Source organism: Falco biarmicus, chromosome 1, assembly GCF_023638135.1.
Source record: "Falco biarmicus isolate bFalBia1 chromosome 1, bFalBia1.pri, whole genome shotgun sequence".
Lineage (NCBI taxonomy): Eukaryota > Metazoa > Chordata > Aves > Falconiformes > Falconidae > Falco > Falco biarmicus.
This window is the reverse complement of record NC_079288.1, coordinates 86,034,122-86,171,228: the sequence shown is the minus strand read 5'-3', so window position 1 is coordinate 86,171,228 and position 137,107 is coordinate 86,034,122. Positions and strand designations below refer to the sequence as shown.

At 46.5% G+C, this 137,107-nt stretch overlaps 1 protein-coding gene across 3 annotated transcripts; it reads left to right on the top strand.

The window, feature by feature from the left end:
- Positions 1-54,260: 54,260 nt before the first annotated feature.
- On the top strand, positions 54,261-110,600 carry SMOX (spermine oxidase). Of its 3 annotated transcripts, none has more exons than XM_056343142.1 (8): positions 54,261-54,419; positions 79,625-79,781; positions 85,198-85,432; positions 89,976-90,202; positions 98,556-98,729; positions 101,325-102,024; positions 108,587-108,747; positions 110,121-110,600. In XM_056343142.1, the coding sequence occupies exons 3-8, from the start codon at positions 85,225-85,227 to the stop codon at positions 110,256-110,258; spliced, it is 1,608 nt and encodes a 535-aa protein (XP_056199117.1). In that variant the 5' UTR covers positions 54,261-54,419; positions 79,625-79,781; positions 85,198-85,224; the 3' UTR covers positions 110,259-110,600. The 3 variants fall into 3 exon arrangements, with proteins under 3 accessions (XP_056199117.1, XP_056199107.1, XP_056199099.1); XM_056343132.1 differs by lacking the exon at positions 79,625-79,781 and adding an exon at positions 75,305-75,471; XM_056343124.1 differs by lacking the exon at positions 79,625-79,781 and having other exon boundaries at positions 54,262-54,419.
- The last annotated feature ends 26,507 nt before the right edge of the window (positions 110,601-137,107 follow it).

Here is a 137,107-nt window from a genome sequence, read left to right as displayed (position 1 = left end):
TCTCCATCCTTGGAGATATTAGAAAGCCATGTGGACACAGTCCTGGGCAGCCAGCTCTGAGCGGCCCTGTTGGGCTAGGGGGGTTGGACCAGATGATCTCCAGATGCCCCTTCCAATCTCAACCACTCTGGGATTCTGCGATTCTGTTTAGGCTTTAGTAGTTTGAGGAAGCAGGAGGCAGCCCATAGAAGAAGGTCTGGAGATCCTCATGGTGAAAAGAGGAGGATCCTAGGGCAGACAGTTTATCATTACCTCTTGAGTGTTGCTGATTTCTGGCTGGGACAAAGCAGAGCTTTGGGGTTCTGGAGGGTGATGGACAGCCAGGCCAGCCCCAAGACCCTGCCACAAACAAAGCCCTTCAAGTATGAGGCTGCAGGTTCACCTGCCCCCTCTTCTTCAGCAGGTCCTGCATGAGCCAGGGTTTACAGCTTGATCTGCAGAGCCTGCACTTGCCAAGGGTAACTCCAGCTGCTGGGTCCTTGGTGCTGGTGTTTGTTTGTTTTGGCTGCTGGCAGATGCTCCACAACCTGCAATGAGCCAGCTTCGCCCAGGGCTTGTAATGGCAGGCAAGGGATCTGAAAGGAGAGGGATTCCCCATTCAGATTGCTGTTAGCGACAGCCAGGGCGGAGGGGGGTGGTGGTCATTTGTGTCACTGCCAGCCAGATGGGTGCAGTCTGCAGGATGGTGGGAGCTGCCCGCAGGCTGGCTCAGGTGGGCTGTTTATGTCCATGAGGGGTGGTCACTGATCCCACCCTTCCCATGTGCTTGCAGACAGGACCTGGAGTATCACCTCCTCCACCAATGTCCTCAAAAAGGATCTGGTGCCTTCTCCCCTCTGTATATCCTGTCTGTTGTCCATTGAAACCAGAAGCACCCTGTGCTCCAGTGGCTTTAGGCCAGGTCTGCGCATTTGGCAGTGACTCCATGTGGGTCTGCAAGAATGAAGAGTAAAGCCCAGCTCCATGCAAGGGGAGTAGCCTCCTGCTTCTGTCATGCTGATTCCTGAATTACCTCACCTTACCAGTGAAATGCAGAAGTCATCCTGGCCAGATGTGAGCTGGGACCAGAGGTCACATGCTGCTTTTTTCCTTGAAAACTCTTTCACTGGTTTTCAAAGCCCCAAGGGGTCCCTAAGATACTTGTTTGCCACCTTACGAGTCAAAAGAGGACTTGGCTTAGGTGATGGGGAGTGGGGCTTGATTCTGCCCCTTCCCAGTGCTTGTGTCCCTGGAGTGGGAAGTCATAACAGATCTCAATGCTATGAAGACTTCTGGGACAGCTCACATGGCCATAGCATTTGCTTTGTGCATCAGTAGAAGAGTTTAGCTCACTGTGAGATCTCCATTGCTGTCTTGCACAGCCAAGGTCTTTTGAAGGACTGACAAGCCCCTTGGTGGTAATGTCACAACCCATGAACCTTCCTGTGGACATGGATGCTTCACATTGATGCTTGCATGGGAACTGACCTTTCCTAAAGCTGAATTTAGAATCAGTTTTTAGTGTAAATGCATAAAAAGAAGATTGTCTTCCTTCCTTGGGTGGGACTCTTTCCCCTTCAGCCACATGCCTTTGTTTGCTCATGGGTATTCATGTTCAGAAGAGATAATATCCCCAAAGTCATCGGTTGGCGTCAGAGCAGAATAGTTTCCCTGCTGGGCTGCAGTAAAACAAGGCACTTTTGAACATAAAATGTCAGGATTTCTAAGCTCCTTAACTTCCAGTTGTATTACCCACTAATTAGATGATTTCCACACTTCAAAGGGTGATAAAAAGATGACGCAGGCTTGTGGTCTGCAAAAGTCTTCTGGACTAATATGGCACTGCTTGCTTAAGGGTCTTGAACACTTCACTGAGAGGACATTATGCAAGCCCTGGAGCTGGAAAAGCAATGCTGAAAGGATCCCCCCCCCCCCCCCCAAAAAAAAAAAAAAAAAAAAAGAAGAAAAAAAAAAGAATGAAATCAGCAGGAGATATGAAGGAGGATGTTTACAGTCTGTGAAAACAAGATATCTGAGTATTTCTGAGGTAAAGTGTCACCTTTATGGCTGAATCACCATTGCTGATACATTCAGCTCATGTGGCTATACAGTTGTAACCCACAGGAATGAGGATCTGTTCAGCTACCCACACACAAGTATCTTCTGCCATTGGAGACATCCTCAGTGTCAGGGCTCTGCGGGCACTAATAATCCTTAATGGCCATGATCAGCCTCACCTGTGGGCCCTGAAGCTCTATTTAAGCTCAACCTGGGGCATTCAGGTTTTGTTTGAGGTGTTTTAGAAGAGTGGTGGTCTGTAGCTTGCCTATGAGCTTCTTTTTAGCTGTATGAAGACCTAGGGGTTTTTTATGTCTCTTAAGTGTATGCAGGTCTTCACTGAAGTGTAAGAGCCTGCAGTATCTTCTGGTCCTTGTTTCCTGGGCATAACCAGCCCTGTGCTAGCATCTCTGAGCACGTGTGTGCAGGAGCCAGAAGCCAAGTGAGGCATTTGGCTCATGACCTGAGGTGCCTAAGGGTAGAGATATCACTGCACTGGGTTTGGATGTGCCAAGGTAGGTGTGTTGCTCTTTGAGATGCCTGACAGTATTCCAAGCTTCCACAGAGTGCTGGCTGGGACAAGGCAGACCTTCTCACTTCTCAACCAGCAAAGTGGGGAGGCAGGTCTAAAGCATCTCCAAGGGCACTAGATGTCTGAGTAACTGAATGATGTTCCAGCCAGTTAAGACTGCTTCCAGCTGGAACTTCAAATTGGTCCTAGTGGGATGTAGGTGGGTAGTGTCCTCAGACCAGCACATACTCTGCATCTTTCCTCTTCCCCTCTCATCTCCCAGCTGCTGGCCTTCACTGTGTTGCCATTATCTTGCCTGCTGTATCCATGGGATGATGCTGCCAGCAGCCCTCTGGGGCTTTGCGTGGTGGCACACTGTCCTTTCCTTGTGGATCCCCTTCCCTGACTACAGAAGGTTGGCAGATACTGGTTTGGGCTGACAGTGTTGCAAGATAAAGACACAATGGGAAAGACAGATTTATCATGTCTTGCTCCTCATGGCTGAGATTCAGTCTACCAACCCCTCTGGCCTGGTCATGCCTGGATCTTGCATCTTCTCAAGATCTTGCTAAGGTCTTTTTTTTCTGCTCCAGCATCCCAAGTGTTGTAAAATCCAGCTGCTTGATCTGCTCTATGGCCAACAGCTGTGTGGCCCACAGGGTCCCAAAACAAGAGCAGAGCCGAGGAAGGCTGGCCAGAAGACCAGCTCCATACTCTCTGGGTTGGGATCAGAAGCACTGTGACTTTGCAGGTTGCCACCCAAAGCTGAACCAAGGCCATGCTCCTGTCACCAGGATGATGGTTTAAGTTCGGGGTTTGTAGTGTAAGGTAGTCCAGCTGAATTCTGCCTGCTTTGGGATTAATTCCCTGAAAGTGGCACATAGCTCAAACAGTAGCTGTCCGTTATGAGCACCAAGAAGGTAGATGTTTGCAGCAGGGCAGTTAGCAAACCTTGGGGCTTGAGGGCAGTAGGATACTTGTCTCTTAGGATAGATGGTGCTGGTGCCTTTGTCCTTCTGACCACTTTGCACAGTGCAGTTCAGAGCCACGGGTAGGTATGGCTCCACCTGATGAGGCTTTCCCACTGCTGGAAGCCATGAGAGACCTCATCTACAGGAGCTCTCTCTCGACCTCTGCCACTAGGTGACACAGCTTGTGTCCTGCAGTTCAAGCCTGTATAAGCTTTCCCCACCCCTCGTCCTGCTTAGCATCGCGGTGGATGTTGTCCTTTACATATATTGAAGATACTCTGGGACAGTGAGGGGGTTGCTCAGCCTGGATCTCAGAAGATGGGGATGCCAGGTTGCCCATGATAACATTCATGTTGCTCCTTGGGTGTGTGATGGCACAGTCTGGAAGAGCACATTCATTATTTCCCCCCACTGTATGTGTTTTTTGTAGGTTTTTTTGTACATGCAGCACAGAGGCCATCGGGAAGATTTCCTCCCTGTTGTCCTGAGCATGGCTGGGAGGTTACTGACAGTCTTCAAGCTCAGCTCTGGATCCAGGCTCAGGCTGTTGCTGAAGACCTGGGAGTGATTTCATGATGCAGGTATCCCTGGCATCTAGGAAATAACGTGCAAGTGAATGATCCCTTCCTCTTCTTCTTACTGCAGGTGATCTAGTGCCACAGTAGCAAAGATGGCCACGGCATTTGCAGGCAACACGCAACGGCTTTAACGAGGGCAGTAGCTCTTTGATGTCCCATCTGTCATGCAGGGCGCTGCTTCTCCAACCCCTCGGAAACCTACAGACACTGATTTCCTATTACATGGGTCAGGCTCAGTCCTGGAGCTGCTTTGTCCCAGCAAGGTCTCACGAGGACAAGCATGGGAGCTGTTGCATGCTCTAGCACACAGGATGAGGAGGGAAAATTCACCTCATCAAGGCATCTCCTATCATTATAAGGTTTGACATCAGCATCTTCATTTTCTCTGAATGTAGATTTTTCTGGGTGTGGATAGCGTAACAAAGCTGAAGCATAAATCTGAAGGAGGTACCCCAGCAGAGGAAATGTTTCCAATCATTTGAGATTGAAGTCAGTTTCTGATGGAGGTATTTCATGTGGAAATCAGTTGCAAATAATGGCATTTAATACCTTAAAAGCTTCAGAAATATTTTCAGCAGTGGGTTCCACAGATTAACGGCAGGCTGCAAGATATATTTTTTTTTTCCCCAAATTGCAGGTTTTTTCCTATTTGCCTACCAGGACAAATTTGGAGAGGCATCTGATGTTTCTGTCTTCCTCTGCTTACTGAGCTTTACTAGTCTGGAGAAGCTGGCTGCCCTTTAACCATGAGAGGTTTTTGTTTTGGAGCCTCTCAGTTTGCTGGGAAAGTACATGGGGGTTGTTTGAAAATAGAGATTTTCAAAGTTTTTTAAATTTCCCCAAGAAATAGGCAGCTAGTACTCATCTGTATCTTGAATAAGATTTTATCAACTTAATCCAGAAGAGCTTTTAAATTAAAAAAATGCCATAAACTGCTGAGAAACAGCAAAGACTGCAGTTCTGAGGAAAGGTCACATGTTTATTTGGGCTTGTATTTCCTGTGCATGCTTTTGCCTCAGGACAGCTTTTAATTGTGTTTTAAAAATGCTGCTGCGGTCCTTGCTGGCACTTGGCTTTCTTGACAGATGTGTGAAGTGTCACTGACACACGGAAGCTCCCCGGGAGCTGCAGGGCAGCTCCTAACACAGGGATCTGGGGAGCTGTCAGATGGAGGAGTGTTGTCCATGATCTCCTCAGGTGGGTTTTCTCATTGAGTTTGTCTTTGCATTTCTTTAAGGATTTTATTGGGGTGGGTGAGGCTGAATACAGCACAATTGAGGGGGGAGAGCAAGCAATGCTGCTGCTCCTTGGAGAATTAGACCCTTGGCATGGAGAGGTGGGAAGAGGTTTGGGGAGGGAATAGATGGGAAGAAATAGAATAATGACTAATGTTAGCAATTTGTGGCAAAGGCAGGGCTGGGCTCCCTGCTCCAGAAGCTGTTGGGTTTCCACTCCTTGTGCAGCCCCAGGTCTATGAGGAGACATTTGCATACAGCCTCGTGAATGTGACCATATCTTGTCACCATGTTGGATGTTGTGGCCTCCACCGAGGAGTCCAGCAGCATCACTCAGGCATAGGCACAACCCTGCCCAGACACAAGGTCACGGCCAAGCTGTGCCTGAGGTATTGGTCACTGTGACTGAGAAAGCCCTGACCCACCCACGGCAGAGTCTGGATGGTGTGTGTGGGGTGATTTGGGACAGCATAAATATCCACCCTGGTGCACTGTGCCAGGAGATGCCGAGGCTCCCTCTGTCCCATGGGTGCGTGGGCAGCAGGGTGGTCTCCTGGTGGTCTCCAAAGATGGGGAATGAGAGATGACACGGAGGCTGCTCCTTGCAAATAGAGAGGGAGGTGGCTGTGCTAGAGCATTTCAGTAAGCTGGGCACCTGCAGTGCCTCTGCAAAGGCTCTGTGGTCAGGAGCCATGGCTCTGTGCCCTCGGGACAAGTCCTGATGGGTTGGAAGCCTCAGCTGTGAGGCTGGGCTGGGCAGCCCTCCTCCCAGCTCTCAGTCTTGCAGAGTGATGGAAAGCTGAAGACATCCATCAGCATCTCCTTCCTCCTCCCTTGACAAGCCTGCACCTCTCAATATGGTTGCAACCACCCACTGCAACAGTAAATACAACTCCTTCCCTTGAGTGTGTGCTGGCCAGCATCCTGCATTACCTTCTAGCATCCTTCAGGCAGAGGGCATGGGTTCAGCTTGAACGTTTAACCTTTGGCTCTAAAACCAAGGGTCTCCTGGGGTGAAGGAGATCCATGCTGGTCTTGCAGGCTGGACCTCCACAGGGCAAAACCCATGTGCAGCCTGCAAGGAGCAAGGAGAGCACTGTGGTGAGGATATGCAAGCTCCAGGAGCTGCAAAGTGTGGGATGCAAATTCTCCTTGTGCGGCTGCATGTGTGCTGTTTGCTGGGGGAGGAAGCGTCTTCGTGATCTCAGCTGGCGAGAGGCTTTCTCTGCCCTGAAGCATAAGGGCTGAGAGGTGCTGCAGCTGCTTCCGAGCCGGAGTGACAGCAGATGCTACTTGTGGAGACATCAAAATAATTTAATCCTCTGTTGGAAATTGTTATCCATGGTGTCATCGCAAAGGTGGAGATCAAAAGAGCACAATAAATGTGTCAAAATAAAACCAGAGATGAAGGGAAGTCACTAGCAGAGGATAATTATCAAACAAAGCATAGAGATCTTTTCATCTCTGGAAATTCCCTGTACTGTGAAAAGTCACCAGGTGGAAATCAGGGGCCACCGTATTTCTCACGGCAGCTCTGCTGCCTCCAGCAAAGCCATGCTTATTCCCCTTAGGAGAGAAACTAGTTGTCTCCTCCTGTGGGCCACAAAAAGCGATACTGGGTTTTGGAATGTGACTCCTGCTAGGATTTTTACTTTAGAGCTCCTAAAATACAATTGATTTGGTTTTTTTCCTCCTTATTGACTCCCTTTGTGTGAACTTTGTATTTGCTTGTTGGGCTGGGGGAGTCACTCCTTGCTGGCCGTGGCTTTTCCCATGCTTGTTTGATCACACCTCTCTGCTACAGGTGTGCCCATTTAATCCCAAAAGTATTTTCTCTGGATGAGGTGTGCTGACAGCACTCACACAGATGTTTTGTATTGGGTATGGAGCAAGACTGTGCCGAGCGGTGCCCATACCCGCACGTGAGGTTTTAATTCCAGAACATTCTTCTGGCCTGAGCAGACACTGCAGGAATCACCTTGCTCAGGGATACAGACTTGGATTTAACTGCTGCCATCCTGGAAGTACTGGAAGTGGGGTGGAAAGCCAGGGGATGCTACACCAGCATTGTTCCTCTTCTATCTTTACCTAGCTCTGCCTTTTTTTAGGCAAGTCGGGGCATTTGGTAGCTTTAATTTTTCTCTGGCACTGGGTTTCTTCTTAGCCAAGATGGAGCAGGACCATAAAATCATTACAAGCCACAGTAGATTTTGGTGCTGAGTGTTGGGTCTGTGTCTGTCCCTGTGTGTCCTGAGTGAGGCATCCCAGGAAGAAAAGTTCACCGTCCTCAGTCTGTGCTCTTCTGTACATGTTCCCTGTCCTCTGTTTTTCCTATTGAAATAATTTTTGTCCCTTTTTCCAAGGGATATGGCCATTTTCTCAGATACCCCTGACAGCATTGTAGCAGGGGATAGAAATGGGCTGTGCCAGGTTCATGTGCACATCAGTTAAAAAACTGACACCGTCTCGTAGGATAAACAGCCTCTATCTGCCTCCACAGGTGTGTTTGAGATGGGAACTGCTCTTTGCAGAGGAGATGTGGATCATGCCATAGCATGTTTCAAGAAATCGATGTTTGAAGGGAGCGGAGATGGGAATGGTTTCTGTGTGGAGGTCTCTCCATCAACTGTCTGAGCCCTGACGTGATCTGAGAGATCTGCACATGGCATCCAAGATCTGCCCTGTACTGGGAATTCATTGCCTACCCCCACCAGTCTGCAAACCACATTTTAAACATGGGATGTTTGCTTTCTCTGCAAAGCCAATGCAGGGAATTCACCCGGGCGTGATGGGAGATGTTCCTGCACCTGGTGCAGGGGCTGTTTATGGGAAGTGTTGATCTTGGCTAAGTGGTTATCCAGACAGCTTAATTAAACAGAAGCGGTGGCTTGTACCCAGCGCTGACACAAGACCTGTGCTGGCACAGCGGATCAGGTGGAGAACCCGCTGGGTGTGACTGGAGAGGCCAAAAGTTGGCACCCAGGTTTGCTTTGGTGGCCTGAAAACAGGCACCTGGTGGGATCTGAGACCCTTCTCCATCATCTCCTACCAACGTCCAACATCCAGATGTATGTGTTTAGGTGTCTTAATTTGCCAGCTGAATCCCACGTATCCAGGTAATGAGCCTGCAGGATGCAAATGCAGAGGCCAGGGGCTGAGGGGAGAGCAAGGCTTGCCCAGCCCACGTCAGGGTGGAAGAAATCTGTGTAGGGAAGGAGGGTCCTGGACACCTTGTGGGAAGCTCTGCCCTAAAGCCACAAGACACTGAAAGTGTGATGACATGGAGAAATGCACAAAGGTCTCTTGTTTTCACCTAGATCTGTGCATGTTGCTGGATGGAAGGTGACAATTTTTGGAAACCCCTGTGGGGCTGACGTTCCTGGAAACGCTTGGTTAAGCCGATGAATGTTCCAGGGCTTTGGGCAATGAAGAGGAGCCCACTGGATCTGGGGTGGGGTGTGTCTGTCAGGCAGGGGAGACCCCGGCAGGGTTCAGACAGTCTGAGACCAACTGCAGGGAAGATGTTGGAGGTGCACCGTGAGGATGTGGTTAGAGGGGGGCTGTTGGGGAAGGTGGTCCTATGGGAAAAGCACGTTTGGTAGATCCAGGGGATGCAGCAGGAAATCAAAGATGGGAGAAAGGCTTTCACAGTGAGGAAACAATATGTTTGGAAACACTGTGTCAGGGAGGACAGCAGGGCAGGATCGAGCTAAGGCTGGCTGAAAACCCACCAGGAACTTGAGATGTGTAAGCTGCTTTGAGGGATGGGGATTTTGTGTTTTCAGGATTTTGTTTTTAGCAGGTTTATCTCTGATATTTAATCTTCTGGTTTTTCTTTCAAACTTTGTGCCTGTGTTTGTGGTTACTTTCTACAACACACCAGCCGTCACCCTAAGCCATGTACAGTGGCGTGCTCAGACAGGTCCTGTCGGAAGCAGAGCCCAAGTGCTTGGTGAGGCATTTGGGTCTGGGGATGAGGTGGGATGTGGAGGTGGGTGGGAAGGCACCTCCTGACCTGGAGATGTACCTGGTGGCAAGGGAGTAGCTCTGGCTCTGGTGGGTGATGTGGGGGCAGATGGGGCAGATCCAGCCCTCGCCAACAGGACCCCCATGAGGAGGTCCGCTGAGGAACGTCATATTGCAACATCACAGCGATGAGAGCTCCTCAGAAAAATGTTGCCTCTCTATTCAAAGGGAGGTGCCACCTGAGGGCTTTCCAAAGCCAGCTCCTCCTGCCTCTTTCCCTTTCTTGGTGTAAATATGTATTTCTACAGGTCAGAGCAGTGAGGATTCATGAGACCCCAGCAGACATCTAAAAGCTGACCCAGCTGATGAACCAAGCAGGTATGCAATTACCTGGCCACTTTCAGAACGGGTCATACCACCCCCATCCCACTCCAGGAACACAGCGTGCTGTGTGAGGGCAGGCTCCAGGGCCCCTTGCAGCTGCCTTGTGCACCTGGGTGCTTTCATCTCCCCGCTTTGCAGGGAGAGGGCTGCCAGGTGCTTTCCCGTGGAGCTGGGGCTTCGTCACTGCCTGTCCCAGTGATGAGCCCTTCGGGATGGGCTCTTCAGTAGCCCTCCTCCTGTGCAGTTTGCCCTGCACTGCTGGGAACTCCCTGACATAAGGCAGCAACTGATGCTTGGACCCAGGCTGCAGGTCCCGTTCAAGCATGCTGAAGCCACCACGTACTCAGGAGGGTCCAGGAATTGGGTTATAATTTGGATATTTTTTTTTTCTAGAATCAGAAAAACAAGAAAAGCTCTTCAGAAATGCAAAGCAACCTGCTTGCATAAGAGGGATGTGCAACAGGATGAAACCTGGAGTTGTGTCTTCCTGGATGAAGTGGTGACCTTAGCGTTCCAGTGTGCACAAGCACACAAGTAAGTCGTGCTGGGGTCTCTGGCAATGCGGCTGAATGCCTCAGCACGTGAGCCGCCTGTCAAGGGAAAGACTTTCTGCAATAAGCCATAATATCACATACCCTTATCCTCCCACATCCCCGAGAGATGGGATCTGTAACAACACGGATGAGAACTGGCTTGTCTTTGTGCTCGGTGCTGTGTCAAGGCCTGAGTGGGTGCTGGGAAGGGGTAGGACCACACAGCTGGGGAGAAGCAGAGAGGGTTGAATAGCTGGGGGTCTTCCTCTCTGCAGCTATGCTGGCTCAGCTGCACATGGATCTCGGGCATGGAGTTCATTTTGCTCATGCAATTTCTTGTGTATGCCTGGGAAAAAGGCATCAGGACCCCAGCAGGTGGATTTGGTGGCGTGGGTCTCTGTTAATGCATGTTTCTCTTCCTAGTGCACTGTTAGTGACTTAGAAGCAGGACTGTTCCTAAATATCCTAAAAAGCAACACATGGGTTAATACTCCAGGGAATGTGAGAGCTAGTTCATGGCAAGGTCCATTTCCTAGCAGTGACTGGAAGTGACAGTGCTCACCACAATATCCTTTCCATGACAATAAAGGTCTGGCTTTGAGCTATGAAACCAAGAACATTTGTAGCTGAAGACTGTCCTTAAATCGCCTCTTGAAAGCCTCACTAGATGCAGGTGTTGGGGAAATGCAGGATGTTTTGTGTACACTCAGTGCACTCTGTCTCATCCCGAGGAAAGGGGTGTGCTGGATCTGGAGCAAAGTCAGGAGCTGTTTGCTCTGTCTACCTGGTCGCCTTGTGTAGAGTTGTGAAGGTTGAAGTGATATGTGGGGGGGGGGGGGGGGGGGGGGGGAACGTGCCTGAGGTGGCAAGGGAGGCAGGACGGAGAGCTTGAACACCTTCAATGAGTAGGAGTGGGCCCAAGGTGGGGTTGTCCTGGTCCTCACCCTTAGTGATGAAAGGGAGTCCCTGCTGAAGGAGATGCTACAGTGACAGGAGGACAAGCAGCAGGAGACATGTAGAAGCCTGCTTTGCTTTGGGAGTAAATTAACGTCCCTTCTGAGAGGAACCTGAGCATGACTCTGGGCATAGTTTGCACTAGAAATCCCCCATCTCTCATCCATTTCAGGTTGCATGGATGAAATTGGTCTAGACCTGGCCCTTTGCATGCTGAACAGTCCTCTAGCCCTCCAAATCCCAGGTCACACGCTTAGACTCCCCACACAGGCACCTTTGCAACACACTACAGTGCTGCAAGCACCTTGCTGGGCTGTGACACCGCAGGGGTGTTACTCCAGGCACTGTGAATGGGATAGAAACATAAGAAATGGCTGTGGCCCCTGGAAAGCTGCAGGAGGTGCAGAGGACAACCTGCCCCAGGAGATGTGCGGTCTAACTGTGAAGATGTGAGCCACTCTGCACTGCTGGAACCGGGGATCAATTCTCACTCCCCAGCATGGTTGCCTTCAGCAGAATAGATATGTGCACTAGGAAGGGGAAAAAATTGGAGGGGAGAAAGAGGAAAAAGGAAAGAAATGAGGTGGCAGGAAGATTAGAGGGATTAGAGGAAAGCAGAGGAGGAACAGCCCTCTCCACCCTTTCCTTTGTCCCACATGTGAGAAAACATGGGGAGAAAGCAACACAAGTGGAGGGAGGAGGAGATGCTAGTGGGTCACTGACCTCTGAAAGACCCATGTGAAAAGATACGGGGAAGGGAAGAGTTAAAAAAGAAAAAGCTGTGCCTTGACACACTGGGAGGGGAAGGAAACCCCTTCCATTCAGGGAAGCATGAGTATTGAGCCAGATGGGGACCAGAACACAATCTGCTTGATTTCCCATCACCCATGGTGGATGTAACGTGGCTAGATTTGTTGGCAAGGAGTTGCACCGTCTCTGCGAATGGTGTGAAACAGTGCTTCCTCTTGTTTGCTTTGAGCCTGCTGCCAGGTTATCTCGGGACCTTCCAGTTCCTGAAGACTGGGAAGGCTGCTGGCTGTCCCCTGGCCCAATGTCATGCCGTCCAGAAGCACAAAGATTTGATTTGAATTGGCCCTGCCTGCGGGAAGTTGTTGCATTGCAGCTGACCAAAGGGCATCCACCCTGATGTCTCGAGCTGCCCCAGATCTGGCTTCTCACGCCCTGGTTGTAGGTATTTTCTTTGATCTGCTTTGCTGGGAAAATTGTCCCAAAGTGCTGCTGATGAACTGGGTTCTTGGTTTTCTCTGCAGCACCAGCGAGGTGGTAGGGATGGATGTGGTGGTGACATTGACCCTGGGGGAAGCCCATGAGCATCTATGATCCCTGCCAGATGCTAGTGGAGGCTGAGTGCAGCCTAACCTGAGCCCTTCACCAACCATGCCCCTGGGTAAGCCAGACCTCATTGCTGGTTATCCCCTCTTCTTCTCCTGATTATGGACGTTAAGAGGCCAGCTTTGAGAAGTAAAGTTCCCGCTGGAAGCGCAGCCTGGTGACGAAGGGGAGCCAACACAAACACCTGGCAAGCTTCCCTGGCCAAGTTTCACACCTAGAATAAATCAAAACATCTTCCTTCCTGCTCAGGCAGCCCCCAAGGAACTGCTTGCTCCTGCCACACACACTTTCTGTTCTTTCCAGGAGAAAACTTGCTTCCTCTGGAAAGTTCACACCATGAAACCTTTTATTTTAGACTGACTCTCTCAACTGTTGTTCCGGTCGAGGGCTGGGAACGGGGAGTGCTGGTCCCTCTCCTGTACTGACTTCAGGCACGCTTAGCCCGGGAGGTCCGTGCATCTGTCATCAATTAGGGCTCCACAGTGAAAAAACAAGAAAAAAATTCACAAACAAGTCAGGGTAAGGAGAAATGTCCTCCCATCCCTCCCGGTGACGGAGTTTCTTAGGCTTTATGCAACCTAGTGTTTGGTCATTGCCTGAACAGCTACAGACTCAGGTGGGAGTGACAAGGTCCTCTTGGCCTGTCTTCCCTCTGATATCCTATTTACAAGCTTGCTGGCTTCAGAGTAGAGTTGTCCTGACATGCCAGGTTAGGTGGTCCTTGATTTGATTGTGCTTTGGAAGAATGATTATTTGCAAGAGAGGATGAGAATTATGGTGAGGAATTAATCTAGATTTCAGAACAAATCCATAAGGAAATAATCCAGTGCTCTCTGCTCCTGTGGAGGAAAATCACAGCGTCTGTAAGACAACCGGGTCCCCCACCAATGCTCCCACCTTCCCGCTGCCTTCTGGTTTCTCTTGATGATCCCCATCCCACCCAGCTCATTTCAGCTGCCAAAGTGTAAGTGCCAAATGCTCTTTGGTGTGACCTGGGATATCCCGTTTGTCCTCTGGTTGCTGGCCCAGAAGGGCATGGGTGACTTGCAGGTTCTTGGTCAGGTATATGAGATCCCTGTGGCCCTGTGAAGGTGGCAAAGGTCTGGCAGGAATCTTGTAAGAGGAGTGGGTGGTTGGGTAGGCCAGGACTTCTTAGCTTGGGAAAGAAGAGGGGAAACACAGCAGGTCCACCAAATACAGCATGACATGGAGAGGTGGGAGGGAATGACTGGTTCATTGAGAAGCCATTTCTCAGAGGAATTTCTGGCCAGAGGCAGGGAGGGTTCTGGGACACCTACACCAGAGCTGTGGCTGTGCATTTCGTATGGATGGAGATGATTACACGTGCTGGTGCAATATCAAAGCAATCCTCTGGTTCAGCTTTCCATCATGAAAATGGTGATTTCCAAAAACACCTTGAAAAACACTTCCAGGCAGTAAACTCTTTGTTAGCCCAGCCAAGCTTCAAAGCAGAAGGAGGAAGAAACAGTTAATTCAATGAAACTTTTTTTGTACAAGTATGTACTTGGAAAAGAAGCATCCTATTGTATTCCTTCAGAAGAAGGGTAATTCCACTCCTCCTCCAGGAGAGAAGGGGCAGCGGGAGGTTCAGCATCCTGCTGCATTTACAACATTTTCACATCCTTGGGTGAAAGTTGACACAAGGCTGCCAAGTGATGTGATAAAGGAGAAGGATTTTTCTTCTTCTTCTTCTACAAAGTCTTCCTCCTGAATGACCTGGTGACATAAGATCTTAAATTTGGAATTACCTAGAGAGTTGCATTGGTCTTCCCCCTGCCCAGCTGGGAGGGGAACAGTGATTTTACAGCAAATCTTTTTTAGGATCCTCTCCTGTCAACAGCGACAGCAGAAAGCAATGAGGAGGACTATGGGGTTTTTGTCTCTGGCAAATTTTTATTCATTTTAAAACAATATGTTCCCTGTCTTAACTATTAACTCAAGTAATTATCTTATTGTCAGTGATTTATGACTGCTCTTAAGCTATTGCCAGGGTTATTGGACTGACATCATCAAATTGCTCCACTTAAGAGCAGGCAGGACCAGCAGATAAACAATCCTGACGAGTTGCTACTGTTCCAGGCAGGATTTGCTGAAATGTCAATGGTGTGAAATGCAGAGGCTGAGTTTTCTCACCCATGCCTTCCTCTTCCTGAGGTGATGGTCAGAGCTCTGGTGTTGGAGTGTGAACTTGTGCTTCACAATCATGAAGCTCCATCGGTGGTTTCCAGTAGAAGCAAAGGTAAAGACAAGGGGCCAGTAGCTATGTGCTGCCAATAAGATTAGATGCATCCAGCAGCTGACAACCCTCAGGCTATGAGCAAAAAGTTGAGCATCCTAAAATTGGCTCCTTCTTGCACCCCTGACAAGGGGCCTCTGTAGCTGCTGTGCAGAGCAGAACTTGCCTTTCTTTCATTATCCTGAATCCCTCTCTTCCTCTGGGTCTCCTGCCCCATCCGGGACCATGAAGCTATCTTGTAGGTAGGTCTCTGGTGGTTTTGCCCTTCCTTCAAGCATTCTTCCTTTCCCATTTGGTGTCCTCTGCAAAAATGCTACCTCCTGGTGCACGAATACCCTCTGAAGCAACTCTGTGCCGCTGTCAGTGATTTGAGCGGTTCTCCAGCTGGGGGCAGAGATGAGATGGGTTGTAGAAGGTCCCTGACAGACTCAGGGTAGCACAAGCTCTTGGAAAGATCTGAGTGGTCATTGCATCTCATTTCCCACTTTTCTGGCTCTCCTTCTCCTCTCCCTTCTGCATGTTCCCTCCCCTCTGGTGTCCTGGTGGGAACAGGTCATGGCTGAGCTGGAAGTTCATCCATACAAGCCAAAATGTTTGTAGTGCCTGTAGCATGCAGCCAGTGGAGTCACCTGCATTTGCCACATGAATCCTCCTTCTGCCCCTTAAATGGATGGGGGCCAGGTTTAGAAGACCTGGACAGGCAGGGTCTGAAGCTCTCATTGCTCTGTGACTGCACAGCAAATGTTCATCCATCTGGGGTTCCAGCAGGGGGATACAGCCCTCTGCCATCACAGCCTGTTTGCTGGGCTTGCCAAGTGGGAAAGCAAGTAGGAGGACGTTGCTCTGCGAAGGAGGTGCATCTTCCTTCCTTCCCTGGATTGTTCTCCTGCAGTGCTGCACTCCTTGTTCAGGGAGGCTGCACAGCTTCTGCTGCATTGTCTCTTTACCCATCTCATCCCACTCTTTTCTTACCCAAACAGAAGTGTCTTTAAATACAGCCAAAACCGTAGCCTGTGCCCCCAGGCTGGGAATGCCTGGTGGGGGGGGAGACAGACTGAACAGGTCCTGGAGATGACTGTGGGTGATGCCACCTCCTGAGGTGCTCTGTTGGAGTTTCTGCATTGATGGGACACTTCAGGGACCAAAGCCATCTCTGCAGCTGTGGGCACACATCCCTCTCCCACCTCTGCAGCCCAAATGTAAGGAATGTAAGGACAGTTTACATTTCTCTGCCATTGCACCCTCTCCCCACAGCCCAGCCTCCTGGCTTAATCCTGGTCCCTCTGAACGCATCCTGATCTGGGATTTGCACTGTATCTTAATCATAGAATCATAGGATTGTGTAGGTTGGAAAAGAACTTCAAGATCATCAAGTCCAACTGTTAACTCAGCACTGCCAAGGCCACCACTAAACCATGTCCCTAAGTGCCAGAGCTACCTGTTTTTTTAAATACCATGCTGTCCCTGGGCAGCCTGTGCCAGCGCCTGCCAGCCCTTCCAGTGCAGAATGTTCCCTCACACCCAATCTCACCCTCCCCTGGCTCAGTGTGAGGCCGTTTGCTCTCGTCCTATTGAGCTAAGGCCTTGCCCTGAGCTGGCATCTTTGATCAGAACAGCTTCTGTGCTTCCACATCAACCATTCCTCCTTTTCTGAGGGTAGGTCCTACCTGTTCCCTGTTTCTTAGTAGGCTGCAGGGGGGAGAAGATCCTGAAAAAAGACATTGGGCTTCATGCAGAGGCTTGGGACGATGGATTCAAGGTTGTGCTGAGAACAGGTCTTCTTCACCACCTGTAAGCAAGGGCATTGCTCTCCCGCTCCCCCCGGGAGCTGCTCAGCTGCAGCAGCATGGTACTGATCTAAAACAGGATGCCAGCTATTTGCTTTCCAGGGTGGATACCTTTGTCAAAATAAACCTCTCGAGATAAACCTTGCTGCCATCCACCCCTGGGTCACTGCTTCAAAGACCCCACAGTTATCAGGTCCAACCTGGCCACAGGTGGGAGATGACCTGAACAAAGCCATGCCTGGCACCTGTAGGGTGGTCAGGGGTGAAGGGAATTGGTGGTTCCTCCATGTGCCTGGTGGATGGAGACCTCCCTCACATCTCTACCCCATCGGCAGGGCTGCCAGCAGATTGGTGTCAGTGCTGCCAGTCCCTGCAGGGGAATTAAGGGCTGGCTAGGTAGCAGCTTGCATGACCTCCTGCCTTCCCTCCAGGCTGTCCCTGCCACAGCTGAAGCTTCCTGGCATCACCTCGCTCACTTCTAAACATACATTGAACCAAGCCACCCTCCCACCCCTCCATGGCAGTTTCATCCTCATGGCAGAGCCTGAGTGACACATTTCCAGTTTACTGCCAACTTGCCATGAAATCACAGGCCTGTCCCAGCCACTGTGTGCCTCAGTTTCCCCATGTGTGAAATGGAGGTGGAGGCTATTTCACCTCCAAGCTCTTCAGCCCCAGATGAGCTGTCTCCTGCTATGTCATGCACACTGCCAAGAATGTTGGGCTCAGGTCTCCTGGGAACAAGTCGTGGCTGTAGGATTATCATCACCATGGCCAATGGCAGCCCCTCCTGCAATGGGCACAGATGATGTTCAGCAAGGCAGCAGATTGTTTTTCTCACCTTTTTGCCGCTAATCCGCATCTTTGCCAGCTCAGAAGGTGTCTGGCAGCCCTGCATCTCCAAGGGCCAGCGATGCAAATGCCAGGCTGATAACATGCCTTGGTTCATGCTCCAACTGACATTGAAGGCACAGCGTGCACTGGTTAGAGTAACATCTTAAAAATAAACCAGGAAAAGGCTGCTGTGATACACCTTGCCCAGAATTTCTGCTCATCTGAGCTGGGTATGGTCCCACTGAGGGATGCGAACATAGAGACAGCAAGGCAGCATCAGGGAGGGAGGTGCCAGATGATCTTCCCGCACTTGGTGATGCAGGGAAGGCATTTGTTCTGTCATGGTGCAACCCTGGCCTTTTTTTTTTTTTTTTTTGTAAAAAAAAAAAACAACCCAGAGGATGGAAAATAAACCAAGAACTTTGAAGTCAGTGTGAAGTCTATTCATATGGGTAGTGGGGCTCAGTCCAGTTCAGCAGCCTTATGCTGTTGGAGGTGCCCTAGGACCTGCTGGCCTCCAGCTGTGGTGGGTTTCCTACAGGACCTGAAACATATGCAGGTGTTTAAGGTATTATAAAGCATTTTTTATGTCACTGGGGATCTTGCAGGCAGCCAGTGGAGCCCTCAATGCCAAGACTGTGACCTGCCAGCTAACTGCTGTGCTAAATTCATCAGCTGCTTCTGGTGGCTTCTCATCTCTGACAATGTAGTCTGGGTCCAGCTGGAAGAAGCAGCAGCAGAGGGAGCTGGTCGGCCGGTGGATGGTTGAAAATTATTGCTTAAAAAGGTGTTCTTGTTTCACTGAGCAGCACTTCAGGGACTGAGCAGGAGTTGGCTTGGAAATATTGTACCCTGCCGCGATTGCTGGGCTGGATCCTGCATGGTGACCAGGAAAACGACCTTCTGTCCTTGCAAATAAATCTGGGAGGCAGTGGCGGGGTTGCAGAGTCCAGCCCAGGAGCGGCTTGAAGGCAGTAACTGCCGAGTTGTACTCCGTGAGTACAAGAAGTGCGTCAGCACAGCCTGTGCTTGGTAAATAAACCCCATCCCACGTCGGTCCCACTGAAGGGCAACCTTGGAGCACCACTACCAGCATCAGGGCTGAACTTCATCAGGCCCGTTAGAGGGAATGTCAGACATGGGGGGTGACCTAGCTTCGCAGGTCTGGGTGAAGCACCATTTCAGATCCCTCTGGGAGTGGTGTGACCCTGCAGGGAGGGCATCCTCGAGCAACACCGGTCCAAATTTGCTGGGTTTCCCAGAAAGTGGCATTTTGTCTCTGCTGAAGGAGAGGGTTGCCTAAGTTCCTTTTGATGGGGCTTTTTTCTACTTCATTTCAAAAAGCATTCAAGCTAAAGATGCCTCTCTCCTTTGCAAGCAAAATCTTTTCAAAATTATCTCTCTCCTTTTCAGCAAGCAGATGTTGGCAGCAATCTTAATTTCACATCATTGAAATTTGCTTTGGTTTTGTTTTTATTCTGTTTTTTTTTTTCAATCACTTCTTTTAAATTACAGAGTGGAAGGATTGTTCCAAAACTTAGGAAGATGCTTGTGGGTCAGGAAAAACAAACAAAAAAAAATCAGCCCCCTGATTCTGCTGTAAATCTGACTGATCTCAGTAAATTTTTAATACATCAGCCATTGGTACTCTATCAAGGTTTATGTCCTTTGAATGAATAGCCATTTGGTCAAGGGACTTTAGGCACTTTAGGATTTGGGTCTAAATCTGTCCTTGCCTTGCCTGTGCTTGTAGTAATTCCCTGTTGCTGTGAAATGAGGATAACTACCCTGTGTCCCAGTGGGCTCTTGGGAGGATTTGTCCACGTCTGCTGAAGATGCTGAGGGTCACTGGAGCTTCCACTTAGGCAGCAAGGCCGTGTGTGAAGCGCACCCCCTTGGCCACATCCCCTGATGTGGCTTTTATACCCCATCCCACAATGTTGCCCAGCTGCCCTGTTTCCCAGGGAAGGAGATGCGTGGTTTGGCAAAGAGGTTCCCAGGATGAATCCATGGCTTTGCTGTGAAGGCTTATGGAAGTCTCTGACCAGCTCCTGCCCGTTCTGTGTTTCCTGCACATCTTCTTTCACCATTTCTGCACTTTCAGAGAGGGCTTTTCATTTGCTTACACTTGATTCCCTTTTGGGGCTTTAATTAGTGAAAGCGGATCGATATCTTGTGAACCTCCTCTGTATAGATGGGTGTGATTTGCTGCTATACTGCAGATTTTTTGCTGGAAGCTTCACCACCTGCTTCCCCCTCTCTTCTTATTCCTACCATGAGCACATTAAGTCATGCCACAGGCAGAGATCCATCAAAGGTTATAACTGCTGTGGATGTTTCCTTAAGTGTCTTATTCAGAAGATGATGAAGCTTGAGTGCTTCTCCTAATGCAGTCACAATTCAAAGTTACCGGTGTGCTCTTAACTAATAAACTTGCAATCGCAGACCAGAATAGAAAGCTCTGTAATCATGTAAAATTGCTTTCTGAAGGGTGAAAATGCATGAGCCTGGGGCTGAGATTTGCTTCCCTTCCCCCTTTTCCTTGTTTCTTAAGGCAGTGAGTAGGAAGCTGGAGATTTTGCATGATGGGGGCTTTGTGGAAGGGAGAGTGAGGCAGGAGCATCCTTCCCTTGCTGTAGCGATGACTCTTTCTGCAGCACTCAGCATTCACATGGGATTTGACACTGCTTATCATTGCAAATAGTGATTGTGGGACAGATGGGGAAGAGACCTCTCTGGTGCACTGCAAAAGTTTCCCTGCTCTGGGCTTCATCCAGCAGGTTGCTAAGACTTCCCTGGCGGTGCCAAGTTCCCCCTTCCCTGGAAAGGAGTATGCTCAGCATCCCAAAGTGAGACGCACTGCACTGCGAGGGAGGAGTGGGCTGGGAAATGGGGCTCCCTGTAGTAAGCCTGGTGGCGTCCATCCTTTTGTTCATGTTGTCTGAAGGATCTATACTTCACTGGGGGTATGTGAGCTCCAGAGAGAGAGCTGGAAGGGCCTGAGCCCACACAGAGGCATCCCTTGGGGTAACACCAGAGCTTGGCTTGAGAGTGAGCAAATAGCTCTCCTGATGGGTGGGAAATGCTCCAGTGCCTCCAGGTGGCGAAATCCTGAAGGGTCTGCAAGAGGTAGAGAAGGAGGGGGCTTTTTATGCTGCAGAGAATGAGTCGGTGGGACACCTGGGCTTAAAGGTGTGGGCTGAAGTGCCATGCTGAATGGGGCTCGGTAGGCGAGAAAATGCAAAGTGTTAACAGGGCTACGTGCAGAAAAGGCCTCCCCTTGCTGCCAGGAAAGGAACACCTCCTTCCATGTCTTTCTGGGAGGTGCCTGGCTCAGCAAGAGGAGCCGACGACGTGAGGCACTGCAGGGAGCACATCTTCAGCGCGGCACTGCGAGACGCCAAGCCCTCTCTGTGAAGGCTTCCAGGGCCAGGAGCACGGCGGGGTCATCTCCCTCCTGGCTGCGCACGTGCAGAGTGGGAGGCACTCCCTGGATACTAACGGGATTATCCTGATGTCAATCCGGGTGACCGCGGGGCGAGGGCCAGGACGTTCCCTCGGCTGGAGCCTTGCCTGGCTGAGGTCGGGGTTCCGGGGGCAGGAAGGATAACGTCCCCGGAGACATCTGATGACTGTGTGAGCAGCGATGGCGGCTGGCGGACAGATGGCTTTGGACCTACATGGCTGAATCAACGCTTCTCTGCCTATAAAACACCGCCCTTAGATGCAGCACATGCCCATATAGGCACAAGGCAGCGAGGGAGGATGGCCAGCAGTGAGAACGTACACGCTCGCAACTCCAAAATTGAAAACCTCCAAATTCAGTCAAGAAAAAATCTTAGATCTGTATTTCCCTCCGTAAGGTTTGGCCTTAATTGGGACTTCTGGTCTGCTCTGAATTAGTCATAATTATTTTTTTGTTCATACAGACTGGTTTTGGTTATCCTGCTTCATCTTGAGTATCTTTCATTTCAGGCTGTCTCGTCTAATTAATTGGCACCTATGAGAATATGAGACACAAAAATCCCTCCAAGCCCTTCCAAGAACTTCATATCTAAATTCACAGACTGAGGTTCTGGCTACTAAATATTAATACTCATTAAATAATATTTATCCTTATTCTTTTCCATTCCACTCCTCTCCTTCCTTTATGCTGCTTCTTCTTCAGTAACTTGATGAGACCATCCCACTAATGTCACCCAAAACCTTCCTGGAGCTCTCTGCTTTGCAGCTTACCTGGAATAAGTTATCTGTATTTCAAAGCACCTGATATACTTTAATAGCAGAAATCAAGGTGCCCTCCCAGTTGGTTTCTGGCTGAGCAGAACGCATGGTCTGGAGCATGCATACCCAGAATGGGCGCAGAGGTGGCTCAATCCAAATCACTTGCTCTCCATGGGGACCATGACTGGTCTCCAGGACAGGATGGCCACCTTGCAGGTTCAGTTTATGGTTGATACCTTAAGGGTGTGGAAGACCATACATGGCTGAGGGTAGTCCCCCTTTCACGTGTGCCCATGCCACTGAGTGGTGGCCATAGAGGTACTGACCTGCACTCAGAAGGCACCAAGAGATGTCTGATAGTGCCAGCACCAGGCCACTGCAGCTGTGGCTTCCCATGGTGCTGGTCTCTCAAGGATATGGATTTTGATGGCACGAGAGTGTTTCCAGGCAATGTGTTGTGTCTTCCTTCCAAGGCAGAGTGAGTTACAACCATCAAGCCTGGAAATCTCTGATCTGTGGGAAACTGCAGTCAGGTCCAAGGATGAGATGATGAGGTGCCAGATTAAGGTCAGGACTAGCTGCGAGGGAGCATATCTTTCCCATCACAGTTGCTGAGATGCTTGGGGGAATTGAAGAGGACACAGAAGCTGTGGGATGATGTGATGGCCTGAGGGCAGAGGTCTTGGACAGGGGGAAGATCTCCAGCAGCTACAGCTCCATCCACACTCTTGTCTCTGCCTCTCTTCCTCTCGCTGTGTTTGGGCTGGGAAAAAAAATAAGTGCAAGAGGACCCTCTTAGCACCCTGCCAAGTAGAGGGTCTGGGCCAGGATAGAGGCTACGTCACAGCGCCATTCCCATAGCAATGATGTCCTGTGTGGGAAGGTGTTTGGGCCTTGGAGGGGGCTCCTTGGGTCTCCGAGCCAAACAACAGACCTCAACCTTGCCTGGCTGGAACCAGCGGGAAACCTCTCTGCAAGAGCTCTGAGCTGCTTCAGCCCTTATAGCAGTTAAAGAGTAAATAATGAAATTAAATAGGCACAAACAAGCACAGAGATCAGAATTCAAGACTCCCCAGCGCTTCTGGCCTGGGAGTTGCAACAAAACCTTTTCTCAGCTGGCTTTGAAAGGGAAACCCACACAAGCTCCTTTTGCTATTCAGCCCAAACACAGGGCTGCTACTCATTCAAGCCCTCTGAATGTTTTCTTAGCTCCTGGGTTCATCAGACTGTGCCAAAAGCACAAACACTAAGGCCACTGGTTGTAGGTGGGCAGGAAACGACAGCGGTGGAGCAAAGTGTTTTCCAGAGCAGGGTAATCAGGGCATGTCCCAACCCTCTCATCATTTTTTTTGCTGCCGCAAATGGGGAGAAGTGGTTGAGAGGACATCCTGGAGTCTGCTCAGCTTCCTCCTGTAATTTCTATTAGGGCTTTGGTTCAGTTTGCAAGTTGGAGCCAAGCTGTTCATCCTCGTTCAGTTCCAGCAAGAGCAGGGCCAGCACAGTGTCATCTGAACCATTGGACATGGACTGGGGGCTTATCCAAAATGGCTCTAGAGCCCAACCATTGGTTTGGAAACTACCTACTGCTATATGTGTTGTCTTCATCTGCCCGGGAGCATGGCTTCTTTGGAAGAAGGCATGGGACTGGGATCCTTTCCTTGGGATGCATAGCTTAGCTGTACCTCAGTATCCTTTCAACCTTATTGCTGCCCCACTGAGGCACTCTATATTTCATTAATTGATCCAGTGGAGAAAGTCCTAAAAATTAGGTCCTTTCCCTCCCCGGGAAGCAGCTGATGCCCTGATCCAAACCCTGTTCCAGAGAGATGCTGAGTGCCAGGGAGCTCAGTGCACCCAGGAGACCCTGTGCAATCAGCCCTGCCTTAAGTGGACTCAGCAAACCCACCTCAGGCTGCTTATCTATGCCAGACTGCAACCAACAGGAAAATCAGGTCAGCAAACCATCAGGACGAGGAGGGAGATGTTAGTTGGTGTAGCTCAGATGCAGGACACAGCAGCCCCAAGGGGCTGCAAGGATGGCAAAGCCTCACCAGCCCTGTGCTGATGGGCTCCAAAACCACATGAGGTTTTCAGCTCACCTCCATGCCCTGGGGAGGCTGCACTGCCTGGGTCCCGTGCAAGGACAAAGCTATGGGATGGTGTCCCCTGGATCATCTGGGGCCACAGCAGAAAAAAGAAAGGGATTTTATGCATTGCCTGCATTTTCTTTTCTGCTCAGGAGGAGGAGATTTTGGCCCTTCTCCATGTTTTGTGTCCACCTTCAGGAAGTCCTGGATGCACGTCCAGAAACCCTTCTTGAACGCTTTGATTTGTAGCCCAAAAAATATCAGTTATAGAAACAGCTTGTTCTCATGGCCAGGTCAAGGAGAAAGCATCAGGTTGTAATCTGTGCTCCTCTCACTTGTCCCTGAAGTCTCTGTGCTTTCCCTTCTGTTAGGAAACATAGGTTACAACACTCATTTTACCTTCCTGAAAGCCTGTGATGCTCTGAGGCGTGTTTACATGTAGAAATGCCATCATCCAAAGAAATGGTTCTCCCAGCACTGTGGCTTTTGGTCTGTTCTCTACCACAAAGCAAGCTCCTCGTAGCCCACAGTCGCTGCTTTAGTATCTTCCTGTCTCCATCGCCCTGGCTCATCCCAAGGAAATTCCCTCTGAAAATCCCTCCTGCCCTCTGAACAAGTTTCTGTTTGATCTGCTACCTTTGCCAGGTACCACCACCTTACAGCACTGCTCATTATGATTGCTAATTGGTGCCGGTGCTGCTTATATATGATTTTAAATCCTGTCTTAGCTAACAATGCAGGGATTCAAATTTCTAGCTTGTGAGCATGGATCATGCTAGGAGGGCTGGCTATGCCAGGAAATTCCTTGCATTTTCTTGGGCAATTTGTGCCTCCTTGCTGGAATGGGCTCTGACACAGCTTTTGTTTGCTGCAGCTGCTGGAGAACAGAGCTATCATCGTTCCCTTCCTTTGTGGATGAAACTTGTTATTTTGGGAGGGAAGCTGGCATTTTCAGAAACCTGCTGAGCTGGCATCGTGGATACCATTACTCTCTTGGCTCAGAGCTAGCACAGCCCAAGCTTCTCATCATCCAGTTATTCTGTGCTCTCTATGGGATGGACACACCTCCAGACTCCCCAAGACATTTGGGCAATGATTCTGTTGCCTAAATACAGGTTTCCAGTGATGTTTTAGATACCCAGCGTCTCCTGCCTGGCACAACCCTCCCTCCGTCTGCTGGTTCGGTGGCCGTATCTTCATCCTTGAATAGTCTGTGCCACATCCCCGAGAGGATGTCCTAGGCATCACAGCAGGTCTCAGGTAACACTAGACATCTATGTTTTCACAACAACATCAAGTCTTTTGCCAGTACAGGCAATAATGTTTAAAGGTAATTAATCTGACCACATGCAGGTGCTTTCTGTAGAGGTGAACAGCTCACCAGGGTCCCTTGATTAAATGTCTGTGAACCATAACAGGCCCTTGGACACCTCTGGATAAATTCAGTTGCCTCAGTGTAGGCACTTCAGGCCTTTTGAGAGATGTTGTACCAAGCCCAGGACACCTGCAAGGGCTGGCAGGTATGGCACAGGGTGCACAGGAACCCATGCATTTCCAGAGAGGGGGTGGGACACCCCTGGATGTCCCCAGTGGAAATGGATGCCTACATTTAGGTAGCTGAATCCTGCCCCTAGATTCCAGGTAGACACCAAATGCTAGTGGGGTTTTCACCTGTGAACTGAACACCATTCCTGCTCACTCAAAAGGACATTGGCCACTGCAAGCCCTGAGAGAGGAAGAATTTCACAGCACATACTGACACATCAGCAAGATGCTCTTTCCTCCCTATTGTGGTGCAGGTGACAGTTCCATACTGTCATTGCCTTGCAGATGATCTTCCAACTTGTTCACAAGCTGCATCCCTTTGGTAACCTGGGTTGTCCCCAGAGATGCTAATACCTGAAGGCAGTTTTGGCTTACTGTGGTGCAACAGCTGGCAACAGAAGGTACATCAGGTAATACCCTCTCTATGGAGCATGTTCACGTACGATATGTTGATGGAATCAGTGGCTGTAAACAACCCACAGCCATGTGTAAGTTGGAAACAGCCCAGAAGAGAGATGATGCTCTCTGGTCCAAAGCATCTTTTCACCCACCGGGAGAGCTTGGTGTTGGTTACACCTCTTAGTTTTGCTGTACCAGAATTAAGATTTGGGACCCAGCCTGGTAGAGGCATGCTCCCACAAAAGTATTTTGGGCAGTGATGGAAGGAAAAAACAAGCAACACCGGGTGCCCTTGCAATGTCTGCGTGCAGAGAGGGTAGCAATAAACGCAGATTTATTTAAAAGCTCTCTATGGCACAAGTGGGGGAGGCTTGTTTCAGTCTGGTTCCCTTTGGCAGCCAGAGTAAACTTGGATTATCCCCTTGTCAGGGATAATAAATGTTGCTAAGCAACACGTGATTCCAAATCATCTTCATCAGCCTGGCCCTGTGGGAAGGAAAATACAAGAGCAATCTGAACAAGGAGGATCAGCAGAAAACACCTGGTAAGGGGATGGACAGAAACAGCTCTGGTCATCCTGGGGACAAGCCCATCCCCATGCCCACATTGAGAAGCAAGGGTTGTGGTTGTGCTGGTCCCAAGTACAGCATCGTGGAGAAGGACAGAGTGGCCTCCACACTGACCAGTCCTGAGTGATACCTTGCCTTGGGCAGTGCCCCACCCTTGCTGGCTTGAGCTCTGGTGTTATCTCTGGCCTGGAGCATCCATGAATGTGGCATTGGCCTGGTGAGAGAGGCAGGTAGACAGTCTGCAAAAGCCAGAGGCACAACAATGTCAGCACAGAGCTCTCTGATATCCAGAGGGGGTTTCCTGAGGAAGAATAACACAGGAATTGACCTTTCTTGCTTTTCCATTCCTCTTGGATAAGTAAGCCACCTCTCCCCATTGCCATACAGTCACTCTGGATGCTCACCACAGTTTGTGCAGCAGGGAGAGCATGGGGGAGTCACACACACATCCCCCAGGACTTCTGTGTGAGCCCAAGTATGTTCCTGCCCTCCCCTGCAATGTCAGTAGCTCTCCAAGCTCCTGACTTAAGTCCTTGAGATGTTGCTTTAGGCCTGTCTCAATGCAACAGGGATGCAACTTGTGCTCATTGACTTCTTCCCATGCAGTTATGGGGGCAGGAGGGAGGATGGCTGAAGCCCCTCCATCCCCATCATCATCACAGGCACATTTCCTGCCACTGAGTCCCTCTCTCCATGCCTTTCCTGCTCGCATATGCTCACTCTTGGGTGAAGTCGTCTCAGCACAGGTGAGGTGCCACGAATTCTTATGCAGGAATTAAGAACACTCTGGAAATAACACAACAGCTCTGAGCTGTGCCACGGATATGACGCCCCCCATACCAGAGGAGCTGGAGCTCGGAAAGGTCCAGAGAAGGGCAGCAAGGGGGGCAGAGGCATGCAGTGGTATTTCTGTGAGGAATGGTCAGGTAGGTACTTCTCAGCTTTGAAAGAAAGTGACTGTGGGAGGACACAAGAGTGGTCTAGAAACTCATGGGTGGTCTGGAGTGTGTGCACAAGGACTAGCTAGTTTCTGGCTCATACAGCTCAAGAACTAAGGCACATCAAATGAATCTGGCAGGATAAACACCTTCAGTCTCAGGAAATCCCTGAAATGATTCCTTCACTTTGCTCGCTTTGATTGTGTTTCAGTTACTTGTTAGAGTAAGCGAGATGGTTGAAGGGCAGCACCCACAACATCCACCTGGTGTGGAATTGCACTTCCCAGTGGCAAATGTAGCTCTAATGCTGCCTTCAAGGATGGCTGCAGGGGACTCCATTGCCATTGCATGCACTGCCATACTCGCTCTTCCTCAGGCATATCCCCCAGTATCAGTTTGGAGTGGGGCTCAGTGAGTCCAGAGTCTCTTCTTGCCCTCTGTGATGACCCACAGCTGATGAGACTGCTGGTAAGGAAGGGATCAGACCCCACGGGGTTTTGCAACAGGACTGGATCCTGTGTGATACAAGAAATCTGAGGTACTTGTCACCCCTTGGGTTGCTGACTTCCTTTTCGTCTTCTGGTTTGGTTCCAGTTCTCCTTTGCCTGCTTCACAGAAGCAGCATGTGTTTGTTTTTTAGCATCGCCACGGGATATTTTGTTTAAAAACATTTACACTTCTTTTCCTGGTTGATTTGGTACAGCTTTAGTTTTGGTTCAACCCAGCAGTTCTCAAATTGCCTCCCACTGGGCAACCCTCACGGTGTCCTGGGGACCAACATGCATCATGGGGGGAAGCTTTTAAGTGGACACAGCAACTGTGGGTATGGTTTCATGGGCTGCCCAAGATGCCCTCACAGACCCCAAGGGGAGAAATGTTGATCTCAGAAGTGTAATGTTTATCTGGCCATTATCCTGAGGAAGTGAAGGACATGAGCTTTAATCCCTGAGTAGTTGCATGTTGTCTTCCACCCCAGCAAACTCTCCCCTGGGTGTCTATGCCCACCTAATTTGACACACAACTGTATAGATATAGATGGGTTGACCTATATGGAGTTCTCCAGGTGAACCGACAAAAATGGTTGAGGATCAGAATATTTCATTTAAGAAAAAACACAACAAAACCTGAAAGAAAGTGCACCCAAACAAAACTTGTATTTTTTCCTGCTACTAATAGCATTTGATCTCTACCTGGTCTCTTTTTGATGCTGGTGCTATATGCTGACCAGGGTAAATATTCTGCTGGACTGCAAATCAGGAGGAGCTGATGTGATTGTTGTGGGCACCCTAATTTCAATGGTTTCTTCTAACACACAGCTGGTGAGCTCTTGCACCACGAGCCAACAAAATGCTGCTGCAAATAGTTGGCGGGGGGAGCAAGATTTTCCACAATGGTTTCTTTGTGTGCCTGAGCTAACCTCTTACCAAGGAGGAGGAGTAAGTGATGGATGTTCATGTAGAAGATGGGGAGTCTCTGTGAGAGGAGTGGTGGCCACTAGAGGGTGGCCATGTCATAGCTGGTGCTGGCCTTGGGGACAGTCCCTTCCTGGGGCAGCTCTCCTGTTGGGAACCTCATCAAGGTAAGCTGACTCAGAAGTACTTTGGCTGAAGTGGCTTTGGGTACGTGACTGCTCAGGTACAACGTTTCTGATCTGAACAAGGTTTTGTACATACTGATGGATGACGGACAGCGAAGCAGTTTTCACATCATATGTCAGAGAAGGAACAGAAGTGTTTGGACATCTGGGAAGGAAGAGAAGGAAAGGTGTGAGAGTTGGGTTGTTGTCTCGGCAAGGCCATGAGTAAGGTCATGGCTACTTGCCACGAGCCTCTTGATCGTCTCAAGTTAGGGGTGCCAATGCAACATTTCCATCAGCTCAGAACTGCAACGCCAGTTTTCTAAGCTCCAGTTTTAATCTGCTTGCATCAGGGCCTGACTTCACTTCTAAGCCAATGCAAACACTGCTTTCTGGGTTATTGCTTGAAAGCCACAATACTGTCAGAGAACATGAGTCCTCCACCCCTCGTGTTATTGCAGGTAGGGGTGGTAGGACTTGTACTGCTCCCTGTGAATACATCGCATAACCTGAAGGACAGAATTCCTTGGCTGGAAGTGGCCCTAGGCTAAGGCATGGTATGGACTATTGCTGAAAAGGGACAAAATAAATTCTCTCCTTGGCACCTGGCTCTCTGCAGCTCACCAAAGGTCCGCCAGGGCATCCCACCAGCCTTGGCCACCTTCCAGCATCCTCTTCCTCTCCTCTGCTCTCCTGCTGCAGGATATCTCTTGATAAAGCTGATTCCCTCATTCATCCTCCGCCTGGTTTTGGCTCTGAACAGGAGGTCTCTGTTCTCTTCCAAGGACACTTTAGCAAAAGAATACATTTCTTCCTTTCCCTTTAGCAGCCCCTTTCCTGCCCCAGACCTGTCCCCGCCATCCTCCTTGCTCTGTCACCTGATGCTCCCTTCTGCTTTGGCTTTCTTTTTGCTTACCCTTCCACTGGCTTCTGGTTCTCCTCCTCACAGCCCAAATACATTTTAATTTTTCCCATCTGAAACAATTCTCCCTCAGCTCTGATTTCCTCTTCAGCTTGATCTAATTGCCACTTCTGTGCACACACTATGCCAAGACCCAGCTCTTGACTTCACTAAAACCTTGGCCCACGTCTGACAAGACCTCATGGATTTTGGGTTGTGCCCAGCATAGCTAATTTGTTCCTCCTGTGCTGTCTTGGTGTCTTTTCTTGAAGCCTGAGGACACCACTGTGTCTGCTGACACACTGGATTTGTCCCCTCCTGCTTACACACATCCCAGCCCCTGACAATCGTGCTGTGTCAAAATCCTGCTCATGCTTTCTGCGCCGTGTCCTTCCTACCACTCTGCACAGCTATGGGTCCCATTCACGGTCCTTAGCCTCTGGTGCCTTCATCACTACGTGGATGCTCTGGCTGATGACTGCTGTTCTGTACCACATGGCTGACCCTTGCTTCTCTGCAGCCCATGGTGTTTGCAGCCTTCTTGCTTAGACATGTGCCTCTGTGCTTTCTCCTGCACTGTCCCCTCAAGCACAGGTGGGGAGAATTTCTTTTAAACATCCTTGTTCTCCCTCAAGTATCTTCTTAAGACACCACAGTGCTGGGATGGCTACAAAATGGAAGGTTCGGGAAGTTGTGGCATTGTCTCTTTCTCTTCTATATACTCAGGTTTTTTTTGGTGTCTACTGATGGTTTCTGAGTATATGTACTTGATCCTTGGGCTTATGGGGTTTTGAATGAACAGGAATTTAAATAAACCTGGAATTATGAGGTATCTCTAATTTAAGCATCTCTTTTGCTGGAGTTGTGATATCAACAGAAATGAGTCTGGTTCCCTGCAGTGTCCCAGACAGGCAAAGCTGTGGGATGCTGCCTAGAAAGGACACGTAGATGCTGGAGAGACAGACGGATGTCTGCATGGCAGGCAGGCTGTTACTGCCAGCCAACACCAGCTGGTCTCAAACAGGATCTGCTTGTGATTTTATAGTTCAGTTTGAGCCTCTTAAAGGCTTAGCCGTGTTCATAGGAAGGGCTTTCCGTGTTTGTACACCCCTGAACACATTGAATTCTGTGATCTGATCACCTCTTTAGATGCTTTGATAATAACGAAGATGCAGGCAGAGGGGTGAAACGGTGTCACACCAGCTCTGCAAGTTTGTGATTTCTGTGATCAGGGGCAGAAAATACTTGACAGGTTCTCTTACACTTCCCACCTTCCCAGGCTGTGGATTGGTATCAACATGCTCAGCAGTGCTTCCCAGGGGACTCCTGCCTTGGCTGTTAGAGCTTCCTCATGCGTCAGTGTTTGAAAAATGAGCCTGGCCCTCTGGGGCTGGTTCCTGTCTCTGCTGGCTTTGCAAATATCGGGCAGGCACCAGTGTTTGCCCAGGGAAGCATCTGTGAGATCCGCTCTGCCCTCTCGGAGCAGTGAAGCCATTGCTTCCTCAGCAGTGTGGGTGTTGGAGATGGCTTGCCCAGCACCTGGGCTAACACAGATAGAAATGGAAGAGGGAGAGGTTCATGGAGGACACCACAGCTCAGAGGTCTCCACACTGTCAGGTCAGCCAGCCTCCAGGCTTTCATTCAGGGAAGTCACCCTGGAGAAATTTAAATCTCCTCTGCTATTTTTCTCTCCTCCAGTATCCCTGGAGTCCACTATAAAAATATTGGCATCTTTCTCCCCTTTAGAAAGATGCAGCCCTCCAAGACCATGTGAAAACACTGCATGCTGACTCCTATCTCAGTGAAGCAAGAGGAAATGTGTTACTAGAGCTGCTTTGACCTGATGGGCTTCCATGTTGACATTCGGCAACCCCTTTGTTTTAAGCTTGTATAGCATACACACAACCTCATGGGAAGGGGCCTCAGCTGCTCGTGGTGTCTTTTAGGGAGCTCCTGAAAAGTGATTCTCTGGCCTTAAATGGCAAGTGAATGCAAAGTAAGGTTGGAAAAGATTCAGGACACCAAGATGCTCAAAACTCTGTAGTGGCTGCTGTATTACAAAGTCGATGGGGACTCATCAGGCTTGGAGGAAGACATGAAAAGGGGTAGGACAGAGGACTATAAATCACTGAGTGTCATGGGAAGGGTGGACAGGGAGATTATGTTTGCCATCTCTATCTGTGCAAGAATTACAGGACATCAGATAAAACTAGAAATTGCAAGTCCAAAGCAAAACAAGAGGAGGTGGTTCTTCTCCCAGTGTATAATTAAGCTGTGGAACTCCTTGCAACAGGAAGTTGCGGATGTTGAAAATTGATGGGGGTTCATACAGCAACTAGATAAATTCATGAAAGAAAAATTCACTATGGGTAATTAAACATGAAAACACTATGGCACAGGAAGACACAAATTATTGGAAGCTGACTGGGTGTTTTGGGGAAGTATCTCAAACTATTTGCTGCATTCTGACACCCTTCTTTAGACATCCACTCTTGGCTGTGGCCAAAGACAAGTTGCTGGGGTTAATAGGCTCTGACGGCTATTCTGATGGTCCCACTTTTTTCTACCTGAATACCTGAGGGTAGGTTAAGACCCTCATTACTCTTTAGGTCTCAGGACTCATCAGGATGCTGCAAAAGTTTTAGTGGTATGCTGTGGGAGTTTCTCCTGTCTTTTGGTGGATTTGATTCTAAGATTAACTACTAGCCAGACGCTTTGTGCAGGTAAGTCACCTCCATAGAAACCACACATACAATGGCTTAGAAACTGTTCGTGCCATCCCTGTGTGTTTAATATTTAATACACACCATGCTTTCCAAACCTTCTAACACCAAGTCGAAGTGCTTGTTTAACTTGCAGATCTGCTGCGGATCCTTTACAGTGGGACTTTCTGGATTCAATAGGAACCATCAGTGCAGAAAGGTCTAACTGCATCTATTAGAGTTTGGTCACCTGCAACAAGGCTGGTTGTGATGAACATTTCATTGTTTTCCTGATCCTAATCCACAAGAGTATTCTCAGCAAGGCTTAGGCCAAGCTTTGCTGTTTCTCTATTTGCAGATTTGAGCAAGTACTTATTTTATAGCTGGGGTACATAAGAGAAGCTTTTTTTGCTGCCTTCCCCAGCCTTGTGTGGACCAAAAGCATCTGGCAGATCATGCAGCACCTGTGGGACTTGAAGGCATTTGCCTGCCCTTCTGTCTGCTTAGCCTGAGCACCTCAGTGCCAGTAAATCGTAAACATGCACCCTTTTCACAGTGCCCATCCCCAGTTTTATCCATGCCATCTCCCCTCTGTCTATTGACTATATAGTCAGGCAGAAATGCAGTTATGGGAGTTGACCCACCTGAAAAATAGGTAAAGCAAGTGTGGTTGTTTTGAAAGCTGTGCTGGTTGCAACTGAGAGGACAAGGCAGTTGTAGTGTGTGATGATGGGTGGGGAAAGATGAAACAGGCAGCAATACCTTCAGCGCGTTTTTCTGCAAAGACTTGGTGGTGTGAAGCCACAGACTCAATGCACACTGGCATTTGCACAATGCCATTAGCAAGTGTGCTGGTTTTTAAGGCAGATTGTTGTGATCTCTGGTTTCACGTGTCTTGAAATAGGACTTGTGCTTCAGTCAATAAGAACAGGAGCTCGAGGCAGGTTTTTGTTTCCTTGTAAAACTGGCTTCTCAGAGAGGAATACAGGGGAATCATCAGGGATGGTAATTGTCACCCTAATTTAAGGACATGACCAGAGCAAGCTGGGCCATGCACTGTGCTGTGTGCTGTCTGTGGTCCATGCTAGCCCAGTTCAACTAGATGACCTTTAAAGGCTTAGCATGTTCCCTTCAGCTACCAGAAACCGAGGTGAAGAAACAGGTGTCTGTCCCTGGAAGCTCCAGGCTGCTGGGTTTCCCCATGCAGAGCCTGTCGCTTGTTTCCCACAGACCAACAGGGAAGAGGGAAGTCACGATGCTGGCACCCACTGTTTTGACGGTTATGAGTTTCTGCTTTGCTGAAGCTGCAAATTAACATCAGCTTCCCCATCTGGCTTCCCTCTGCAGGGCCAAGGTGGACATTTCATACCAATGGTAGCCCACCAGGACAAGCCAAGGTGTGCACCTGGCTAACAACTCCCCGCCCTGTTCAAAGCCAAAAGTGAGAAGTGTCTACGTCCACAAGGTAAGACATGAGGCTGGTTAGTTGTCCTTGTGACAGCTCTCAAAGATTTGCAGCTGGATGGTCTGAAGGCTGGAGGTAAGGCTACAAAAGGCTGAAATTTGGAGGGCAAAAAGAATTTTTTTCAGTCATTGGTGTCCACACCCCAGGCAACATCATCCCATCAGGGTCAGTGAGTCTCTGTGCTGCCTCTGAGCATCATCAGGGAAGCCACAACTGAACAGCATCGAAGGTGGTGTTTCTTACATCTAGAGGTCAGCCCCAAGCTGACACACCAGCTTCAGATCAGTGGAGACCTCCTGTCCCTTGGGCTGACAACGAAACACTTCGATTCAGCAGTTACCTTCACGTTTACCTTCCCAAGCTAAAAGGAAACACTTCTACCTAAAACTCTTCAGATGTCTCTTCTGCTGCTCAGATTAGAAACGCCTGCAAGTTCCCAATCCATTAGCCTTTGAGTCAGGGCTAGCGTGGCAGCCTCTCGCTGCAAATGAGGTGTCAATTAGCCTGTTATGAGCTAAAGGACATTATTAGGATTCAGAGGCATGAAGTTCATAGGCCAGATATTAAGCTGTCTAGTAACAGATGGAGATTTTGAATAGCTGCAGACTGCAACAAACGGTGCTGCATATTATATATTTTAAAGCTGATATACCAGGAGCCTTTGTAGAAGGAGAGATGACACAGTGTGCAGAGCTGTGGGTTTCTATGTGTCTGAGTGGAAGTTTCACCAGGTAGTATAACAGACTGGAGGTTTTTCTGCTTTATCAGGAGCTGGACACTATGAAAAGAGGGCTTGGGAGTACAGTCCAGCACTCTGATCATAACTTGGCTTCTCTGCTCTTTAGCGTGTAGAACGTGTCCTGCCAAGCTGCACTTGAGGCTGGTTTAATGCATTCTCTTATAACAAGTTAAACCATCTCTTGAGTTCACTCCAGTTTAGATGCACTGCTTGGTCAGTGCTCAGGAAGGACACCTTGGGCTGAAGGTTTGAAAAAAAATCCACTTCATCTGCTGGGGCCACATTTTCTGATTAGGTGTCAAAATAAGTAGCCAGATTGACAAGAGAGGTATGTGTAGGGTGGGAAGGACTCTGATATGCTCTGAAAATGGGGTCCAAAGGCTGACCTGGTTTGCAGTTCTCACCTTTGTTACACAGTGTGCTCAAATCTGTGCTCTGTTTTGGTGCCTAAGTGAGATCTGACCCTTTGGACGATGTAGACACCTGTGTGTGGTTATGCGTGTGTGCACGTGGACGTCTGTTGCAAAAATGATGAGTCTTCACAAATTCAGCTGAAGTGAGGCGGAGCTGAAGGACAGTCATGCCTCTCAAGATGGTCCTTCCTTCTTGCTTTCTTCCAAAAAAACAGAGAAGGATTTGTTTTTGCATCTTAGCCAGAAGCCAGACTGCACTACCCCAAGTCCTGCCAGGCTTTGCCAGGGCAGATGGTACTATTTGGCCTCCTGCAGTCACTTCCATTTTCATCAGCAGCTTTATAAACATCTTTGGGCAAAGGGACACAATCTTGCTTCATTTTATGATACTTGCCAGGAAAAGCCTCCTGGAAGACAGTCCTACATTATGGGACTGCTCTCTTGTCCATGGTGGGCTCTGCTGCAGGAAAGGGATGAGCCTGTCAGGCTGCATGTTCTGCTTCTTCTGCTGACCCAAAAGGTCTTTGGGAGTGTTCAGCCTCCCCAGCTACTGATCTAACTAGTCAAAGTCAGCCCAAACATGGGGCTTTCCCTCTTGACCTTTCCAGCTTTTCCCCAAACGTTTGGGCTTATACCACCCTGATACAAAGCTTAGCGACTCCTACTACAGTAGGGAGCAGAAAGTCTTCAGAAATGAACAAAATGCACAAAAACTGTGGTAGAAATGGTACTTTGTGGTAGATACTTTTACATAGTTATGTGCAAAGACTTCCATTGGGATTAATTTCCCTTTTAGCCATACGAAAGTCAAGTACAGAATCTAAATGTTACCAGGCTCAGAGGATGGGCTGAGGCTTTACCCCCATGCCTGGGACCATGCTGAGCCACTTTACTGCTCCAGCTGTGGTCTGCGTGGGGCAGGTCTTCGTCGCAGTGTCCAAGCTGAGCGTTTCACCTGCAGCTGCCTGCTTGCTTTGGTCTGAGTTTGTCCGTAAAGAGGCGGAGGGGGAGGAAGAAGGCTTTTCCCTTTCAACCTGCTCACCCCTGCGATCGCTGCCGCTGCCGCTGAACCCAAACAGCAGCCAAAGGTCACAGTCTCAGTCTTCACATGTCGCAGAAGAGGAAGTGCTGTACATGCTGAAACTGTCTCCTTGACAAAAAAAGCAAGAAAACACAGCAGCTGGTAGTCAAATAGCCTGACCTTGAGTAACATGGGCTTGCCATCTTTAAGAGAAAGGTAAATACCGTGTTTGGGGATAGGAAGGCAATTGCAGGAGGGAATGGTCTAGCTTGCAGAAGAAGTGAGGGGTGGGTGCCCAGCTGCCTAGAAGAACAGGTGTAGCTCCACCCCACATGGTGACAGGACAAGTAATGGCATGGAGGTGCCCTGCAGAGCCTATATGCCCCATGTGTGCATCGGCAAGACCTCTGGGACAGCCAGGCTGCGGGTTCATCTCCCAGCGGTAGATTTAGCCACTGAGGCTGTCCTGGAGGCAGGAAAGCGGTCCCTGGAGTGAGACCAGCAACCCAATGAGCACAGTGACAAGTGTGAACTGCAGCTTATAATGGGCACTGACAGAATAACCTGATCATGGGAAGTGCTGTCTTGGCCCATGTTTGTCAGCGCTGGGCTCATGCTGGCACTGAGGAACCTGTGGCTGGGGGTTGCATGCACCCTGTGACTTCATTCCATACGCATTGCTGCCTCATTAGGGCATCATGGCTTCAAGCATTCAGGTTTTAGACTGGCTCTGGTCAGCCTATGGGATCTCTCCCAGCACTGTGCCAGCATGTCTTGCACCATCTGCCATGCCCATATGCCCACAGTTTTGCCCAAGGACGCTCAGCACATAACCTAGACAACACTCTCGTGGGCTGCAACACAACCCTCAGAAGGGCTTTGAACTGAAAAAAAAAAAGAAAAAAAATTAATTTTGTGCACAAAAGGACATGGGGATCCAAAAGAGACTTGCAGCAAGCCCAGTTCAGCATGGACATGGTTAATCTATTCCAGGCAAATAGTATAGACCAGAGCCCAAAGCATTTAGCCTGGAGACCAGAAACTGCTTCCGGGAAAGGATGACTTTGGCAGTATGGAGGTAGTCCAAGTTAATTAGATCATTTGTAGCTTGCTCAAGGGGCATGAAAGATCTGTTTGACCTTTTGTAATGAAAAAGTCCACAGCCTCATTTTACAGAGTAAAATGGGAAGGTCTAAGCCCCTGAGAGAGTAATTACGCTCAACAAATGTGACTGACCGTATGGACAGTTGACCTGTAAGGTCCTTGTTCGCAAAGAGAGATTGAATCAGGGTAATTGGCTGTCCTGTCCTGACTTTGTTTAGGACTTTCTGTGTGTTGTCTTGCAACAGGGGCAATGGGAGCAGTGACAGCGGGGAGGGCATTTGCCAGGAGAATGGGGAGGGGCCCCAACTCCCTCTCCAGGGAGCAGCCACAGCCAGCCTGGTTTGGGTGGTGGGTTTTTTTCTGGTTTAGAGATGGATATAGACAGTATATGTGGATGCAAATGTACAGCTGGCTATGAGTCTCCTGGGTCAAAATACCAAAACACCAAAGCTTGGATAAAATGTCCTGTGGGTCTTGGTGGACTGCAAGTTGGACATTAGCCAGAGTGCACTCTTGCCATGATAATCCACAAATAACACTGTAATGGCAACGAGTGCAGGTTGAGGGAAGTGATTATTTCATTCTGTTCTACAGTTGTGAGACACATCCAGCTACTGTGTCCTGTTCTGGTCTTCCTGGTAAAAGACAGACACTGATGTACTGGAGCAAGCCCAGTGGAGGCTATTGAGATGGTCAGGGGGCTGGTGTGCATGAAATACAAGGAGAGGCTGAGAGAGCAGGGTTTGTTCAGCCAGAAGAAGGGTAGAATGAGATGGTACCTTATTGCTGTTTAGAGCTACCTCATGGGACGGTGTAGAGACTTGTCTTGGAGGTGGACAGTGGAAGGGTAACATGCAGTGGGCACAAGCTGTGGCATGGGAAATTGCAGTTGCATACACGGATGAAATTCTTTCCCATGAGGATAGTTAAATGCAGAGCCAGGGCACCAGGAGGTGGGGTAATCTCCACCCTTGGAGATATTCAAAACTCAGTTGGAGAAGGCCCTGAGCAACCTGAGCTAACCAGCCCTGCTTTGAGCAGGAGGCTGGATCACAGACCTCCAGAGGTACCTTCCAACCTTCTTGATTCTAAGACATGTGAATATATGTGTATATGGAAGGTATGTGTAGATACATACCTCAGAAGTGATTAGTATGTGATGTGAGATGCCTCCTGGAGTTATCTGTAACACCATCACTATGCAGTGTTCCCCAATCCATTAGCAAATGTGGAGTACGAGGGAGTGAGTAAACAGCAGTGGTCACAGCTTCTGGGATGGCACACCAAAGCGAACAGTGAATTTCACCTCTTATCCCACTGCTCCTTTAATGCTTCCTTACAGTTTTTCATTGTTCGTTTGTTCTGACTAACCTAAAATCTGAAATGTTTTTGTGTCCCTCCTGGTCCCCTTTAATTGGGTCACCAGCCTATTCAAGCATGAGTTCTTCTCTGGCGCTGTAGCTAAAGTGATTTGGAGCGGGGTGGGAGGGCATGTAACTGCCATCCCTCTTGGCAATTCTGTCCCCTCTTGCAGGAAACCAAGCCTGGCTTTTCTGGACTCATGGTCCACTCCTTTGTCTCATATCCATCTACTTCATCTTCTCTCCTGAGGGTAGGTACCAACTCTATCCTATGGTAAAAGCTATGAGCCTGCTCTGGCTGCAGGGCATGCAACTCTCACAGATGGATCCTCTGCATATTAATCTACAAGCTCAAAAACCTCCTCCCATTGGCACCAAATGCTCTTCCAAGTCCATGGAACTCCACTGCCACTCTCCACATCGGGGTAGAGACTGCTGGTTCTTTGGTGCAGGGAGCTGGGACCTTTCCTCCCTTGGGAATCTTTGGTTTCTGGAGTCCGCTAGTGTTATCAGGCATAACTGAGGTGTCTTTCCATAATTGTTCTGCTGGTTTTTTTATATGCCTGGCTCAGCTGCCTTGTGGTGTTGGCAGTTATAATGCTGCAGGGCAGTGCTATTGAACACATTCCCCAGTGTAAAGGAAATGATAAGCATAAGAAAAATGGCAAGATGAGATTGCAGGCTTCTCAGGAATGTCACTAATATTACATGACTGATAATTTCATTAAAATCTTTGAACTATGAGTATAACCTGTCTTTTTCTGTCTTAGTCACTGTATTTGCCAATAGCTGCAAGAAATGAGGCAATAAAAATATTTCCATTCTGCACATCAGGGTTATCAAGACCAATAAATGATGCAGGAGTTCTGCAGGAGAGAAAGACTCTGTGCATGGACGACCTTGAATGTCTTACTTCCCGGGCTTCACATAGCTGGTGATTGTGCGTCATTGTCCCCACACCTGTGCTTCATCTGTACGCATTACATTGTTGACCAGAATTGCTAATCCTTGGCCCTGAGGTCAGGAAAAAGTGGACTTCTATGATAACAGAAATGCAGCTTGGTGGGACCATACATCTCATAGAAAGGCATGGCTAGCAGATGAGTTTGAAGGGTTCTGGGCTGTCAGAGCATGAGTCTGGTCAGCACAAGAAATTTCTTGGAATGTTAAATTTCATTTATGTCCTCACTGGCTCCAAAAAATATGTTTTTTCCCTTTCAAATAGAAATCTCGTAACATTTTTGCCTGAGACCATGCCAAATCTGAGCACATCCAGACTCAAACGTGGACCCTAGGACCCAGCACTGAGGACTGGAGCTGGTGTGACTCTTGCCAGTTCTGAAGCTACTATTTCAAGCTGTCAAGAACCGTGCTGGTTTCAGATGATGGCTGCAGGGATTTCTAGGCATAAAAAAAAAGAGCAAGAACCTCAAGCAATCCAAACAGATTTAGGTCTGCTTAGGTCAGTTGGATGGATGGCTCCTTGGGCTGCCTGACTGATGGGGCAGTGAAGCTCCCCACAGGACAGTCAACAGCCTGGAGATAAGTTGGGATTGCACCTGTAACGAGCTGCCGCATGGCCATGAACTGCCTGTCTTATCCCAGTATTTGATGAGAGAGGTCTTTTTTAGAAGCCTTGAGCTCATCAATTCATCAGCCTGAGATCCTGATTGCAAATCTACAAGCCTGGCTCCCTGGCAATAAAGACAAGTTGGTTTGTAAGGAGTTCCTCACACCATCACATGAACTGGCAGGCAGGTTCCTGATTGAAATTTGTCTTGTCCAATGGGAACATCTTTCTGCCTGTGCTCCATCAGAGGTTCACCAAATGCAATGGTTTTTTTTTCTGTGAAATGTTCAGTGTTCCACAAATCTGCATATTCTGATGGGAAAAAATGTTTTGTCTGGAAAATTCCCAAGCAGATTGACAGGGTCTGCATGGGGTGAAGCAGGCCTGGGAGCAGGGTGGTGTCATGCCGTCCATCCCATCTCTTGGGTGTAACCTCATCCCGGACCTGAATAACCTGTCAGTCTTGGCTAAAGGCTCTGGCTTTCTGCCCCAGCTCATGGGTTCCCTGTCTCTACTGAGCTTGTTTCCACGGATGTCTGCCATGGAGATAACTTTATCTTGGTCTCCTAAGGAAACATAACTTCCGTGAGCACACTTTGCACACGTAGGGAAGAGAGGCCACGCATCATGTGCAACCTTCTCTACTTCTTCAAACTTCTCTTGAAGTGCTTGACTGACTTCCACCAGATGTCATGGCAGAAGAGTCATAGATATAAAGCTTCTAAAGTTTGCAGGCAACTTGTACCAGTGTGGGACAACAAGGCATAAATCCACATGGAGTCACTGGGCATTATCAGCTCTGTTGCACATCGAACTACTCGTTCCTGCTCCCCTTCTCTTTCTGTCCCTGCAGGGTGAGTCTGAAGGGGCTAGGGAAGGTCCACAGTCTTTATGATGGCTGGAAGAAGGAATCTGCAGGGTTGTCTCTCTTGCCTCCTGTGTGTGGTCTGTAGTAGCTCTCCCTGACTGAGAATCAGACATGGTTCCTTCTCTTTCCCCTCTGGATGTTGCTCAGTGGAGCAGAGAATAGACCTGGTGATAACTGCCAGTGAAGCTGCCCTCCAGATCCTGCACTGGCCTCCAAAATGCCCTGAGATTCTGCTGCTTTACAAAAGAATGTTTCATGCTAATGAAGCACTCCTGGCTTAGCTAGCCAGGAGACTACACTGTGGAAACAGCAGACGTTGCTGCTTGAAAATTCATGCGCTCCTTGAGGGATTGCAGGGAAGCCCCAGGAGCAACCAGCTCACGCATTTGAAAGTTGTAAGTCAGTCCTTCAAACTCCACCAAGCTGGAGGCTGAAAAATCTGAGGGATTCTGGTGTGTAAGTGACACCATAAACCCTGGGTTTCCTCTCTAATTAAGCAACTGCAAGGATGGGCTTTAGGAAGGATGATGAAGATCAGGGCACTCCTTTTGACAAGGTGCAAGCTGGCAATGTCCCTTGTCCTAGAAACATCTCAGGTGGATAAAAGGCATCAACACAGAAGCGACGTGTTTTCTGACATCTGATAAAAACCTTTGAATTCTGACATCCAGGCTCTGCCCTGGTTCTAAAATGGCCAAAGTTACCACCAAAACTAAGAGTTATGTGTTGTCCATACCTGAACAGGAGGTCTGGAACAAGCCCCAGGACTCACCTCCCACAGGGATGCCAAAGTCATTTGAGGACAGGGTCCATACAGTGGCTCCACTCTGCTGGGAGTATGTGGGCTGAATGGTGCCTCTGCTCCCAGCTGTATCCCTGGAGTCCTGCAGGGAAGAGGGATTTTGTAACAGTAACAAGCCTCTGTGCAGACAGCCAGGGATGTCTTTGGAGAGCATCCTGGTGCTGCCGAGCCAGCTCTGCACCTGCTCCTTCTTGCTGCTGGAGGTAGCAGACTCCAGCCCAGCAGGACTTTGGCTTTCATTTGCTTGTTTTGCTTTGTGGCTCCATGTTCGATGCTGTGCTAGGCAGATTGTACTGCCCTCTGACCCTGCTTTGCTGGAGACATGACACATCTGCTCCTCACACTCCTGGTTTTGAATAGGAGTCCCCTCCGCAACCACTGAAATATGCAGCTGCCTGACAGCGCCAAAGAAGCTTGCACAACCTCCTGCATGACAGCCGTGGACTTGGGGAAAGGTGATGACGTCAAGTGTGGTTGCTGCAGCAACCCAATGTTGGGGTGCGTGCACCCCTTGCCAGAAGGCGGTTGTGGTGCAGACCTGACACAGAACCACAGCTGCAGCCCTCGGACAAGCTGGGTGAGATAGATCCCAATGGTGCTGGGGCTGTTTGGAGGCAGACGTGGCTGTGCCTGCTATTCAGGGTGACTCCCTCTGGTGCAATGCTGTGGACACAGGGGAGGTTTTCCAGAGAAGAGTTGAGTGTGCCGGGTAGTAACTGGATCTCTGCAACGGCCCAGCCCTGTCCTGGAGAACAAAACACGGGGATCAGCACAATTTTAAACCAGAAAAAGCAGGGGGAGGTTTTTAGGAAAAGAGCCACAAAGGAATTTGAGGGGGACAATGGGAATCCATGAAGGACAGGATGATGAAAGGCCTGATCCTGCTGACACATGCCACCTCTGGGAGTGGCCACCAGCTAACCCAGACGTCAGTGGCATTTGACCATCAAGCATTCAGTTTCTTGCCTAGTTGGTTTGACTGGACAGGGAGACCCAATGGCGGAGGGAAAGCAACAGGTTATTCTTGCATCCTTGACCCACGTCTAAAGCAGAATGGAGACTTCTATCTAATTAGAAGAGCTTTAATTAAAAAAAGTTGAAGGAGAAGCAGGGTTGCCCAGTATAGTGTCACTGAGCTGGTTAGTGGGGTGGCAGAGCACTCGCCACAGGATGGATCCTAGGCTCTGAACAGGTATGGGATGCTGGCTTATCTCTGCCTTGGTTCTAATGGAGAGGATCCCCGCGGAGGGCAGAGAAAGACTGTGGAGCAGCAGAGACTGGCACTCTCTCCTCCTGGCACGTTTAAACTTCCAGGCATAGAGTGGGGAAGCTGGCACACAGTGATCGATAGCATGATTAGACCATCCTCCGCGATCTCCCTGATGGATCCCTCAGCAACTTACCTACAGAGAGGTAGCGCATGGTAGTGCTGTGGCTGGCAGAGCTTACAAGGACCGGTTGGCATGGGTTTGGTTCTCCTAAACCCTGCTAGCTGGGACCTGTGGGGACCTAGTTGCAGGGCTCAGTTGGTCCTACAGGACTAAGCCCGGCTCAACCTTGGCTCTGTGTTGGCTCAGGCTAGTGGTAAGAGGGTGATCACTGCCCTTCCTCGTCAGGGTAGGGGTCTGGGGAGCCCAAAGGACTAACCTTTCTGCTTCAGGACCCCACCTTTCACTCCTTTCCTTTGGGGAAAGCCCCCTGCTCTCTCCCCACATGCCAGACACAGGAGGTTGCCTTGATCACTAGACCCAAAGCAGGAGGCAAGCAGTTGTGCTGTGGCTCCATTACTAGCAAGGATCTATGCTCATGGGATCCCTTCTGGGTGACAGATCCCCTTTTTGTCACATGGCTGGACATGCTGGGGTGCCTCTGATGTGTTCCAACATGGATATCTCACCTACCTCACTGTGTGACCCAGCATGCAGCGCCCAGATGCCCATGCTATAAAAAAATTACCATTGCTTAGGCTGCGCTGACCTTACATGGAGATCACCGCAGCCTCGTTTCTCACCTTCACCCTTACCTGTGGTCAGGCAGATCTCCTCCCTCCACTGCAGAAGGCCCTTCTGAGAGCTTCCTAACCTGGCAGAACACTATCCTACTGTCCAGGGCCAAAGAGGACAGGGGGAAATAAAGAATCCCCTTCCAGTGCAGGGAGCTGTTAATTTAACTCACGACATCTGCTAGACTTGGCCTTTAATCTGAAGAGGTATCAAAATGCTCTCTTGCATACAGGGAAGAACCAGGCATGCCGCTTACCCTCTTGCATAATTCAAACACATCTCCAGGGTCTCCACTGGATAGCATCCCAGAGGTACTTTGTCTTGATTCAGTAACACTGTCTGATGTGTGGGATTTACTAAAAAATAAGCACACGTATCAAATAACCTGCGGCAACACGGGAAGGGTTCAGCATATTATTGCTTCCTGAACTCGCAGCTCGATTCTGTGGAAGAAGGGTGTATGCTGAGCAAGAAAGTTGTGCCAAAAAAACAGTCAACGGGCTTGTCAAGCAGTCTTCAAGTCCCCCCTTCCATTAGGATCCCAGAGGAAAACCTCCAAAGGAGTCCTCTGCCTTCCAAACACGTCAAGGCGACAGACTGAAAGGGTTTTCTCATAGTTCCTCCAGACTGATACCTATTAACCAGATATTATTTTTATTTTTAATGGAAAAAACATATGCAGGCAATTGATCTGATGTTTCTTGGTGAGCAAGGATAATTAGACTGTTGTAACTATGCGTCGTGTATTGCTCTTGCTACTATAAATAAAGGTCAAACACAAGACACTTCCTGCTACTTTTGCTGACACGTGGCTGCCATTTAGTGATTCATAATCTCTACACACGGCTTGGCAAACAGAGGGGATTTTTTTTCTTTTTTATAGGAGCTGTTTTCCACTTGTGCAAGCACAACAAAGGACTTGAAGTGACCTGCTCTGATCCACCTACACGACCACCAAGTTTCAGCAGAAGGTAACTAAGACAAGTAGGATCATGGTCTGTAGGCTGAACTATGCACAAGAGGGAGCTGATCCTCCACTAGCTTTGAGGGGTCTTCAAGCTGAAAAAAGTTTAAAGCTACACCCATTTTTGCATTTATATAGCATTTTTTTATTCTGTATATCACACTGCCTTGTGCAACTGCATAAACACTGATATGACTGAGTGGCAGAGGGGGAAAACGGATGCTGGGAGATAAGAAAACCTGACAGTATTTGGATAGGATTGTGGTGGGCTGTGGTCTTCTGGTCCACAGACTGGGCTTTAGTTGTGAGATGGACTCTGATGAGAATAATTTCATTATCTGGACAGGAATAGGAAGATATTGCATATGAATTAGGCACTTTTCCACATTGAGCCTGTTCTGTTGTTTGTATGACGCCTTGGTGGCAGGAATATCACAGCGCCCTTGAGGTACAGAGGCGATTGCAAAAGGTGAAAAAGACCCTTCAAGCTTAGGAAGACAACTGAGCTTAATGTTCTTAGTTTTGGAGATTTGTGTTTAAGTTGTGTAGGATCACAGTTATTTTATTTGAGGCAACTTTTCCCTGTTTGTGTGGAATATTCAGACAAACCTGAAACATCAGGACGTGGAGAGCTGCTGGGTATTTGGATAGTTGCCCTGAATGCAGAGAAAAGGAATGATTTTTTTAATGCACTCTCACCTTTTCTCAGACCGCAGTAGAAATCTGCCTTATCTCTTACTTTGATTTGTTTTAATGACCTGATAATAAGTTTCCAATTAGAGCTGACTGGGACGTATGACTGGGATGCGTATCTGTGAGCAAGTAGTTCCATGAAAGACCATCTTTTACTTTTGATGGTTGACCCACTTAATTTCCTTTTGGGTAACCTTTTTTTGTGTGTGTGTATTCATGGAAAGGTCAGGGGAATGGTTTGAATTCTGTTGCTTGAGTGAATTCACCATGCAGTCACTTTGGTGTTTGCATTACAGCCCAGCTTAGAGTTTCCACCGTGCTGGGCACGGCTTAGACATGCAGTAAGAGCCAGTGTTTTCACGGGGAGCTAACAGCTGAAGGAAAAAGGAGAGAAAAATCTGGCTGGGGAAGGTAAATCTGGAGTGGGAGACTTGCAGTCCGTGGTCCTACCGACTGAATCATGCTGCTGATGTCATTTATTAAGGCTGTTTCCTGGTGAGGAAGAGACTCCGCACCACACAGGTCACCAGCCACTGCTGGCACACTCAGGAGCAATGAATCACAGATGCTGTTTGTCGGGCTGAGTCACTTGCATAGACAGAGACCTTTTCACAGAAAATGTTCCTCAGTGGACAAAAAACCACCACCAATTCAGTAAAAAATATCTAGGTCCCTTTTCAGTATCCTTTGCCTGATAAAAGGAGCGTTTTGCTTAGTTGAGTATCACCTCCTTCTGAGGCTCTGGCCCGTGGTGGTGTCTGGGTGCAGGGTGACCTGTGGTTTCCAGCTGGTAGAACAAAAGCAGGGGATCATGTCTGCAGGCTGTTTGTTCAGCATCCCAGTAACAGGACATTGGGCACCTGGAAAATTTGGCATGCAAAACTTGTATTTCATTATCTGTTTTCTTTGCTTCTGATTCCTAAAGCAATTGCAGGGGGAAAAAAAAAAAGTTTTAATCTTTGTTTTTCTTTTTAGCAAGAAAGCAAATGACATGTGTGTGCACGCAGAATTGTCCCAAGGCCAAATTATCACCTGCTCAGTTAAAACCCACTTGAATATTGGCTCAGATGCAGAAAGTGAAAACAGAATGTGGACCCAGATACCGAAGGAAAACGTGAAGGAGGTTTGGAAATCCTGCGTGCCAGGAATAGGGTTGTGGGGGAAGAGCTGTCCAGTGTCTCGGCCACTACAAGAACTAATGTCCAGCAAATGAAGTTAGTGGGATATGGGCTCCAAGCAAACCCATGGAGGTGGACCCTCATGCAATGGGTAGCTGAGCTGTAAACTTATTGTGGATACAGGAAGGTTCAAGAGGTAAATGGGCAAGTGGAAGAGAGATCCACTGGGATTTGCTAAGCAGACAAATCCCATCAGGCTCAAGATGTCCCTTGAGCTGAATATAAAGGAGGCAGGGAGAGTTTTTGGGGGAAGTATCGTATGTGTTTGACCCATCCTTGAGTGTCTGCTCATGGCCACTGTTTTTATCGATTTTTTTCCACCTTGTTAAGTCAAAACAGCATGAAGCAAAATGAGCTTAGCCACCAAAGCCACTGCACCTTGTGGCATGCAATCGGAGCTGAGAACAGCATCCTTGGTCACATGCAGCAGGAAAGTGTTCTCTACAGGTCTCTTCGTAGGCAATCTCAGGTTTTGAGATGCCCTGAACACTACCAAAGGGTGCCTTATGAGGATGCTCAGCTTTACCTCCCATATCCTTTCCAAAGTCCCTTGCCACCTTTACCTGTACCTGCCAAAGCAGCTTCCCAAGTCAGACAGACCCTTTGCCAGAGCAGCATGGCTGGTTTTACACTTAATGTGCCCCAACAACACTGGGCAGCCAGCCCAGCATTTTGACTGAGATTTTGCTGGCTTGCTATTACCAGTTCCCTTCTTCCATTCCTCTCCCAGCAACACAGGGTAATTTTACCAATTTTTGTTAAAGTCTTGTTTTTCCCTTTGGGGATTAGGACAAGGGACCTGTTTCCACAAAAGTGATTTGGGTGCCAGATCCCTGCTAGTACCTGTCACCAGCTGTAGAGTGCTGCTACCTTTCTCCTTCCCCGCCTCAGAGCCAGGCAAACACATTCTGTCCTTTTTGGATTATATCCTAGAGTTCTGAATGTCACAGCAGGCTGCATGGTTTAACACAGGAAACATTTGTGCCTGCTATTTAAGAGAAATAAGTTGCTCATGTTTCCCTGGGAACCAGCCCGTCAGTCGAGCTTGCTTGACTCCCTTGTTATTAAAATAAAATGTTAAAGAGTAAATGGATATGTTGTAAGTTGTGGAAGGGTAAAATGCTATCTATGTATTCAAAATGCATACCCTTATGTAAAGAAGGAGCTAAATTTGAGTGCTTTTTGACATTATTTAGCTGGATCATTATTCTTTTGTATTTCTTTTGCTAGCAGTGCTGTATCTTCAAGCACAGAACTTGGAGGCTGTCTGTAAAAAAAACCCAACCCTGTGGCTTGGCAGTTGTCGTTTTATGTCAATGTGCAGGTTATACATAATACTTGCTCCATGGGCCCCTTGACAGTAGTTTCCTCTGCTACTTGTGGGTGTACCAAGGCTGTATTCTCTATTTTACTTCCTAGCCTATTTCTTGAGACCTTTTCTCTTCACCCTAGGAGTGCCTTTGCTTATCATTTTGTGCAGGTTATGAGGACTTATCTTCAAGAACTGCAACTTTTAAAGACTGCAGGTTATCTGTGGGGCAAGCTATTTTTAGGAAATGCAGTACCAGGATGGCTCATAGCACTTGGCAGCCTACACGTGCAGAACACAAAGGCAGCCTCTGTACTGGACGGCTTGTGAACTCGGCATCATCAGGAGATGAGAGACAGGCACGGACAGACAGTGGGGCACAGTGAAACAACAGGGCTGTTTTGGTCAGCGAGGACGGCTGCAGTCCGTGAGCAGGCATCTGTGGAGCGAAGGCAGGGGAGAGGAGGCAGCCGAGACCAGGATGGAAATGGTGGTGGGGGCAGGAGCATTCCCTGGCCTTTGCAGATATCACCCCTTGGCCTTTAAGGGGAAACTTACAAAACAGGGATACTGGCTGGAAGAGGGATAATATTGGCTGGAGGTACTGCTGTCACCCGGCCAGTGCTAGAGACTGAAAATGAGACTCGTAGGACTAGTTTGCATTTTTCCACTGTTCCCACCACAGGCTGCCATCGCTTGCGTTTCCCTGTTACCTGCTGTGAGATAAGGCAAGAGCTGCGCTGCTATCATCCGCAAAGCCTCCTCCCAGATTTCCACATTCAGCTCTGTTCCTTTGTACTGGCCAAATATTCATTTCCTGGACTCTCTGTGTTCAGAATACTTTAAGTGATTGTGGTTTCATGCAACCTAAGCTGAATCAGAAACAAAGTGGAGTAAAGGTCCGTAACTGCTTTTGTAAGAAGGCACATTAAGTGAGCTAGGTCTGTCTCTGCTTGGGGATAACTTCTGAAGGGTGTGCTAGAGGTGTACCAGATAGTAACAGACTTGCAGAGAAGTCAGCTATTCACCATCTTTCCCAACATAAGAACACAGGGGCATCAAATGAAGGAAGGTATCAAGCTCCAAGCAGATCAAAGGATGTGTCATTGATACAGTTCCTTGGTTGGAACTCCTTGCTGCAGTGTTAGGGTCAACCGTATTTACATGGGGAGAGCAGACAAGCTCATGAAAACAAAATCCAGAGAAGGTTACTAAGCACAGAGAAACCATGTCTATCTCACAAAGTCCCTGAGGGGAAAATAACTGGGAGCTGAGAGGGGTGAGTCTTGTTCTTCCAGTTGTGGAGGCAGCATACTGGCCTAGACAGATCTTTTGTTCTCCCCTGGGACTGTTGTTCTGCGGTTCTTTGCTAGCCCCTTTTTCTGCCTCTTTATTATTTTTTTGGCCTTTTTTCAAAGGCACCTGCTTTGTGCTGTGGGGTACTGCTGTCTTTCATGTTGTCTCCTGAAGATTACTTTCTCCAGGATTTTTGAGAGATGTAGCAAGGCACAAGGGAAAAGAGTGTGTAATAAAGCATGAAGTGCTGAAGCCGGGATCTATGCCCTAGCATTCTTGCTCACCTGACGACAGTGGGGACTGAAGGTCCAGGAAGGATTTGTCTCCTGTGCATTTCCTCTCCGGCACGGACAGACAACAGCCTTGGTTGTACTGACTCAGGTTGTTGCCACCAGATATCCCAGAGCCTTGCAGGACTTACGCAGCCCACATAAGGCACAGCATTTGTCCAAGCTCGTTCCCAAATGAACCAGATGTTGTGTACAATGAGGCACTGGGAGATGTCCCAGCTGTAGGACAGCACAGCCCCTGGCCAGCACACAGATGTGTGTTTGTGCGGGGGTGTGTGTATGGGACACTGCCATCTTTTAACCTGCTTTCTGACTCTCCAGGGAAAGTATTTCCAATTTTCCTAATGCAAATGAAACCAAAGGGGCACTTCAGCTTCAAGAACTTGCAGAAATGGGATCATGAAGGATTTTTAATTTTAGCAGAGTGAAGGCTGTGGTAAGAACAAGTATTTGGGACTTGGAGGCTGACAGATACAAACTAGAAACAGTGACACATTTCAAGCATTCAGGGTGCATGCTCTCTACAACAATGTATCAAGGATTGCAATGGATCTTCCACATGTAAATTTTTTTTGTCCATTTTTGAGACTGGATGCTTTTCCCAGCAGCTATATCCTTCCAGGATTCCGTGCAGGAAAGTGTTAAAGCCTGTAGCTCTCAGGATATTAGAAGAAATGATTGTTTGAGCTGTGTCATTCTAGAAATCACCTTCCTAGAAGGGAATAAGGAAGGAGAAAAAATCCCACAAACCTGCGAGGGGAATTTCAGGAGTTCTCCTCCTCACCTGGGCTTGGTTTTTTTTCTAACCATAAAGGCAAGCTGGATGGTTGTTCTATGTCTAGATTGTTTATCATCACGGGGAAACATTTATGACAGATCTCCCTGCCACTTAGACAGGTTGTCAAATGATGACTGAATAGCAAACGTCATTATTAGTCATTCATATGAATTACTGCAGCTAAGCTGGAATGACTGGAAGGTCACAAAGCTTTTCAGGGCAACCTCTCTGAAGTGACTTTTGAAACCGCCTGTAGCCTGAATATACTTTCAAAGGGAGGCTGCTGGTCTTTCAGATTCCCTTTGTAGTCTTGGTAAAACCTTTTATTGACTTATTGTCAGGGGATTGTGAGAAAAAGGGGAAAAACATTCACAAGAAGTGATACCATTTGATCTTTGCCCTTCCCCGTTGTGCTGTGTGATCAGCAGTCTTGCTTCAGATAAAACTTCTAGTGGGATTTTGTATTTATGTTAGAATGTTTCTCACTCCTGCACCGGACATGGTTTTGCTTTTTCTCCTGGGAATGTATGTTTTTGTTTGACTGTTCAAGCGTTCCTCAAGTGGGTGAATGAATCATGGAAATTCCATGTTGTGTACGGATGGAAAGATAATAAAGCATTATATCTGAGTCCTCATGGTAAGTTTGCTTTGTCTATTTTGCAGGTAAAATGTATTCGTCTCTCTAATAAACAAACAGTGTAGAGGATGGAAAAGTCAGCTGGGCTGTTCGGAATTGTTGTCATGTAATTATTTAACACAGGTATTTTCAAACTGTGCTTAGTGTACTGCTTGAGGGAATACAGGTGGCTCTGCCATCATTCATCACCCAGCCCCGAGCAGGAGCCAAAATCAGCACCCATGCCCTTATGATAACAATTCCTGTGTTAGAAAATCAGAAAAGCCCTGTTCTAAGCTATGTATTTTGTGTTTGCTTTGAGTTATATTTTAGCTTGACAAGGGTCCTGCTGGTTGTCAGTGTGTGAGTGGATCCCCCAAAGGTCTTCTGACATGCCAGGAGGCCTTTCAACTGCAGACACGTCATAATACCAATTCCTTATCTTAGCAAGAGTGGGCAATCTGTAAAGCATAGCATGCCCTGTGGCTTGTATCAGATGGCTTTGCATTGAAAGATTGCTGACTTCAAGTGGATAATGGCACTTTTACCATCATTTTTAAATCTGAAGATGAAAAACACTGTGTGAGAACGGTAAGAGGCAAAGCCTTTTCATACTGAATGTTTGGCAATCAGTATTTTGGAGCATGGAAGGGTAATGAATGTTGCCTACCTTTTCCAGGCAGCTGGATCATTATTTTCCTAAAAAAACCCCTTAGTGCCAGGCTTGATCCTCATCTCGCCTGACAGTTCTAGGAAGGGGGCATTAGGCTGGTCAATAGGAATCTAGAGGACAATCGCTTAATGGCTGTAAATCATTATTTTGTTTATCAGGAAAAAAGAAAGGATCAATCCACCCAATAGATCCCCTTGAAAAGACTTCAAATACCCCCAAAGCCAGAAGTACAGCTTAATACAGCGTCCCAGTACCCCACCACCTGCTTCATGTCCACCATGAGCCCTCCTGATTAGTCTGCTAGATCCCTTCTCCATTTGAATGTGTGTGTGTGTGTGTGTGTCAAAGGACGTGAGACCTGAGCTATTTCTGTCCATCCCTGGGAGATCTTGCTGTAGTGCCAAAAAACCCCAACCATCCTCCCAGAAAAGAGACCTTCCAGGCAGTAATACCCTTTTCTTTCTTCATGCTGATCATGCCTCTGGCTCGCAGCTCCTGGCAGTGCAGTGTTCTCAGGTGTCTTGCACAAGGAGGTCTTTCTCCCTAGGTTTTAGGTTATACTCTCTAGACTTCTATCATTCACTTTGTATTTCATTCATAAACCTGTTGTTCATGGGTACTTCCCAGGAAAGGTGTTTTATTTACTGTGAAGGCCAGCTGTTCACAGACCACAAGCTAAGAAAACAAATGTCAGAGGCCCCAAAAGTGCTTATTTTAGGATTTCATCAAATTTCTTTGGCAATTTGCCCAAGTATGGCACCAACATCAACCACATCTGTCAATTCCTTTTTCTTAATGCATTGAATACCCTATTAAACATGTGCTTGCAATGGGTTTTAGCTTTTTTTCCCCACAGGTAGTTGCATTTCTATGTACCCTTAACTGGCAAGCATGCCTAAAGCTTTTAAGATGCCCGGGCTCTGTTGCCAAATTTAAACCGGAGAAAGAGGGTAGAGCCCAGGGGACCCCAGATACTCAGAGCTTTCTAGATTTAGTTCAAATTCTTCAAATTGCAGCCAAGCGAGCTGAGAGCTAGTGCAGTCCTGAAGCACGGTTGTTTATTTGCTATGGAGGAAATAGAAGTGCCATTCAGTAGGAATTGGCTCACCAGCTTTCCCAGCTGCTGGATGACTAGCATCTCTCATGGGTCAGCTTCTCTGTGGGAACAGGGAGCCACCAGTCTGTTCATCACCATAGCTCCTCTTTGGCTATGGACAGACGTGGTCTTGATTAGAGGCAGCCCCGGGGGCAGGTATTGCTCTGTGAGACTCTGAGGACTATGGGCAGGAAATCCCAGCTTCCCCTCCATGCCCTCCAGATAGGTAGCTCCAAGGCGGACCATGAAACTGACCCTATTTCCTCATCATCTCAGATTCTGTCCGGTCCAGTGGGAAAGGCTGCTCTTTCCAGCCAACATAACCAACATCATTGCCAATTCCTCTCTTTCCAGATATAGCTGGTTAAAACAGGGATGTGGCTCATTTCCCTGAAGTCCTTTAATTTGCAAAGCTCTGCTTCCATCTGTAGGCTCGGTGGAGACCCTATGCTGAGGCTGCGGATCATGTGTGAGAGGGCAGAACTGTTGCCTCTTCTCCGTTACCATCCCACCATGCCCAGCTGTCTGGCTCCTGCAGTGTGCTGGATGGGGACAGCCATCCTTATGGCTTGCAGGCACAGAAACCACATCTCAAACACAGCATGTGTCCATGCGATGCCTGTTGTCCTATACTGATCGTCAAACACCACCATGGCTTCAGCACCTGAGTACTTTGAGGTGCTTTGCAGGTACTGATCCCAGCAGTGACAGCAGCAGTAAAGGGCAGTCAGAAGAGCGCGAGGTCTGGAAGAAAGTGGCTTGCAAACAGTATCTATATGAAACGGAAAAGTTTGCACAGTTGTATTTAATATCTGGTTGCAGCTGGGAAAGCCAAACCCCACGTTATTCTTGCTGTTTTCTCCAGATGTTTCAGCTGGCTGAGCGACCTCACGCCAGTCGTGCAGGTGCGCACCTCCGGCAGCAGCTGGGGGTGTTTTATAACACCTTAAACCGCTTGAAGGCAATTTGCAGACACGACTGATTTTCATCCAAGGCGCAGCTTTTCTCCAGACATCCAAAAGCAATTTTAGCCAGTGTTTAATGGAAAGGCTGGGGGATGCCTGAGTGTTTCAGCTCAGCTGGTGGATCCCCATCCCGTGTGTTACACATTGCTCCTTCCTGGTTGCAAACTTTTTTTGGAAAGAGGCTATAATTTAGTAAAAAGTGCTGTTTACAGGGCTGCTGCTCAGAAAGAAAACTTTTACCCTGCAGCTGCATGAAGAGCAGCAAATTCAGAAGCAGGAGACTCCCATCTCCTCAGCTTTAGAGCTCTGAACGCCATCTCCCAGCTCGTTACATACGAGTTTTTTGCTTATTATATGTAATATAATTAGGGGGACGCCTGCACGGCGGAGGCTCTGTGCCCAGCGGTATTTAAGAGTAAATATCCCAGCTCAGCCGGGGTGGTGTGTCTGAGGGGCTCTAGCGCTGCCACCCTCCACGCCGCCCCCTGACAGGCCTGTCCCCAAGGCGAGGGGGATTTTCCAGCCCCGGGGCCTACGCAGTCCCGCTGGGGCCGGCCTGAGGGCTTCCCTCCGCCGCCTGCCGCAGGGGGAGGCGGCCGGGCGCTCGCAGGCCGCGGCTCGCCGGGGGAAGCGGGCGGGGAGGAGGAGGAGGCAGAGGACCCGGAGGAGGAGGCGGGGGATACTTGAGGCGGAGCCGGGGCGGGCCGAAGGGGAGGCGGCTGGAAAACAGGCCGGCGCTGGTTCTCGCCTCGCAGTGCCAGCAGCCGCCGCCGGAGCCGCGCCGGGAGCCGCTCAGCCGCGGGAGGGGAGCGAGGCGCTGAGGCGAGCCGGGCGGGCGGCGAGACCCCGTCCCCTCCGCCCACCGCAGAGAGAGGTACGGGGCGGGTGGGGAGGCGGCGGTCCCCTCCCCGCCTGCCGGGGTGCCCCCCCTGTTCCCCTTAGAGGGCACAGCGGGGCGACGGGCGCCCCGCAGCCCCCCGGCCCCCTCGGCAGGCACCTGCGGCGCCCCGGCCTGGCCGCCGGCCACCTGCTGCGGGCGTGGAGGGGCGGGCGGGCAGGCCGGAGCCCACCTCGGCGGTGCCTCCCCTCATGACACGGCCAACGGGGGTCCCCAGCCTGCGGCGGGAGAGGGTGGCCGCCCTGCGGGAGGGCAGGGGGCGTTTGCCTGAGGGGCCTGCCCCGGCACCCCATCCCACACACCTCACCTCGCATTCCCTCGCAAAGGCGCAAACACTCGTTCCGCAGCCCCAAGAAATGCCGGCTGGTGCCACGCCGAGGCCAGGTGGAGAGCGGGAAGCTGCGGGTGATGGTTTAATCCCTACCTGGGGTTTTGGGGGGTGAGGGAAAGCACCACTGCCTCGCCCCAGTGCGCGGGGCTCAGCCGAGGGCAGGGTGCCCGCTGCTGTGTGCAGCTGTGCTGGGCTTTTGGGGTGTTTTGGTTGGGTTTTTTTGTTGGTTTTTTTTTTTTTTTATTCTCTTGTGTGTTTATGTCAGCGTATCGCCTGCGCACAATGTGTGTCCGTGTGCGCCTCCGCTTCCCCTGCCTCGGTGTTCCAGGCAATGACATGAAGAATAAAGGTTAAGTAGGAAAGTCACCGTAATCTGATGTGTGAGGCGCGATGTAAATTACCAGCTGTGAAGACCTGCAGTTCATTTGCCTTTTGGTGTTTCTTGTTTATACAAAGCTGTTACAATACTGGGGGTTGGCATTTCATACCGATCTCGTGTTTTCAGTCAGATCATTGACTTCTGCAGAATTGCTCAGTCTTGTAAATCACTGTGGTGGATGAGGGATTAGTCCCAGGCGCGCAGTAGTGAAATGCACAAAGCCAACTGCCAGTTACCGAACCTGATCTCAAAACAAAGCTTTTTAGCAGTTTACATTCTCGGCCCCAGAAATACAGCTGTTCCACCGGACCCTTGTTCTCTGATCACCTCTAAAAATCACTTTGCGTGGCATATAGGCACACCATCTCAAATCCAGTGCTGGGGCCAGCTGTAATTGCCCTGATATTTTAGAAGCAAACACAAGCTTTACATAAAAGTGAAACCATATGTATCAGCTAATGCGTGTCTACTCTGTGATCCTGCAGAAATAGTTGTGTCCAGAGCTCTGTCCTTAGCTCACCCTGTTGATCCACTTTTCCCTTAGCCTATACGACATAGTCCCGTTCCCAGAGTTACCAGACAGGTTTAGTGGAGGACAAGAAATAAGCCTAGGAGCATTTCTGCACATTGAGCAAGAACGCTGTATGTTTGCAGTCTTACAAATGTTGTTTTATTGACTTAATGATAACACTTTGCTCTCCTAGGGCCTTTTCCCTTTCTAGGTTGTTAGCCCAGCACTTGCTAATCTTTTATGGCACTGCTGTGGAGCAGATAGACAGTGTTTTTCAGTGAGTAGCAAGGTCCGTAATTTCAGCTGGCTTTGTCTCTAGTACTGTCTTTCCCTTGTACCCCTGTTGTAGAGTGGGTAGCCAGACCGGGAAACAATTTGGGTACCTACTGAGCTGGCAAAAAACTGATCGTCTTGGGTCTGACTCAGTGCCTGGATCCAAATCATTGTATAGCTACTCAAATGTTTACCTGGCATCGGGGTTTAGAGGAGCATCTAGCTGGTGTTTTGGCCAAACTATACGTGGAAATAGGTGCAGAGGTCTGCGTCTTTTAAGTCCTGAAAATGCTGGCTGATACGGGGCACTGTGGTTATTTGTCCAGCTCAGTCCTTTGGCTTGTTGGAGCAACTGCTCTTGAGTTGTGCCATGCTTGGCTGAAATGGCAGTGTGTGGCTGGAGCACCACGAATGGATCACACGTGTCCTGTGAGCTCCTGTCCTTGTCTCTGCTGTTGCTGAAAACACGTATGGATTTCCCTCTCTGATTTTCACTTGGGAGGGCTTTCTCTCTGTTGTGTCTCTCTCACCAAAACGTGCCTGAGTGCTGCCACAGCTGTGGTATCTCTGAAACATGGTCTCTTCCTAGGGTGGCAAAATATCTCTTGACTTGGTGGGGGTGGAGAGGCTGAGGTAGAATTTGGAAAGCTCTGTCAAATTGCTGACGTTATTCACAAACAGGAGACAGTGGATTATGGGCTCTGTACAGGATCCTCTGGTCTAAGAGGTGTGTTGATGCTCTTTTATGGTCTCCACCTTAGCCGGGTAGTACAATTTGGTTTTTTTGCAGTCATCCATCTGCAAAAAATGGTAGTAGACTCCTGCCCATCTCTGCCTCAGATGCTTGGAGGGGTATTGCTGCGTGTATTGTGTTTCTGCTGCCTGCTACAAAAGTGTAGCTGCCTGTCCTCTCAACCCCAGTTATATTGCTTTGTGTTTTCAGAGACTGTTACCCCACAGAAAAGCAATCCCTTCTAATGAAACCTAAGATTCTCCAACTAATTTTCTGCTGCCCCAAATGAGGATCTAAGGAGAATGGCAATGCTGACTTCTGAAGTATGTGGGTTTACTTACTTTGTGTGATTGGGTTATATATAAAAAAGAAATAGAAATAATTTTCTCTTTGCCTTTGACAAATATCAAAATACAGCCTGTTGTATTTCACAAATATAACTGCTGTCTCATTCTCTCAGTAACCATAATTAACAGACCAGAAAATGGAAAAATGTAGAAATATCCTTTTCCAGTGGCCACAAACATTAGTCCTCTCCAGAAGTTAATGAAGTCAAGTCTATGGAAATCAAATAACTGGATTTTTTAGCTCTGTTGATGAGCTAAAACACTGTGTCAGAGCAGTAAATAATAAAGAGGTGAAAAGATTACCTCTTGGAAATGAAGTGGGTGAAGAATGGATTTGAATTCTTCCTCCTCAAGAGGGTGTCTAAACCTCTGGCTTAAGGACCTGTCCTGCTCTGCTTGGGTGCAAAAATTAATCTGTAGCACAGTAGTAGTGTTGGAGAGGGATAGTGTCTCCTAAGATGGACCTCTTAGACTCCTAAGAAGTGGCTAGTTTAACAAATGGCATCACAGAACATCATGGTGTTTCCAGACTGTGATGTCATCTTTGTTGTGTTCCAGTTGAGGGAATATGAAAATTTTCAGTGACCTTGATGATGTGTCCCTTTTTAATCAGCTCTTGTTGATGTGTTGGCTTTGATGTGTCCAGGTATTCCATGCCCCATGTAGAGGGCACGTGGGTGTATACACAGTAATGTAACTTGAATTTATAGTAGTCACCATGGAAATTGGTTACAAATCTTTGGCGCTTTTTTTATTATTATTATTTTTGATCTCATGTTTCAGTGGTTTCTTTTTATTTTAAGAGAAGATTATAGAATCACAGAATGGTTTGGGTTGGAAGGGACCTTAACAATCATTTAGATCTGCCCCCCCCCCCCCCGCCCCCCGCCAAGGGTAGCGACACCTTCTACTAAAACAGGTTGCTCCAAGCCCTGTCCAGCCTGGCCTTGAACACTGCAAGGGATGGGGCATCCACAGCTGCTCTGGGCAACCTGTGCCAGTACCTCATCGCCCCCTCACAGTAAATAATTTCTTCCTAATGTCTAATGTAAAACTTCCCTTTTTCAGTTTAAAGCCATCCTCCCTTGTCCTATCGCTACATAGCCTTGTAAAAAGCAGGTGTATGCAGGGCATGCACTACATACCCTTGTAAAAAGTGGGTTTATTCCAGAAATACTGTCGGTGGGAATATGAACTACTTGGAATATAAAATTTCATGGTGACTCCAATTAGCATCGTGTACACTGTGGCACCTAAAGAACATGTTGATGTGGTGCAGCCGTTTCACATCATGTGTGGCTCTGCTTGGGAGGGTGGCTTTGTAAGGACCTGAGTTTGAGGTCCTGTGTTTGTGTCTGTGTACAGTTGAGAACGTGTTTTGGACCATATTTGGGAGCCTATGTGGTTCAGCTCCTCCCAGTACCTTCTGAAGGTCCGCTGCAACCTGTAATAAAGCCTCTTGAGTTAAGCTTCACACATGCAACTGTCTTTTCTGAAGTAGGATATCATCAGTTGGTGTTGCAGTGGTATTGCTCTTTGACTGTGCGGGGTGTGTGCTCTTTATGGACTTCTTGGCACTGTCCTTTACCTTCACAGAGTGGTCGGGGTTGGAAGGTACTTCTGGCAATCATCTAGTCCAACCCCCTGCTAAAGCAGGTTCTTCTTGAGCAGGTTGCACAGAATTGTATCCAGGTGGGTTTTGAATGTCTTCAGAGAAGGAGACTCCACAACCTCACTGGGCAGCCTCTTCCAGTGCTCTGTCACCCTCAAGGTAAAGAAGTTCTTCCTCTTATTGAGATGGAACGGCCCATGTTGCAGTTTGTGCCTGTTGCCCCTTGTCCTGTTGCTGGGTACCACTGAAAAGAGCCTGGCCCCATCCTCCTGACACTTGCCCTTGTAGACATTGATAAGATCCCCTCTCAGTCTTCTCTTCTCCAGGCTAAACAGGCCCAGCTCTCTCAGCCTTTTTTCTCCAGCAAATACCAGGGTGCTTGAAGTCCCCCATGAGAGCCAGGGCCTGTGATCATGAGGCTGCCTCCAACTGTCTGACGTGACCGGAGTGCGTCCATCACATCACCAAAATATGCAGCATGTTCTTTATTCATTGTGTAGGTAGAAAAGGCATTGAGTATAAGAGCCAGCACCCTTGGGGGACCCTGGGGTAGCGGTTGGATGGCAGGCTGGAACACCATTGTGCAGGTGGTGGGGATTCAACTGGCAGCCCTATGCTGTCCACCTGGCTGTGGATAACACAACATGAGGGGGTTTTATACAACCTGTTTGCAGGCTGAACCTGAAAGCAGCGTGACACAGACCTTTGCTTTGGGTGAGGCGCTGTGTATGTTGGTGACCTTTTCCTCTGGAGATCATAGAACGGTTTGGATTGCAAGGGACCTTAAAGATCACCTAGTTCCAACTCCTCTGCCATGGGCAGGGACACCTTCCACTAGACCAGGTTGTTCAAAGCTCCATCCAACCTGGCCTTTAAATTTTTAAATGATCTTTAAAAAGACGTTTCAGATCTGTAAATGCATGAGATTTTTAAAAAGTGCTGTTGCTTTGTGAATTTTTATCATGTCCTTGGTTTTAAGTGCAGCTTTGGTCGGGTTTGTTGGTTTTTTTTGTGACCGCTGGAGTCTTTGTTTTGTGACATCTTGGGGCCAGGGGCATGAGATTGTAAGGATGGATGCAGCAGGCAGTGTTTTGGCACGGGGGAAGGCCTGAGTTGCTCTGAAGGTGGTGAGATAAGCTAATCAGCCGGAACGTAATGCAGGAGGGGTCAAAAAGCTCCTCCCTGCTGTTCACACTGGAGTTTGATCCCTGAGCTATTTCAGGGCAGTTCTTTGCTACCAGGCCATCCTTTAAGTCTTGGTGAAACAAGATGGCTATTGTTAGTGCTCTCAGAGAACTCAAAATGATGGTGGCTGGGAGCTTGCTGAGGCTGAGAGAAACATGTTTTGCAGCTCCGGAGTAGTGATTTACACAGGACTTTGGTTGTCTCCTATCCCTTCTTCATAGTCGTTTTCCATGTCATCCTCTGAGACCATGTTTATCTCGCTTCTGAGAGTAGGAGGACAGGGGGAGAAAGCTGGAGAGAGCAGATCAGTGACAGAATGGAGGTCACAGTTAGCAAGGTAGATTCTTACCTGTGGGGAGCCCAGAGAGCTGAGCTGATGTAAATAAAGAGGATTTCAGCTTGTGGGGAATTTTCAGGTTTGGTCACTTGCTTTTGTTTTATCCCATAGGTCTTTAAAGGGCTGCAAAGTCTTTATAATGGCTTGAAAATGTCATTATTATTATTTTTTTTTTACCTGCTGAGTTCAAAGGCAGGAACTACCTTTTAAGCAGTAAGAAAATACTTGTTTCCCTGGCTGACAAAGTAAAGAACTAAATGGAGGTAGATAATTTCTGAAGAATGGATAGCTAGTTACTAATTTCTTCATTGTTCATCATTCTGCATAATGCCAGATTTTTCTTAAATGTGTCCTCTAGATTTAGCAGAGTGGCATTTAACAGCGTAGGTTGCTGGCATGCTTGGAATGACTGAATTATTGGACAGGATATGATGATGTTTGCACACTTTGCGGGGGGAGGGAGTGGGGAAGGAAGCACTTGGATCATTTCTGTTGAAGTACCTATTCAAGCTAACTTGTAGCTAATGTATCCAGAAAACACTTTATGCTAAGCTAAGAAGGTAGTCCTGGCCTATCTCTAAGCTGATAATTGCATAGGAAAGAAGCACTTTCTTTTCCTTTTTAAGAGTTCTGTTTAGTTTAATTCATTTTGCAGGGCAGTGGGGAATGTTTTTTCTCCCAAAGAGACTGGACAGGTGTAACGTTCAAGTGCGCTAACCAAATGTTTCTGTTGGATGGTCAGACATTATTCTGAAACGGGATTAAAAATTCTTCTGTCCCATGGGCATGCATGTTCCAGGATGTAGGTGTAACCTCCTGCTTTGATCTCCAGTTTTCTTCTAACAGGATTTTCTTTTTTGGAATCAGTCATAGTTGTGATCCCAGAGGACTCTGCCAGGAGGATGTGCATCATTAGTGTGTCTGGCAATCCTTTGGTTAAACTCCTAAAAATCATAGACCCTTTCAGAAAGTCCGGGTAGCTGGAAGGAGCGTCGTTTTGCAACATGCTGGTTTCAGCAGTGAAACTGCATTAAGATGTTTTTGCTGTGCTGTCCTATCTCTGACTGCTTGCTTCCTCTCTTGCATAACTGTTCTCCACCCCCATCAGGGCATAGTCTCAGTGGTGACTTATAGAAATTTAAGGTGCCACTTCTAGTGAAAGGTTGATCCTGCTCTTGTGCATGTTCTGGAGTGACTGTGGGCGAGAGATCTTGATCAGGGAGCCCACACACCTGGCAGCAGATTATTACTTATTTTTATAGGGTTATTTTTCAGTTGGATCCAATCTGTGGCCTGTCCCATGACTGCTGGTGTCAGCACTACACATATAGTCAGGAGTGTCCTTTTTAAGGACAGTGCAGACTGGGATCTCAGTTTCCTGGGATTGTAAAACTGCCCTCAGATGTGCTGGGGTGTACTCACAGATGCGCACACAAGCGTGGGCATTTCTGCCTCGGACCACTTCTGTCATACTTGTTCACTGTGTGGTTTCAGGGTCAGATAGGACTGAGAGCTTGGACGTTGGCTTTGCGTTTACAAGGGTGAGCTGGGAGGAGTTGTGGGGGGCACACAGGGAAGCAAAAGCTCCTAAAAGCTCTTTGCTGCTGAAGTTGATAGGTCCAGCTTTAACCCTGAGAGAAAGGTTAGTACTTTGGGGCTTGCAGTTTACACTCTGCTGCTTGGATGGTCTAATCTCACAGAACACTATGTGCTGTTAATGAATGCTTGCGGAAACACAGTGCTTCCAGTAACATAGTAGGCTAAATTAAATGTCCCCTTTATAATCATGGGGAGCTCACACCATTACTCTGGTTATACAATAGCATCTGGTGCCTCTATTTGGACTTTGAAGAGAACTTGACAAAGGGCTGAATGCAACCACGGGCTTTAGAGTTAAACACTGGGTCATTACCCTTTTTGTCTGCTGATTCCCTTGGGGTGGGGTCCAGGACTTTGTGGTGGGCTCCCTGCGTGTTAGGAGGGGATCCAAAGTTTTGGTGAGAGTGCTACATGAAGTCAGCTTTGCTCTCAGTAGCTGGTGGTGGGCAAGCCAGTAGGAAGCACTGAAGGCTGCAGATCTTGGGGGTGACCAAAAGGTCAATACTAACCAGGCATTTCTGCACGAGGAGTTTATGCAGGTGGGATTTCTTGTGCCAAGATCCCTCCAGCACTGCCTGTCCCTCTGCTCAGCTGGGGAGTTTGGAGTCTAATGCTAAGCAGACAATCTGCAAGCTTTTTTATTGTTAGAAGCATAGACATTTTTCTCAGGGCTTCCCCAAACATGAAAAGGATCCAGTCCTGATGATCTTATGCATGAAAATATAACAAGGAGGAACAGAAGAAAGGCCTAAAGAGAAAAAAGACAGAGCTCCTCTGGCTGCAGGGTGAGATGTGAAGGAGGCAAAGTGGGAGAAAAAGTGCACGTGAGCTCCTGTTAACAAGTGTCCCCGTGCTGTGGGATGTGAGAGGGACTGTCTCACCGGGAAGGCTGTGGTGGGGAGATCCTGTTCACGTGCCTGTTCTGTAAGACCAATTGTTTGTGTTACCTCTGTATCGCTTCTCCAGGAGTGGAGGCAGAAGTTACCACGTGGGAGTGGGCAACTGCTGCGCACAGGATCTCGCGGCATGTCTCCAACATATCGTGAAAATATTAGGGAAGCTCGTGTGCTCTGGGGCTGCTGCTATGTTCTGTTGTCATATTGCTGTTACAAGCAGAAAGCAGCAGAGCTGGAAGGGACCTTGCTAAGTTGTCTAATCTGACCTCCCACCCCAAGACTGGGTCAGATCTATCTAAACATTCCCAGCAGATGTTTGCCCAACACAGTTGTTAAAAGCCTCCAGTGATGGTCTTTCCCCATCCTCCCTGGGTGATCCTTTAAAGTCCTTCATTGTTCTTGCCATTACCAAGATTTTCCTAGTTTCTGACTTCAATTTCTTGGGCTACACTTGAAAATTGCTGACCTGTTGCCCTTTTGTTACTGTACAGAGAGCTGTTCAGCCCCCTGTGGCAGAGTTTGGGAATATCTGGGCCACGTCCTCTCTGAGCCACAGGGCCCAAAACTTGCCTGCAGTGCTCCTTCTGGTACCTGCCTGTACTGAGCTGACAGACACAATTTTATGATTCTCATAGGTACACTTTGGGGTATGAAATGCATTTCTTTTTTTTTTTTTTTTTTTTCTGACAGCAGCGCAGATAGTGTTTTGTCATGTAAGGTTTCATTATGGCTTTGTCTCTTTACCCACTATAAAAACAGGTCATATGCTCTTCTTGCTCTCAAGTGCCATCTTTTCCACAGGGATGTGTTACAGATCTTCACTGACTCTTCCAGAATAGTGCTTCTCTGGTGTAAGGTGAAAGTCCTTGCCAGCAGCTCTCACCAAGGTTTTCCCCATGATTAGCTGGATTGCAGCTGGGCCAGTTGTTCTTTCCTGATCTGACCTCCCAGCTGCAGTTCACAGGTGACCTTCTAGTCTCCCTCTCTGCAGTGGTTATGCTCTTGCTTCTGATTTTGTACATACTACCTCTTCATTTCTGTGAAGGATACAGTTATTCACCTTTTTTTTTTTTCTAAAGCTGGTAAAATGTGGCTGTGGAGATTATTCTGAGAGGAAATGTAGCACTGAAACACAAAACTTGAGAGAAAATGCAGCAGATAAGCACTAGAAACATTTCTTAATGAAGTAACTGGGTAACGTGCCAGCCAGCTTTAAAACAATTAGCAATTTGCTTGAAGCTGATTGTTGTTTGATTGTTATAATTTTAGGAAAATTATTCCAAATGTCTGTCATGTGACAGATAGAGAGATTTGAGAGCTGCTTGTCTGTCTGGATGAAGTGAATTTGGGTCTTGCTGCTTCCAAGTGGACAGATGTCCACATTACACAAAACACTATGGTTTGCATTCATTGACCTTCTTGTACACCATAGTTGTATCTGTTTTGTCAGGTTTTAGGGGGTTCGTTTTACAGGATACTCAGAAGAAGGTGGCAGTTTCATTTGAATTGTATCTAAGTGCTGCACTTGCGGAGTGTGTCACTTAACTTTTGGGGAAAAAAATGAAAAACTTGTCTGTGTATGTTGTTGCAGGCATTTTCTCTAGATCTGTTAACACCTCTTACACCTTTCAGTGGGAGACAGTAGGGAGTATGTATGAAAGGTATGCCTGCATACAGACAGCCTTTGTCCTGAGACAACTGGAGAAGTTAACACCAAAATGAAGACTGGTCTGGACAGGTCTGAAACACCTTTTGGCGTCGACTCGTGTTTATTGCAGTGGGAAGAGCAGGTAGGGAGGAGTAGTCTTGATTTTTGTTTGTTTGAACTCTCAGTATGTATCTTCTTTGAATTCCGCACAGTTTTCTTGCAGAGCTTTTGTATGATAACTTGTATAATGTGAGTCTCCAGTTTCCCTTGTTCTGTTTCAAACAGCAGTGAAAGCTCTGCTGTTCTCTGTCTTATCACCGAAAAAGTGTAGAGTACTGTAGGCCACTGGGCAAAGTCCCTTGTTCAGTGTTCCTTCATAATGATTTCTTAGAACTGAAGAGCAACTTACGTTGCATAGGACATCTAGACCTCTCTCATGTGACCTCCTGCTCCAAGCAGGCCAAGACTCAAAGGTAGGGTTCTTGTCAGATTCCCTGATCAAGTTTTGGAACTTTTCTAGTTAAGTGTAGCAGGTTGATGCCATACCTAGTGCTCTCATGGTGAGGAATATTTCCCTCTTGTCTGATGAGAATTTCCCTTGCTGCAAGGAGAATTGTTACTTGCCTATTGTTTCTTGTCCTTTTGTTCATACTCATTGAGAAGAGTCTGGCTCCATCTTGCCTGTAACTCCCTAGTTAGGTAGTTGAGGACAGACATTAGATACCCCCCTAACTGCTATTTCTTCGCCAAGTTAAACAAACTCTGTTCCCTCATTCTGTTCTCTTACATCATGTATCTCAGTGACCAGACCACCTTAGTGGCGCTCCACTGATGTTGATTTTGTCAATGCCTTTTCTGGGAAGCACAGCTAAATTAGACAGTGCTGCAGTTGCAGCCTCCTTGATGCCAAGAAAAGAAGAGCCATTTCCCCTAGCTCTTGGCTATTGTCCTTCCCAATACATCCCAGTATGTGGCTGGCTTTTGTCGCTGCAGGGGCAGACTACTGATTCCCGTTTACCTTATTGCCCACCAGGACCAGCAGGTGCTTTTCTGAAGAGCTTCTCTCAAGCCAGTCAGTCCCCAGTTTGTGCTGACAATGGGTATTTTTTCTCTCAGGTGCAGGACTCTTCATTTCTATTTCTCAACTTCATGATGGTTCCTTCAGCCCATTCTTCCAGGCTCCTGGGCGGTCCTGCCCTCCAGTGTATCGACTGCTCACCCGAGCATGGTGTTGTCTGTGAGAAAGCTCTCCATCCCATCATCCAGAGAATTAATTAAGATGTGTCAGGGTCAGTACTGGCTGTTCATTGATGAATGCCATTCATAAAAGGCTGCCAGTTAAAGACTTCAGTCTGTTGGCTGCTACTTTTTGAGCTCAGTGATCCAACCACATTTTAACCACCTTGTGTTCCAGCCATCCAATCTGTATCTCCTCATTTGTGGGGACAGGTTAAGTGTCTCTAGGATGGTCACTCTTTAAAAGATCTGCTAATAAGGGAGTTGCTTCAGAACAGTGAAGAAGTTGTGTTCACACTGACCTACGTGGAGCTTTTATATGGGCAAGTGTGCTGGAAGAAGAGGGGTGTGAAGTGAAAGCACACGGGGTTCTAAAAAAGTAGTTTCTGGTCTGTTTTTCTATTTTAAGCCTATTTCATCTACATTGATGGTCATTAGCTTGTTTTTAAACGGAGAATAAAGCCAGGGTGTTTTACTCAGAGAAGCTGAACTCCAGATTTTTCCGGCTTGATGTGAGAAGGAGGCTTCCTTCACGCTGTGGCCTGCCTGCTTGCCTGGGCTGGTCTGTTCTTAGGAACATGTCTGGCTTAAGTGGGTCCAGATTAATCTCATAACTGGTGTATTTTAATTTTGTTATTTTCCATAAGATTCTCTTGAGTCCGCTTTCATAAAAAGCGTATTAACTGTACAGCTCCTTGAAGCTAAGGGCAAAACTTTGCAAGCTATAGCTAAGTGTTTGCCATGTGTTGTCACTGCAGATTGAGGTTTGCCGTTACGCAGCTGTGGGACATCGTTGAACCTTGCAGTTATACCTTGACCCTGTAGAATGCCAGAGCCTTTTCTGGAGTCTTGCTGTATAGGAAGATGCTCCCCGTTTTTGTGTTTTTACCTGTGACTACTCTTCCTTAAGTATTTCCTCTTGTTGATGTTGGACCAGTATGTCAAGATCATTAGGAAATCTAAACCTGTACACCACAGTGCTGGCAAATCCTCGCAGCTGAATCATCTGTGGGTTTATGGCTGTACATTCCAGTCTGTCATCCAAATGGGTAATGAAAATATTGTATAGCTCTTCTGCCTGGCTGGACCCGCTTTCCAGTGCCCTCCCAATTAGATAGCAAACCCTTGATAATTATGCTTTGAGAACTATATTGTCAAGCAGCCATTTTATGGTGATTACATCTAGTTCGTGTTTTCTTAGCTGGAACTTATGGGAATGTCATGTGGAACAGTGTCAGAGCTAATAAAGATTGCATTTCTCAATATCCTTATCACTTCTGTACAGGCATACTTTTTTTCCTGCTGGTGCATAGATCCTTTATTGTTCCATAGACTTTTGAAGCTAGAAGGGACCTTAAAGGTGATGTGATCTGTCCACACTGAAAGTTTAAATGTGCAAGCTGCGCCAGATTTATCAGGAATTTTGTAACTGAACAGTTGCGATATGACAGCTCCAGGAGATCAAGAGGAAACAAATATGATGCGTTTATGGGTCCCGAACTAAATTAAACAATTACCTGAATCCAGTCCTCAGAGCAGCCTTTGAACAAATCCCAACCCTTTTTCTGCAAGGGCTGGAAAAAATAAAGAACGTGTCTAATCTGTACCAGATATCAGCCAACAGTTATCTGTGCCTATGTGCTGTTACTCAGATCTCGTTAGCTGTCTAATTGGATAATAGGCAGTACACTTCACAACTACATAAGTATATTAAGCTTAATCTGCTTTGGAGCAGGGAGAGGAAGATGTGCTTGGTGACAAATGGACACAAGAAGATGCACAGTGGAGCAGTGGTGTAAATATGGTCCTGTGTCCCCATCACTTCATTTCCAGGAACTTTCTGAGGCAGAGGCTCTGTATGTTTTTAGCATTTACATTAAAATTTGAGTCCCAGAGCAGAGAGCTGCAACACTTTCAGACTTTGCCCGTGTCAGCCAGGCATTTTCACTTCTAAATGCACCATTTTTCTAGTGGTTAAATCCCTTTTGGAGGTCTCTTTTAATAAAACATGCAGGATAACTTCATCCTGGTTTTTAAATCCAATGAGATACAACAGAGGTATCCTGTGTGTGTGTGGGACACCTCAATTTTGCAGCAGGTTCCTGGTTATAAAGCTTGTTTCCAGTATGTGAAGACACACTGTGGACAGGTTCAGAAAGCTTGCACGGGGGTTTGTGTGACCAGCTCTATATGTGGGAAAGAGAAGCTATTTGGTTATTGAAATACTCTTCCCTTTCTCTCCTAAGAAGAGGTAGTTACTGCTTTTACCCATTTTCAAACTTCTGGAGTGGATTGATTCTTTTCCAAAGGCATGACAAAAACAAAGTCAGACTTGTAGAAGATGGGTGTTTATATTTTCCCAGCAGCTAGCTTGCCTATTGAAAGACGTGTATATGAGCATATTTCATGAGTTGTCACCACCTATTACATTCTCAGGAGACTGAATCTGCAAGGGACGTTTCTGGGTGCAAAAGATGCATCTGCCAAGGGGATCTTTAGCTGAAGGTAATGGGGGAGTGATTATGTGAAACATGTCCTATCCAAATGTTTTTTGGATTCCCTTGGGATTGATGGAGCGTTTTGACAAAAGGCTTTAGTTGAGCCTTACTTCTGGCCCTAAATTTTGGGAGAGTTAACTTGGACTTTGCGTTTATAAGCCTGCTTACCTCATCTAAAATATATCTTCAGTTTGTTAAGCTGTCCAACATCTGTCTGTAGTAGACAGAAAAGACAGTAGTAAACCACTTAATCTTGAAGTGTCTTAAGCAAATGTAAACTCCATTAAGGGTGCTTATCACCGAGCAGCTCAATTCCCAGCTGTGGAAGGTACCTTGTGGTTCATTTATATGGGAAGTTTAGAGGATTCTCTGATGCTTTCTGTCTTGACATTTGTGTTTTTGTGGACAAGGGTTAAGAGTTGGGCACTTGACCATGTGAGGAAAACTATTCCGCTGTAAAGTGGGGTGTGAATTTAAAACATGCTGGCTTTCCCATGGAAAATCTTATTAAATAACAACCCCCCTAAGTCACTTTTATTTTGGACAAAGGGAAAAGATGCAGAGTAACTGTTTTGGTCCATTTCAGTGTAGTAAAACTCCGAAACCACCGATTTATTTTGGATGAACTAGAGCTGTTGAGTGCAGAAAAGTTTTTATAGTTATCCACACCTGATTAGTGCCTGGACTAAAAGTGTGGTCAGCAAGGGAAAACTATCCACACCTGATTAGTGCCTGGACTAAAAGTGTGGTCAGCAGGGAAAACTGTATTTTTCCAAAGGATAGTTCACATCTCAGCATCTAAATTCCTGGAGACAGGCTCTGGAGAGAGTCTGTGTCCCTGTTTTCTCTACATAGAAAGCCTACCCTCCTAGCTGCGGCACTGACAGCATAACTGTTCCCCTCTGTTGTTGTGTGCCTGGGTCAGGTTTCAGTTTGAGGCATCCAGAAGAGATGAATGAGACTTGTCTGTTACAGATTTTCTCCCCAAAGTGTTAAATGAGGTGTAGGTTGCATGCTTCTGGTAACAATATGCATTAATAATACTTTTATCTCCCATTCCACACTGCTGTGTACTGAAGTAAACTCCCATACTCAATCCATCATCAGCTTGGAGTTGGGCTAGACTTCGACCTGTACTTATTAAAGGGTGAGGAATGCTCTGTCATATGCAGTTGATAAGGGAATTCAGAAATCAAAGTAGATACTAAATTGTCAGTGGCCTTTTTTCCTTTTAGCTTTAGCTGGAAAAAAATAATGGCATAGGTTGTTTTCCTTCTCCTGTGTGGGCAATATCTAGACATGTCTAGCACTTCTGGGATTGTTTTTCAAAACCAGGATAACCTTTATGGTGGTCCTGTCTGGCCGCTGCCTGCTGCAGATCAAACCCACACCATGTGACTTATGAGTCAAAAGCAGAACACCTGCTTGGTTGGTCATCAGTGCTGTCTTTACAAAATGTTTTCAAACCAAAACCAGATGTGCAATGCTGTATGTTTTCAAGAAGACAAGGTGGTGAAATTGCGATGCATTTTAGCTCCTGGGGAGGATTCATCTCGCTGTTGTGGCTGAAGGTGGATGAGCTGTCCTTGTAGAGGGTTCCACAGTGCTTGCAGAGTGAACGTGTCACTCTAGGTCTTCGTTAGGGTCTTTAAGCACTGTTTTTAAGTTTCCTGAGCCTAAGTCATAGAACATCTTATGTCTGGAGTCAAGGCCTTGACTGTGACAGGCAGTCCTTTGGAAAGCTGTGCAAAGATCCTCGTGTCTCACAAAAAAAAGTGGCCTGTCAGAAAGGGACATTGTGAGCGAGGAGAACAAGTTTCAGATCACATGTCCCCCAGCAAGTACTGTTCTTTCACTAGGAAGACTTGTTGGAGAATGTTAATTGAGTCCCTTTTTAAATGAAGGAGGCTTTGCTTCCTTCCCAAGTTTTCAAAACAAATTTTCCAAATACAGAGCCTATGTTTCATTCAAGTGTAAATCCTTTCTTTTTAACCTGGAAGTTATCCCAGAAAAAAGGCTATCCATTCACTGCAGGACAGACCCTTGTGGTTGTGGTGGAAAAAAAGAAGTGGATCAGATTGTCCAAACAGGAAGGGAATTAAGAAAAGACTTTGCTCAGTGAGCAGAGCTCTCATTTAAGTTTAAATAGTTGTCCTACAAACTCCACTTTATGTCTCTGTTGCTTTTGAAGCATTGTACAATAATTGAAGTGTCTGCTAAATTTAGAAATGACAAATTTCTCTTGCCAACTTGCCAGCCTATCTGTAGGCTGTGTGGATTTCAGTATGTAGTTATGGGATGGATGCAAACAGTGATTTGAAATTTATTGGCTTGTTATCTCTTCTGACTTCCACATAGCGCAGTCCTGGTGGGTAACTAATACTTCACACAGATTCCTTTTCATTTGAAGGCATTAATCAAATGCTTTTTTGGCACAGCTAGGTGCTAATGCTGTTTTACATATGGTGAAGCTGAAGTACTGAAAGGATAAAGTGTGACGTGCTGAATAAAATGAGCTCCATCTAAAGACATTGAAATTGTGCTATATTTTTTGCAACTTATGGGTAGGATTGTCATTCTTTTACCCCCAGTCACATGGGAAGGCCATGGAAGAAGAGATAAATCACAAGTGTCTGAGTTCCAGGTTTCTGCTGTTTGCCACATGACAAGTCTTCCTGCTCTGTGAAAAAACTTACATCTAAAATCTCTTTTTTTTTTTTTTTTTTTTTTTTTTTTTTTTTTTTTTAGCTTCCTCCCCTCAGCTTGGCTGTTTAATTTCTCTGAGCAATGTTCTATCTTAATTCTGTGAAGCTTTTGAGACACAGTTTCCTGAAGAGGAGAAATGCAAAGTAAACTTCCTTTTGTTTCAGCAAAATGTTTTGATTGTCACAGAGGGGAAGTGTTTTTGAGTTCAGGTGTGTCAGGAGGAATGAAAGGCACCTTGCAGAAGTGATAATCCATCATTAGTGTGCATCCCATGGCACTCCAGGCTGCACTTGCCTGCAGGGCACTTAGTAACCTCAAAGCACAAGTAGTCAACTGGACGAGGTTTTCTGTTGGCATCTCCAGACAAAATGTCATTGGGCTTTGCTTTGAAGTTTTCAAGAAGGTGGAAACAAAAGACAAAAGTCACTGTTGTGTTTTTGTCTGTTTCCCACCCTTCTTTTCCTTGTCTTTCATGAGCTATTTCTGCTCTCTGCTCTGTTTTGGTGTCCCTCAGGAGGAAGATCACTCAGCAGAGTGAATTGCTTCTGTGGCTTTACAGCAGGGATACGTTCCTGTATAATATGTTTTTTTTGTAGCAGTTGCCCATTTCCTCTGGATATCTCTAGATGACCTGAAAGTAGACAGCATTTAGTTAGGAGAAGGACTGTTCTTTTGTATTGAAACATTTCTTGTTGTACGCAAAACCCCACAGCTCAAGCACCATGAGGAAAAACACCTGTCTTCTTCAAGGGAAGGTTCTGGTGAGTAAAAACCCTCAGAAAGCCAGTCTACCAATCATGACACAGACTTCATCGGGATCTAAGAATGTGCTTGCCAACCTGAATTCCCCTACCTTGCGCTCTTGTCTGATAATGTGAGTGTACTTGTGCAGACAGCAGGATGGAGAAAGCTCTGCGTGTGTTGCAGTGTGCTAAAGCCAGCCCTGGTTTTGTTCTGCTGTCTTAAAGCTGGAGGATGTGGTTTGTCTTTAACGTTCCAGCAAAGCACAAGCCCAGGAGAAGTCCCCTCAGCACCTGGCGAGACGTACTTTTCCTGGAGTCATGTCTAGTCTGTTCCAGGCTGAAGTCAATCCAATTACTGTGGGAGTAAATCAGTGCGGTGTTTGGCTTTTCTAATTTTGGTTCTCATCCCCTAGTGTTTCTGTTGCATGTAATGATTTTCCCTGTGGCTTGAATGGTAAAGATGTGGTAACTTCTTGGGGATGGCTTAAAATCAAAGATTCAGTGTGGGTGTTGTTTTCAAATAGAGAAGAAATGCTACTATTTAGAGAGTTCTACTGCTATTTCAGGGCATTTAGTTACGTCTGGGTTCTGAGAAGTGGTGAGAAAACATGATTGCTTTTGGGCTAGCCTGTCTCATATGGTGTGTCCTGAAATGATCCTCATGTACACATTGAGTTGGAACCAGTACTGAGCCTCTGCATGCGGATTCATTCCCTGTCTCACAATCTTATTGCAGAGAATGGGAGGAGAAGAAAAGATTCCTGTTGAAACTTTGCTCTCAAGCTTGCTGCAATGAATTTAAAACCCCAAACCACAGAGAATTCCCAAATGTATTATGGACACCAGTGTTTATTTGACTGAGAACCGATTGTGTTCTGAGTTGTGCAAACATGGGCATGTTTCCTATTTAATTAAGGCTGGTCTATCAATTAAGTTTCTCAAACAATTGGAGAGAGGAGGGTAGTGAAGATAAGATCGCATGGTTATCCAGATGGAATAGGGTACAACTCTCTTTGGCAGTTGGAATACAAGTTCTGCAGGAAACTTGTTTGCAGCATTGTTCTATCCATTATGCCAGTGTTTTTTAGTTTATAAGTTCTTTTTTTCTGTAGTTTACTATCTGTCTCTCCTTCCTTTTACAGTCCTGAAGCACCAAGCCTTGCTTTCATGAGAAACTTAGAAGTGGCAGATACCTCTGAATACTGAATGTGGTTGAGGAAGGGGAAGATTCCCACCAAGGGGTCAACCAGAACTTGGCAAGCTTGCAAAAACATGGGAAAAGGCAGTCCAGTTTGGGTCTGGTTGTTTGTCCTGGTTAGCTGAACAGCTCTGTTCCTGAGGTGTTAACCTGCTGTCTGGTTGGAGGCTAACACAGCCAAACTGCATCTTGCTGTACTGGATTAGGTTCTGATCAGCTGAGAATGTTGACAGGTCCCTGATGATCAATAGGATGTGGAAACCAAAGATGTTAGAATTTTTGGCTGGATCTCCATTTCTATTGCCAAGGTTAAGATGGGAATATCCCATTCACTGCAGCAGGCTGAATACCACTCCGGTGTCCATATTCTCTCCAGCTTCTTCTGATGCAGTAGAAGAGTGTTCTGGCAGTGTGAGCTGTCACTGATGTTGATAGATGTTGTGGGATGCCCTCTAGGTAGGGTGGGCCCTTGTACCTATCTCTGCAACCTTCCAAAATAAAGGGGATGCTGATGTGCTGGCTAAGCATATCCTTGCTCTATCTTCAGGGGATTTGTAGAGCAGTAGATTTACTGGATTTGCTTTGCTGTGCAAGGAACATGCCTAAGCTGTGCTTTTTGTCACTGCTGTGAAACTCCTTTTAACTGTGTCCCGTGTAATACCGTAGCTTCTGGCACATGAACCACAGCATTACAGCATTCCGATCTTACTAGCTGCGTGGGCAGGAGAAGCTCCATAACCCAGACTGCATGGCACAGGGAAGTCAATGTCTCAGCAGACAAGTTAACCAGCTTTGCGTGACCAGAAAAGCTGTCATAAAAAGGGGAAGGAAGAGACTTATGCCTCCAAGACTGTCCCTCTTGCCAGTCTGACCGTAGCTGACCCATCTTACCATCACAGTCCTTGCTGAGTGTTTGTGAAAGGCCTTTGGTAACATTCTCAGCCTAGTTCTCTGGGAATCACTTGGGGATGGTGACCATCTCCTAGCACTTCCATGGGAGCTTCTCATGGTGGAGGAAGCATTTAGTCCTTAATTTTTTCCCCATACTGTAAATAAAGATGCTGACCCACTGACCAAGATATATTCCAGCAGGCTGTCAGAAGGGCCTTTGAAGAGTATTTGAAGATAGTGGCTTCCCATCCCAGCATCTTGGAGCTGGCTGAGCCTGCCGTGTTCTCATGGTACCCTTCAGCCAGCAGAACGCCTGAGAATTAGCCATAGACCAGCCAATTATTTTGATTTATTTTCTTTTCTTTTCCCTCAGATGAGAAGGATTTGAAAAACAACACATAATGGTGAGTTTTATCAGTAAGTTTTAAATGATGTGATTCATCCCCTGTGTTCTTGGCATAATGTTCTTTGGTTTATTTTTTGGATATCCTTGTAGTTCTGTCAGTGCCAAGCACTGTATGGAAGTGCCCCATGGCAGGCAACCTGCTCTGCCCATATGTAAGCTTTAAAAAAAACCAAAACCGGCTCATAATAGGAAGTCTTTATATTGCATGCCAAGATGCTTGGGGCTTGTTAAATATATTCTACTTGTCAACAAGTACCCAATTTAAAAAGTAGCCTTGGTGTGAATCAGCTTTGAACAAGTTCATTTGACTCAAGGGATATTTGCAGGCATTAAACCAAGTTGGATCACAGTGATAAAAATGTGCAGTGGTTACCTGATCAAAAGCACCATCCAGTGACCTATTTCTTCTCTGTTTTAATCCCCTCTGAACATTGGAAAGTACAGAGATTTTCTCAGTTAACAAATTTTTTATGACTTTGGAGAGTGGAGGAAGCTTATTGGGGCAAGTGTTTCTGGTAGCCATTTGGTGTGTTACTAGAATACTTGATGATGCTGCAAACTGAATGTTGGTGTGCAGGGGGGTAGGGGTGTAGCAAGAGAAAACACCCTGACTCTTCTTCTTTGCTTGAAGTCAGTGCTATTCCATGAGGTTCAGCGGCTGCAGCAGTGTAAATCATGTGTGATGCTTGTGTGTTCCTCAGCAGGTTGGTTTGTAAAGTCAGAACTCTGGCACCCACTTACAAAGTGGGCTCTGCTCCCTGCCTGCTCCATCTTTGCTGGCTTGTTGTCTAAAATTGTCTGCCCAGCCCACTGCCCTGCCAGCTCTGCCGATCGTCTCTCAGCAGGGAGGGTAGCCCACCTGTGATGGGTATGGGAGCTGGTGGCTCGTTGCAGTGCTTCCTGACCCTCCTTGTCTTGAAGACCGGATTATCACAGATGCTGTTCTGTCCATATTTTCCACTCTCTGTGGGCCACTGGTCTGATCGCTCAGAGATCTGGACTCTAGCTAGCTATGTCTTTTCTTGCAATGCAGCTTTGGATAATCTGCTCAGAAAATCATGTGGCAAAGGAGGCACCCATTGTCTCTAAGCTGGCAGAAGATCTTATCATGGAACTTTTTCCACCATCTTTGTTGATTCAGGGATAATTGCAAAATGTCAGATTTGAAGATTTATTCTCTTTTCTCCCCTGCATTTTTCCTGGATGACAGTGTTGCGGGAAGAGGCAAAGGGGACAGCTGTCTTGGATCATACTTAGAATATGAAAGGGAAATACCCTTTCTCAGAACAAGTTGTTGCTGTTGAACTTAAACATTTCTGCTTCCTTTTCTAGGCTGGCAGTGTAGGACCACAGAGTGGTGCTGTGCTTGGAGCCTGTAGCCTGCATAAAGTCTTATGGCCTCAACTCTAAAATCCAGCAGCTTTGGGCTGCTTGTCATTCATAACTAGCGGAGTAGTTTTACAGAGGTGGCTCCTGGTGGTCGTCTTTATCTGACACAGGTAGGTGAAATGGCTTGCCCAAGGTCCCACAGACCATCAGTGGCCGCAGTAGGAGTCAGAGTCCAATATTTGTTGTGTGTGTGTTGAGGAAGCACAGCTTCTTCCCAGCTTGGAAAGAGGAAACAACTTAGTATGGCCCCATCTCTGTCTCCCCTGAGGTATGGAGAGGTGGTATTTCTGGCGGTGAGGGGGTAAATGAAGATAAGGCTTGTGGTGTTTTGTTTAAAGAATAAAGGCTAGGCAGCCCAGCTAAGGTCACCTTCTCAGGCTGGAGGAGACCTGAGTTTGGACAGGCAAAGATTAATGCTGTAATTTCCCTCTGTCTTTTTTGGGATATGTCCAGAGGAAGAGGAGTGCAGAGTCAGCCTGAAGGCCTTCAAAAAACCTGATGCCAGGATTTTGGGTGCGAGGCTGCAGGTTTGGCATATGGGTAAAACGGGAAGCATTTTATTCATGCATCTGTCTGAGAGTGCACGTGGTATGTTATTAATGTGTTTCCTTCCTTGATGTCTGATCCAGCTCTGCATTCACTGTGTGTCAGTCACTGGGGTGGGTCAGTAATTTGTAAATGGGGCTCGTAGATGCTAATGTAAGATGGATGCTACTGAACTGAAGCCTTTTCAGCACCTCGAGCCACATTTAATGGCTTGGGCTTTTACATGGGCAAATTTTAGTGGGTGGTAGCATTTGTTTTCAGTTCCAGCTTGCTTTTCTCTCACAGCCATCCCTATAAATTCCAGCAACTCTCTGGAAATTGAACCACTTTGTTTTGGCTTTTGCCTGTAGAAAAATAATGCAGGACATAAGTTGCCTGTCTGCGACAGGAGTGCTGGCTTGCTTTTGTGAGAAGCTGTCTGGCTTCTTTGTACCATCATGGTGAGAAAGATGAGCGTGGTCATCTCTCTGTCGCCAGGGCTTGTGGGCAGAGGTGAGGCACACAGGATAAATGGGTTGTATTGGTGGTGTGGATGGAGTAGAGAGGGATGCTATAGAGATGGTGGAGATGCTCCACTGAAAACCCGCTTGGGTCCAAGGAGAATTACTCACTCAGGCTCAGATATCCCCATGCAGCATCTCCAAGCCTCCTGGCTCTGGTCAGGCATGAAGAGATGATGAGGAGCAAGGGGATGAAGTTGTGCTGATGGGAAAAGCAGGGATTTTTGGATCTGTCTTGCTTGTTCCAATACTGGAAAACACCGCATTCAAGGAGAATGTGCTGGTGATGGTCCTACTTGGAGCAGAAGGTTGATGTAGAGCTTCTCAGGGGCTGCTTCTGACCAACACCAGTTTCAGTGAGCTGTCAGAACAGGTCTTCTCTGCCAGGGCCTGCTGCCTGCCCAGACCTGGCAGCTGCCTGCAAAAGAGGACAGCAGGACTGGTCTGGGGCTGAGTGACTTGTTCCAGCTGCCCACATCCAGCTGGCAAACCTGTTTAGACTAAAATGCTGACTTGAATAAAGCCTGAGTATGAGGATGGTGATGATGAAATGCTACTCTTCAGGTCGTTTCAGCCCAGCAGCTGGAGATGAGTTTCCAGCATGTGCAGGCGTAGCACAAGTTAACCTTGATCTCACTGGTGCGGGTGCTGTCGGTGACACAGGTTTATGAGCTTGGGAAGGGCTCTGGTATGTATGTAGATGGCTGCGGACCATTATCCCGCTCCTGCAGCTCTCCAGGTAGCTGAATAAATGAGGCGTGTCTGCTTCCGATGCAATAAACCTCCCATTGTGCTGCAGACGCAACCTTGCCAGGTTGGTGTTTGCACAACTACTGTACAAAGGCAGTTTATAACAGCAGGCTTGTTTTGCTCACGTACCTGACTGACGTGGAGTACTTAAGTTCAATTAATAATGCTCCTGCCTTCTGTTGAAAGGGGGTTTGTACTTAACCCATGCTGGTATAAATGGTGATTCTGAAAAGCATTGTGAGTGAGTTTGGCGTGCAACCTGCTGGATTAAAAAGAAGCGGGGGGGATATGGGGACAAGGAAAAAAGAGACGTATCTTCCAGTCTGACATGTTTACAGCCTGGAGAGCTTGGAAAGAGCATCTCGTAATAACAGGCAGTAAGGATTAATGTGCTTGCTTCTGAGAAGGCTGATGGAAGGGGAAAAGAGGGAGAAGTTACAAAATCCTTGTTTGTTGTGCCAGGAGCAGTGGAGAGCCACAGCTAACAGTGATAGGAGGCATGGGTGACCAGCACAGAAATCTCCTTCCACTTCATTTCTGTATCAACTCAGAGAGATGATCTGCTCTATCCTGGCCTATACTCAGTGGGCAGCCTGAGCCTGAAGCCTGGAAAGGTGTTAAAGGAGATAAAATTGCTCCAACTAGAATAATCCTTCCAAGCCTTTCTCCCTCAGCTTAGAAAAAAAGGTGCACTAGAGATGATAATTGAAAATTTTGTTATTGCAGTTACTTAGATAAACGTTACTCATTACGACCATACACTTGCTTAGTACAAGTAGTGCTAGACTGTGTAATGAGTTAATGGCCTAAAGACTAGAGTGTCTTTACATCTGCTGAATAAGTTGCCTTTCTGTTTCCATTGTGGAGCTTTTGCACATAGGCTTTGCTTGTTGTGCTTTCAGATAACCACTCTTCTGTATGCAGTTGTTGAAGTAATAGAGATTATTACATCTATTGAAAAATGGCTTTTGAAACTGTACTAACAATTTTGCATGGTTGCTTTTATTTTTATTATTATTACTTCTATTTTATTGTTTTCTGAGGCCCAGGAGATGCCCTGTACTGGGTGGTCTGTGCAAATTTCCATTCCTTAGGCATCACTGGAAACCACCTGCTTGTGCACTCCATCTCTGCAAAACTATGCTAATAATGCATGTGCTCAGAAACATACAGTTCTGCACCATAGTAGATTCCTGAAGTGCAAAGGCCAGAAAGTTTCATCTTGCAGATCTGCCCTGGCCATCTCCATCAAATGGGCAGGAGCATTTCTAGCACCACAACCCTGTCTTCTGGTGGGACCGGAGTGTATAGTCTATGAGATACTGGATCCTGATTTAAAAGCTTCAAGCAGTATACTCTCTGTCTTTAGTGAAAAGTATTTCAACAACTGATTAGTGTCAGTGTTACAAATAGCCATCTAATTTCTGTTCTGAATTTTTCTGTCTTCTGGTCTTGGTTGCTCAGTCTCACTTTGTCTCTGCTTAGATTGAATTAATCCTTTGGTGTCAAGTATTCTCAGTTTGTAAACACTTTCAGACTGTGTTGAAAAACGTGTGTTATAGATACATGTATATTTCGTGCCCCTTCATGTGTTGATAGTATCTTGAATAGTTGCACTTAAAAAGAAAATAGTAGTGTGTTTATTTCTTGTGCTTCCATTTAGTCTTTCAACTGAAATGAAGTCTTGTTGTTGTTATCTGTGTTCCTTTCAAAAACACACAATATTGCTGTTTAGGTTTCTGACTAAGGATGATGCTTAATTCCCATCAATTAAAAACCTAGAGGGAATGAAGTGACTCCTGGTAAATTTTGGTTGATTATGTTGGAGCTTCTTGGTCTGTGCGGTCAGCAGAGAGTTAGTGTTGATGATGCATTTCTCACCCTCCAGACTGGCTGTTACACTTGTGTTGAATTGAAAATTTTCATACTAACTATAGAAGGACCAAGAAATTCAGGCAAATAGTGTGGTTAGGAAAGAAAACAGCATCCTTGTGCAGAATTCTTGGAATAGCACATGGAAGTGTAGCCACTGGCTGCCTCTTCTGGAGCTACAGTTCCTCTCAACCTGATTTTAGCTGTCAAAAGCTATTTCTAGATCAGTATGTCATGGTAATATGAGGTGAAATGTTGAGTGGAAGAGTCAGTGCTGAGGTTCCCATGTCTGTAAGTGTGTGTCCCCAGAGGCTCCAGGTTGGACTTACAGTACTCTAGTCCCATAATATATGCCCCTTAGTGGCTGGGATATATTTTGGCTCTCCTGAAATGCATCTTGTAGTTCAGTTTCATCCACAAGGAGTGAAGCTGTTAGGTTGCTTTGATACCATTGCACAGCACAAATGAAGGCATGGGAGGTGGGGGTGTTAAGGTTACTCCAAAGCAAACTCCTGATCCTAGCTAAACTGCTGATGTAAGAGGACTCAGAAGAGTTAGGTGATTGTCTTAAACTAGTCTGGAATCTTCCTTTCAGCTTGCCCATCCTAAGATAGGTGTGGCAAAGGTCAGCAGGATGGATTACTCCTCTCCATCACCTGAAAGGCTGCAGGCAGAAGATGGAAGTTTGACACCAAAATGATGACATGGGGTGAGACGAGTCCCAGCTGGGATGACCATGATTGGAGTCTCTGGTAAGCTGGGAGCTTGCAGCTGTGGCTCATGGGTATAAGACACTCTGCTGTGTTACATGAAATCTGAAGGGAGAGGAAGGTCACTTCTTTTAATACCAGCCAATCCTGGTAGAAAAAAAAACAACCAAACCAAACCCCCCCAGCCAACTACCAGACAAACCTTTAAGCATGTGAGCACGTTGCCTTGTATGAGTATTTGTGTAATTACAGCTAAGACAGTACTACCACAAGAGTATTTGATTGAGCTAAGAATAGCAGATTTCCTTGAGAAACGTTTTTGTTTATTTTTGTTTTGTATTTTTAAATTGTTGGAGCCTTGGTGACCTTTTACTTAAGGGTCCTAGAAGAATAGCCTGATTAGAGAGTGTTGTTGTAATAAGGAGGGCAGTTGTGAACTGTCTTAATTCTCTGGCTTCTTCCTTGTGACCTGCCAGGTTTTACTGGCAAAATAAGAAAAAAAAAAATCATGAAGTGGACGTACCTCTGAACGTTATTGCTATTGCTGCTGGATTAAAGGTAGAGAAGGCTAATGTGACGTTTACATTCATGCTGTTTCTAGGTTGCCATTGTCTGTGGGGCCGTTGTAACTTAAGTAAGTAGAAGGAACTCTCTGTTAAAGGGAGTGTATCCAGAATATGTCCTTATTAAAAGGATGAAGCATAAGAATCCATTCAAAATAATTTCTAAGTTATTGCTAGGATAGCTCTGGTGTGAAGACCTTCTGAAAGCTAACAAGGCTCCTCTGTGCAGATGAAAAGTCATTTCCCTGGGAGCTGTCAGTGGGCTTGGCACATAGCTAAGATCAGCAGAGATGAAGGGATGGGGAGCTCGTAGGATTGAAGGGTACAAATGACAGAAATGGAAACTTGTGATTCTGGGTTGGTAGAATGTTGCCCATCTTAGAAAATACATTTTTGCAAAGATTTGTCTGCTGGGAAACAGCAGTTGTGCTCAGGATATTTTTTTTTTTTTTTTTTTGGTGTGTGTGTATGTGATTTTAGGGATTTTTACAGGGGTGTTTTTGAATGAAGGAAATGGGTGGTAGTGAGAAAGAACGAACGAAGGATTGTGGCACCTAGGGAGGCAAGGGCAAAATGGCACTAGAGATTGATAAAGGGGAGCAGGTCTGGAAGAAGAAGTGATTAAAATATCATGAGTAAGACACTTAGATGTGCAAGAGGTAAAAGGATCAAAGCTGTAATTTTAAGACAGAAGGAAGGTTGGCTAACTTTTTTTCTTGTGGGTAATAGGGGCCTGTTAGCTGTCACACAGCAAAGGTATAAGCAAGACAAAGCAGTGGGAACTTTAGTGAAGCTATGTTTTCGTACTTCACTTGCTCTTAGATGGATACAAAGTAAAATTACAGCCTCGAAGAGATTCATAGTACTACAGCTAACACACCTCTTACCCTGTGATGGAAAAAAACAACCACCAAAACAACCCTTTTTGGCAATCAAGAGAAAGTAAAAAGCCAAACTATTTTTGTGTCAGAGGACCTGGTAATATTAAGTGGCTGAAGCCCTAAGTGGTGGCCAGACAAGTAGTGAAGGTAGAGCATTGCACATAATAGATTGTACTTTATGTGCTTGTCTTACTTACGCGCCTAATAGCGTGTGTAATTGATACTGAAATAAAGTGTAGTGGGGATTCATATATTTTTATTGTCCATTCATTTCACAGTGGAGCATGTATCCTGGTTGGAAAGCCCAAGGTCTTGTTAAATTTTAATTGCCTTCCCCTGCCGATCATACGGTAAAGGCTGTTGGCTAATTAATTAAGGATGGTTTTTAAATCAGGATTCTGTACGCACAAAATACCCTGTTATTTTCTCATGTGTCTAGATAGGTCACCTAATCCAGTCTTAAAATGCTGAAACAGGAGGGGAAAACATTTTCTTGAAGCTTTCATGTGAAGAATTTGCATGAGTTTGCTGAAACCAGGAGTGAGAAAGCTGTACTTAAAGAACTGAGCTAACTAGAGTAATTCCTACAGGATGTAGGTGGCAGAAAATATGTTCCTTTACTGTGGCAATTAAAATAGATGTATTGAAGTGCTATCTGGAGACTGGATGAGAAGTAGAGAGTGTTGTAGAATGTCTATGGGTCGTAGTAACTCTTACTAGAAATGTCTTCAAGATTTATTTCAGCTGTGGGTTTATGATAGTTTACAAATGAGGAAGGACTAGCCAGATTAAGATTTATTTCTTCCTGAAGAAGCGATAACTAGGATCATATGTGAGCATTCTTAGCACTGAGGAGAATGTGAACAAGGAATGACTGTTCAATGTTTCTTATAACATAGTTTCGGGGGATGTCCTCAATTTTCATTCAGTAGGAGTTTTGAAATCACCAAAAGGACATTAATATTTGCAGAAGATTAGTAGACTGCAGAGATCCTCACCACAACATTATTGTGAAGGTCAGAAGTATAGAGGGATTCAAAAAGGAAAAAGGAGTTGGCAAATGCAATGGGGAGAAGCCCCGGGGGTTGTTAGACTCAGTGGTCTGGACGTTATCTCTCCCTTAACAGTCTTTATTGGACTTACTGCTGGAAGCTGGTGCTGCCAGGAGAGGGTCATTCCTCTTTGTACCAACACCAGACTTTTCCACGTGACTTGCTGTTGCAGTTCTTTAAAAACTGTACCGCTTTTCCCTTCATATCCTGGTGGTAGACTTTCTTGGAGCTCTGAATACAGGGATCCCAATGTTTGGGGCCCATCTTAAGATCTTAAAAGAACCCAGAGAAATTTGATTTCCCATCTTGTTAGATTAAAAGTTGATAAATTGAGATGTGTGGGAGGGGAAGTAAAGGACCAGTGATTGACAGGGCCCAAGAAATGTGGCTTTGCTCAGCCTCAAGAGAAGGTGGTGGAAAAATCCATTTCTTTGTAGGAAACCCAGCTCCTTCCCATTGTCCTGCACTGGTAAATACAGAAAAGTGATGCTTCCTTTTTTTTTTATAGTTGGGCTTTTAACTAGAATGTTATCCCTTATCTCTGTTTGTGGGAGTCTGTTGGGGAGCGGGCTTGTCATTGTATCAGCCTCTGACTGGTGAGGATTTCACCTACACATTATGGAGCAGTTCCCAGCTAACTCTCAAGGGAGGCCCTCCATATCTGGAGTGCCATGTTCCTCTTTGTCTTAGCCCATTCTGAAAATCCACTTTCAGACTGGATTAAGATAAAAGAGAACAAAACACTCCTGTCCAAGATGGGGGAAGTCCACAAAAGCAATGAATCAACATCAGAGTCAAGTAGAGACAAGTCTTAAGGTGTTTGCAACTGGAAACTTGACCCATCTCACCAAGCTACGGTAGGGAGGGAGCTTTGCACCCTCCACTATCCTGTCTGCTCCAGATCTTACTGTTTCTTGTGGAACAGGGAAGAAAAGAAATTGTTCACTGCTACTTCTTTAAACTGTTGTACTGGGTTTGAATCCAGCTTGCTCAGAGTAAGTCCAGTGCCTGGTTTTGGCTGCTCACAGCTTTTCTGCCTGTCAAGTGATCATGATTCGTGACGGATTCTTTCACCGTGGACTAGAAAGCATCAGATGCCTGACATGTTTTGACTTCAGCTTGGAAATAACTCTCCAAACACTAATGTCTGGCTCCCTATGACAAACATCTGCTAGCTGAGATCTGTTAGTCAGGAGGTGAAAACAGTGAGATGATTGATGTGGTCGCAGGTAGAAGTTTTTAGCATGGCTGCAGGCAGAGCTGCTCGTTGTCACCTGTTCCGTTGTTCAGAGGCAGTTGGAACGAGCTGTACTGGCAGAAGCAGAGCTTGTTACAGGCACTGTGCTGATCTCTTTTGCAGGTGAGCCCAGATAGGGTGGATTGAGCTGAAGTTGTTCCAGTTGAAACATTTTCAAAATAGATGTCAAGAGCTCCAGCAGGACCACTTTACTTTTTATACCACTGCCTAAATCACTGCTGACTGCAGTCTGGTGTCTCTTACAGAGAGCAGGGGATAGATGCTTGGTCAACATACATAAATTCTTCAAGATCCTGGAGAAAAAGGGACTGTCCAGATGAAACCACTATTGCTTTGTACTTAATTAGTATGCATGACTGTATACTGTGATAGTCCAGCAGTGTCTTAAGTGCAAAAGTTTGTCTCTCCTGGTGCTGCAAGAGAGGAGCAGGAGTCTTTGATGCTGGCCAGGTGTTGGGCAAATTGGGGAAGAGCTCAGAAGGTGTATCCAGTAGCTTGGCAACAGGTAGAGGCAGCATACTATCTCCTTGGATTTGTCTGCATTCAGTAAGTGTTGGGTAGGGAGGACAGTAAGCCTGGGAATGATGTGTGCACTCTATCTAAATCACTGGGTTCTAGATGATTCAAGGGGTGGTGAACACACAGCCCAGGATTCATCCTTTGCAAGTCAGGACTGATGTCTTCTTGGGCCTGGTAGAGTATGGGTCTCTGTACCCTGTTCCTTTGTGCTCTTGAGGGCAAGTGTGAACCTACCCAGAACCAGATGACTAGACACTGACATTTGTGTACAAAGACATCCTACATTGGTGATCCCCGATTAAAATTTAATCTTAATCATGGACTCAGGATGTGTACTAAAATAAGGTGATGGGCCTGACAACTAAGGGTATGCACAGTTAAAGAGATGGCTTTGAGGAGTTTGCAAAGAAAAACAGGATGCTGCTTGGAGGAGCAGTCAGGTGCATTCTGTAGCTGGAGATAGAATTGCACTAGTCAGGGCTGGGATGGGTTTGAACTGCTCTTCATCAAAGGCTGAGGCAGATCCTGATGTGGCTGGACAGTGTTGGCTCCAGGGGTTGCATCATGTGGCTGGGCGTTCTTGAACTGGCCCTTGTTGGCTTTCATCAGTTGAAACATTTTTCCATCTGTACCATTTCTGTAATCATCGGTTTGATATCTGATCTCCATGCTTTGAGCTAAATCCTCTTTACCTAGTCCCCTAGTTATATGATCTAAAGCTTATGCTTTGAGGTTGCCACAGAGGCAAAATGAAGCTTCATCACTGTGTTGTGGGGCATGTCGGCACTGAGCATGTGGTTTTCTTTCATTCTTTTTTTTTTTAAAAAGTCTTTACCACAAAATTGCCGCTTTTGAAGGTTATATAAAGAGATGGGAGTTTGAAAATCCTTTGACTTCTCTGGAATTGGTCTACATGGTACAAGAGGGTGGAGATTTCTGGAGTTTCCAGTGCTGGTGCTTCAGGACAAAAAGTTGTTGCATCCCAGTTTGACCTCAGTTATCCTTCCTATGCATCCCAGTTTGAAGACTTGGTCTAGTTCACAAGTTTTCTTTTCTGCTAGACTTTTGTGTTGTTTGTTTGTGGTTTTTTTTTTTGTTTTGTTTTCAGGCTTCCTTAGGATTTTTAACGGCAGAGGATAAGTTTGAGCCGAGTTCCCTGAACACACTTGTTTGCTTTTTCCATAGGTTCCTTAGAAAGAGAGCTTGGACGGCATGCAAAGTTGTGAAATATCTGCAGACAGCACGGATGATCCTCTTAGTAGTGGCCTACGGAGAAAACGACAGCCTCGAATAGTAGTTATTGGTGCTGGGCTTGCAGGCCTGTCAGCAGCGAAAGCACTCTTGGAAAGCGGTTTCACGGATGTAACTATCCTTGAGGCGACTGACCGAATTGGAGGCCGTGTACAAAGTGTGAAACTTGGTAAGAGCAGCATTTTGGGAGTAATGCACTGGGCTTTCTTTATTCTGGTAGCAGGGCTTTGTGCTGTCATTAGGCTAATTTGACCTTAGAAATGTGCTTTTTCATTCAGTGTGCACATGCAAAAGGTTATTTGAGGAGTGATGTTGTCAGGATCATAAGTCCTTGGGCTCTTTTCGGGGTGGGTGGGTGAGTCTGAGCTAGTTTGTGCATCTCTTCTGAAGGAGGGCTGCTCCAAAACCATGTTTCTATGAAATTAAGATCTCTGTGATTGTTTTCACCCATACAGGAAGAGCTGTGTCTCTCAGGTCTGTGGGAAGCATTCTGTAGTTAAGTAACTGTATTGAGACAGGTTCTACCAACTTTTTCAAGCTTGACTCTTGACTAGGAGCAGTCAGTAAATCCCCTGGCTAGTGAACGGCCATTTCTCAGTGACTTCCATTACTCGCAAAGGGGCAAGCTCCAAGCTATTCTGTTTCACAAATAGCCCCATTCATTTCCCTAGAACTAATTTACTGTGTAGGGCACTACCCACTGTGATTCAGACTGCTGGGAAAACCTCTTCAATGTATCCTTTCATCCTGATTTGCAGCTTTCCTACCTCTGCAGCTTCCTTTCTCTGTGTGTAATAAAGGTGCGGACACAGGATATTTTAATCCCGTGTCAATTGGAAGGGCTTGTAAAATCTTTAAATGCAAAACTACTGGAACAAACATTGCCCTTTGCAGCACAGTAGTCAATGAAACTTTCCCTGGTATCTAGAAGGGCATTGCCTGTCTCTTCTCTGCAGGAGGCAAAAAGCTCTTCACTTTTACCGAATTGCCTTCCTGATTTCAATTAACTAGTTCTGTTTCTGGTCACACTCTGTATTTATTAACTTTGGCCTCTTGCTGCCCTCCTTTTTATTTGTCAGGTGCTTATATCACTTAGTATATTTTATTTGATAAACTCACCACAGTAAATAAACAGTAGTGTCCCATGAACTTGCAGAAGGGAAATGAGTGAAAAAGCAATCGGACAAATTGAATCTCCAGGGTTTGAATAGGGCACTTTACATTCTGCTGAGACTTGGCACAGAAGTTAGAATGGGAAGTGTGTCCTTTACTCACAATACACTGTATTAAAAATATCCTGGATCATGTCTGTGAGAGGAGGGAAGTGTTAAAGACCCAAAATCTTCAGGGAGCAATATATTGTTTTGTCAGTGCACCTGTGAAATAGTTTTGTTGTACTAGTTTTGAGACCAATTCTCGCACCTTTAGACATCTTCACCAGTTACTTGTATCTTTGCTGTTGCAGGGCATCTGCTTCCTCCCGTTCATCAGCGCTTCTTGGCTAACGTGAGACAAGAGTAGGCTTTTCAGTCTGGTGGAGGTCTTGCACTTGGTAGATGTAACTGTTATTTGCAGAGCAGAGGACCAGGAAACCAAAGTCTTGATCTTTTAATACCTTTCTTAAAACTACAAACTAAATCGTCTTTTCTTATCCTCTGCAAACCATCAGAGTTACACTGTGTGGGTGTGGACTGCAGTTCTCTCCCGAGGTGGGTCCGTGTTATGGCCCCATCTGTGCTTTGCAGATTCGCATGCCCTTTAGCCAAACAATTTTGGAGCTCTGTTGGGTGGTGAGATCTTCAGAAGCAGCATGTACTCAGGGCCTCCTTATTCCCTGGTATGAGGGCAAAAGGGAAGCCTGATCCTGGGCTGTGTTTTCTTCCTCTGTATTCCCTGGAGCCAGCAAGGTTGCACCTGGGGCATGCAAGACCGGCTCGTTTCTCACAACTGGCTAAAGCTTACAAGAAACTGTTACAGAAGTGGTTCTTCTGGATGTTCAACATACAAACTTTTTGATCTGCTTCTGTAAATGGCATTTGAATGTTGAACTTCTCTGGCCACTCCTCTATCTGTACACATGACTAAAGATCCAGTGCAAATCTTGAATAGAGCTATGGTGGCACCTTCTCAGGGTTATATCCTAATACTTCCACTCTCACTGAGCTGTATCTTGCAAGGGATAGTATTTTCCCTCAGCTGCATAGAGTATGTTGCTACTCGGCACAGGGAGGAATAATTTGGATTTTCAGAGGTTTATTCATTGTTTCTAGCACAGGTGAGGCAGAGGGTTTGTGTGTTTGTGGATTCTATGCGTGTTTCTTGTACATGATCTATAACATATATATCCACCATGTTTCATGACAGGACACCCAAGAAATAGTCAGGGCTGAAATGGGAAATCTGAAAGTTCTGTGCGTATTCAGAAGGCTTGATACACGATCTGTGTATTACTTTAGAAAATTACTGGTATGGTGTATAGTTGTGTATAGGCCTATTTTGACTGCTGCTTGTTTCTCAGTAATTATATTCACAGAATAGGAAGCAGATTTTGTCTGTTTTTTGTTGTATTGGATGGTGCATTTGAAGTATGTTAATATTGAAACTAAAATCTTTTAAGGCCCTGAAAGTAAATTAGCCACCTCTATTTAAAAAAATGTTATTTAATTTTACGCTTTTAAATAATTTATCATGTAACTTACACTAAGTAACAGTTGGCTTATCTGCTTGGTAGAGATGATTGTGAGTTTCTAAGTATTACAGGTAGAATGACTGTTTTTAATTTGTTGGTATTTGTTTATATTCCACACAGCTACTGAAAACAGGAGAACTTGGAACACATTGTTACCCAGCACCAACACAGTGGGACCTGCTGGCATTTTTTTTTCTTTCAAAGATCAGGTGCCCCATAAATAAGAGCTATATACAGGAGGATTGTTAGTGTAGCAGAGAGCAAGCTCCTGACATAAAGCAGCAGGCAGTATTCCTGCTGCTGATCTGGCATGTGATGACTCTCAGGAGGATTGCATTAACAAGGTGACTGCCACATGCAATATTTATGAGCTTTGTACCTTTAGCTGCCAATGTACAGCAGTCATTTCCACTAGGCTGGGTGCTCTGGGAGTGTATTGGAGTTTGTGGTGGCTTAAATATTCACACATTTGTGACTCGATGCTGCACACTCTGAGGCACATGCCTTGTTTTAGGTACACATCAAAGTCTTGTGCTGTCAAGTCCTATAATATATTTTGAAGGGCAATCAGCATGCACCTTAATGATGAGATGGTCGTCTGCTTGAAAAACAAGATAATGTGGAGCTTCCATTGGAGGCAGTGTCTCAGCTGGAGAGTAGCATTTCTTGGAGCTTTTACCCATTAAACTTGACTGCGTTATAGCGTAGTGCTGCAGTGTCTTTCTGTCTGAGCATATATTTACATGTTAAACAGTATATGATGGCTAGTAACTGCATGATCCTTTCTTCATCAAGCAGGATCCTATTAACTATCCCACTTAATCAGGCATTCACACACCTCTGCAGAGTGAACTGCACAGTATAGTGTTGGCTGGGATATTGGGAGAACACGGCTTTGTCAGACTTTAAAACAGTTAGTTGCTCTTTCTTCTGAGAATCTGTAAAAATGTGGGTGGAGGACATGACCCAAGCTTATTTTTAGCACCTCCTTTCAGCTGCTGAACATCTCCCTGTGCCACCAGCCTAAACATGGCAGCACTGGCTTAATGGAGTGTGAGAGCCCTGGTGTAAGCCCCATTAATTATAAGGGAGGGAGAGAGTGGGGCTGACCAAACTTTTTGTATTTTGCAGACAGAGAGTATAGGTGATGAAGACTAAATGTGTTTGGTGTTTAACATGATAGTGCATCTTTTTAAGAAACCTGATTTTAATTTTCAAAGGCATAAATACTAAAATATAACCCATTTACTCGTTTGAGGAATGGAAATGCATTTTTGTATTGTGCTTAATCTGAGGTATATTTGTAAATAATGTGCATTTTTAATCACAGGACAAGGTTCAGTGTGCAGGCCAATGTTGCTATCTCAGGGCCATCCAAAATTTCCTACATCTCCCTGTTGTAGATGCTTTTCTTCCTGTGTCTGGGTATCCATCCCCTCCTCTTGAATACACTGGATATTTGAAGTCTTTAGGTACTCTATTCTTTCCCAACAACTATAATATTTATGTAAATATCCTTATATGCCCTTCTTGAAATAGTGCAGTGTGGCTTCTTACAGCTCTTTTCCTTCTCATGCCCCCTTCACTAGTACATGGCTTGTTCTGCAAATTGGGCAGGACATCCTCTGCTGTCTGATCTGTTCTTAAGCGCAGGTTTAGAGAAGATTGAGAAAGGTCAAATAGGAAGGATAGAGCAGCTAGCAACAACCATGGTAAGAGCCAGGAACCTAGAAGATTCTGAATTTTACCTTTAAGTATCAGAGGTGTGTCACTGTGATGTGTCTCTGTTGGAAACATCCCATCCTCCTAGTACTATCTAAACTTGTATCCCAAAGGACTAGTTTGAAGAACACTGCCATTGCCGTCTTCTAACAGAGAAAGTTCACTTAAGTGATGTTCAAATGTGTTGTCCTTGGGCAATTGTTCTGCTTTTGCACATGTACATTTTATTGTGGGTTGAGCATGACAAGCTTTCAGGAAAATGGGCTTCAGTGACTAGTTTCCTTGGTTTACTTTCCTACAGGGCACGCCACTTTTGAACTGGGAGCTACGTGGATTCATGGTTCACATGGAAACCCAGTCTATCATCTAGCAGAAGATAATGGTTTACTTGAAGAGACTACCGATGGTGAGCGAAGTGTTGGACGGATCAGTCTTTACTCCAAGAATGGGGTGGCTTATCATCTTACCAACAATGGGCAAAGGATCCCGAAAGATGTGGTTGAAGAATTCAGTGATTTATACAACGAGGTTGGTATTCAGCTGCTTTGTGTAGGTTGTAGGTTTGCCTGAAATGGTGAGACCCCTTGACAGTTACAACTGGACAAAGCACTGGTACTGGACAAAGGTAGAAACCCAGTAATATCTTTAATTTCTTTGCAAAAAAGTCAACACTTAGTTTGCTCTTATCAGCTTACCTATAACCTATTTTCCCTGATGTGGGATTAACCACCGTTGTCAGAAGGAACAATCTTCCCACATTTGTCATCAATTTAATTGCTTCCAGCAACAGTTGCTGGAAGATCCAGTCATTTGCTCTAGAATGAGCTACTTGGGAGTAGAGGAGGGATCATATTGTAAAACAAAGTAGAATGCAAACCCAGCTAAATATTGTAGCCCTGTGATATTTTATTGATGTTGTAAATACCGTAGTGTGCCAAAGTCAGTGCAGTATTGTAGGAATTGCAAGTTTTCTTGCATCAGAAGGAAAGGAACATCTTTTCTGGTAGATTCAGACCAGTGTGGAATTCAGTTTAAGGTTATTCTTTTGATCAATGTCCAGTGATGTCCTCTTTGGTTCAGTGTAGATGAGGGCCTCAGTATGTGGCAGAAGATCCAAACAGAAAAAAACCCCAACCAAACTACAGACACAGAACCTAAGCATACTAAATAAAAGGCTGCAAGATGGAAATGCAAATGCATGTTTGGTGGAAGGGTTAACCTCTGCTAAAAAAGCAATGAGCTAGTGTTAGAGTCTGACAAAAAAGGCCAATTTTACTTTCTTGTAACTTAGCACTGCTGCTGTCATCCTAGTATTTCTTTCAGAGGGGAAATGGGCTTCCTTACTGATTTGTGTGTTGAGCACACATGAATGATTGGTATTAATTCTCTCTACTTTCAGTAGGAAGATTTGGCCTTAGGTAGAGTGAAGTGAAAGAAGGAGGCTTGCCAAAGTTAATTATAATTATTCCCCACACTTTTGTCATGTCACTTATGAAGTACATTTAGGAGGGGTCAGTGCAGAATATCTAGTCTTCCAGGTAATGTGATCTCTCAGTGGGTTATATAAAACAGAGCAAAACATTATTGTTTTCATCAGGCTGTAGCCATGCCTAAAACCTTCAGATTTTCATCTGACAGTGAACTTCACCCGTATTTGACGCTTGGGTAAACACACACTAGATTCAGGTTACTCTTGCATACTTCATGTTTAAAAATGTGTCCATAAGCATTTAGAAAGCCACCAAGAGAAAAGTCACTGTAGCTGTAAAGAATTACCAAGAACTGAATGGGGAGCAGAAATGGGGATTATTTTTTATTTATTTATTTATTTTTAGAAGACTTCTGACACTCTCCTCGGTCTCTGAACTGGAACCTGTGATGGGATTGCGCAAAAGTATTTAATTTTAGGGAGTGGTAGTAGGAATTTCAAAAAAAACCTCAATATGGAAGGAATCTAGCAACCCATGTTAGGGAGGGAATTCTTTTTGGACATAGGCAGGTGGAGATAATTAATCTGAACAACTTTTTCCAGTTACTGGATAGAAAAAGAACCAGAGCCAGCCAGGAAAAATACAGGTGAAGTGTGTGTGGAGCAAAATTAACAGCAACTAAGACTAGAAAAGAGGGAGAGAGAAAGTGAAAATGCTGCAGTGAGCAGCATTATTTATGTAAATGGAACACCGCCAAACTGCATGCAGTGCTTGGTGATCATCCTGTCTCAAAGATGATATGAAAATGTCCAGCAAAGGGAGGGTGTTCAGAGGCAAGCAGACTGAAATGAGAAGAGAACACAAAGATGAGAGCTACTTAGCTTTGAGATACAGCCAATAAGATAAAAGCTATAACAAGGTGCCAGTGTTTTAGAAATGATTAATTTGGTAAATCTACCCTTTCTTTTAAAGCAAGAGAAAGGGAACAGCCAGTGACATGAGAGAACAACACATTAAAAGTTAATCTTTATGCAACATGTAATTAGCTTATCGTTGCCACAGGATATCTTTATCACTAGGAGACAGAAAAGGCTTTCACATTTATGGATTGTGAAAATGTCTACAGCTACTCTCTGTGATAAAAATATAAGGGACAGCTTAAGCCAAGAAGAAGACATCAGCCAACCTCTTAATTGCTGTTGTTGAGGAGGTGCTTTCTCTGTCATCCTTCAAAGTGTGCTGGAATTGCTTGCAGGGGCAGCTCATGGTTTTGTTGAGCATCTTGTCCCAGCCTCTTTGGGGTGTTAGGTTGGACAATCTTTAGTGATTTAAGACAGCTGATTGTGGTTTCTTCCCTGCACTGTGTAGGAAAAGTGGGAATTAAGGTGGGTTACATGATCTGAAAATCTTCAGTTAAAAAAGACTGTATGAGATAAAAGTGCCCCAGTGGGTGGGTGGTCAGGAGCATGTGCAAGCTTTGGGGACCTTTTTTTCTGGCATAAAGTGCAGAGAATGTTTCTGTTTACACATGCTGAGTCTGCCTGGGGCATTTCTGTTTTGTGTTTCATTGAGTCCCCTGCTGCCTCAGCTTGTAGTATTATTATTATTATTATTGCATTTTCACTAGAGTACATTCCATCATTTTGTTTCGTCCTGGCTGGCCAGTACACTGGTGCTTTAACTGGTGATGAAACAGGTGCTGGGGAGGAACAGTAGGAATTTGATCTGCAGTTCTGCATCTCTGTTTTTTTGAAAGGTTTTAACAAAACACCTTAAAGTTGTCTAGGGTAAAAAGCCATCTCACAGATCACCAGATCCCGAGGTCAGGCTCCTCCCTTGCCTCGTAGGAGCTCCCAAGACCCTTCTCAGATCCTTGAGGCAGCCTGCTGTTAGCAATCCCACCATCATGTCATCTTATCTCTCAGGCTGCATCTCCCCCGTTAGAAGAGGCTGAGATAGCAAAGGCTGTGACACAAGCTGTCCTGACTTCAAAGGAAAAAACCCCAAAACCCACCCAACAAAACAAGCAGTGACCACATGATGGATGCAAAGCCTAATCAGGGATGGAGTGCTGGCATTAACAGTGGAAAATGTAGTCCTGAATGAACGGGGCTAAATTTGTCACAGTTTCAAATACTTTTGCCCTCTCCTGCACAGTTGGCTCACTTCCCATGTACTCACACACTGCCCTTCTTTCCCTGCAGCTGCTGCCATGTGCTTCTTGGGCTCGAGCATATGCTTTCAGTTCTGCTTCTCCATCTGTATCTCTCCAGCCCCAGTTATCTTGTCATCTGGACACCAAATTCTTGTGAATGCAAAGGGCAGAGGGTCTCCCTCGAGTGTTTCATGTGGGTGTGGGGAGTCACTGGAGCTGGAGTCTAAGCAAGGGAAGGTTTCTCCTCTGTGTGCTGAATTCTCCTGGTGTGAAAGGCAAGGCACTCCAGTACCTCCAGTGCTTTGCCTCGTTAGTGCATTTGGAAAGTCCTTACACTTTTTCCAGGCACTTGTCCAATCTTTTTTGGCTGGCGGCTTCTACTTTAATACAAGTTTTGCTGCTTTTTTTGTTTGCAGTAGCCTGAATTTTTGATAGCTGTAGGGGGTACCTCACAAGTCTTTATTTGGTTATGAGGAAGCGAAGCAGTGAGACTGCTCAGCTCTTCATTTCTGTAGCAGAGAGTTCCCTGTGAGAGGCTGCTGTAACCGAGAGGCTGTTGCACTGCATTGAAGTCAGTCAAGATACGTCACAGGCTTGTGATCGAGGTGACCCAAATCCTCCTCAGTGAAAGCACTAGCAAGCTGAGCCTGTAAGGAAGGTCTCCAGTCCTGCAGAGCAGCTACCTGGATTCCCAATCATGCATTGCCAAGAGATGCATCATGAGAAAGGGCATTGAGCCTGCTGTTGGTGGAACAGCTCTCCAGCCACTGTTGCTTTAAGACTATCCTCAGACGATGTACTGTGTGGGGCTGGCACTGCTCAGGGTCATCATCAGTCCATTTGGTCGGTCTCTCAGAGGAAGTGGGCACCAGCACTGGAAGGTTCCCCAAGGTGTGATGTCAATGCGACACATTCATAATCTTTCACCTTCCTCTCTGCTCTTGCTAGAATAACAGGGAATCCTGGGGCTGGGGGAGGATTTTGGCTTCTGCCTGCTTATACCACATCTGCAGGACTCTCAAAGAAAAGCAACAGGAGCGTGCCCTTTGAGGCTGATGTCTGCAGCTTCAGTGTCTCCACATGTGTGTATAACTGCTGGGAAGATGTGAATAGGGACCACTCATCTCAGAGTTGCTCTTCTGTAGGTGCTAAGGCCTCACTTCCCTCTCCAAAGAGGTATTTAAGGCCAACTCCCAGGTATTAGGGAAGGGTGGGAGGGAGGTGGTGATCTTGACAAATTAGATGCAGGTGAAAAATCACAGGGCTTTGCCTGCCCAAGAATTTCACAGTCCATCAGCCAGCCTGATTTAGAAAAAGTGCCTGTTTTTACTTAGGCTTTTCAGGAAGGATTCGGTCCCTAAAGACTTGCTTCACAGGAACCCTCCCTTTAACAATCAGCTAATTAATGACCTTGTTATCTGTCAGCTTTCTCCTGTGTGCTGCACAGCTTCTGGGGAAGGGATGCAGCCAAAGAATGACAAAGTTTTCCACCCTTCTAACCCCCACCCTATGATGGGCTTTGTGCCATCCCCAATTAAGCTCCAGTGCCTTGCCTTGTGTTATCATAGAAAGCAGGACCAAAGGGCCATGGAGAGTCCCCGTTCCCTCCCTGCCCCTCTATTGCACTGACAGATGTCTGGCCTGGTAACAGCATGGACCTATCTCCAGTGGGGTTTTTTACCGACCGGGGATTAAGTCACTGCAACTTTAAAGCCAAGTGGGGAAAAAAACAATGCTACAGATCGTCACTGGCGTTGACAGGAAGGAGTGTGAATTGGGATGTGCTTTCCTGACCTTCTTCAGTGCTGAGAAACTTCTTTATTTAGATTTGTTCTTCCTAAGAGACTGCCTCTTCCTGTGGTGGAGGAGCACGTATGTAGTAAACACGTGTAGGTGGGAAGCCTGTAGGTAACAGAGAGGACATCCCTGATGGAACCCATGTTTGCTGCAGAGACCTGGTTGTGGGATGCCCCAGAGCCAGTCAGAAGGAAGACAGAAGATGTAAGCCAAAGTGGAGCTGCTTTAGGATTACGGCCATTAATCTCCTTTTAATTTCTGACCTTCGGCCCCATTTCCCTGCAGGACTGTATGTAAACCCTCAGAATTAGGGAAAGAAATCTGCTTAGGATGAATAGCCACTGGAGATGTTCTGTGTGTTTTGCTTCTGCTGGTGGTTCTTGCAGACAGGCTTCCGGGGCCAGTTTTTCTGCCCAGACACTGAGGAACTTTAGGGTGAGAAATGATCAGGTCATTGTTTGCCCGTGGTAGGAGCTGGACATTGATGCAGTCTGTTCTTTTCTTATTACTGCTTGTATGTGATCTGTAGAAAGGGGAGATGAGTCTAGACTGTATATGGGGTAGCTCTCCTTGCTGATAGGCATGATGCTTTCGATGTGGATGCATGAACATTTTGTAGGGTTAACTAGAAAAATCAGCAGAATATTTCAGGTCATTCTTGATGCTACCTTTCACCCAGATATTTGAGATAAAGCCCACTTGAACTCTCTTGGGAGCCCTTCTGTCATCACATCGTGATGAAATGATTGAAGGAGAATGTGTTTTCACATCTCACTAGTGCCGGTTCCCAGTGACTTCAGAGGTGATCCCATAGGCGTGATGATGCTTTCTGTTTTATAAGCAGTTTCCCACCTGGGGAGGGAAAGTCTAAGTAACTCTGACTCCAGACAGTACAATTCTGCTTCTACTTCATTGGAAATCTACCTCAAATGTGGGCTTCTGGTGAACCTTTTCCATGGTTTCTTACATAGGATGTGTTCGCTGCGTGTGTGCACTAAAGAATATATTTTGAGTATAGTTTTGATTCTTTTATTATGACAGTATATCTCAATGTTGGACTTGCTGTTGTTTCTCCTTTTGTTTCTTGCCTACAATAGCTTTGCTTTCTGTTCATCAAATGGTTCAGCACCCCCAAGAAGAGAAAAGCAAGGAAGTAACAGGGATTCTGAGAAAGAATAATAAATCCTAATGGTGATTATACTGACGTTTATAGGAAAGACTTTACTTGATGTTTACAGCACAGAGAACTGTGCATTTCTGCTCTTTTCTCTGTTGGACAATGAAGAATACAATGGTTAATAAAAACATACCCATGGCTCGGTTATCCTTTTGGCCAAACGGTGGCTGGGTTTTAACACAGCTTTGCTTGTCTTGTGAATGCGTTAGCTGCTTATAGTGTGCAATCGGCTTATGAAAGCTGAGCTGCATTATGCTGACGCAAGGTCTATGCAGCTTGTACTTGCTGGAATTGGTTTGGGCCTCAGAAATCAGTGGACCTGAGAACCATGGGATGTTGAAACTGCCAAAGAACTTTTGGCATTGGGGAACAGAAAAGGCACTACTTTCTTTCTTTTGCTGAAAGCCTTCATTTCATATAGGGTATTGGTCTTCATCTTTCTTGTTTGGAAATCTCCTTGGAAAGGCTGTGTCCCAATCCGTGTCTGCAGTTCTCTTCCATCTTCACCAGTTCCAATCATTTTTCTTGTGATTACTTCTCTGTTTTGTAGCTTATTTCCCCCCTTTTTCATTCTTTCACTTATTTTCAATTTCCTCCTCACCCCTTACTTGTCCTTATCTACTTCCCTTCCTCCATTCACTCGTAGACCTGCCCTCTCACTCGTACCACCGCTGTGCATTTTTCCTCACCACCTCCCTTTCCTCATCATCCCTTTATTTTTGCCTCCTCAAATTCACTTTGTTCCTAAAACCCAAGAGACAATCAAGCTTCTGGGAAGAATTGGAGTGGGAAGAAACTGTAACATGGATTTAAAACAATAGCCATATCAGTAGAGAATGGGAAGCTCTAGGAACCTTTGAAGGAAAGGTTGCCACAGTTCTGCCGCTTTCTTACCAGGCATTTACTCTTGAGTTTAACTTCTCAGTATGTCTGAATAATCTGTCTCCAAAGAAGGATCACAATGTAATCAACCATCTTTGACAGGAAAAACTCACCAAGCAGAAATATTGCCTCTCTACTTGTGAGAGTACTGTGCACCCCTGTGGCATGATATAGGTGAGAAGGTGACTCATTCTGGACAAACAAGTCATCAGTGGGATGAGTTGTGCTTCTGGGAGGCATCTTGTAAAAGCTTTCCTGTGTTAAAAAATCCGTCGGAGTTTTTCCATGGAAATGAAGGGCCATGATTCAACTGTAGGTTCTTCTGGCAGTATTACAGACAGAAGTACTGATGATGGTAGCCAGCCAGCCACAAGCAGATGGCCGAGGTGGATGAGTGTTTTCTTGCTTTTAAGTAGCTCATAAAGTGGAAAACTAGGGTTTAAAAAAAAAAAAAAAGTCAGGAAGATCTCCTTCAAAGAAGAACAATTTGTTAGGGATTTTTTTTGTAGATCTTCCTCAAGCTGGCTCTTGGTGGAGGGCTACAAGAGATGCCGTTGTTTTCCATGGATCTCTACCTGTCTTGTGCTCAACAAGTAAAAGGTGTCTGCATACAAAATTCCTGTGTTGATTGCTTCCTATTTTTCAGGGCACAACAGAAAAGTAACTGTGAAACTGAATTCCCCCCACCTGGTGGATTCCTGGGCTTTATTGCTAAATAGTGGAGAGGGTGGAAGGGCTGGTTCCAGGCTAGAGCATTCAAATATATGGGCCCTACAATCTGGATTGCACCTGAGACACCGAGGTGGGAGAAGAGCTAGTGGTTTCTTGTCAGGAGGAAGCGTGTGGGTCCTGCTGGTTGAGTCAGTCCTAGTCCTCGACTTTGGAAGGAGACTGGGGCCGAGTCAGGCTGTGACACTGTTCAGCAGAGCCAGAAATTACATGTAGCAAACACAAACCTGTTCTGCAGAGGTGTTCTGCAGTCTGCGCTTACTTTGCTTACTGATCCAGCTGCAGCATCTAAACAGCTGGTTGAACAACAGGCTTTAGCTACTGAAGATGGCAGGACTGCCTCTGTTGGCATCTGCAAGGGATAGAACGGACATGCCTGAATTAAAAAATAACTTCATAGTGACTTAATGACTTAATAGTTAGTAGTATCTTAATGACTTAATAGTAACTAGCCTGTTGCAGGTGAGCAAGGGTGGTTATCTTTGCCTGGAGAGAAGTGTGGCTTCCTACCTTCTAACCAGCATAGCTGCGGGCACAACTTGACATGGTGTGGGAGCAGAGTGCACAATAAACTGCCAAAGCTGATCTCTAAAGCTGGCAGGAGAAGGTGATCTGAATGTGCTGGGTTTGGATGGAGAAAAAAGCATCCTGATTGGGGCTTGGATTCTGCTGTGAATCATGTTGTCCATCTTTCTGTCCTCTCTCTGGCAGGTCTATAACCTGACTCAGGAGTTCTTCCAACGAGGTAAACCAGTCAATGCTGAGAGCCAGAATAGCGTGGGCGTCTTTACACGGGACGTAGTGCGCAAACGTGTCAAGGCCGATCCGGATGACACAGAGGCCGTCAAGAGGCTGAAACTAGCCATGATCCAGCAGTACCTTAAGGTGTGTGTGCACATCATTGTTTTGTTTTAACCAAGAACAGACAAATCTTGGACCTCAGACACCTGGCTAAGCCTTGACTATCACTGGGGAATTGCTTTCTATGGTCTCTTGCAGCTGGGGTGGTTTGTGTTTTTATTGACAACTTGTCCTTGTGAGACATGTCCAAAGACAGTGGGCTGCAAGAAATAATGCCTTTACTCTTTTTTCTTTTTTTTTTTTAACCTTAAACTTCTAGCTGTCTAATTAGAAGGGGCTTTCCTACCTACAATTCCTGTTAAATTTTCTGGTATGACTTAATGTTTTCTTACCACCTGAAGCTAATCTATTGTCAGGTTCTTTTAGTAACATCTTGTCTTTTGCCTTACACCTGGGACCTAGTGATCCTAAGCGTCTTTTACCCACTTCTGCCTCTGTCCGTATCTCAGAGAGCAGAAGAAATGTAACTTTGATGCTAGTAATCTGCTGGGAAAATCCCTAGAAAGCATTTTGAAGGTAAAGCCATAAATCAAAGGTAGATTGTATAAACCCATGTCCTAATCATCTTTCCTCACGGCTTCCATAGTTCTTTTTATCCCTCAACACCTTGGCCTAAATGAGATCTCTGTGGGATGAGGACTTAATGTTGCATCAAGTGCTCCACAAATAAAGTGTAGCAGTCATTCCTATTGCACTTATAATGACTTAGTCTTCTGAAATGAGGCAGGGGAGGCAAGCAGCACTCTGTGATGAGGGTGAGTGTGTGGTATTCACTATTTACAGGTGAGAAGCTGAAACAAAGTGAAATAAAGATCCAAAGAGTCTCCTCACAGGGGATCTGTGGTAAAGCTGAGATTTGAACCTGGGTGTCCCAAATGCTGTTTTGATATTTTGGTGTCCTAACACCTAACAAAGCTTGTATCACAGGGCATCTCCACAGCTTCTATGTAAAATCTAGTTATTTATCGTGTTATCCATGTAACATCAGCCATGCAGACAATGTTAGTCATTTGATATAGGCCTGGTTTTCCTGGTGGTTACTTATGTTGTTGCTACAGGTTGCCACAGCCAGAGACTTTTTCTGCAAGTCTCCTAAATCCCTTCTCATGTGTAAATACCTGAGAACAACAAAGCTTCTGATACTTAAGACTATCAGACCAGAGTGGTTGCTGAGAGAGTGGGGATTAACTGGTGTATCAGGCAAAGTATAGTCTTGATAGTTGCCTGTTTTTCTTCCTGGCATTTTTCCTTTTTGGTCGAAATAATTGAATAACCATCACCGTTGTTATCGTCACAATGTGGAGCGTCCTGTTGGAGTGTCCAGGCAGGATGAGCAGCCTGTTGCATGACCCAGGGAGCAGGGTTTGTATTGTGGGCCAGCAGAACTGACCCTGAGTCTGGGGATAGTTGCCCACTCAGCCGTCAGATGGGGTGGAACAACAGCAGTCTGAGAGGACAGGTCTTCTTCAAGACCTAGGTGCTGGCAACCTGGCCCAGCAGATGTGCCTGCTCAGTCTTCATTGGAGTCACTGGGCCATGACGAGGAAGGGGCAGCCACCTGTTTGTCAACACAGTCACGGGAGAAGCCTATGAACTATTTAGTACAACTTTCACTTGTTTGCCTGACATCTTAGCCCAGGACAGAGATTCCTACCCTGCAACAGAATGCTGCACAGGGAGAGCGCCTAGGCTTGCCAGGCTTCCAAACAGGGTCATTAAAGTGTGGAAATGCCTGGAAGATCGGCCAAAGGGTGAGGGAAGGAATTGTAATGTTCCTTTTGTAAAAAATGCTTAAGGAATTACAGAGTGCAAATCCTTGTGACTCTGGTGATTTGAAGGTTTTAGGATCATTGTGTCCCATGCATCAGTATTATCATTAGAAACTTAATCACAAGACAGGCCAAACATCCTGTCTTTGTTCTAGGGACTGTTGGAAGCTACGGCTATACCTAATACTCCTGCAAATGTTAACCAACAGGTCCTGAATCTAAAGCTTTCATAATCACATCAAATGAATCAAACACAAGTGCTTCATGTCTTGGCATTTCCCTTTTCTATCTCCAGTTCCTTCTATGTTGGGTTCTCTCACCTCTGGCACATTGTTGAATTGCTGATTGTTGTCTGTTTGACAGCATGTTGAAAGCTGCAGACAGCAGAAATAGCTGCCAGAAGTTTTTCATGGGTCCTCATGGAAACATTTGTTAACGTTGCGAAGAGCATCTGATTAACATAGCTCCTGCTTCTGTTGTAGGAGCACCAAGCAGCCAGTGCCTGACCAGTGAAGTGGGTTTTAAATGATAGAAAAGTCAGAACTGTGACCCAGAATCATGCAGAAGCAAAGACATCAACTCTGAACTCTGGATGATGCAACCATGGCCGATGCAACCAAAGCTGATGCCACTTGTTACTATGACAAAATGTTTTCTCTGGTTGGAAGGCAGGCTAAGGACTGATTTTGTCAGAACTATGGCCAAACACTTCTTACTAGCAAAAATAACGTGGTTTAAGAGTGGGACTCAGGACTCCAGCTTGCGCAGCTTCTTTGTGCCCTTGCAATGCTGTGCTGTGCCAAAATGAGTTCCTCTGTGGCAATGTTGCTTTTGTGTTTCTTTTCCTTAGGTAGAGAGTTGCGAGAGCAGCTCCCACAGCATGGATGAAGTCTCGCTCAGTGAATTTGGGGAATGGACCGAAATCCCTGGGGCTCATCACATCATTCCTTGCGGTTTCATTAAAATCGTGGAGATTCTGGCCCGCTCCATTCCTGAGTCTGTCATTCAGCTCCGCAAGCCAGTCAAGTGCATCCACTGGAACCAGTCAGTCAGCAAGGAGATTGAAAGGGTGGCTGACCACAACAGTGACCTCCCCGAGGAGGACAAGGGCTCTGATGTCTTTGTAGAGTGTGAGGACTGTGAGTTCATCCCAGCAGACCATGTCATTGTGACTGTGTCCCTGGGAGTCTTGAAGAAACGCCACGAGAGCCTGTTTCATCCCCGCTTGCCCGAGGAGAAGGTGATGGCCATTGAGAAACTAGGCATCAATACGACTGACAAGATTTTCCTGGAGTTTGAAGAGCCTTTCTGGAGCTCCGAATGCAACAGCATCCAGTTTGTCTGGGAAGATGAGGCAGAGAGTGAGAGCTTGACTTATCCTGAGGAGCTGTGGTACAAGAAGATTTGCAGCTTTGATGTGCTGTACCCACCAGAGAGGTATGGCCATGTCCTGAGTGGCTGGATCTGTGGAGAAGAGGCTTTGATTATGGAGAAGTGTGATGATGAAACTGTGGCAGAAACCTGCACTGAAATGCTACGTAAATTTACAGGTCAGCTATGCTCTGGTTTCTTTGAGTAGGGAAGAGAGAGAGAGTGGGGCTGGGGTGTTGAATAACCGCTAGGAAGGAAATGCACTAAAGTAATTTTTAGTTTGGCATGTTATGTCCCTTTGAATGGGCTGTGCATGTCCTGCCAGCATACCTCCTGCTTGGGTGTGCCTGAAAGCTATTTATACAGAGGGGCTGATAAACAGCTCAGGAAGTGGTGGGCAGAAGTGCTTGAGGATTTCACATCCTCTGCTTTAGTTAATCACAAATAACTCTTCAGCAGCTGGAGCTGTCAGACTCGGTACTCCTGAGGACTGATCTCAGCTGTGGAAAGCAGCATAGCTCTTTTAGAGCCAGTGGAGTTGAACCTGTTTAGATCAGCTGAGGTGATGTGATTGAATCACATCCCTGAGTTTCATTCAATATGAAGCAATGAGAATTGACCCAAATTTTGAACCTTGAGAGTTCCCATTTCCTGCCACCTCACTTAAACCTTCCTAGACTTCACAGATTTCACATTTACTGAGCACACATCACATTAAAGGCAGCAGTTGGAGCAAGACCAGATCTGAGGTGTATTATACTGAGAAAATCCAAGATGAAATCACTAGAAGTAGTAATACTTGAACATGCTGGGCCTTGGTTTGCCTGCAGTCACTTCTCTCGTGGTTGCACACCTTCCCAAGTAAAGGGCTTTTTGTATCTGTGGAGGTCTTTGAGATCCTCTAATGGAAGATACTGTACAAGTGCAAGTGTAAGATAGTAACACTGAAAGAAATAGTGGTTGACTCATTGGCAGTCCTGAAATAAGGATTTTGAATTTATACATAATTATAAGAGCAGCATCCCCCAAGATTAGATGTATTTTATGCAATTCTAGAGATGGGTCCCGTGATTAAGCTATTTCTATCTGCCTGTTAGATTATGTTAGCCAAATCTCAGCACCTGGTGGGTTTCCAGCATTACCTCTTGTCCATGGACCTCCAATTAAAGGAAGAAATTTGCCTTCCCAAGTATAGCTTTCCCCTGTACTTACAGACCATTTGCTCCCAACAACATGGAGATCTAGAGAAAGGGTCCTGGAAGCTGAGGACTACCTGTATAACTGGCAACTGCCAAAAGAGGTTTTCCATTTTACTACTCTTTTCAGATATCATAGGGTAGACACTGGTCTCAGAAACCCTAATGCAGCAACCAAAACTGAATCCTTGTTTCAGCTTGTTCGATGTTGCATTTATGTTGGGTGATGAAGCTGTGGCTCCCCTGCAGCCTGCAGAGACATGGGATGAATGAGTGAATGCTGGACTCGGGGCAGCTTCTGCCTCATGAGCTGTTTTCAGTGGTGTTGGGTATCCCTATGTTATGTCACAACGTAAGCACATGCCTTCTTTCCTCCTGACCTCAGCAGGCCGGCTGCTGCTCTATACTGGTGTAGCAGAAGGCTTTTCTCTTTAAGGCCAAGTTGTTCCACTGCTGACATCTCACACAGCGTATAAACAATGTTGGTTGTTGGCAGAGCTTCTTGTTTAAGACCGCTTCCCCCATGCCCCCACCCCCCCAAACACTTAGATTCATCAGTAGGAATTTGGCTCTTCGGGTCTTTGTTAGTTTGGCAGATGGGAGTATACTCTCCCACTTCTTTCTTGGGGTCCTTCACTGTTGTTGTTGTTGTTTGCATGTGTTGGATGTGCCTCTCTCCCTCCAAGGATGGAAATATGTTGGCCCTGGGTCATCGGTATGTGCTGCAGTTGCTGTTCCAGCTGATACTGCACCTGGTCACTGTCCATCAGACTCTTCAGCAGTGTGAGCTGTCTCAGCCTTCTGCTAATCCTGGAGAATTTTAGACTGAGTTTACCAGGGCCTTGCCCTGCAATGAGCGTTTTGTGCATAAGCTGAGAGGTGGACTCTCAGCTGCTCGAAACTGCGAGAAGAAAACCTGTTCTTGGAGCACCCATTACACAATGTGACCTGTTACGCTTTCTGCCCCAGAAACTTGTTTGTAGAAAACCTTTTCACAGATCTTTCAGTATGGCCTTGCTAAGGTACCTGGATTTATTCTGTTACCCTTGCTCCTGGTCTCCCTGGCAGATTCACAGGAGCAGCAATAATCTGGGCCAGGTGCCAGGCAGGCTGAAATAACAGAACCGTGCTCAGCTCTCAGTGCACCTACTGTCTCTTCTGCTATTTTTTTCATTGGGAGTGTGAGAGTGGGTTAGACCAGCCAGGGGGTGGTTGCGAGGGGGCAAAGCAGCCTTCTGTGATCTAACTGTAGTCATTTCTGAAAATGACTGGACTCCTCTGGTCCAATTAGCACCACCAAAGCCAGCTTTTAAAGCATTTCCACACAAGTTCGTGTAAGTCAGCTAACTAAGCTGGGTAATCAGTCTTCCTAGGTTCTTACTAAGCTCAGTGGAAAGACTCTTCTGTAAGACAGTTCAGATCTCCCACACCTCACTTGGTGCTCTGTGACATCTTCTTCAGAAGCTTTTCTCTACTGACTGTAGAAAGTGCCTTATATTCAGTAATCAAAGTAGGTAGCGTGAGCCTTTTAATGTTCGCTTTGCCTTTTGTAGCTTTCATGTTCTGGGTAGAAAGTCCCCCAAGTTCTTATTTATTGTTCTTCTATGAAAGAAATAAGGCAATACCAGGTGGGTTCCCATCTTTAGCTGTGTTTTCCCAGCCCGTTGCTCATGGAGGCCTTTGCCTTGGTTCCAAGGGTGATAGACAGCCCTATGTTAAATCCTTTCTTTTAGACTCACACTAAGAATTTCTCTCGAGAGGTGACCTTGAATTTCACATCCATAGGTTAGTGTTGTGGATTATCTGGCTTTGCTGTGAAAAGCTCTAAGGATTGTTCTAACCTAAGAACCGTTGACAATTACTGCTTTTCACAACTGGATGGCTGAAACGTGGTGTCCTCTAAATCTGATTAAATGGGCTGCCTTCAAACGATTAGAAGTCTTGCTCTCCTTTCTTTATTGGCTAAGCTCTGATTGTTGGAAGCCAGAAGGCAGCAACTGCAGGCCTGTTCCCTTCTGGAGGACTCGCTGATTGTCAAGCTGTGTCTGGAGATGCCCTGAGTGGGGGGTGTGTGTCCCATCCTCCAGCTGTTTCTCTAGATCTCTCTCAGGTTCTGCATCATATAAACCAGCCCTATTTGGACGGCTGGGTACCCTAATGTCTCTCTGGTGGCTGTAGATACTAATGTAGGGGTAGTACCACAGATCTCCATTGGCCTTCATGGGATCTTAAATACCCAGCTCTCATGTAGGCAACTAATTTTGTGTGTCTTAATTGAGGTCTGTGAGTTGATTTTATGGTAATCCTGTGTCTCATAATCAGCCCCACAACCAATAGATCTATGTATCCACACCTCCCAGTAGCTTGATAAAGACAGGGTTGTGTGAGGCATATGGAGTTATCTTCCATAGTGCAAGAGTTACCTTCAGAAGTGGAAATCTGTGGCATAAGGATATGTCCCCTCCTATTTTAGTGAAGGCTAAGATCCTTTTTTAGCCATTTTATCTTTCTTCGGACAATAGAAAACGTAGAAATTTCCACATCTGTATTAATTGTTACTTTTATCTTTAGGCAAAGGCACGTATTTATCCTTCTATTTAAGAGCAGATTGAGAAAGTCCAATTGAATATGTTCCTTGAACGAGTGTGGCCTTCCCAGTTTTCTTGTTTTCTGCCTTGCAAATAGTAGTTCAGGATCTGAGCTTGTGTTGTGTTCCCGTCTGACTTTCAACCAGGCTCCTTCTCTGTGTGCAGCAGACATGAAGGTCTCCTGATTTTTGTCTTAGAAACAGCTCCTCACATTAAAAGGTGCGTAAGTGCAGAAGCGCAGGAGCACAGTAGTTGCACGGTGGACACTCGGATCATGCTAACATGGTCCGATGTGCTGGAGAACCTTAAAGGAGCTCATGAGAGCTGGTATGTCTGCACTGCCACACAGCATGGTGCTGGGGAAGGAGGCTGGCTTTGGTTCTGGGGACTGTACAGCTGTGTTTTATTGTACCCAGGCTCTTTAGCCCTGTTCCACACTGACAGCTGGCTCCTGCATCTCTGCGTGAAGCTCTGCCATCTGCCCAGGGCCACACCGTTCATGTTGCTGTGCTGCACTTTCCCTTGTGATGAAGCTGCTGTGTGAAGAATAATTCCCCGATGGGAAGGCTGCTGTTTACCTGCTTGTATACACAGTACAAGGTCATCCGTGGGAAACACTGGAGAGGGACAAAGCTGTTGCTTTTACCAGTCTGAGCAATTGCTCTATTAAATATTGCTGAATGTATACAATTGTTGATTGGCTTGATGACTCCACAAACCTTTTCATTTACAAATTTCAGTCTTTTAGCCCATCTCTGGCCTTATCTGTAGGCTGACAAGCCCTCATCTCATTGCTTGTAACACTGTGTTCCTAATGTTAATCATCTTTTTATCAGCATCTTATCTGTTGACTCCTGTACTGAAAAATCTTCTGGGCACCTTAACAGTGGAACATGAGAACATGCACCAGCTACAGAAGAGGCACCACCAGCCCACTGCAGAGACTCCTTTTATTTGAAAATACATTGTGTGAACATTTTTGTATAGTGCAGTGTGATGGATGACTGCTTTGGTCGTGTCCGGTGGTGTGTTGTCCAATGGCTTTCATGATGTGTTCTCTTGGGCTTTCCCACAGCCCTTAAAAATAAAACGTGATAACTTACTTCCTTGACGCGTCCAAGAGCTCCCTGTTCTCGGACTCCCTTGGGCTTTTCACTTCCATCCCAAGCATTCCCGCTTTGAAGATTCTTAGAGGAGCATATTTTAGAGGCTTTGTTATGCTAAGTTGTTACCCCTGAAATAACATTTGTTTGTAGGATGTGTTTTGTTTGTAGGGTATATTTATTTGCTAGTCTGTGCCATATTTTGATGTGGGGGTTAGTGGTTAGAAGGTGTTGGGAGTGTACTCTGGCAAGCCATCCAGGTGCCTTTGCTCGGTTTCAACCTTGTATTTCATAGTTCTGGTGGACACACGATACTGCTAAAAGCAGCAGCTGAACCAGGGAAGTAACCTGCTCCTGATTTTAAGGAATTGATGGCACAACTAAATAACTGTTTAGCAGAACTAAATAATGTAGTGCCTAACTAGTCTTCACAGTTGAATGTCTCCCTCTCTAAGCCGTGACGAAGAAGGTGGGGGAATTTGGATTGTCTTTGTTGCATGCTAAACATGCTGGTGTTACAGAGTCAGGGTCTGAAGCAGGCACAGGAGCAGTGCAAGGTGCAAATAGGTCTCAATGCTCTGACTCGTGCTGACAGTCTCTTAGAATCATAGGATCGTTTGGTTGGAAAAGACCTTTAAGGTCGAAAAGAAATGTTAACCCTGCACTGCCAAGGCCACCGCTAAACCATGTCCCTAAGCACCACAGCTACACGTCTTTTAAATACCTCTAGGGAGGGTGACTCCTCCACCTCCCTGGGCAGCCTGTTCTAGTGCTTGACATCCCTTTTGGTGAAGACGCAGACTCAATCCGACTGGCTGAACCTTGCCTGGATATGTGACGTTGCCTCTAGGGTGGGTCTCAGCTTTCCTGCAGAGGGGATTTTTCTTCACTGCAATTCTCCCGTTTCCCCCATTCCTCTCCTGCCAAGTGAGATGTGATCACAGGACGGCAACAAAATCTCAGTCAGTGACACTGAGGTGGTCCCGAACCAGCCTAGCGAGAGGGTTCAACCTGAGGCTCTTGTGCCACCAGCTGGTAGGCTGCCTTGGCTACAGTCTGGATCCCAGGTACTCCAGTACTTTCTGGGGTGGGGACAGTGACTGCTGATGGCCGTATTACAGGTGCACTCAGGTGCCATTCACCATTGCGTCCTACATCCTCTTAGCAGGGGAAATCCTACAGCAATCTAGAAATCCTATTTCCAGTGTTAAAAGCCTAGTTCCCATGCCATGTGCACCCCACAAAACGGAAATGGGTCTGTGGGATTTTAGGTTCATTTTCGAGGCAACTGGGTAGCAGTTGGAGTGAATAATACAGGTTTTGAGACATTTCTGACAGCCTTTCCTATGCTCCTGCATATTGAGAATTTGCCTTTTGACATCCCTATCTCTGTTCCTCTTTGGAGGCGCACCTGTCTCACAAGGCTACCTAAACACCCAATTTAGTCGGGGCACCCAATTCAATACCTGAAGTTAGGTGAGATCAGTCATATCGTTGGTCACTGCCAGGCTCCCCGTGGCAAATGAGACCAGGAGATGCTCTGTGTTTTCAACCAGACTGCCCAGGGTTCCCTGAAGCTCCTTAGGTTTTTAGTAACATAAACATTTTGAGATATTTCCTAAAGTGGAAGACTGCAGCTGAGATTAAAAGGGATTCTATTGCTGTTATATAGATACTTAGAACTCAGTAATACAAAAGAGGTCTGGTTTGGGGCCTCTTCCCTATAGCCTGCAGGCTTGGCTGGGATGCATTTTCAGTAAGTCAGGCTGAATACATGCCACCCCATGCCTTGCACAGGCATTGCTATGTTTTCTCTTGGACATGGTCTTACTTTTTGTCTTGCTTTCCATCCAGGGAATCCAAACATTCCGAAACCTCGCCGGATCCTGCGGTCCTCCTGGGGCAGCAATCCCAATTTCCGTGGATCCTACTCTTACACCCAAGTTGGGTCTAGTGGGGCTGACGTGGAGAAACTCGCTAAACCACTGCCTTACACGGAAAGCTCCAAAACTACTGTAAGTATGGCTCAAATCAGTTCTGTGGTAGTAAGACTGACATGGTGCTGGGTAGCAGGTTTCCTGAGAGGGAGGTGGAAGTAAAAACCAGCAAATGTGTTTTCCAGGGTTTTTTTACGTACCCGTCTGGACATAAAATGAGGTATTTTACCTCTTTAATGTTTAGTGTTAGCTTCTAATTGTTTTAATGTAATTTTTTAAAATTTTAATCTACCTCTTTAACGTTTAACCTCTTGAATGCTTTAATATTTTAAGATCTCAGGGCCACATCTCTTTCTGAAATTATCAAGAGCTGATTTTCCACGTGGTTTTAGGAAATGTGATCTCTGCATTTAATGACCATTAGCATTATTGGCCAGTTAAAAACTCCTTAGGAAAGCATGTGTTACTCTGTTTTAAAGCGTAGTCTGAATATGTAGTATTAAATGCGTGACCCTACTAATGTCTAGGTCTGAATGTGTCAGAGGTGCATATTAGGAAATCTTTCTAAGTTGGCAGTAGAGGGTAAGGGAGGCCCAGTCCTTGCCTGGGGGACTCATGCATTGGCAGGGAACAATGAATTTGCTTGTCAGACACTGCCTTTGCTTTCTGAATATAGCAAGGAGAGCAGGAGCACACATGGAGATAGTTACCACAGCTCAACTGATGAGCCATAATGTATTAAGCTAAACTCACCCCATCGTACAAGGTTATGTGTCTAAATCCGGAGACAATGGCTGATGAATATGCAGCCTCCAAGCAGCTGCCTAGTTCATTTCCTCCACCCAGAGCCTGACTGCACCATGTAGTTCTATTCAGCACAGAAATCTATTTAAAAAGATAGGAGAAGCTTTAGGAATCTTTCTCTATTGTTCTGGAGAAGAGAGGTACCTGAAATTCATGCCTCAGAACTGAGCTGGCAGCAATGTAGCAAGCACCTAACTATGTAAGAGATAAGACACTGTGTCTCACCCTGTGGGTTTTGAGACATGACTGGTTTTCCTTCTTAAATTGCTGTCCAGAAAAAACCCATATCCTTAAAGCCTAAAAGTCTAATGTATAATTTAGGAGAGCAAAGGGAGGAGCTGGTAGAGAATTAAGGAGCTCTGTGACTCGTGTAGATTTGTTGGAGGCTATTGGAGCTAGCATCTGGCTCTGCGATGGTGCCTCAACCCTGCAAACAGCTCCATGCAGGCATAGCAACGACTTTGGCAGACGTGCTGTGCCCGTCCTTGTAGTGCATCACACTGGGATTTCGAGAACCAGCACTCTGAAGACACTGGTGTCAGCTCACGGAGGTGTGGGAGGGCACAGAAAGTATTGTCTCCCTTTAGCCTCGCATCTGCTTTCCAGTAAGTGCTGCTGAGCTTTTCTGCTTTTCTTATCCTCTCCAGCCGATGCAGGTGATGTTTTCAGGGGAGGCCACTCACAGGAAGTATTATTCCACTACCCACGGTGCTGTGCTTTCTGGGCAGAGAGAGGCCGCTCACCTCATTGAGATGTACCAGGACCTCCTGCAGTGCCAGAGCTGAAAGACCCCCGTGTTTGCGAACACAACCAACTACCAAATCCTTGTACAGGTGTGTGGAGGAGTTCTTTTTTAATTTCAGTTCACAGTAGAACAGCCTTTACCTTTTTCTATTAAAAAAAAAAAAAAGCCCTAACTGTTTAAAAAGTTAGTCATCAATAGCTTCATTTCTGTGTGCTGTATTGTTAACAGGAAAGAGTGCTCCTTTTGTCTGGTAAACTGTTTCTTTGTCATTTTAATTCTAATTTCACTTTTGGTGCCTATCATATTTTTTTCCTCTTTCTGTATTGTAAGTGCCTTCGATACTAAAATAAATGTTGTAATAAAAAGACTGGGTGCTTTGGTACTTCCTGGATACTCAGTAACTTGCAACTCTTTTATTCAGTGTTATAAAAATAGGGCTTTTCTCCCTTTCTACCAAATCTGGAGTAGGAGGATCTTGAGATAGATCAGGATATTCAGTGTACTGATTGATCTTAACTGTTTGTTAAAAGTATTGCACCTTAGAGGCACAGCCATTTGCCTTGCCCAGATTAGCACAGAAATCACTCTGCATCACTACATATTTAACTCTGTATGTCACCTGTCTGTCAGCTTGTGTAGGTCTTTGTACTTCAGGAAATCTGCTTATAATTTCACAGGGGAATTTGTCTTCCCTCTGGGTTCACTCAGCCAGTCCATGGGAAGTTATCAAAGGAATCACAGTGCTGGAAAGCAGAGAGACAGCCAGCTTTGGAGACATTTGGTCTGGAATGGTATCTTGGTTTTGAAGATAAACCAGTCATTCCCACTTCTCAAAAATTGATTTGATTCACAACGTAGTTTTCATGTCTGCAAATTAGGTTTCTCTCTAAGGAAACTAAACTGGGAGCACTTCTGCAGGAGCTGACTGGGTATGGTGCAGCCTGCAAAGGGAACATCAAAGTCTCATCTGTCACTTCTCCTTCAAAATGGAAGGAGCATTCGTGCCTCTGCACCAAACTAAAGTGCAAAGTGAAACCTCCAGATTCCCTTGCTAATGCCAATGCAGTTGGAGTGCACTCTACAGCTATAATTGGGACAGCCAGTCCAAGCGGAAAACACATGCAGAGTTATGTGGGAGTGTGGGCAAGAAGGAAAATGATGAGAAGCAGCATTCTTGATCTACCTCTGTGATGAAAATCCATCTTTTGTTGGGCAGCAATACCCAAAACAGGTGGGGTTTTCACACTTTGCCCCTGGAAAAGAAGGTCCAGAAGTCTGAATGACACCACTGATGTTGAAGAGTTTTCTCAGGGAGGTCAAGGTCGTTCCCACTAGTAAGGAATTTTGACGGAATGTGCGGGCTTGGCTCAATCATATCACATCTGGATTAAAAATATTTTCCAGGGAGCCTACATGTAGTACCTGACATAGGGTTTAATTAAAACTTTTTAAATGCAATTATCCTACGTGTGTGCTTTGTCTCAGAAGAGCTGAGACCTTAGGATGCAGCTTGGAAAGTTTAATTTTCCCTGCAGGGATGCTGCATCTCACACTAAAATAGTTTTTACTTTGTCTGAGAGGAGGGGGCACCCCAGAACCTCTGATACACAGTGAGTATCCCCCTGTCCCTTCCTTTTTGTTGAAGTGGGGGCTGGTCGCATATAAATGTGCTTGGTTTATCAACAGGATTCATTCTTACATTAGACTGTTTCTGCAATAAAGCAAAAGGCTGGGAGACATTTTTTTAGGGGGCTGCCAGAGCAGCCAGGGTTTGAAAGCTGATTGAACAGATGTCCTTCCTTCCTTTGCTTGAGCGCAAGGAGTTTCTTCTCCATGTTATGGGCAGAGAGGCCAGTGCTGCTCAGCCACAAGAAGGCTAAACTGCAGTGCCAAGGATAGGGAATGCCTGGCACAGGTTGTTCCTGGGCCTTGTGTGATCTGGGGAGCACATCTTCATCTGCAGGGCACCCCTGGCAGTGTACCTCTCTTGCTACGACTGAGTAGAACTGCTTGAAAAATCATTCAAGTTAAGTTAACGAGAAAAATCCTTGAAAATTTACTTGGGGTGAGTAAATAAAGATACTGCAACAAGCCTGTCCTAATGTGCACCACTTAAACCTGTGGGAAAGCATCCAAGATAAAACTTTCCTTCTGGCTGGAAAGACAAACTGGTTCTCAGTGGAGCCTTAAGGTAATCGCCCACAGCCATCCGTATGGAAATAGTTCTGTTTACACAGTGTCAGAAATATGTCACATCAATGGTGTTAGTAAGGAAGAATTTATCAGAACTGGAGTTTTCCTATTCTAGCAACATAATCTGGGCCAAAGAGCTCCAGCTGGTGACCGCTAACAGGACTGTGGTAAATGGGAAACCATCTGTGCGCTGTGTTGGAGCTACCCCTCAGTTCAGGGAGAGAATTCTCCATTGACCCAAATAAGCTTCCTGAAAAGAAACTTGTTTATTTTTAAAATGAGTTCCGGTTTTAGTCACCGAAGCATATGTGTGTGTGTGTTTGTGCGCATGGTTTGTTTCCCTCAAGGAGTTCCCTGGTTGTGTAGGCAAGTATTTTCTAGGACATATGTTCCTCTGATAAGCCGTAAGCCCAACGGCAGCCACGCCGACTTCCAGTATGTCCTGAAGAGGAGTTGGGTGTGGAGTCGGGAAACTCGCAGGCTTCGCAGATCGTCAGGGTTCGGATCCCCTGACCTGTGTGGGATTAGAGAGAAGGCTTGGGATAACTCCTTCTGGCTTTGAGCCTCTAACCAGTTTAGCAGCGCTGGGTGCCACCGCAGCGAGTGCAGAATGTGCGTGTGTGTGTTCTGCACCGTTGGGCAGGGGCGTTACGAGCCATGGAGCATCAAGGCCAACAGCTTGTTTCTGAGAGTGGTATTTCATGCTTTAGGGTCACCAGGGCTGATGCTTGAATCCTTGGAGGACGCTTTCTTGCTTAGGAGGCTTTGTGGCATGAGGGTTTGAAGCTCAGCTTTGTGCTTTTGGACCCTGCCTTCAGGGGGTCCTCGCTGCAGGGGTGGACGTTTAACCTGAGGAATCATAGAATGGTTTGAGTTGGAAGGGATCTTAAAGATTGTCTAGTTCCACTGCCCAAAATGTTCGGCTCTACTTCTGCCCTGGGTTATCACTTCCACAAGGACTTGTGTACAACGTGCCAATTTGTTAATGAGTCCATTTGTTGCCTTATGCTTTAATTACATGTCTTCCAGCCTAGCAGGAGTAGTGTCCCCCAGTCTGAGCAGCCCCTGAACCATGCAGATGTGTGTCAGTAAGCACAGATGTTAGTAACTTGCAAGGTTTTATCTTGACCTTGTGAAAGGTGCTGACTGGAACAAGAAAAAACATTTCTTTTTTCCGTAGAGATATAAAACCTGTTCTTTTTTAAAGTCAAGTAAACGAAACGTAGACATCAGCATAGTTTTAAAATGTTTAAACGGTTTCCAAAAATAAAAAAGTTTTCGGTTTGAAGATGATGCATGTTTAGCTGTTGCCTTATCTCTCTGCATTTCATTTAGCCATCTGGCTGGCTGCTGGCCAAGGGTGCATGCAAGGAGTGAAGAATGTGCCTGTTTTGGCATCTGCTACCCCGTGTGAAGTGTGCGTACTCGCTCTGTGCTTTTCTACAAAGCATCTGGGGTGGGAGTCACGTTGCTTAGCTGCAGCTATTTAGAAGGAGGATGTCCAGCTGATAAACAAGTTATGAAGGGTCCTTCTAGGGACAACAAAGAGAGGGAAAGGGACAGAGGGAGGGGAAAAAACCTCTCCAGTGGGTGTGTCAGTGCATCCCAAGATAGTTGTCTGGAGAGGAGGCACCATCTTTGACTGTCTCTCCAGCCTCAGCTAAGTTGTCCTGATTCTCTTGATGTTTTTCTCCCATTTTATCTCAGAAGCAACACCCTTTTCATGACATTACTGAGTTGAGAGTTGTACTGCGAGAAGTACAGCATGCTTGAGTTGAAGAGAACAAAAGGTAAAACAACCTGTACAGCTTCAATCACTCAGCTTTTGCCAGGGCTTAAGCCCAAGGAGCCAGAGTTGATTTTCCAGCAGCCAGATCTATTGCAAAGTGGAAGCAGAGGAGAAAACTGAATCCTTTGGGCATGTGAAGCTATGGCCCAGGAAAAACCAAAGGGTTGCCTTCTCCTGTGGCTTCTTCATCGTGGGATATCCAAGAAAAGCTGTTATGCTGGTAATCAGGGTTTCAAAGCTCCTCTTTCTGCTTTGTGCAGACAGTATGATGATGGTGTCTGGTTTTGCGAAACAGATCTATGTTGGTGCTCGCTCATTTGACGTATCCCAAGACACATTCAGAATTGAACGTCCTGGGACCCTGGTTTTCAATAAGGGGTCTTCTCTCTGTGGCTTGTGTGCCATTCAGCCTTGGCTCCTGGCGTACACCCCATGAGCAAGGGGTGTTGTCCTGCTCTTAGCACCCATTTCCACGGACTTGCCTTTGCCTGGAGAGGTTGGTCATTCCTCAGCGAAACCCAAAGCGTTCCTCCTGCTGGGGCAGTGTGCTGTGGTGGTACTGTCCCTTGTGCAACACAGCAGAACTTGCAACGCCAACAACTGCTGGACACGAACAGCTGGACATGCAAACAGGCAGCTCCTGACAAAGGGGTGCGCAGGTGGCAGTTTGGGACCCTCAAGGGGATGGGGAGGGCTGGTTCTGCTGCAAGTTGGGGCGTTGATTCCCCTTTGCTGGGGTTTTGCTCTTCCTGAGGACTGGAAACCTGTGCATGGGCAGGTTGGTAAAGGAGGAACAAGGGACAGTGCTGATGGCTGGACTGAAGCTTCATGCCTCCTGGCCTGGGGGGTGGTTTTCGTGCTCACTTCATACAGGGGCTTCAAGTCAATGTCTCCTTTCCCCAGCAGAAAAACCTTGCAGGCCAATCCCACTTCGACCCTTCACTCCTCTGCTTCTGTCACCAGCAACCCAGCCTTTAAAATGAGGCTCGTGTTTCTCTCAGAGGCGCTAAATTTAGCAATTGGTTACTAAGTGCTACTTAAAATTAGCAGTGAAGGCCACCCTGAGCACATGGCGAGGAGATGTGGCATCACCATGGGGTCTGTGACCACTTGTGTGACTGCCCACCCCGCTCTCCCTTCTCCGAAACCTGCAGCATCCTCTCTCCAGATGTGTCCACCTGGAGCTCATCGATAAGATGAAGGTTGGTGGAAGGCAGCCATGGGTGCTGTGATGGTGAGAGGCACCTAATTATCCAGAAGTAACTAGAGAGAGCTCCTGCTGGCTGGCTGGGGTGGGAAGGCAGAGGGTGGGAAAGGCAGGGTGCTGACAGAGGTGGGTCCCCGAAGCCCTGTGGTTGATGGGGGAACGTTCACATCTGTCCCTGGCTGCCCATTTCCTGGCTGATCCTTCAACTCAGTAGCAAGAAATGCTTAAAAAAAGGGGTTGGTTTGAAAAGTTGGAGTGGTCAAAGCTTCTCTTGTGCTGGAGGTGCGTGGGGTGGTGGTATAGGCCAAGTCCTGGCTTCTGGCTTAACACCTCTCCATGCACAAATCATTACTGATCTTCAGCCAGCAGAGAACCCCTTCCATGTCACTGTGCCATCAAGCCTGAGCTGGTGGCACTAAGTGGACTGTAGTCCGTGCTGCCACGCACAGAGGGGGCCATCCACACTGTACCTGCAGCAGCACATTTAAGGCTCCCAGCATGATTTCCTGGCACAGGGCTGTAGATGTTTGCGGTGTTTAGCCCTTTCCCTCTTGGCCTGTGGGAATGATCCAGGACCCACACTGGTCTCCCAGCTGTGCGAGTGGGCACAAGCCAGGCTGTACAAGGGGATGCTAATTATACAATTGCGTGAAGGATGGAGTTTGGTGGCCATAAAATGTCCCTGATGCTGGTTTATTTGCAGTAGCAAACACAGATCCAAACTGGAAAAGGAGCCTGGGACCCCAAAAGATACCAAGACATGTAGCAGGGGTTAGGGGAGGGGATGGGAAGGAATGGCAGCAGCTTGGGAGGTCTCTCTGTGTCTGACCATGCCACGTCACTATCTTGGCTTGTGCACATCCTGATTTTGCTGCTGCTCAGGGCTCGCTGCAGCCTTCATCTCCTCTTTCTCAGCCCAAACATTCCCTCTTACAGAGGCTTTTTCCAGCATGGAGATGCAAAGATGGAAAAAAGAAGGAAAAGCAAACTCCAATAAGTTACAAGTTTGTGCTGGGTGCCCTCAGGACTGATCTGCCCGAAGTTCAGCATGTTAATGCCTGCGGGCTTTGTTTGCCTCATCTGCAGTGACCCAACACCCCCCAGCACATCAGACTGGCTTGTCAGCACCTTGGTGCTGTGGGGCGAGGCAGAGAGACTCCAGGTGTCCAAACCAAGTTTAGAGCCACCTCGGAATTGTTAGATGGGTGCCTGAAGGGTGAACAGACAAACTCAGCGAAACAGAAGTGCTTGCAATGACCTGGTGCTGAAATTGGAGATGGTCAGGTGATAAACAAAGTGGATCCTGGCTCTGGACGTGGTGGGGTTGGGTGTCTTCTCCTCCTGTGGCTGTCCCTGGGTGAGACCATCTTCTCCACGGCACGGGGCCTGGGGGACCTTCCGAAGGCGGACACAAGCCGGGAAAGGCAATTTTATGCTGCCACCCTGTGGCTTTTTAAAATCTTGTCTAGAAATACTACAGGTTATATGCTATAAGAAATATGTGCAATACGTGCCCGCGTATATGTGAGTGAAGTAACAGAGGTGGGAGCCCGGAGGGCTGAGCCTGGACACGGTCCAGGGAGCAGGTGGGTTATCCATGCTTTTTTTTTTTCCAGTCAATGGGCTTGAAGGACTTAATAACCTGAGATGCTTTGGGGTGTTGGAGACATCCCCGGGGGGCTGGCAGGAGCTGTGGGAAGTAGAAGGAAGCAGCTGGATGATCTCCCATCTGCCAGAACCCGTGCCTGTGTGTACAGGTGTGAGATGCTGGCCATGCTGCAGGCTCCCTGGGACTCTGAGTGCCGATTCCTTGGTGTCGTGGGCAAGGGCAGTCCGCCTGTTCCCCGTCTGCTTGGCCCACATGAGCTTCAGGGTCAGCATCATTGCATGCCCACAGCAACTGGAGTGTGGCTGTCCCCCCCCAGGAGCTTTGAGTGTCCCCTTGTAGAAATAACAGTGATTAATTTGGTCCCACATGAAGGTCTGAGAGTGAGGGGCTGGATATGGGGGATTTCCATGCGTTACAGGGATGTGTAAGAGCTCAGCACCTTCCAGGATCTCCCTCTTTCCTCCCACCCTCTTCCCCTACTATAGTCCCTTTGATGGGCAGCAAGGAAAGCTGGTCACATGTGGTCACGGGCTGGCAACCATGGGGACTGGCCTACCTTCTCAGGGGCAGGTGCTGGTGATAGCTCATTAGAGGGACAAACCACAAAGGATGAACAACTGGTCCAAGCAAAGGACTCTGATGCCAGCAATGCCAGCTTTGTACAATTAAAAAAAAAAAAAAAAGGTACAAAAAATCCTTTGTGAAGCACAGGGAGAGATTTCCTAACTCTGGTTAGCCTGGCGGCCTCACAGCAGGGTGGTGTGCTTTGGGTATCTGTAGAGAAGTGATGTGAGTGTGCAAGCAGCAATAAAATGAGCAATTATGTTCGGAGGAGAAGGAACAGTGTTGGTTTTCTCACAGGCGGTGTGGCCCGAGCCAAGGTGGCTGCCAGAGGGCAATTTGTAAGGCATGTGGCACATAAGCATTGCCTAATGGAAAGGCAACAGCACAGACAGCGATTCAGGGGTTGGATAAATTGATTTATAAGGGAAGAGAATTTAAAAAAAAAAATAGCAGAGAGAAATATGTTGTGTTTGGCTGGGCAGTGGGCAAGGGCTGAGCTGGTGGGATGCCAGGAATGCGGGAGGAGCTGGCGGATGCTCAGGGGAGGATTTGTGGTGTGGTGGGTGGCATGTTGAGCGCAGGAGATGGCAGCTTAGCAAGGAGAGAGGGCACGTAACCATCCTGCTATCGGGAACGTGGATGTGCCAGTCTGCAGCAGTGCTGTGCTGAGCCTTGCCAGCTGAGGGCCTTAACTCTCCAGGGAACTGGGACAGGGACATCAGTGCCAAACCTCTTCTTCCCTGCACTGGCTTGCTTCATTTCAAACAAAGCTGGAAACCCTAAGTTTGCCTGCTTACAGGTAAGCACACTTCAAAGTCCAAACTGATGCTTTCTCCCTGACCTGGGGATGCTCAGACCAGCTTGATAACACCCAGGCTTGCTTGTGCTCATAAACACGTGCCGCATTCTTTGGTTATTCCCGGCCACACTGCTGTTTCCCAGGAGAATGGACTGAATTTATTGGGTTGAATTTTTACCTGCTTTTGTGATGACAACCACCGTGCTCCTGCGTGGCAGGAAGGAAGAGGCTTAAACAAGCCAGGAGCTGCGCTCCTGTCCTGTCCCACACTGCCACCGCTCCGAGCCCGACCATTCCTGCCCGCTCCCTGCTAACCTGAGTGTATGTGGAAGTCCAGCAGTCGCTGGGGGATGTTTGCCAGTTGATTCAGTGACCTTATGCTACCTCGGTCACGTTTCTGGACGCTGTGGTGCTCATGAGGAAGACAGCAGTTGACCCTTACAGCTGTCATGTAGGATCGTACAAAGGGTACTTTGGCTCCTCTGCGGAGACGTGGCTGCACTGGATCTGGGTGCAGTTTGTGGACAGAAAAAGGACCTTGAGTGAGGATCTTGTTTTGGAGGGTCCCCTTTGCAGCCCTTTGTTGGGTGCCACCATGGCTGAGCAGGAGAATCCATCTTGTCATAGGATCTCTGCTCCTGGATCACTTTCTGCTCTTGGTGAAGGTTCTGCTGAGGGGCCACAGCACAGCCTGGGGGTGATCCTTGGCTTGGCAGGGGATTTCTGTTGATGTGCCCCTGAGATGGTCCGTGGACCCTTGGATCTTTCTGCAAGCAGAGCCAGAGTCTGAATTGGACCTGTTCGTGTAAGGATAGACCCAGGGCCCTGTTTTGAGGATGTCTATTTTGAGGTGGCCACCCTAGAGGTTGAATTTGGCCTGTCAGAGCCATGACCTCGTGAACACCTCATTCCCTGGCACCAGCTCTCCTGAGGACCCTCCAGCATAGAGAGAGAACAGGTTGTAGCTTACGTGAGTTGTACTCAGGTCCTGTCTTTCAGAAATGTCCCATCACCTGTCTGCAGGTGGCATGCGTCTCCTGTTATCACATGCTGGGCACAGGCTCATGCATGTAGATCCCTGTGCATGGGGCTGGTTGCACCCCATCCTGCTCTTCCATCACACACCGGGTCTCTGCCAAACCCTGGAACCTTGTCTCTTTGCCCAGGCTTAGGGACAACCTGCTGGAACGGTTCAGCTCTGTTTTGTTTCACAAAGAAACCTTCCACTGCACCTTTTTTCACCTCGTGTAATCTCAAAACCTCCACAGCCCCTTTGCCAAGGGTGTGTTTGTCCAGCATCTTCATTATGGGAGGGTTCTAGGACTCCTCTGTACATCAAGAGGAATGTCTGGTGCACCCTCTGCCCCTTCCCAAGCAAAGCATCCCTTTTGCTTCTGAAAAATGTCCCCCCCTAACAAGCAAACAGAAGTTTGATACTCTAATTACTGCTGCTCTTTCAATTAAAACACCAATTTAATTCCCACGTAGTAACCTTATGATGGGACTGCTGGGAAGGGCTAGGTGATTCTCCATGGCCATTTCCAGATGCTGAGCCCAAGGAAACCACTCTGCTATGACTTTTAAGTGGCAAAAAACCTTTCCCATCCCCAAAGAATAGGAATATCAAGCTGCCCGCTGACACAATTGGTTCTAAATGGCCAGGCTTTCAGCGCAATCAGGACAGAGGAATGACAGCTTTTTCCTACAATACCTTTTCAGACAAGGATTAATTTTAGACCGACTGTCTCCGCTGCCTGAATCACATCTGGAGCCGATGCAATCGGTGCATTGTGTGTGGCCGTCAGCCTTCTCTGGTCAAAGCCACTTTGGTCCTGTGTCTCACAGGACCATATTTTGAGGTGAAAAAGCTGTATTTGAAATATTGCATGAAGCCCCGCTTCGTGGAAAGAAGTGCTGCGGTATCCCCGCTTTCAGAGGACTCATTCTCTCAGATAATCTGCATGCAAATGGGCAGCGGGGTAGGGAGGGAGCTGGAATGGATAATGACGGGTCGGAGGTGCGTAGAAAGGGTTGGATAAAATGCCCCTTAAATTATCTAGACCTGTATGCAGATGTCACTGCAGTTGACCCACCGTTTTGTTTGCTTGAACTAAAAACTCTTGGTGAATATCTATGGATAAAAACATGTGCTCAATTTGTATATTTATACATTTTTATATATCTAACATCTCAATGACCCCACTCCCAGGGCTCTCCTAAGCAGAGGCTGCCCCTGCAGTGGACTTTGTAAAGTGTCTGCGTGACCTTGAACTCATCAGAGCGGCTCTGAATGAACTTCCCAGCAGGCTGCCTTCCCAAAGCTGGCTCTGGCCCTGCCCCCTCCACCCTCCTTCCTACTCCCTTCACCCGTGCACAGTGTAATGTCCTTGCTACGTGCACAGTGTAATGTCCTTGCTATGTGGTAGCGTCACTCCAGCCACGCCTGTTGCTCCAGGACAAATACTTCCACTGGGAAATGCAAGAGTGGGAGAGAAGAAGCTTTGCTGAGCCAAGCCCGTTCATCGCTGCTCACCCCTGCTTTGAGAACAGCTCAGACACGCTCTTCTCGACCTAAAGCAACCCACCTCAGTTCATCCTGAGTTGGTGTAGGTCCCCTTTCGCTGGAGGATTGGGGTCAGGATGATGTGGCCAATCCACTCACTGGTACTTCCAGGGGACACAGAAAGAAATTCTTCCATGGGTGAAGAGAGAGAGAGAACAAATAACAAGATAACGTAGAGAGAGAGGGAAAATTATGAGATTTTGGAAGAGGTGTCCCAGAGACAGGTGCTCTGAGGGCAGTGCTGAACATGCTGCTCGCTAGATGTAAATGACACCAGAAAGAAATGCAGTTTTTCATCACCCTGAAAGTGATTGATATAAGGGCAGATGTTTTCTCCCTGTGTTTCGGTGGGAAATTTTCAGCCTCTTCCTTTGACCTAAAGGTAGATGGCCACATCTTCCAAAAAATTTTGTGGTATGCACCGAACCCAGTACTGGAGGCAGGTTAGCCCTTCAGTTTAGGAAGATCAGCCTGTGGAGGCAGTTGTTTATCAAAAAGTGGGGTAGTGGAAAATACCCAAAGCTGCTTTGTGATTTTGGTAAAAAAATGTATATGCACATCTGTCTTTGTCCTGCTGCTGCATCCCAATGTACCTCGTCAGGCACACAGCCTCCAGTCCATCTGAAGAGGAAATGGATCAGGTAAGTCATAGACTCACAAAACAGTTTGAATTGGAAGGGGCCTTAAAGATCACCTGGTTCCAACTCCCAGCGATGGGGGGTCGAGCAGAAATGACTGCATTCCCTGCTCTCTTCTCCCCGTGCCACCCACCTCTGCGCTCTCGCCCCTCCATTAGATGTGGGTTGCTTTGGCCCATCTGGAGAGAGGAGAAACTCTGAGCGGGGTGCGGGAGGAGAGAAGGGAGAGGTGAGGACGAGTGCCCAGCATTAGGTGGAAAACCTCTGGAATGAGATATGCCAAAATTCATTTTTTGTGGAGAGTGGGTGGGTTTTAGGAGGCTTCCAGCAGCTCTCTCCTCTGAAGTCTGCATTGTGCCCAGTGCACTTATAGGGATGCTTTGCTAATGTAACACAGAGTGCCTGACAATAGGTAAAGCGCTCAGGTTTTGATAGCTTTAAAAAGGAGGGGGAAAAAAAAGGGAAAAAAGAACAAAAAAAGGAAATATATGCAGGAAAAACTAAATGTTTTACACAGGGATGCAAGTCAAAGAATCCAGGGCCTCATCCAAAGTCCATTAATGATAAAGGGGGAGACTCTAGATGGCTTCACGATAGTGGGGGTAGCTGGTTGCCAATGGCTGTGCATCATATGGACACTCAAGAGCTAATTCAGTAATTATCTGCCTTCTGCAATATGGCACTCTTTCTATCTCTGTCCAGCCAATTCTTATTTTCTTACGTACTTCCCACACTTCCCTTAGATTACACCTTCCTTCTGGCTTACCCAGCCCCTTGTATTTGCTGGGCAGAAACCCTACCGACTCCAGGATGCAGAACAGGAATTATTTTTTGGAGTTTTTAAAGCCAAGCCTCAGATACAGGCATGGTTTCATCATAGAAGCTCGCAGTAAAGCACCTGACCCTGTTTGCATATGGAATGTGGAACACAGGTTCCTCTGATGCTGGGAGCCCCTCTGTGGAAACTGAGAAGAATAACTGGAGAACACGTAAGTCTGAAATCCAAATATATGTGTGACTGGGGTATGTGCTGGAGGTGGTGTGTGTGGGGGGATAAAACTGCCAGGGACTGTGAACCCTCTGACCCTCTCAGGGCTTCAATAGAAAGGGAGGAGGCTGAGAGGGAAGACAACTCTCAAACTGGTGCCTGCAGTCTCTTTTTAGAATCATAGAATCATTTAACCTGGAAAAGACCTTTCAGATCATCAAGTCCAACCATTAACCCAGCATGGCCAAGGCCACCACTGAACCATGTCCCCAAGAACCGCAGCCACACACCCCCAGGGATGATGACACCCCCGTCCCCGGGCAGCCTGTGCCAGCGCCTGCCAGCCCTCTCGGTGCAGAATGCTCCCTCACACCCAATCTCACCCTCCCCTGGCGCAACGTGAGGCCGTTTGCTCTCGTCCTGTCGCTGGTTCCTGGGGAGCAGAGACTGACCCCCCTGGCTACAGCCTCCTGCCAGGCCATTGCAGAGCCACCGGGTCCCCCCCAGCCCCCTTCTCTCCAGGCTAGATTTGATTTGCCTCTGAGGCATTATCAGCTGAAGAATATAATATTTCAGCGTGGTTTCCAGAGATGGGCTGGCTCACGGCTGGGTCTCTGCTTGACAGCCCTTGCAGGGGTAGGTCTGGGGTTCAATGCGGGTGCAGTGGGCACTCAGGTGCCAGCCCTGTAGACCTGCCTGCAGGCCATCAGAGAGGAACCCAGACATGAACTGCAAGCATCCACAGCTTGTCTCAGGAGGCTTTGCCCGGGGGTGCGGGTTGTCTAGGCAGGCATTTGTAAGCTATTTAAATAGGCCTTGATTGACTTGCTAAGGAAAAGAAGCAAGGACTGGGATATAGAGAAGGTTGCATTTATATTCAAAAAGCCTTAAGGTGAGATTGGGGGAGTCACAGGTTATCCTTCCTTACATGTGTCCTGGGGAAATTAGCTGGAAATGATATTTAAAAGCAGGATAATGAAGTAGCAGGGAGATAGCTCACGAGAGAAGAGAATGAACCCAGCAGCCTGTGGAGAAGAAAAGTCTCACAGAATGATTGTGACTCGATGACCGTGTCAGGAAAACAGCGGATGGAGACTTGGTGCATTTGGATACCCAGAAGGTCTTTAACAAGGTCAGAGTAAAGACACTCCTGAGGGAACTAAGGGGTCATGGGCTGAGTGGGAAACACGCTGGCTCCTGGCTGTACAGCTGTCCTAGGAGAAGGCAAAGAGGAGGATTAAATGGTCTATTATGGCAGGAGGTCACAGTTCAGTGCTTAGTGCCAGGCATGCTGTGCTGGTTAACGTGCTGGTACATGGCTTGGAAATAGAGGCAGATGAATCTGCTAGTAAGACAGAACTAATTCAGGTAGTTAAAAGCAAGGAGGAACTTCAGAGACACCTAAATAAGGCAAAGGAATTAGTATGACCATAGCAGAGGAAACTGAGCACTGATAAAATGCAAACTAACAGAGAAGAGAGGAGAAATTAAGCAAATCCTGAGCAGGACAGGATTCTTGGATAACCTGTGTCTGGTCAAGAGTGACACCTCTGTATCAGGACAAGCAGTTCAATACAAAACTTTTCACTCTGTAATTGCAGTCAAGAAGCAAACAAAACATTATGTTTTATAAATGCCAAGATAGATGCTGACTAATACTGATAGAGCCTTCACGTAAAAATTAACATGTAGTCCTCAAAAAAGTAATGGCAAAGTCACTCAGATTCTGGTAACTGGGATCCAGGACCTAGGGACAACTGAGTCACTGGGAGAAACTAAAAAACATTTGCATTATTTACAACACAAACAAGCGGGTTATTTTGAAAAAGTATATGAAATAATACAGACTGTTTGATGTCGCAGCATGCGGAGGACCACAGGTGTGCTGGGACTTGCTGTCTTGCAGACTGAAAATGAAAACAGTGCTTCCTGGGATTAGGTTACCTGGCCAAATCTCCTTCCAGAGGAGCCTCAGGAGCATGGTGGTGAGCCTGCATTGCCTTCCTGCAGCACCCTCAATGTAGCAGCTCACAGGGCCATGGCATGGCAACACCTGCTCCCACTGTCAGAAGGAGGTGGGCTTTTTTATCTCATCCTTTCCTCTCAGTACCTGTCATCCAAAAAAGCCAGACAGACATTGATGGATTCCTTCTCTGGAGCCCCATGTTTCCCTGGTCCAGGCTGTTTGCTTCTGAGAGCAGCAAAGCTGTGGAAGTGCTGCTGCTCTGACCAAATGTAATTTTTAGATGCTTGATCATAAGCACTGGCCCTTTTCCAGGATGTCAAGATCTCTGGTAGCAACAACCATAAGAAGAGTCTAACAGCTTCTCTGCATGTTTAGAGTCATTCAGGGAGGGGCAAAGGTACACTTTGCTGGCTCTTTTTGTCTGATGTAGACACTGGTGGATCTGCTCTCAAAGTTGTCCATTCGTGTATGACTCTTTAACCTTCTTCACTGATGAGTTTAGACAGGGAGTTGGTCTCGGTGATCCTTACTGGTCCCTTCCAACTTGAGATTATGATTCTATGTGGGTGCTATCAAAATGTTGGAGTGAGTACCTGTCATGTACTTAGTAGGAAACTCAATGCACTGGGGTTTCTCTGGCTTGATCTGGTGGCCTTTTGTGCTGGCCATGTCACTTTAGGTCTTCAGCAGGTCCTTGGGTGCCATGTCTTTCCAGCAGAGACACAAGGCAGCTTTCCAGATCCTGGCACTGCTGTATCCTCTGGCCTCATCCCAGCTCTGCGCCAGGGCAAGAGCAGAGGAGGTGCTCTGTCACCCGCACTCTCGAGCTGGAGAAATGCCTGGTGCAGGTGATGAGTAGTAGCAAGGACTGGGGAGTGCAACACCAAGGGCAATGCCCAGGTTTTGAAAGACCCTGATTAGGCAGGAGAGATCACTGGCCCCACTAGTCCCAGTGTGATCACCCCTGCCAGGGGGTCACATACCCCTCTTGGGACTTGGTAGGGTGGTTGTCTCCATGCTTGCTCACCCTAGTTGCCCATGGTTTCTTGGGTTATGGTGCAGGGAGACAAAAAATCTTGCAAAGTTTAATGAATTCCAGGTCATTAGAGTGGGTGTGGTAGAGGGGTGGTGGGCTACAGCAGATGTCTTTGCTGTGGTGGAGGTGAGAGTTAGATTGCATTCTGGGGAGGGGAGTTTGAGAGTGGGGAGGGTTTCCCAATCCTGGTATGAATGAAGGGTGCTCTGACCACGATCAAGATTTTAAAAGAGAGAGGAGGAGCAGTTCATAACACTCCTAGGTAGAAAGAGATCTGAGCCAGCCACAACTACCAGATGCAAAGCGCTAGGAAAGATCAGCCTTTGGATCAGTGGACTTTGATATGGGAATGCTTACAGGCAACCCTCCCGGCAGATCAGAACTGTAAGATTTATATTTATTTCCTTTGGAGTTGATTTTGCCACCCTACATCAAGGCACTCCGTAGCTGAATGCAGCCTTTTGGGCCTTTATTGAAAAACAACTATTTTAGATGAGAGCAACAGCCTTTCAGTAATGACAACAATTTTCTTCTTAGCTCAGAGTCATTAAGAAGGAGGAGAAGGAACAGGCTGTGAGAAATGAAGGTGTGCACCTCAGCAGTGAGAGGCACTCGGTGTCACTCCAGTTGCAGGTGACCAGGGACAAGGATAATGGAAGTGTTGTACCCACGTGAGCCAACCTCTGGCTTCGTATCGCTAAGCAGGTATCTCTGGTTGCTTTGCTTGAAACACTTTCCAAAGAAAAAAAGAGTGAGGAGAAGTTACCGAGAGCAAAAAAGGAGATAAAATGTAAGTCTTTCTGAATGGTTGTGTACATACATAGAGAATAAACTTCAATTACAATAAATAAGACCACTTCAGATATTCAGTGGGCAGGTCTGATGAAGATGTATTAGCATAAAGATGACTCGGTTTATCTATGTTTAGATTCTTCTGGGTATACTTCATTTATTTTCCACTTTTAATGACAAATTTCACTTTCAGTCATCAGCAATTTTTTTCTAGCTGCTGATATTTACATGCCTTTTTGTTTTTTGGATTGAGTTGAGAAAAATCCAAATAAGACTGGCATTTTTAGTTAACTTTCTCCATTATCTGGGCAAATGCTGTTTGTGCCCCCAAATGACCCCCAGATCCTGCTGAGCTCAGAAACAGAAGCTCTTGGAGATGTTTGCTGTCACCCACATAGGGTGTCCTGGAGAAATGGGTAGCAACAAGCTCCTGCTGTGCTCTGCTGCCTCCTCTCCTCTCTCTTGGCATCCTCCTTGCTGAAACTCAAACTGTAAACACTGGGGTATCGGGGTGGGGAGGCCTTTCCCTCGGAAGTGCATCGCTTGACCTCGGTGCCCTCTTCTGTCACCGGCCCTTCTGATGACAGGGCAGATGTAATGAAGAGCTATAACCAGTCAGAACAAAGCTGGGTGATGAAAACTTAGGTCATTAATGATTTATGAGCAATGTTGGGGCGCAGGGTGTGCCGACCTTAAAAGCACATCTGAAATGAAGCAACAGGGACTGCGTTTTCCACTTGATATAAATAAATCAAAACCAGTGGGGAAGAAGAGCATTTTTACTTCTTTATTACTTTTTTAACATCCTGGCCAATGGCCAATGTTTCTCAATGAAATGTCTAAAAAAATGTCCCCAGCCAACTCTGTGGCTGTTTGAGGGGTATACGTGTGGCTGCTCTGCAGCCTGATAAAAGCTGTTTGTTCTGAGGCTATTCAGAGTCTCTTATCATGCCCTCCTGTTGCTTCTTTCCAGAACAAAATGACTGCTATAAAGCTCTGTGCTCTGCATGACATGGAAAAACAGGATGGTGTTTCTCACTGGAGCCTCAGAGATATTCAGCCCAACACAAATGGCAGCCTACAAAAAAAAAAAAAAAAAATAAAAATCATGTCCTAAAGGGGAGAGCTGGAATTCTTACCCATGTGATCTATTTTCCACAGAATCATAGGCTTGAGGAATAAACGTGGTTGGAGGTCTCTATTTCAGCCCCTTGCTCAAAGTTGGGCCAGCTCTCAAGGTTGCTTAGGGTCTTGTTCAATCTAATTTCAAGTATCTCCAAGGACAGAGGCTGCACAGCCTTTCAGGGCCCCTGGTCCAGGGCTGCATTATACTCGGAAGAACTACTTTTTCCTTTGTTTCCAATGGGAATTTACCCTGTTGATTGTTGAGCCCATCACCTCCGAGGGGAGCCGGACTCTGTTTTCGCTGCAACCCCATTAGAGCAGAGCAACCAGACCCACCTAAAACCTTCTTTTGTCTAGGCTGGATGAACCCAGCTCCCTTGGCATCTCCTTGTGTGCATGCTCCAAAATCCTGACCCCTACCGTGGCCTCACTTGTCCAAGTCCCTTTGCATGGCAGCCCAACCTCTCAGCAAACCCACAACCCTCCCCAAACTGGTAGATCCCAGGGACACCTCCTAGAGATCTGCCGACACATCAGGGCCAATGCCCAGGGGTCTCCCCTGGGTGGAGAAGCAGAATACTTGTTTAACTTTTCTTCTCTTTGATTAATTATTTATGGTCTATGTAAGTGTGAAGGTCAATGTTTTAATTTTTTTTCTTTCCTTTTTTCTGTTTTTTCCCCCTTTTCTTTTCAACTAGTGATGATATTCTGGCTGCTCTGTGTGATCTAAGATTCTCAAAGCAAGAGGTTCACCCAGCTCCTCTTTCAACCTCTGTCATAGTCACCTGCAGAGCAGGAAACCTTTTTCTCCTTTGTTCTGCGCTCAGCTGAGAGATTCCAATTTCATTTGAAGATATTTCTGAATCCTTTTTCAGTTATTTTAGTACCTTACCTGATCCCTTCATTAAACATTTTCTCTTGAAGACATCTAGAGGTTGGAATATGTTTAAGCTACATTTGGTATTTCTAACCTAGTGCAATTATAGGTTTTGGGTTTTTTTTTCATCTTTACCTAAGCCATTAATAGCAATAAGCTGATTCACGCAAAACCCGAGTTGTATCTCTTCACTGCCCATGACTTCTTTTTTTTCCTGTGTCGCTAACAGTATTTTTAGGAATACATTGGCACAAGCACCATTTTCTTGTTTAAAATACACACATGACCCTTTTACTTTGCAGTTGCCTTTCACATTGACTTTTGCTATTAGGCTGTCCATTGCTCCCATGGAAAAAAGTATTTGATCTAGAGAAGTTGGCATGTGACGCATGCTGTACATGGTATCCATACGCTAATGGCCTTTGCAAATTCCTCTCCAATGTTAAAATCCATTTCTCTTCCTCTTCTCTGTTCCATAAAGCAAATATTGCCTTCTTTTATGAAGGTCTCATAGCGTTTACAGTCTTCTGTCTAACATTCAGCAACCTATCCTGAAAAAATTCCTACCTCTCTAAGCTGTCACCTAAGGTGTAAAAGGTCTTCTGGTTTCATAACAGGTGGAATAAACAGAGAAGGAGCAAAAGAAGTATGATTAAACAGTCATTTCTCACAGTGGAGGAATTTTATTAGAAATTTCCTTAAGGTAATGCTAGGTCCCATGATGGTCAAAGTATTCCAAAAAGACCTGGTAAAAGGTGTAAATAGACTGGTGACAGTGTGCTGACAACCCTCACTACTCGGGATAGCCAAAGCTAATGCTAAATGTGAATATTTGTGGAAGAGATGCCATGATACTGGATTAGCAGGTGGTGAATTTAATACTGATGAATGCAAAATAATGTAAATGAGGAAAAAACTATGCATAGGTGGTCATGCACTCAAAAGTCATCATTAACATTCAGGAAAGAGATGGTGAATCTTTACGAGCAGCTGAAAGGGGTACCTTAGCTCTGTGCTCAGCAGTGGGCAAAAAGGGCAATAAAATGTTAGGAATTACTAGGGAAAGAATTGAAAGTAAGGAAAAAAAATATATAATTTTGCCACGTGCATGGTGGTGTTACACAGCTAGTGATATCCCTGGTGGAACTACCACTGAAACAGTCAGGTTAGCTGACCACACACTCTCAAAATGGAATAGACCTTGAAAGGTCAAGGGAAGGACAACAGTAAGAGGTCTGGACAAACTTTGTATTTAGATAGGCTCGATAGGCTAGGACTGCTTCATGGGGAAAGAGATGGCGAGGATGGACGTGATGCTCTATGAACCGTGACTTGATCACGGCCACCCACAGACAGCAGTTAGAGATGGGAACAGTTATCCATCTCACATCGGAGTCCAAAACGGGGAAGTTCTGGGCAGCCCACCTACGACAGGCAGACGTTATTGCCGCAGGGTAACTTGGAGGCTGAAAGCAGACATGGGATAAATAGGGAATTTGAAAAATTCACCAATCTGAGACCCACTGGTGACCAATTCTTTAAGTGCCCCGAGTGTCAAAATCCAATTCCTTGGCTTAAAGAGAGGACAAATAGAGAGAGACACACCTCACGGGCTGTCAGTCAGGTTCCTTTCTCTGCTAATAAATCCCTCCAAAACAAATAGAAGAGAGTGAAAAATAACTTGTCTGGCCAATTTCCACCAGCTAAAAATAACTGCAGGGGCCCCGACAGAAAAATGTAATGCAAAGAAAATGGACGCTGAAACTAAAGTAAGAAATAAAGAGATGGCTTGGGGAGAGGAGAGGAGACCTTTCCATCCAGGTTCCTTCAGGTCAGCGGCAGATGCCTCTGCCCAGTGTGTTTTCTCCTTTCAGCAAAACACGTGCAATGTTTGGGCAATATTTTAAGCTCAGCAGGACATGCCAAGTCAGACAGAAAGACATTTATTTTAGAAGTCGGACAGTGTATTTTGATAATTAAGCCTGACCTTCTGCATAAGCAGGACAGGAGGGCACATTTTTACATCAGACCCATTACTTCTCCCTGAGCCAGAGGATGCATTGTAAAATGATTCTCCTTTCTTCTCTCCCAAGTTTTGCAAGTTTCAAGAACCAAGCCTTTGAGAAAATTTACTCCATTTATTAATTACTCTCCATGCTCACTTTGCTTTTAATTGTAATTTGCCTAACCCCAGCTTCCTGCAAGTCGATTTACAAGTCCTGTGCCCATTGAATGACAGAGCCTTGCTCACCCAGACCCTGGGGGGTGGGGGTCCCTGTTGTGCATGTGATCTGCAGAGAGAGGGGCTCAGCTGAAGCTTGAATGGCTCTGAGGGATAGCACTGTGCCAGAGGAAAGATGATCATTTAGAGGCTTGCAGGAGAAAGTGGGGACTGGAATGTGTCTACTAGTAAATTAATCAGCAGGGGAATGTTTATACCTTTTCACAGTCAGTTTGATAGCACAGTCATTCATCCTTGGTCAGCTGCAAAAGCTGGAGATGGGGTAAATACTTGTAGTTTAATTAGCAATAGATGGCTAATTTACAGAACTTGAAAAAAAACCCGGTTTCTAATTCCTTAGAGGTAGGTTAAAGAGAAGAACATATGGAACAGTATAGAATATGGAATGATATGGCTCATAGGAACCTCAGAAAGCTTAAATTGCCCCACTACCTGCAGCAGGATCTCTCATATCTAAAATCTTACCTGCCACAGCACTCTCCAAACTATCAAGCTGCAACAAGGTCTTTTACAGTCTCATACCAGCATACTTTTCATGCCAGTCCCTCTGCTGCCTTCTCCTCACCTCATTCAGGGCCCACTCTCTCTTCTCTTGCTTCTTCCTCTCTCTCTCTTCTTCCTCGGCTGCTCTCTCTTCATTGGCTGCCCAACATCTTAACTTAACCAGCCACAGCTGCACCTTATCTACATCGGCCAACCCACCGTCTCTGAAGCCAGCCCACAGCTGTATATTATCAATGCTAATTAACCCAGCCTCATTCCACTACGCTTACCTACGATAAATATTTGCCTGAAATCCAGTGATGGAGAATCCACATCCTTTCTAGGTAACTGATTTCAGTGACGGAATATTAGAAAACTCATTATTGATTTCTTCATCACCCAGATGGTGGTTCAGCTGCTGCACTCAACGGGCAGACTCTTGGGTGGCAGCTTCCCTCTCAGGAGGGCACAGGACAATGGTCTGGGGATGAAGTTAGCCCCAGACAGAAGAGTGCTTTTTGCCAAGACAGCACAAAAAAGTATCTGAAGGGTAAAATCTATGCGTATTTTTATACATGTGTAGCTCTATGTAGACATATCTATTAACACATACATAGGGAATGCATACCTATATAAAACTGTACATACACTGACCACCCCCACACCCTAAAGCTTTGAGAAGCAAGGTTTAAACTTGCAAGCCTAAAATAGGTTAGAAATGAAAACACCATAGCAATTGAAGTTAAATTGGATCCGTACTGTGACTCATCTGTTGGAGACTATAGTAATAAACACGCAGAAAACAAGGGCGATTTGCTCACGGATTAACATAAATGCTGTCAAGGCAGCAAACGTTTTACAGCCATAAAATTACCTTGCTGTGATAACAACAGGGCTACCCGAGGGCCTTCCTTTTCCCAAAGAATTTGTGGAGAAATTACAATCTGTGTCAAGGCAGCTTGTAAATGACAAAGAGCTTTTGGCACAACGTGATGCAAGTACAGTTTTGCCTTGCGTGTTCTAATCGGTGTATGCTGGCTTGTGGGCTTTAGGGGATCTTTTCTTCTGTTCCGGTCAGGTTTCTGTATTTCAAACACCTTCTGTGAAACTCTGGAAATGGAAGGTCTCCGTTGACAAGGAGAAAGGCTCTTGCGGTGGTGTTCTTCTCCAGCCGTGCCCCTTGAAGCCTCCATGAATGGGACTAGGCTCTGGGACCTTCTTTTTCCAGAGACACCCTTCTGCCACAACAGAACTCAGATTTCTGATCCATGTGTTAGTCTATCTGGTTTTAAAACAACCACTGATCTGCTAGGAGAGAACAGATGGGTTTGAGCAGGTAATGCTCTGTCTCTGAGCAGTGGTGCTGCAATGAGATTTCTGAATCAACTATAGCCCTTAAGGAATATTTTTTTTCCATCCAGAAAGCAAAAGCTGTGGAGAAAGGAGAGTAAATACTCAGTACAGGAGCTGGACTGGGCCTTGATTTTTTGTGAAATATCCAAATGCTTTAAGGTCTCAGTGAGATTTTTAGCATCGGTCAGCTGGACCTATCACAGGCAGAGTTCCTGCCTTTCCTCAGCCTTTTTGAAGGTAAAGGAGAGCAGTGCAGAAAGTCCAGCAAGTCCAAACTGTGTGAAATGTCCTACTTGAGGCTGTGTTGTGAAAATGAAATCAGAGATCTGGGGATAGTAAATGCAATAAAATGTTCACAGAAAATACGTAAAAATTATTTTTGATGCCTGCACCCTACCTCCAAACCCCAAGACATCTATTATCCACCAGCATTGCACACAGAAAATCTTTGAAGTTGGATAATTTTGGTTTATTGAACTGAACAGAACTGAACATTTTGCTATAAACTCTTTTTTTTTCTGGCCTCATGGGACTTCAGGGTAGGTTACTATCTCTGACTTGTCCTTCCCACCCTCTTGGCAGGACTCTCCTAAGATGCCGTAGGGACTGGGTGGTGTGGTCCATCCTGCAAGTCAAGCGTTGCTCTGACTTTTGATCTGACTTACATTCAACCATGGTAAATATCCTGTGTCCTCTTTACCCTAGGGAAAAGGGAGGATCAGACCTTCACTTTCTGTCTGTTCTTTGCCCAACATTTACTTCTGCTCCCAGCTTACAGATCAGATCCTTCTGCTGTGTTCCTGAGTCAGTGTTCCACAACAGGTTTTCTGTCCTATTTCCCAGCCATGTCTTGGCCACGGTCTTGGCTAGCCTAGGATGGCTCAAATGGCATGAAACACCTGTATTTAGGTAAGAAGTCTGGTTTTTTTTCCTCTAGATACTCATAATGGAGTTTAAACATCTGGTTCATAAACAGACAACTTTTAGAAATGGAGATGTCTCAGCCTGTGGGCTGAATCCACTGAACGTACCTAGGAAAAGCAATCCCGCTTGTAAGTGGCCTTAATGTCATTATGCACGACGTGTGTCTCTATGGAGGGACAGTCTGAGGTCTGAAAGCTGAAAAGAAATTGAGACCTTTGCAGAAGATGGATGGAGATTTCTTGGGAAATCTCTGGGCAACTCCCAGCTACAAGCCTGTCCTCTGTGCAAAGATCTTGAATGTCAGTCTCTTGAGGAGGTGGCTTTCCATTTCCGAGTGGTGCTCAGTAACAGAAATTTCCCTGTGGGAACTGGCACATAGACGGCAAAATGGTCTGACCTCGGTGATTTAATGTGCCTTGGAGACTAACCTTGAGCTTTCTGTGTATTTTCTCATTCTAGCCCATGGGCAGAGAAATGAAGGATGAGGCTGTGGCATGGCTGGGCTGCCCAGCATGCAGATGAAGGGGACACAAATGGCTGTACTGGTTCAGAGCCTGGGTCTAGCTGTGTCCCTGCTCTCTGATGATGGAAACTTCAGGAGGGATACAGGGAAAGAAAAAGCCTGCAGTGAATATCCCTTGAAATATTCTCCCAGCTGATACCAATTGCTGCCTCAGGGACTTCTCAGCTGAGAGATTATGCAAAGGTTTCCAACAGCCCTTGATGGACTTTTCTGTCATGAAGGCACCTGACTGCTGTTCTGACCCCTATGGAATTTTGGCAGATGCAGGATCTCGTGGTGATGAGGTCCACCATTTAAATAAGTGCTGTGTGAAGAATTACCTCACTTTGTTCATTTTGGTAATTGGGTTTGATGTCATTTAGTCCTTGTATTATGAGAAGCAGTGAATAATCATCCACTGTTCATCTTCTCCCTGACACTCCTTATTTTATAGACCTTGTTTGTGCTCTTCCTCAGTCATCTTTGTGCCTTTTGTGATGGATGTACTTGACCCCTTTTTTTAAGGGGATTTAATTGTTCTTTGGGTAGAAACTATTACATATCTTTGGTTATCTGTGTCAGCCTTTTCTGAGCCCTAAGTCCATTCTATCCTTCCTGATCTGGGCTAATCAGAAAAAAACAAACAGTAGTCAAATTACATCACAGATTTATTCAGAGATGCAGAGATATTTCCAAGGTTGTTCTCCATCTCTCCCATTCTCCATGTCTTTTTCCAGATTTCCTAACATGCAGTTTTCACTTGTGACTGCTATCAAATATCGATCCAATGCTTTCATATTATATCCCCTTTTGATTTTCCCTTTCCTGTCTCAGATAGATATCACATACATATTACACATATATATGTGCATGTGTCTCTCATATATTCCAAGAGGTGACCCTCCCCAAAACCCCAGCAGCATTTTTGGTAAGCCTTTGCAAGTGCTTTACTATCCTTGGCAGGTTTTCCTGGTGAGGTTCCCACCTCATGATGTGCCAGGCTCAGGGTGTGCAGGCAGCCCCATAGGAGGGTGCTGGGGAATGGACCACCTGCATTTGACCAGCAATGCTGCAACCCTGGAGTGAAAGCTTCTTAGGTGCGGTCAGGGGAACAGAGCTGTGGGTCTTAAATAGGCAAAACAGCTGGGCAGGATTGAGGAAAGGAAGCACAGGTGTAGCAGGGTGAGATGATATGTTGGCTTTAGGCTAGCCAGATCCAAAGAAAACTACTGAAGGAAGCAAAGAGAGACCAAGATGAGATGAAATGAGATGAAATGAGGAAGCAGAAACTGCCTAGGGGTATCCAGTGGGACATCCAAGTGGGGATGCAAAGTAACCAAATACACCCAGGTGGCAAAAATGTCCCTTGCTTCCTAAAGCAGCAATAGGCTTTTTGCGGTGTCTTCTTTAACTACCACTTGTCACTGACAGGGTAATGCTGAGTCTACTCAATAGGCTGGAGTAGGATCTGGAAGAGAGTAAACTTTTTTGGGAGCCTGGGTGGTCAGGCACAGGTCACAGGGCCTAGTGAGCTCAGTTGCCCTCTTTGACCTCAGAAGGGTGCTAAATGAAGAGGCCATCCCCAAGAGTATACTGATGCTCCAACCTCCAAGGCAGTGTCCAGGCTTTGCCCAGGTTTACTGCTGGGACCCAGATACAGCAACTCAGTGAAAGCTAGATCTCAAATTCTGACAAGTCCATCACAGAATGGAGAGCAACCCAAATACCAAGTGTTGGCTTCCCTCAAACCTGAATAAAAATGAAAAAAAAAAAAAAAAAGAAAAAAAATAGTAATTAACTTTGTTGGACGGTTCTTGCCAGGCTTTTAAGGGTGCACCTTATTTCCCTGGCAATCAAAGAGCACATGCTCCTCATAATGGACTGTGCTTTGGGTCATGGCCAGTGGTAGGAATATGTTTTGCAAATCACCTGCCTACTGGTTGTTCATCTGAGCAGAAAAAACCCTCTTCTGCATCTGAAGGTTGTCTAACAAGGGCTGTGCCGTGGAGAAGGGGCATCAAGGCCTCGGGTGAGACAAGGGAACTGAACTCCCACCAGGATCAAGATGCCCCAGCGCTCTTCTTCCAAGTGGATCCATCCTGTCCAGGCAATGCCCAGCCAGCAACTGGAAGGCGTGAGGAGTAGGACTGTAGATTTTGGTGGGCAGAAGGAACAGATTTGGGGGTGCATGGGGCAGGGGAGAGAAGGGGGCACTGGGATTGCACAGGTCACTTATGATCCCCGTGAGACTGCATGGTCTTTATGGGCTACTGTGAGATGAGATTGCTGAGCCAGACCAGCACCGGCCTGTGCTCTGACAGATGGCAGGATGGCATAGCCCTGGCCCCTGATCCTGTTTGCATTAGCTCAGGCCACGCAGTGTTCTCAATGTGTTAAACCTGGGGTGAGGGAGGATGCCAAAACAAATGTACCCAGCCTAGCCCTGTTGCTCCAAAGGCTCCTTCAGTCCTCGTGGCCACGGCATAGGTCTTTCTTACCATATCCTTGGAGAAGTCAACAGCCAAACACCTAATGCTTGCTTCCTGGCATCCAAGCAAGGCAGCAGCCAGTCTTGACAGTCATGCAGAAGGGAAAGAAAACCCTTTCAAAATATGAGCATCATCAGTCAAGAGCATCCTTTGCTGTGGGTTTGCCGGAGAACACAGCATCCACCTCCCCTCCCCAGCATCAGTCTGGCTCCACCACGCACGGGCATTAGCAAAATGCCCAGTGAAGCCATGGCAATCTTTCCCTGGAGCTGTTGAGCTGTGTTTGGTGGTTGCTTGCTTTGCCTCTGCCTGGAGTCATCCCTGAAGGACAGCCAGCCTTGAGCTGTGCTTTGCCATTTGTTTTGCAAAGCAAAATACTTCTGGAATACTTGTTGGATGTTTTCAGATCTCAGTTTCTCCCCTCACTGCATTTCAGACTGCTATGTGATACTGCTCTAGTGTCCTACAAGTGAGGCAGGTGTTTTATCTTCTTTTGCTGTTCTCTCCTTTGGGCTTTCCAGCTCAGAGTCCTTCCCATAACACCCAGCTTGGAGACACCAGTGCCCAGTATCTAGAGGTGCCATCAGGCGGCATTCTGTGAAATGGAGCACCTGGAGCGAGACAGGAGCATAAGAAATGCTATTTCCATTTCACCATGGGTAGTAGTTTTGTGAGTGACTCTGGAATTTTAATTTCAGCAGAAAAATGAAAATTTTCCTGGGAAAACTTTGAGGAGTTAATATTTCAGTT

Bases quoted from the DNA above. Each gene is read 5' to 3' on its own strand.
- SMOX (XM_056343142.1), top strand. From the start codon at position 85,225: ATGCAAAGTTGTGAAATATCTGCAGACAGCACGGATGATCCTCTTAGT. The intron at 98,730-101,324 runs GTGTGTGTGCAC...TCTTTTCCTTAG, and splicing joins TGATCCAGCAGTACCTTAAG to GTAGAGAGTTGCGAGAGCAG. The intron at 102,025-108,586 runs GTCAGCTATGCT...CTTTCCATCCAG, and splicing joins AATGCTACGTAAATTTACAG to GGAATCCAAACATTCCGAAA.